The sequence below is a fragment of the Python bivittatus genome, unplaced genomic scaffold (assembly GCF_059951505.1).
Source record: "Python bivittatus isolate LINGU-HERP-01145 unplaced genomic scaffold, Pbiv_v1 ctg000340_np1212, whole genome shotgun sequence".
NCBI lineage: Eukaryota > Metazoa > Chordata > Lepidosauria > Squamata > Pythonidae > Python > Python bivittatus.
The window spans coordinates 32394869-32539047 of record NW_028277056.1 but is presented as its reverse complement, the minus strand read 5'-3'; the positions used below and the strand labels follow the sequence as shown (position 1 = coordinate 32539047).

The 144179-nt window shown below is 36.3% G+C and overlaps 1 long non-coding RNA gene across 1 annotated transcript; it reads right to left on the bottom strand.

Annotated features, from left to right (window-relative positions):
* Window positions 1-27706: 27706 nt before the first annotated feature.
* On the bottom strand, window positions 27707-138586 carry LOC112542376 (uncharacterized). The gene is made up of 6 exons (XR_015796142.1): window positions 138525-138586; window positions 107964-108009; window positions 102109-102156; window positions 44144-44241; window positions 43060-43225; window positions 27707-28021 (listed from the first exon to the last, which is right to left on the bottom strand). It is a non-coding gene; the product is annotated as an uncharacterized LOC112542376 (long non-coding RNA).
* Between the last annotated feature and the right edge of the window lie 5593 nt (window positions 138587-144179).

Here is a 144179-nt window from a genome sequence, read left to right as displayed (position 1 = left end):
GTGTATATTTCACAGTTATGTCTACCATGGGTTTCCATATCTTCCTGTGTATGGAACTCTTTTACTGCTCTTTTACTGCTAAGCTCTTTATTGGCCTACTTTAATGGATGTGTTTAAGGTTTAATGAACTCCTGATTAGCATTAATGAGCACAACTAAATACATGTTTTATTTAATGACTTGTCTCTTTTTAATAAAAATAATGTTGGGGTGATGAATAGAACATTATTTGGGGTCACTTTAGAGCATCAGTAAAATCTTTGCCCCATCAAGACAGGAGCTGGCTGATGTGTTGCTCTGATGGGCAGAAACACTTTGGACTCTTTGTCTTAATTTTATATATGACTTCACAATGTAGAAGTATGCATCAGAGCCTTTTAGAACTCTGAAATGTCAAAAAGTTAAGCAAAAGATGATTGTGCACATGAACAAACTATGCATCCACGCTGAAAGTACATGCATCTGTTCATGAACAGTCAGCAAAGAGAAAAAGGTCTGCTTTATATGTGATTCTGGAAATGCAACAGTATTGAGTTCCTAACTGTCATTAAATACAAAGCAACTCTCAAATTAAGTTGCACATACGATCATAAATGGATCAGCATTTCTTCATTAAATAAGTAATAGCTGAAATTAAGGATACACAAGCATTTGGAGATGGTGGGTCTACCTGGACTCTAGAGAGCTTATTGTGGATGCTATATGTCACAAAATGGTTTTCACAATAAGGGGATTCACCGATTCACATAATGGCTATCAGGTTTTATATACCTTTTTTTTTTTTTTTTTTTTAAAGTCAATTAAGGTAAGTTATTACAAAGGGTGTTTGTAGGAAGTTTGGCCACTTGGCAAAACTTTGCACTAAGTGGTTCCACATAATTTGGGTAGTCTTTTTTTCTAGCGCAGAGATGAGCCAAATGATTTGGATATGAAAAGAAGTGTGTTATTTAATTGTCCTTTTACGACCTCATTAATCTGAAATTACTTTACTAATCATGCACAGCAGTCATCCTTATTCACCCCTAATAATAATAAACATTGGTCTATTGTATGCAGAGCAGTGCAATGTAAGATCTCACCAGATGAATAAGAACCTTCCCAAATGAGGGTTTCTTTGTAGAAAAAATGTACATTTTTTCTACTGTTATGTATGTTTGGGGGAGGAAAGTTGTTGAAATACTTTTAGTTGTATAGATAACATTTGGCTTCCCTAGAACATAAATTGAATCAGTTCATATTATTGCATAGAAATGCAAGCCTCCCCCTCTGGCATCCATTGTATCGAATATCTGTGTTGTGACTGATCACCATAGCACTTTTATTGTGATATGATTAGTACTGGGTCACACTACTGCAAGCTGTGACTGAAGTATTTTTTACACTTTAAACATTTATCTCATTTCTGTTATTAATTCTATAAATGTTGCTCATCCCCATGCTGTGGTTCTTTTATCCAGAGCATTCATTTTTCAGCCCTATAAAAAGACAAATCTTTATACATTGGCTGGTCAATCTGCAAGTTATTAATCACATCTGAGAAATCCATTGCCATGCAGGGAAAAAAAAAACCTATTCATTATATAGCCGTGTTTCTTGGAGATTGATTGCAGCTCATATTATAAGCAACAAAATTAATTCTGTTTGTTATTTGAAATATTGAGAAGTGCTGTTAATGAGATGTCTCACCCAAAAAGGTTCAGACATAAAGGAGTTAAAGAAAAACCTAAATCTGAACTGTTAATCTAGATAGTGGGAAGAGACAATCAAAGTCTGGAAAAATCAGACCCTAAAGAAGTTATCAGGAACAGGTAGGTCCTCTCTCAAGTGAGTTTTTCAAAAAAGGAAGGGGAATCTTTGTCTTTCTTCTGGGACTATTTTCTCATGGAAGAAATAGGCTGGTTTAAAGCCAGGTTAGTGACACCTCAATCAAGAGGATGGCCGGAGACCCAAGGAGTGTATAGTAATCCAGGAATTAGTTGAAGCTAGACAGAAATAAGAATTTTGATTTGATTTGATGAAAAATGATCTGAGGTGCCATGCCTTTGTTATTCTTTGTTATTCTTTGTTCCATTTTGTCCTATTATGTATTGATGTTTGTGTATTCTTTTGATGCAAATTTTATTGCAATCATATTTTTCTGTTTTATCTTGGGTTTTGCTGTTGTTGTTGCAATTTTGATGTACTGTTTTTAGTCCTACTGGAAAGGGTTTTCTCTGCCATTCTGGGTTGCCACAGATTATAGCCGGCAGGATTGGGGGGGGGGGGCAAAAATGTAAAGATGGTCGCTGTGACTATGTGATTAAAGCCACACCCATTTTAAACATGTGACATGTCCCCCCACCCACAGTCAAGACTGATTAGAGCATCTAGCAAATAAATAAATAAATAAGTAAATAAGTAAATAAGTAAATAAATAAATAAATAAATAGTTTTTTTGTGCTCTTGTTCTCTGGGTGGGAATGTGCTTGTTTCTTGCTGAAGCAACAGTGGCTAGATAATCCCTTTAGAAGTCATTGATGTCCTTTTCTTTTTCCCTTTCGTCTTTTCTCTTCCAATTCTCATCCTCTTCCTTAACCTTGATGTACATAACAAACAGCATTTTGTTGGAAATGTAATAAGGATAATGCTTCTTTAAAATATATGTTTCTACAATATCCTATACTTACCAAGTTTTGGGAGAAAGTAGTGGACTCTATAAATATGATTGTGCGACAAAAGCTAAATTTTTCAAAGGATAATATTCTTTTCAACTACATACCTAGTACATGGAATTTGACATCTGGACAACATAAATGGATTCTCCATGCCCTTACTATGACCAAAAGACTAATGTTGCAGCACTGGAAAGATAAATGTATGGCCCCATGTACTCAATGGATTGAAGACCTGATTGTACTTGCTACTTACGAGTGGATCGGCTATAGATGTAGACTTTGTATGGACAGGTATAAAAATATATGGGAATCATTTATACAAAATACAGTAGGTTAAAAAAAATGATAGTCACATAAATGTATTAGAAATAAATATGTATTTGAATAATATTTGCATTAGATAAGTATATATAGAATTGCAATTGTTTACTGTTATAATGACATATTAACATTTTTTTCTTTATTGTACTTCTTTCACTTTTTTGTTAAAGCACTTTCTATGTGTTTTTTTTTCCTTCTCAATAATAAAAAAATAAAATAATTTAAAAAGTTTGGTGTATATAATAAAGACTTGACTTGCAGAATTCTCATTCTGAAAGGATTTCGAATTGGGCATATATGTCCCCTCCCCAAATTACTTAAGCTACAGAAAGAAAGGAAAGCAGGGAAGGCCATTTACCTACTCCAGAGTAATTTGCTAGAGAGAATTTGTTTGGGGAAAAGTGGATGGTGAAAACATTTACCAAATAGGCTCTCCATAGGAATCAGGGAAATTCAGTACAGACTAAGTGGAAAGAATTTAGGGAGGCCCGCTTGATAGAGGCCAGAGGTGCCAAACCACATCTCAAGTATGAATGCACTTGATCGCACATCCAGTTATAAGATTCTGCCAATTATTTTCTGATTATAACCTGAACCTGCCTACCATACTGTTATTTTTTTCAGTGTTCAGATAGAATCACTAGGTCTATACAAAAATTCCATTCATAAATTTGATTCAGAGCTGATTTGTTCAGCTCTTAAAGTTGAGTCAACATTTTAATTGATGTATCAAATTTTGTATGATTGAATCAACTTGATTCCCTCTGAAATGATTTAACAATCTGATGGGGGGGGAGGTTGCACAAAAAAATGTCCTTTTACCTGACTTAAATGAAGTTTCTGATTTACTTCGTCCATATCAGTTGGATGAAATAAACCTGATCCAAATAGGAATTCCAATCTGAAATGATTCTGAGATTTAAATTAAATCTATAACTAAATAAACTGGTCTAATCTGTTCATTCCTAATAAGCACCACATAAATAATAATTATAAGGCTAGAGTAGAAATATTACTACATGTTACTATATTCTGTAGTAAGCTACAGTACTAGAAACAGGTACTATAGATAGGAAGTGTAGGTCCTAGTGAACTCTAATGCAGAGTGGCCTTATAGTAAAGCAAATGTCAAAAATGTTCAGAATATAGACATTGGCCTTGCATTTTTCATTAAGCATTAGATAAAAGTGTTCTAATCCTTATTATACAAAAATGGATGGCATTTTAAGTGTTGTTTGGAGAAGGATGGAGAGTGGTGTAAAGTATGGAAAATTGAATAGTCAAGGACAACTTGGTTTATTGTTTTTTAAATGAAACTATAACTGATCATATTGTCCTACCCAGATAGCTAAATTTACTGCATACATTTTGCAAAAGTATATGCTTTCTCAGACCCTTAGAGGTTTCAATAAAGAACAATTTGACACTTATTTCACCCCTCTTTGACATAATAATTAAATACTAGTCTGAATCTCTATAGTAAATTCTATATTCACACCCACTGAACATGATTCACAGACTTTCCCTTGTCTTTTCAGATCAGATTTTTAATTATGAATTAATAAAAGACATAACCAAGAGCTAATGAAGCCTAAATATAAGTTTTATTTCACTTCATTACCTTTTCAAGCGTCAGTTATAATACTGGTTATTTATTTTTAAGCTTGCAGTGGAAAAAAAAAAACAGTTATGGTTAAGCTGATGCAAACATTCATTTAGATAATCAATGGCTAAGCACATTTACTGTCATTGGAGAAATCCGGAAATGCCTTGCTATATATCTCCAGAATGTATTTTTATTTCACTGGATGGGACAGAAGTGTGGAGCAAGATAAGCCAATTTATAATGACAATCAAAATATGTCTCAAAATTCTGGGGGGGGGGGGAGGAACAAAAAACCAAAAACAAACCACCACTGCATAGCTGATTTATAGGGCGGAAGTATATGATTAGGATAGTACAAAGAACATACAGACAAAAACTACTATTTTATATAATCCACTATTATTTTGAGGTAAAGACATTGTTAAATGTCCTATCCTCTGTTCTTCTTTCAAAGTAAGTAAAACCACATCTCTCTGTGTAAAAACCAATTCCTATCTTTCTACCATACCTTGGTATGAACCGAAACCAGAATCCAGAACTGTGCTATGCAAATATAAACAGTCTTGATTTTTAAGCCATTCCTTTGCTATGCTTTTTTCACGCCCCAGGTTTCCCAAAGCATTCTGAAAATGTCCACGTAATTATCTTCAATTTTCTGTGAATCTCAGAATATTAAGAAAAGACAGGAACACCAAAAAGCCTTCAGCATTCTTCCAGCCTACCAAATGGGTGAGATCAAAGACTGTAATTCCATAAATGCCCCACCCTGTGAGCTATGGTATCTCCTAGAGAAACAAAAACTCCTTTGTATGTTCCACGCAGAAAGTTTGAACAATAACTTGCTATTCTACTCCTCAAATGCTTTCAGATACATGATTCTTCCTACATTTATATTCTCAATGAAAGCAATGATGTTGACAAAACACTATAATTTTGCAGTCAGACACTTTTTAACTGCTCCAACCATGGTGATGGGTCGCTTTGTAGAGATTGGGAGGGGGAAATGGGAGATTATGGTTCTCTGAAGCCTAATATTGTGGGGCAGGGTGTGGCACAAGTTCACTGCATGCTTCTTATATAAACAAGGAACTCTAAACTTGATACTTTTTTACAGCGTTAAAGTATCATCTTCTAGTCAAGATACTGACTAGAAACCCCCAAGGATTAAGATCAAATTAGCTGATAAAGTGGTTTGGCAATTCTACTAGAAACCTCAGAGTTCAGATGGTGTAAGACAGGGCAAGAATTCCTGGAAATAGTAAGATAGCTTCTGCATAGGTCCAAACTGCAAGTACAACTTCTACAATTTGAATGTGCTGCAGCTGAGCTGGAAGAAAATTGCCACAGCCGTGCAAGGATGATGATATGGGAAGATAGTAGTTGAACACCAATGTTAGATCAACATAATGAGGTGTCTGATAGTGTCTGAAGTTACTAGTACAGCTATGGATAGAAGATGTACTGTATCTCTCTTCAGGACCAATTCTACCATTTGACAGTGAAGCAACTGAATCAGAGGGCAGATATTAGGAAATTGGTAGATTGCTACTCAAAGCCCAGCTGTGGTCCTCAGTTAAAAAAAGATTGTATCTCCAACTTGTCCAATTTGCTGCAATTTTTCATTGCATACATCACATGGTGGGTAGACTGCTAAAAAGAATCATAAATAAATTTGATGCAGATAAAAGCACTGATCAAATTACAGTACATCTGCTTAGAATATTTTTTCATCAAAACTTTTTTGTGTTTAATACAATAAGAATGAGGGGTAATAAAATGGGTAACCTGTCAGCAAAGGATATACCAAAACAAAGTCAACACCAGATGTTGATGTTGGCAACAGACTTTGTGAAAATCATACTTCTTAATATTTAAGCAAGATTGGCAGTTATTTCATTTAGCCTTTCAATCTTTGTCAGATTGAAAACTTTGCAAAGTACACGACACCTGTCAGTGTTTGGAGAGTGCAGCTTGAACATCACAGGGGACTTTTTTACATTGGTGACAGTTACATATTGGTCAAAATATTACTTCAGAAACAATCATGAAGCCTCATTCATTAATTCACTTGCTCATTCATTTATTTCTTTTTTCCCTCTATCACCCATTCTAATTAAAGACAAAGCAAAATGGAAATAATGTGTCTGATGTGGTTAATATTTAATCGGTATTCTAGTTTGCCAACCATATGTATCATGTAAGAGCCAATAGTTACTGCCTTCTATCCCTTTGCAATGACAGATGACTTGTCCAGTAGAATGGAAATCACAACTGAGCCATCCCTGGTGGAGAGATAATGTGGATCAATAAGGATCATAAGTTTCCAGTGCTAGCTAATCTCATGAGGAAAAAAAAATCCTTGATTATTTTATGTTAGAATATCCAACTCTATATTTTATTACTAGGAGTTCTAATCCATCATTGCCAATAGTAGTAGAAATAGTAGATTTCTTTTGTCAAAGAATGACTAAGTATCCTGCTGTCATGGGCTTAAAGGAAGAAAGATGAGTTAAACAACTTGAACAGACAAGTTATTAATAGAAAATCAAATATTAGAAAAACAAGGGAATTTCTCCAAAGTGGGTTAAGCATTTTAGACATGTCAGCTAAGGTATGCTTATATTCTTCAATACAAAAGAGATAGCAGCTGATGAGTGTGTGTCCAGCTAACTATAGCTGATTTTGATGAAACTAGAAACTGGAAGCAAGTGAAAATGTATGAACACAATCATTAATTGGATTGGTTATTTAGCATACATTCTATAGAAGAAAGTGGGTAATCAGAGTGCTTTAATTAGATTACCTCTGAGTGTAAATGTTAGCAAATAGTTTAATGAAATAAAACTGATAATTAAAAACCTACTAATTTTTAATGGCACCTTAACCTAAGCTACAATGCTAACATTAAGTCACTTTTAATAGACGGTATTTTCTTAATTTCTATATGAAAATCATGTTGCATTCCTATAACTTTTACTTGTAAAGTTATGCTAGTCAGTGAGGTTTGACTTAATAATGGCTCTGGTAAAGGAAACTTAAGGAGAAGTATCATAGAAGGAAGATGTTCACTCACAATATTGTTTGCCAGAAGATTGTCAGATAAACTGAAATCTCCAGGGTGCCAGATCTCAGGAAACAGTCTTTTCTTGTCCTTTTCTTTTCTTTTATTCCTTTTAATCAATGTATATTAAATCTCTTAAGATTCCAGTCTCTCAGCTAAGAAGCTTGCTTAGTCCTCTCACCTCCCTTTATATCCTCCCTTGTCCCCTACCCACAAACACAGATCCTTCACAGTCAGGTCAGAGACTAGATGTTTGAGAATCAAACAATGTAGGGAAAAAAAGTCCTAATGAGTATTTTATGTGTGATCCCAAAGGTTATTCATCCATTAATTGCTATAGCTAAGGTCCAAATTGAATGAAATATTATTATGGCAAAACTATCTGTCTGGAAGAAGAGACTCATTATGCTTGGGTTAGCAGACAATGTGAGGGATGAGCCTCAATCTTTGGCAAAAAGATTGGGCTATACATCCAGACAAGGATTTTCGAAATTCCAGTTATTAAAGAAAGCTTTCCTTTTCCTATTCTTGTTCTTGAAGAAAGCCTTTTTTCTGAAGCAGATTTTTGAATCAGAAGTGAATGGCTCTCCTAGTATCACCACTAGTTCAGGATTCACATTATGGCAAGGTTCTATCCCAGTACAGTGCACTTTTCTTCTCCCAAATACAACTGTGCATAATCTTTCATTTCTCCTCACCATTTCCTATCATTTTCTTTCCTGGAACAGGTTTACTTTAAATGCAGAGCATCCTTCATCCTCTAGAATTGTGTTGTTCAGATTCCCAGTGTATCACTTGTGAAGAGGAATATCTAAAAGTACCTTCTGTTCAAAAGAGTCAGCTCAGCACCTGACTGCTTTTATCTCTAAGGCACTTTGTGGGCACTTTGCATTGCACATGTTGTTTGGAGCTCAATGCAGCGATTTCAAAAAATTATGTGTTCAATATTGTACTAAAGGCTCATGTTAAATTCAGATCCTTTATTGGATCCATTTTGTTGAGAGTCCTTCTGGCAAAGATGTTAATGCAGACACCACTGCCTGGAAACAGATGCACAGAGACTTCAACATTTTCCCACTGATGCTTCAGCATCTGGTAAATAAATGCATGCGTATTACCTTGTGGACTGCATCAAGAAAACAAACTGCTCCAAGTGGGATAATGCTTACATGGGGAGAACTGTGGGGAAGAAATAGAGATATTAACTGGCCACATACACTTATTGTAAATAATGTTTCTAAAGTCTTGTCTTCCTACATAGAACTCAGCAGTAAATCTGACATAGATCAAAATTTTCATCACAACAGTGAACCTTAATTTTGAAATGTAGATCCAATTGATCCAGTTTTCTATTTGGTTGCTTTGCAGCTTGCTAAAAATGTGGGAATGGCTGTCAAAAATGTGTATAAGATGCTCCCATTCCCCTTTTCTTATTATACTGTACTTATGATAGGAGCATGCACAGAGCAAAGGCAAGACTGCTTTGGGCACCGCAGGTGATTGCAGGTGCAGGCTCCTCAAGCTCTGCATTGCCCTTTTTCTTGCCCACACCTTCAACAATGTGATAGGTATGCCACATCTGAATTGCATCTGCCACCACTTTTGTCCCCTCGTCAAGTAGCCAACCTAAGTTGTCTACTAATAGGAGCAACTCAGTGGGCAAGCCAATGTTTGACAGTATCAGTAGATAAAGCATACAATTTCTGAAAGTCTAATCACTGAAGCAAGGTATACTTTTCACCCTCACTAAATCTGTACTATTGCAACTAATGGAAACACCCTACGAGATTCTAGGGAGTGACTATTCTAAACTTCTTACACTTCCCATGCTCCTGCTCTGGACTGTGTTGTCTCATGTCTCTCTGCCCTTCCTGGAATGTGCCCCCTCCTTCCTGAGAACCTTGCTTTCTCCTGCAATCCACCACAATAGAATAAGATCTGGCTATCTACATCTGAGAAGTCCTAAATGAAATGACACTAGACATATAGTGCCTGCCTCCTGGTGGTCAATGTAACCACCTTAAGAGTAGTATAGATATTTAGGATTAGAGTTGGAGCAATCTAGGTTGCTCACCAGTGATCTAAGTCTTAATTTTTATTGATAATACCTTACCAAAATATGCATGCAGGCATACCAGGCCTATACCTACACCTACTTACCATCAATCTGAGATAACTGAAATAAAGACTTGATTTGTTTACATGGCAGTCCTGTACCTATTTGCATGGCCCAATGAACTTAGCAACATTAATTTCTGAATATATATGTATTCAGAAATTAATGTTATATAGTTATAACTATATATATAGTTGTATGAGTTAACTGCAAATGTTCTTTAAAATAAATTAAAACCTCCACATTTAATTTCCCAAGGAATTTTACACACAGGGCATGCAAACTCAATGACAGTGTTACCTTTCTGAATATATCAGGTTTGGTACACTTCATTAGACTTTTATGCTTTCAGTTTCTTTAACGTTTAATGCCTGTCAAGCAGAAAACTGTAAATTGTTTGTGTGGATATATTTAGAGGGTTAATCGTGTTTCACCTATATGTCTTTTCTATTTCAAAATTTACCAATCTCTTTAGTTTTCTCTATAGGTCAGCCTGCTAATAAAATTGAATGAGTTATGAAACATAAAAGGCTAACATCTGCTGTAAGCCAAGTGACATTCCTTGAAACAATAAAAATGCAAAGTAAATATCCCTTAGTTCTCCAAATGTAAAAGGAAGTGCATTACATGCTATTCTGTTTCTTTTTACTGTTAGATCTGGGTTTTTGCTAACATTATTGTAGAATAGATTATAAGGAAGATGGAACCCATGAAGTTGAATCTGTCGTTGCTCAAGTGTGCATATATCACTATACCAGAACACTTCCTTCAACCCCCCGATAAGCAGTGATACACCAGGATTAACAGCAGACAAACAATCAAGCAGTAAACAGCCTAATCTAGGAACCACCAAGGGGAAAAAACCTTCCCCACCAACACTGACAGGGCAAGTTACCATATATAAACAGAGAGCAACCCTTCTAGCACTGAAGATGTTACCTAGCCAGGTAATGACTGTCTGCAAGAAAGCAACCAAGCAGAGAGGCTCCCGAGGACTCCATATATCTCTAGCCTGATAAAAATACTTATTTTGGGAAGCAGGGGGTGAGGGTGGGAAATGGACTTTTGTTCATTTTAAATTTGGATTTTGAGGATACTGATCATATGGCTCAGATTTTAATGTAATGAAGTACTGAGGTGTTTCATACTTGATACTAAACGAGTTGCTTCAAAGTCTGTTCTAGAAACTGTTATTTCTCTACAATAGAAACTGCAGAACTTAGAAACAAGTATTTTGGCTTATGAATTTTAGCAAAAAACCAACCAAATAGAAATGCAAATAAAATATGTGAACTGAAGACTAAAGTCAAAAGCTACACTGTGCTCTTTGCAACTCTCAGGAAGAAGCCCTTCATGGTAAAAGGAATATTTGCAGGTAGTTTATTTCATTCCAGTCTGCCAGTATGAATACCTGAAGGTTCAGTCTTGCATATACTGTATTCTTCTGAGAATAAGTTCCATTTCATTCAGTGGAGCTTATTTCTGAGTTTATATTTATGTCAAAAAGTATTTGCTTTTGTCTGGATTTTTTCAGTTTTTCCATATTGCTACTGAACATTATCAGAGCTTCACGTGGGTCATACTAGCATATGAAGGGAATCTGAGTGAACAAATAGTATCAAAGTTTGATGCTGGTTTCATTTATTTCATAACAAAGTAATCCAACATCCAATGACCCTCCCTGCTTTAGTTCAATCCATTCAGTTAAAGGAGTGACTAGGAACAATTGTGTGTCAGGTTTGCAAAAGGAAAAAAAAAAAAAAAACCTTGAATGAGCCTCACAACTTCTGGAAAAAAATTCTATGGGCAGATATGTCAAAAGTGGAAAATGTCAAGTTATGTGAACCTCATATCTACTAAAGAATGGCACTAAAATCAAAACATCAATAATGAAAGAAAGTTGTAAGTATTTGGATATTTTAGAAACAAACAATATTTTGAATGGCCAAGTTGGGTGTGTGTGTGTGTAATCCAAATATGTAAAGCATATTAGAAAAGTACTAAAATTAAATATCAGTAGTACAGCCAAAGCCATTAATACTTGGGCTGTTCCTGTAATATGTTACATACCAGGTACTGTTGACTGGACACAAGCTGAACTAGACATTTTAGAGTATACATCCCCAAAATACATGACAGTACCAAAAATGACACAGATTTTTGTATCTACTGAGGAAAATTGGTAACTGTGGTCTGTCGCAGTGAAGCAGACAATGAAGGGTGAAATCAGAGGTCTAAATGATTATATAAAAGCAAGCAATGTGAGGATGTTAATAAATGTTTTCAAGAAAACATTTTGAACATGACAGAATCAAAGATGGCATACAAAACTGAACAGTTACAGCAACAAATGAAAAATTGGAAAGATGAATTTCTGTTTGGTCAATATTTAAAACAAAAATGGAAAGTAAAATGAAGACTTACAAAATGTAGCAATGGCTTCAGATTTGAACTATCAAGAAGGAAATGGAAGAATTAATATTTGCAGCTCAAGAACAAGGATCACCAACAAATGTCATGAAAGCAAAAATGAGGGGGAAAAAACTGGCAAAAACAGCAAATGTAGATTATGCAAAGAGAAAGATGATATTGTTGACTATCTAATAAGCTGCTATAGCAAAATTGTCCAAACGGATTATAAAACAAGATTGAATGGCAAAATGATACATGTAAAAGTGAATTTATGTTAAAAGTACTGTGTGGATTTTGGAGCCCAAAATATTAGTATGATCAAAATGTTGAAAAGGTACTCCAAGAAATATTTGTTTGTTTGTTTGTTTGCTTGTTTATTTATTCATTATTTTTGTACAGCTTTTAAAGTGGAAGATTGAAGAGAAGAACTATCATGCCACCTTTATTACCCACCATCAGAGCATTTTTAGCTGAAGAATAATTTTTCAATAAAAATTAATAAAATTTTGAATGTCTGCAAAATGTGTTAATCATTTTTTAAATAAATGATTAACACATTTTTCAGACATTTCTTCAGATATGCATCTGTTTCCATTTTGTTACAGGAACATCTATATAAAGTGATTAACTTGTCAAAAAAAGTTTTCATAAGGTCTGAATAGATATTGATAAAATAATTTTGCTCTCTCTATATTTACTGCTTAAAATATAGATTGGATATTTCACATTTACATCTATTTGATTGTCTGTAATTACTACTTAATCTAATGGTTTTTACTCTTTTGGTCTGAAAATATAAACTTAATAATGAATAGACCCACTTAAATTTGGTTTCATTAGGATTTCCTTTCATTTTTTAAGACTCATTTGATTTATAGAGATGAGTGTTTCACTCCATACTATGTCAACATTAAGAAGCTGATTTTTCTGGACAATTAGGGATAGAAACAAGTCCAGCTAATATGTATTTCTTTGTCTAGCAGGTTGGTTTTCTTACCTGTAAAAAACATTAATTTTCATATTCATAAGGTGTTTATGTCTGTTTGAAGTTAACAAGCTCCCTATTCAATGCTTCTAATGCATTTTTTGTGGTTGAGCCCTGTCCCAACCTCCAGATTCAAGATTTATCCCCAAGGCTAGGTCATTGGATCCTTGGTGTCCCTTGGCTCCAGATGCCATTATCGAATGTCAATATGAAATAAAATCACCTTCATCCATGACTTATATATATAATGGGGAAATGGGTGGGCCTGGAAAGGTCAGTTCCCCTTCCAGAGATAGCTCCATGTAGATTTCAAATTTGTCACAAGCCCAAGGCAGGGGTATGGAGTAACAGTTGTCATCTGGGAGAACTTTGTGGCTTTCACAGGTTCTGTTCCACAGATAACTGGACATGAGATGTTTTGGCCAAAGTTGGCTCTAGAAAGCAGCTTGGTTTATTGCTACTGTAAGTCCCCCTTGCTGCACAGCAATATCCTTGCCTGAACTACTAGATTCTATCACTAGAATGGCAGTGGAATCTCCAAGAATTATAGTTCTTGGGGACTTTAACATACCCCCAGGTGGCATAGACAGCTCAGGAGTTCATGGCTACCATGGCAACTGTAGGGGGCCATGGAGATGACCTTGGAGAACTATTTAGAGCAGTGATTCTCAACCTTTTTGAAGCTGCCGCCCCCCTAAGAAGCAGAAAATTTTTCAACACCACCCTTTGTGAAAATCCTGTAATTTAGGGTATGGGCGGGGGGGGAGTTACTGAATTATAAAAGGCAAAAATTTTAAGTAATTTTTTTCAGTAGACTTACACACCAAATTTGTTCGATTTAACTTGATACTTTTGCCCTGGAAGGTAATTGCATTCCTTTTATTAAAATTAAAATGACTAATGGGAAAAAAAATGCTTAAATGCTCTTTTATGTAAATACGTTTATTTCAAAATGCTGTAAATACGTTTATTTTTTTGATGCTCTTTTTTTAATTTTTTTAATTTTTAATTTTATTTATTTTATTCTTTTGCAAATGCTTTTTTAATGTTTAAAAATTCTTTATTCTTAATTAGATAATTAAAAAAACAGCAAAAAATATGCTAAAAGAGTAATATCAATGAAACATGCTTGATTATGTCAGTGGGATGGTTATGCTTGATGGTTCAGAGCCATTTTCTGAATGTTCGGTTCAATATTGTTAGAGAGATGAAGGCGCAAGTCCCCTCTTTCCACGATTTGGAGTCGACTTCTCTTTTTTGTAATTAGATCAGTCACAGCACTGAATCCTCGCTCGACAAGGTAGGAGGAAGGGAAGGCAATTAAAATTTTTTTGATGATAGTCCACAGTCCTGGGTAGAGGCGATTGATGTTACTTTGAAGCCAAAATTCTGTGAGACGATCACCATTCTGGAAGCTGGCTTTCAAAGTTTCATTAGTTGAAAGTTCGGCCAATTCCTCCTGAATCTGAACCTCTGCTGTGTCAATATTCATAAAAGGGTTCATGACCCATTGAGGGACTTCCAGGGACAAAATATCCTCAGAACACTCAGAAAAGTCCTTGTGCAAAGACTCAAGGTGTTGACAGTAAACTTGTGTTTCTTCGAAGGGGATTTCACTGCTCTTATGCAGATCCGACAAGATTGGAAACTGGCTGAACTCGTTGCGACCAAAATTCTGCTTCCACAAAGTGAGTTTTTTTAGGAAGGCAGAAATAACAGATTTTGTTGTGATCAAATTGAGCTCTTCGCCTTGAAGCTGCAAATTAATTCCATTGAATTTTGCGAATAAATCGGCCATGTAAGCAACATCAATCTTAAATTGTAGCAATCTGTCTCTCAGAGCTACATCTTTCTCTTCAAGGAACTCAAGTACAGAGTCGAAAAGATTCCAGAACCTATTGAGGCAGGCACCTTTGGAAAGCCAGCGAACCTCGGTGTGTAGAAGCAAGCGATTGAATTCTTCATTGTTGTCCTTACACAGCTGCCCGACTAATCGATCGTTGAGAGCATTACTGCGAATTTTGTTCACAGGAGAGATGACATATTGTAATGACTGATGCAAACGGTCGCTGAGGTTTTTTGCAACTAAATGCTGTCTATGAATCATGCAGTGAACAGCTAAAATACCTGGTACCTCTTTCTTCAAAAGGGTGATGAACCCACGATGACAACCCACCATTGCTGGAGCTCCATCGGTGGCAACAGACATAATGTTCGCAAGAGGAATATTTTTCTCTTTAAAATAATCTTTGACAGTATTAAAAATAGATTCACCTTTAGTACCTGCAATCAAGCTTCTTGCAAAAAGCATCTCTTGAATAATTTTTCCTTCCTTCACAAACCAGACGTACGCTAACAGTAAAGCCTCATTAGTACTTGGCAAGTTTGATTCATCAACATGAAGAGAAAATTTGGTGGGTATCAAAAGTTTGCATAAGGAAGCTTCAACATCTTCAGCCATCTCATCAATTCGTCGTCGCACTGTATCATTGCTTAATGGGACATTTTTTATAACATTGGATGCGGCTGGATGGTGTAAAACCGTTTCTAAAACTTCCTTGACAGCCAGCAGTATCAACTCTTCGCCAATGGTATGAGCTTTCCCCGATTTAGCAATTAATTTTGTTATTTTATAAGAGGCTATCAAACCATCGTCGCATTTTTTTGATGAGGTTGCTAGTAAGCCTGAGACAGACGGTGCTTTCAGAAACTTGTCCCTGATGTTCATGAAAAACAACAAATCTTTATTTTGTTTGTCAGGATGAATTTTTTGCAGATGCTCCTGCAAATGAGACGGTTTCATTGCCTCATTAGATAACACTTTGTTACAAAGTAAACAACACATGGGTAGTTGCGAGTTCGACGGCGAAGGAACAAATCTGAACTTCAAGTACGTGGAACTGTATTGACAACACTTCTTTTTATTAACCGACATTGTTGGCGGCTGCAAAATATGATGAGGGAAAGATAACTATTTCTCAAAATTAATAATTCACGACCACGATAAAGAACTAATAAGCGCACTTACCTAGCCGACTGGCCAAATAAACAATGAAAGTAAATCGAAACTGAGGGGAAAAAACAGAAATGAAGCGAACGAAAAGCAACTCAGGAAACACGGGTCAAATCAAACATTCATATTGAAAGGACACTCAACGCACGCACTGCAATTAATCGTGCGGGAAGACAGCTGACGCACGCGCTGTGCTGGTTGGGATCGGAGAAGAATCGTAGTGTCAAGTTCTTCAAGGTCAGCCTACCTAGAATACAAATTCGTCTCACCATTCTTAGAAGTGCGTGAGGGCAGCCATCGCGTAAGTTTGTTTTATTGCTGGTACAAATGGTGTAAACCGGATAATCAATTTAATAAATTTTGGGGGGAGTTTTAAAATTAAGTTCGAATGCTAAAACATGCTCATTGCCCCTCTACCACCCAAAACATGCCCACCGCCCCCCTACCACCCAAAACAAGTTCACCACCCCTCAGCATCCTCCCACCGCCCCCCGGGGGGCGGTACCGCCCCCGTTGGGAACCAATGATTTAGAGACTATAGCAACAACATGTGCAAAAACACGCTTTGAGTTCAGGGAACAGGAAAAGCATTAGAGAGATTCTGACTGGTTCTTCCCTGACACTCTAGAGTATAAGAAGGAGGGAAGGGAAAACATAATCAGGCTTGCAAGATTCTCTTAAGCCTATCTCAATAATTGTAGTTCTAGTCTTCTTGTAGAGTCTGTCTCCTGACCTGGCCAACAGCAGCCATGGATGTGAACCAATCATCAAGAGCCCAACACATACTAGGGGTTATACCTTAGATCTGTTTTTTGTCTTGGGGCAGCCTGCAACATCAGCTGGAGTGTAAGATCTCACCATCAATCCTTTGCCATGGTCAGATTACTCTCTGATATTTTTTTGACTCATTGGTGCTGTATCCCCCCACAGAGAGGTAGGACCTATTAGATCAATCAGGTGACTAATGAACCCTGTGGTGTTCCAGAGGAAGATTTTTTTTTCCTGGACATTTTGACTAACGCTTGGTTGCTGCCTGGAATGGGCATGTGAGAAGTGTCTTGGATCAAACCACTTCAATTCAGTCTCTCACTTTTTGTTGTTTCTGAGATGCCCCTTATTTCTCTGAAGAACCTTTGGGATTGAAATGCCAGAACAGATGCCTAGCGTGCCATTGGAGGAAAAAGAAGAGTGAATTCAACATAGCATGAATAAGAGCATATCATGGCAATAGGTGCAGCAAAACACAATTATTTTTGCATTATTATCATTTACAGGTAGCTGTTCAGAGGCCCTTTTTAAAGTGAGTCTTTCCTTGCTGGGTAGGGACAAGCCACAGGACCATCTGCAAGGCTGCTGGGAGGAATATTCTAGGCATCTGGAACCTCATTTTAAAAATTTATTTAATTTACATTTAATTAACATTAAAGGTAAAGTCTCCTTTTACGTCAAACTCAGCTCCTGGTAACTTCATGTAAACGTTCATGTAGTAGTCTTGGCAACAATACGGAAATGGTTTGCAATGCCTTAAAAAAAAGTTCTGTTTTGTTCAACTTCTTGGGGTAACCGAAAACATAGTATTCAATGGAAGTCTCCCCTCCAAGTATGATGTCCAAGCTGAGGCAAGGTTATCCACCTGCTGCTACCTACTGAAATTTAATTAGCGTTACAGTAATGAACCAGAATGATAGGATTACTCCCCTTATATTTAATAACTGTCCTTTTTATGTCATTTTAAACATTGCAAAAATTTGATTTCAAATTTTGATGAGGTAATGAGGCTAAACACAATGATTTTGTGGGGTACACACAGATCCCTTGAGGCACAGTTTATGGACCCTGGCAATATGAGCTCTTTGTTACTTAAGGCCAGACAACTGGATGTCAGGGTTGAAAAGCAGGTGTAATCAATGCCTTCTATCTAAGAAAATGGTGAAACCCTTAGAACAAAGAAGACAATGGTTTTATTGATTTATTTGTTTAATTTATCAAATTTATATAGCCGCCCATCTCACACACGTGACTCTGAGTGGAGTACAATAAAAAAAAATAATTAAAAACATATCTAAAATAACCATTAAAAACAATTCAACATAAGTATAATTAAGACCATGGGAGAATGAACCAAAATACACAATACACAGTCTTTATGGAGGCATTGTGTATATTCCAAACTCTCAATAGTAATCCAACAAATGGGCTAGCTGTTTTTTGCTTTGGGTGTTATATTATATACTTCCTCAACATTACACGTCCTTAATCATGCTGTTGCCCAAATAAATTTTGTCTGCTTCCCTGAGTTCAGTTAATGAATGGCTGTCTGAGATGAACTCCATTATGTTGTTTTTCCCCCATTGGGCTAAAATGCTGAAGTATTTTCTATAGTAAATGTAATTCCATTTAAGTAAACAGCAAGCTACGCAGATTCATTCTGATGAACGATCTGGCTAAATGATATGAAACATTTGCCCTTGCAAAGGGACCCTCCTGATTTATTGATGAGGATGACATCAAACATAAAACAGCAGGTCCCTGTGTCTTTATCTCTTTTCCATTATTCATTTCAGCAATAATATTATTTCAACTGAATGCAAACAATATTTCTGCTTTTGGAGCAGTGGAGAGAAAGGATGGGTTCCAAACTATTCAAGATCAGATCACAATAAAATCAACTATTCAAAACAATATATTGTACAATTGTCAATTCCATTTACAATTAAAACAGTAATCCATGTCTTGAATTTTTCATACACGTTTCTTGTTTTCAACCAATATGCATACACCTGAAGCAACGCCGTGCAGTGCGCAAGTCATCACCTCATATCTTTTTTGAGACAAGGAGATGCATAAAAAATACAATAATGGAAAATCTGCATTATACAAAATATGTAACTAAAGTCTGATTTAAGAATAAAGTCCACATATAATGCTATTCATTTCCTTCAGGAGGATGGCCAGTCTTGAACTTTGCTGCAAAGAAATCCAGCTCTTCAGCAGAAAAATATTTCTTATTATGTGTCTTCTTTAAAAGGCCTCTGTATGTGTGTGTGTGTATGTGTGTGTATTCATATAATACAATACAAGTGAATATATCTTATGTTCCCAGTGAAATGGTAGAAAGTATCCTTATTAAGTATCAAATTGTAGATGTGTGGGTTTTCTTTTTCTTTTATTAGGGATGATAGGTAAGTAAGTCCATATTTTTTCAATTGAATATGAAATGGGGAAAGAAACCCACATTCCTTTGTTTTACTTATTGAGCAAACAACTTCTGTGACCTTGTTTAATCTGATTAAAGTAATATAGGATTTTCTGTTCTCGTCCATTATGAGGAATATAAGTGTGTGAGAAAGCCAGAGAAAGCCAGAGTTACTAGATGTCATTATCTTGTCAGACTACATGAACATTTTTATTTTTCAGTGTAGTATTCATATTGAAGTACAAAATCTAAGCAACCTGAACCAAATATGTGAAAAGTGCAACATTAAAACAAAACAACACAACAGAAAAAGTACAGTTTCTATTAGGGCAGACTAACTAATCCTTAGTTAGCTGCTTCCAATTATAACAAAAAGTCTGTCATGGATTCTCCCAATCTGAAAACCATACCATACAATAAAGTCTTAAAAGTGTTTTTAAAAGTGCCACTTGATTGGAAAGAAGTGCTGGTTGTTGTCTGGGTTGAGATGATGTTGCTATTGCATGTGCTTTGATTTGCATTTTATTCTGTTCATTGTAAACCACCTAGAATCTAGGCTCATTGGGCATCATACAAATCCACATAACAAGCAAGCAAATGTGTTTAAAGTAAATGCAAATGTGACTGCACCAGTGGACAATTGTCTCAGCCATAATTGCAGAAACTGTTTCCACTGAGAGCCAGATGAGGAAGCAGAAGACTTCCTTGGTCCCATCCTTTCCACATATTTTTCCAGGTAGTAATCTGGTCATCTCCCAAGTGTTGATTTCTTTCTTCCTCTGAGCTTCTACATGCATCTTTTGGGGGTTTTCTTTAGGGCTTAAGGTTAAGCTTTGGGGTAAGGGGGGGGTGGCAGAGGGTTGTCTCCTGTATCAATTTGTTTTAATTATCATGCCACAGCTACAAAGCAAGGCATATTGAGATTTTGGGGATTTATCATTGTGGTCTCTCTGAAAGTTGATTGACTGTCAGATTGCAAAAGTAAAGATAATAAAGATAGTACAAAGAAAAAAAGGCAATATATAAATACTTATATGGACTATGGAAGCCTGTTCTGAATGCCAGTCATGTCTTAGCAGTTGAAAGGTACTTCATTTTGTTAGGCCACGGAGAGCGGGTGGCATGTACAGAGATCAAGGAGTGCTCCGTTATTCAGGCACCTCTGCTCCTACAATGTTAGCCTCCCTGGAGACCATTCACTTAATAGCCAGATTGTTATGGTTACATTAATATAAATATGGCCTTAATCTCCAATCCCTTTAAAGTCTTAACTCATGTCTGGGTCTTCATTTCAGGCGAGGGTGGTGGAAATGTTAGTATACATCTTAAGTAGGGGTAACAGAGTTTTAAAAATATGAAAAACCCTAAAATCTCAAACTTCCAGGGGGAAAAAAAGAAAGGAAATCTGATACACTTATTTGGGTTATCAGCTCTTCCAGCACAATACTTGGAGAGGGCCAAACATGTTACCCATCAAATTCATTAAAAGTTTGCCTACCACTACTTTTACATTTTTTTTGTGGGGTGGCCTCATTAGGGCTATAATTCTTTCAGCACTTAACAGCTGAAACTACTATTATACAGGAAATTATTGTATTCTAAATTTGTTCAAGGAACCTGAAGTTATGTTTATATTCTCTCCCCACTCCTTTTATCCTTAGAACAATGTTAAGATATGTTGGAAAGCAAGAAATAACTGTCAGAAAGGTACAAATAAGCCAAGCTTCTCAGAGCCAATATTTGTCTTTTTCTGTCAGAACAGGAAATGGTATTAGGTTTACTTCACTTTATTTTGTATACTAGATAATTTTCTTATCTATACTATAAAGTTGTTGTACTGCCTTATCCAGAAAAGGGGTCACTTAGCTTATAAATCCTACTTTTTTCAAAAGTTTATGCATTTTTTTAATTATAATAGAGTTGTTTACTGTTATATAATTTCTTTTGAAAGGATCACAGATTCTTTAATTAACCAGTCATACATGCATGCATACATGTAAGTATACCAGGTATAAATGGAAGGGAGGAACTACACTATGTGTAATTTATGAAGCATTCCTTTTTTTCTTTCTTTCTTTTTTCTTTTGATATTTTTTCATTGTGTTTATTCACTACTTCATTTTCAAAACTCAATAATTTGCAATGGGTCTCCCAGTCATTAGTGCAAATTAGTATGGCTCTACTGTATTTGCATTTAATTGCTTTTTAAATTAATTAATTTATTTTAATTCTCTATAATAATTTGCTACAGGATATTACTTTTCCTGAGAGGGTTCATTTCCCTGAAAGAGTTTGTTCTGGTTTTGTGATTTATTGCATATTTAAGAATTTTTTTTTTTTTTTTACAGGCAGTATTCTGTTTTGACTTCCAATATATTTGGTCTTCATGTTTAATATGCATATGTTTTAAGTATTCTGGTACTTTCCAGGCTGTAAGCCTAATACTAACTCTTTGAGGAATTTCTGTTAATTGTAATCTATGAATGATAGGCAGTTAATTATTGTTGCCCTACACCAAACTATATAATCATCCCCACTAAGCACAGAAGCCGATATGACTGAAAATCTAAAGCTGTAAAAATGTTTATATTTGGCCTGAAGGGATTTATAGGTCTACTTGAAATTATTGTGGGACTAGATGGTTTATGAAGAAAACAACATCTCTATTGATTTCTTTTTCTTCAGCTGTGAAGATGTGACCAGATGAAATCTTAATACATGGTTTCAAGGGAGCTGCATTGCTTGCTTTTGGGTCCCAAACATGATATTGATGCTTGTTGATATTGTAAAACTGACACAGCTGGGAACACAAATATCTGAAGGAATCCTCTATACCATACATTTCACAAATACACACACACAATTTGGGATAAAGCAAAACAGAAAAATCCACATATCTGTATGATGTATAAACATTTAAAAATATCTAAATAAATATAGGTTCAAATTGTATTATTTCATTGTACATACACACATGTAGGGAAATCAATCGATAGGTGTGATACCATGATTCTTTTATCACCATATTTCCCTGAGTTGGCTTCTCTGTTTTTCCCTCTGAATAGGAAAAAATAGATGCAGACACCTTCAAATTGAATTCAGTCCCTGGAGGCTTCAAGGATAAAACTGTGCAGTTTCATTGGCAACAATATCAGACCATTGCCTTTTTCCCCCAGCTTTCTAGTGTGGCCTATAGCTGGGTACTCACTGATTGATATCCATTCAAAAACTAACTAGGCCTGGCCCTAGGGTTACCCAGGCCCTGCTACCTCTGGGTCTCTGAGTAGGAAAAGGGAATAAAAATGGAAAGCAATCCATCATCATCATCGCTACCACCATCACCACTACCACCAAGAAAAAGAACTGGTCAAGAACACAGCAGGATGAACAGTTATGGGTACAAATTAGTACACACATTACTGGGTGAGTTGCACTGGTTACTAGCAGGCTTCTTGGTGTAATTTAAGCTGCTGGTGGTCATCCATAAACCTCTACATGCCACACGGCCTGAACTTGGGAAACCACATGTCTCCAATTATCTCTACAAGATCCAAAGACTTGGATGGTCACCAGTCCCATTAATTAAATAGAAGACGTGTACCCCTATGGAAGAACATTCTCCTGGCTCCCTGGCCTTAACCCTGCCAGCCTTTAAGAAAACCATCTTCCAGGCACTAAGCCAGACTGAGGTATAAGCATACCTTAAATATAAATGTATGAATGTCATGTTTTTTTCCGTGTTTCCCGCATTTTTTTTATTGTTGCATTTGTACTGGGATGTTTTAAATCTTGTTAGCCACACAGCTGATAAACTGAATGAATGAAAATCAAAAATGTGTTCAACTTAACCTGTAAAAGAGCTTACACCTGTGAGAAAGAAACAAATATCAACTGTATACGTATGCAGTTTTTGATATGTGAAACTGGTGCAAGAAACAGGAGAGGATCTAACAAATATTTCTCACATTTTTAACCATTTCTTATAATTAATGAAAATTAATTAATTTCTCCTGGTTGTATGACTTAAATGCAAATTCATCTCCTAACTGAATGTGCAATAAACTGGACTAATGCACAAATCTTAAAGGACAAATAGCAGGAATGGAAAGAAAGCTATCTGAGCATTAGAAAGGATGAAGCAGATCAGATGAAATGAGCAGCCATTTAGAAATGTAGCCAATATAAGATATTTCAGCAGTCATGTAGTGCTCATTAAGTGGACATTCATAAATATCTGCTTTAATGGCTGCTTAAAAAATAGCCAAACATTGTTTATTTCATTGTTTATTTAGTCTTGGTAGTGTTGTGGGAAAAGGAGCACAACACTGAGAAGGAAAGAAACAATTTATCATATGAATGATTATGTTCCAATTTGTGAGACAAAGTGGAACACTGTTACAGTGAAAAAGATACATTTATATAGAAAATTACATTCCTGCTACTAAGTTTCCTGATAGAATGATTGGTTGTTAGTTCTGCAGGCTCCATATTGATTGGTTGTTGTTTTGACAGTTCTCAGAAGGGCCCTCCTTCTTCTAGGAAATGGTTATAGACAGATGTGACAATAGTTTTTCTAATGAAACAATAACTTTGTTGGAGGATTAAGTGGATTAAGTGGATAGTTTTAATTGTCAGGTTAACAATATGGAATTTATAAATAGGTTTGTTTATTTGTTGGTTTAATACAGGAAAATATGTTATTAGGCTTCAACTTTATTCAAAGAGGGTGGAAAAATGTTAACGGTGAAGGTTTTTTTCTATATATGTTTCACATCTATCTTGTTAGGAATGGAAAAAACACTAATTTTTCTCTCTCTGTTGGCTTTCAGTAAATTCTTCTCCCACCCCCCGTGTCTGCTAAAGAAATTAGTGAGGAGGAGGAAAGGTTCAAGGTTGTGCGACTTTTGGATACACATGGGGACCACTTTTATTATCTTTTACAATACTCAGAAAGTCAGTGGTTGCGACCTATCTCCACTAGTCTTTGCAGCATAATGAATAAAACAGTAACTGCTATAGTTAGCGATAAGTATTGGTTTCACTTAAAACTTGAAATTGTTAGATTTCTCCATTCTTCCTGCTCCCCCCCCCCCCATGAGTCATTAATGACTTGGTAAGGAAAATATCTTACTGCTTTTGCTATCTGTGCTTCAGTGGTAATTGAATGTTGAGAGTTAAGAGTAAAAGATGTTCTTTTCATTAATTTCTAACACACTTGCTACTTTTTGTTTTACCCATAAGACAATTGACATGGAATGCTATACTTGGTTGACATTTCTAGTTTTAATTTATTAATGTGCATTGTCCTCTGCTTCACATGCGAAATGAGACTTGAATTCAAACAGGATGGTGGTGGTGGTGGTGATGATGATGCTGGTGGTGGACTGGCATTTTGCTTCCCAGACAATAGAATATTTATTTAGGACACCAAGTCAAACATACTGTGAAACCTAGCAAAATACTGTTATTGAAAAAGGTGATAGTTGGAAACAATTAAGTGATTTATGACACTTTTAGTAGCAATTTAGTAGATCCTTTCTGCCTGTTTGTTTTTCTGATAAGCTCAAGTCATGATGATTTTATGGATATATCCATGCAATTTTCTTGGCAACAATATAGGACTGGTTTTGCTATTGCCGTTTTTCCATGATTCTTTTCTTTTTTATTTCTTTGATATTCCCTTTTGCTCTCTCATTGAAGTTCTGACCAGGTTTAGACTTAGCTTCTTAGCTGCTGCTACAGAGGAATCCAAAGTTGTTGAATATTAATGTTATTCCTGAACTTCCTTTTTTTTTTTTTTTTAAGCAGATCTTTGGAATAGCTAGCTCAGACCTTCACCCTTAAGGATGTGATTTTCTATTTATTGTGTTAGATGAAGCTGTCATTAGGTCACTCAATTAATTTTATGTTCTTGATCATCTTTAAAAAGTCAGCAGGATGCTATGGAAGGCAAACCCTTTTATGAGGGAGTTTGAAGGAAGAACACCCCAAAAGAATTAAATGATTGAAACTAAGTGTCCAGAGTAATTAAAAATGCCACATACAGAGAATTGACTTACTTTTTGATTTGTGCAGAACTTAAGATTAATGGCAATTCTCCACATACCTTTCAAGCCTCTGAGTAATAAAAATCAGTGGCAGTTGGCTGAGTCAAAGGATCCATTCAGAATGTTTCCCTTGTTTTAAAATGAGCCAGAAATATTCAATATGCTTAACGATGGTATTATTTTAATGTAAGGAGTGAAATGTAAAATGGGGATGGGGTAAAGAGGGGAAAAGAACAATTTATTGGGTTGCTGGATCAGTGGTTGCCCCCATTAAAGGGGCAATATTAAGATTCTGTTTTCTTCCAAGTAAAATAAATTAATAAGCAGAACCCTCTTCCAACTCTTCACAAAGTTCAGACCACACTGGCATTTTTAGATTTAATCATGCAAATTCCAAAGTTACAAAAAATGTTCTTTTCCCTTATGTACTGCTGAATGCTGCCTGCTGGGAAAGTGCATTGAACATTTAGGCCAATTATATACTTAGCAGAAAAGACATTCCAAGGGCAGGGAAATTTGGGTAGTTCTCCAGACTAAAGCAATGAGCTTTCCCTACCACCACTGCCAAAAAACACACAAACAAACGTAGCAGCATTTGTGCACTGCAGTGGCTAAAGAGATGAAATCAGACATACTTGGGAACACATATTCCCTAGAATATGTTACCCTAGAATTTTCCTTTATGCAAAGAGATAAGCTCCATTTCTATGTGTTGCAGTTCAAAGAGACTGACAGAGACATTCTAAAGATTCATGAAAAATTCTATTTTGACAACTACCAATAATGTGACCTGCTTTCAGAGGTGTTCTTGTGGAGTAAAACAAAGTCAAAATGGTGACCTCAACCATGTGATCACACATAAAAAAGGGATGAGTCTTCAATTACATTAAAAAGAGGTGTGTCTTCAATTGCATGGTTGGAGTCCCCATCTTGACTTTTTTGATTCCCTTCCTGGATACTGTGGCTGTTTGCCATCAGCAGAAGAATAAACATTGATCTGCTTTTTTTTACTGCTTTTTTTCTTCTTACATTAAATTAATCTGGCCTGAATTTTATGCAAATGAACACCTTTGGGTACTCACTGCATGGAGAACGAATACTTACAGATAAGTTAGAAAAACAAGAACTAATTTTTGCAGATTTCTTTTGAAAGTAGTTTCCCCACTTTCTGAAAATAGTAAGAGATTTTAGCTAGAAAGTAATCATGTGGCATCTTTGCAATCCAAAATGAGCATTAGTGGAATCAAATAAACACAATTTCAAAAAAGATTTCCAAAGAGCATCTTAAGTGAAACCCAGACTGTATGCCCACTAGCTAGAAATTATCACTCCCACTTCCTCCCTTCCCCCTCCCTTCCCAAAATGCCTGTTCCTGCTTTTTGAATATAGTATACCAGCCACTTACTTGGACCTTCCCACCTCACCCTGATTCCATCACTATGTATTTATTCAGAGGCCCATACATAACTGATAAAAAGCATTAATATTCTCTTGTCAAATCCTGTAATAAAAATAACTAAGGCAAACCACAATGACAGGCCTATTCCAGCAATCAAAAAACACATTTGCAAAAGCACCAAACTGATGGAAAATCTCCATTTGTTGATGAAAGCCAAAAATGCTTCGATTTTTTTAAATGAAACACTTATTTTTAAAAAAATCAATATTATGTCCCAAGTAAAAGCAGTCATTACCTTCATTTGTAACTCCTCTTATACATACACTTTCCTGCATCAAGGGTGAACATGCAACATGGATTGCACATGTCATGACAACTCTGTGGATTTACAGGATATGATCCTACTCACAGTATACAGAACATTTCTTGTGACTTTTTCCTCCTTTTTTATCATAGTAAGCAAAGGTAAGCACTTAGTTTCATTTTCAGGCAGGGTAAATAACTCAATCCTTTTCCTGCCCCTTCATATCTCCCCCCCTCATCCCCCCCTTTCTACAGGGACAGTCAAGAAATAGGCACAATTTATGAATATCTAACTAATGAGTGGAAAATTAACACTCTTTCTCCTGGACACATAAGGAAGTGACATCGTTGGTTCAAGGTATATACTGTATATCCATTGTTATTTCTGTACTCTGTTGCAACTCCCTATTTGAAGTTAAGTAAGAGGTAATAACACTTATAGCTTTCTCTTTCTTAGCTAGGCATTTTCTCCTAAAATGGAGGCCAAACATAATCTCTCTCTACTGGTTCCTTCAGCTTCCAGTGGAAGTCATCTTTTGACAGCCCTTTGAGGTAGACAAGATCAAGAAAAAGGCATGCCAGGGATTCCAGGAATGCTCTTTATTGTGGTAGGGTGGAATAACAGAATCTTGAAAGCTATACATGTTTCTTTCTGTCCCATTTTATACTAAACAAAATTAAGGTAGGGTTATTTTGAGTTTCTCACACTTTCTTCTTCAGGACTTTGCAATATTTTCTGAAAGTCTCTCCTTAATGGCTGCCTCATTCTTCTCTATCTCCAAGGTCAGCATAATATTCCTTCACATATATGATGACTACATTGTCCGTCACTGATTCTCTTCTTCCTTCAGCAGGTTTTCTCCAGAACTTCCGCTCTCCTTCACTTCAACAATTTTGCTCTGGGCTCTCCTGGAACCAATAACAAGAATCTGGAATCTATGTTTTGCCCACCATTTCTCCTTCTTGCCAACATAACAGCTGTTCCTGTTTCCCATGGGAAAACATGTGATCCCTTTGCAGAAGGATGAACTGCCCTGAAACTGAAAAATGTTATGTGCAAGTGTCAAGGTCAATATTTTTTATCTGTAGTGGTCTGACTGTAAAGTGCACAGCTTGGGCACATAGGCAGTTGCAGAGAAAAGAAAAAATTTAAAGTCCTTAGTATCACTTGCAAGTTGACATATAGGTTTCAAAAGCAAGAAATATTAAATAAGCCATAGCAGGTAGACAGAAGGAGGGGGGTTATTCTAGGTTTGGCAGGAGATGCTGCTGGAGTGAAAGGTGATTGGATATGATGCAGAGGAGGCGAAAGATGGGAAATCAAGTAGCTGGAGGATCTGTAGCCAGGGAGAACAACTAGAAAAAGCCTGAGGCAGCTGAAGTTAAAGAAGGAATCTGCAAAAAGAGCCAGAGGAAAGGAACAGACAGCCCTGGACTGTAGGTGGAGGATAGCAAACATAGGTGGTGGGGCTAGATAACTGGGCAAGGAGAGAAATTGTTAGCATTCCTACATCTGTGCTAAAGATAAATAGGTGTGGGAGGAGGCATAAATTAGCAGCTAAGTCGTTGTTTTATAAAGTAAAGGAGTATAAATTTAAGTCTTTTAGTTAAGTTTAGTTAATGCACTGTATAGTTAGATGTATTAGCGTACATGTTAATGCTCACTATAAGTAGATATAAGATCCAGTTTGGTGTAGCAGTTAAGGCACCAGGCTAGAATCCAGGAGACCATGAGTTCTAGTCCTGCCTAGGGCACAAAGCCAGGCAGGTGACCTTGGGCCAGTCTCTCTCAGGCCTAGGAAGGTGGTGATGGCAAACAACTTCTGAAAAACATTGTCAAGAAAACTGCTGGGACTAGTTCAGGCAATTGCCAGGGGTCAAGACTGACTCAAAGGCACAAAACAACAACAACAAAAAAAGGTAGATGTCATGTAAATACACTTTGCACTAATCTTGTATAATAACAAACAGTATTGTATGCACTTGTTAACTGTGTGGGCATATCTGGCTTCATTCCTATCCATTCCCACCCACCAATACTCTTCTATTTTCAGGGTCTGCTAAAAGAACAAAATATCTGTCTGGGTATTGTATGTGGCAGGATAGCAGAGAAACATCGGCAACTGCCTACATCACTATGGCATCACCAAACTTTGCATGCAACCCCAGAACTTCGTAGGGACACCAAGACATTTTGGCAGTAGGGTTATCAATTTCTTGCCAAGTTTTGAATGATGCATCAGAGCTTGTGGTGACACATGCTGTGTCTCATGTCACCCCACTTCTATTGTGTCCTCATTAAGTGTTGGTGACTGCCTGCCCCTCTAATTGCACCTGGGGCATCACCACCCCACACTGTTCTGCCTTTTCCTTCTGCCTCTTTGTTCATGAGAACCAGGATAAAAGAAATCAAACCTAAATGTGTTTGTATACCTAGACTCAGAAGTTAAAACACTGAACACGATAAAGATGCAATTGATAACAATAGTTATTTTCATGTGTTGAAATAGCAACATTTTAAATGGTGCTTTTTAAGATTCACATCACCAGTTTTACTTTTGTCCAATAGCATTGATGATCAATAAATATTATCTTGATTCTTATATATGGTGAAACCAATATAGCTACCCTTGATAATATGTATCCTAATCTAGTTACAGTTGTGCTTCAATATAATCAGATATATATTTGACATAGCTATCCTGTAATCAATGTCAATGTCAAAAAGCTCTCCAAAGAACAAGGGAACAAGGTGTACTATTCCAGCCTTCACTTTTCTACTTCCTAATAGCTGAGCAAAGAGCCAGAGCTTGTTGGCATTCCATTGTACCATGACCTTGAAGTACTGATATGACTGACGGGCTGCACTGAACAGCCACAGCAGATGAGATTATTTTCTCTCAAGTATTCTGAATATACCTCCAAATGCATGCTTTTAAAAATACGTGTAATTTCCCTAGATATATATATATATTTTCATTTCATTTTCTTTTAGGTCAACAGAAAACTGTCACAGATACCTCCATCATGCCCAACTGAGATGGAGCACAAATATGATTCACCATTCCCACTGCATATTGTAGAAGATACTAAAGAGATGCAGAGAAGCAAATCTTTGTCTTATTGTCCTAGCAAGGTTAGTAACAGTGTCAGCTTTATCACTGTAGCATCCAAGGGCCTTTAGGGAATGAGGTTATAGATATCTCTTGATCAGAAACCAAGTACAAAGATGTCTAACAATACCTGGAATGACTTCAGCCACAGGCACCAATGGTAGATTAAACAAGAAGCCAGGAATTGAACTGTTCGAATAAGATAAGAGTGGTTTTGTTTTACCTTATGCAATTCAGAGTAAAGTAAGTGCAGAAAGCTGTGATGGGTCTGACCCACTTAGTAGGCCTAACATATAATTACTCTGGAAATATTACTTATTTGTACCTGAACGGTGATGCATTTATTTTAAATAGGGATGCTTTAATACAGTGTTGTCCAAACTTGGCCACTTTAAGATGAGTGGATTTCAACTCCCAGAATTCCCCAGCCAGCATGGCTGGCTGGGGAATTCTGGGAGTTGAAGTCCACTCATCTTAAAGTGGCCATGTTTGGACAACACTGCTTTAATATGTCAGCAGTTTGGATTATGTACCTATACTGTACAGAACAACTATTTCCAATATATTTAATAAGGGCAGAACTTTAGTTGAGCCATCTCAAGACATAAGATCAGTCCAAGGATAGTGCAGTGACATATTGTCACTAATTTTCTATACATATATATTCCAGACATGCACAGCCCAGATTATTAAAAAGAACTCAAGGTTCTTTTCCAACAGAGAATGCATTCCAGCTTTCATATTTGCATGTCACTCTAGTTGGATCAATATCTGTGTACTATTGCTGTTGTTATTTGCTGTTCTAATAATGACATATTATGTAAATTTTCTATCAAGCCCTGTACTCACCTCCATTACAACTTGCATGGAGATTAATGTTGATGACCAGCTATCAAGGCAGACATGCTAGAAGTGGGGTTATAAAACAGACTATCTTGCTCAGGGTATACACCTTCAGGTAGGACCTTTCCTCCTAGAATAGGAGTTTGGATACAAAGTATGGGAAAGAGCATATATTATTATTATAAGGACTTGTGGACACCAAGAAAATGAAGGAGATTATCATGACCATAGCCAGAGCTATGGAAATAGAAGCTTTTGGAGCCTGAATGGGCATATGTTTAGAGACATGGTCTCATAAATTTGCTCATAAACCTGTATACCTCCCAATCAGCTCAAAAGTGGTGAAAAGACATAATGTCATGTTCAATAAAACACTTCACAAATATGTGTTGAAAGAAAATTCTTCCTTGCATCCTAAATGCTTGTTTTTTAAATCAATTAATGGAGGGATTCAGATCATAAAATCATACAGCAGTTTGGATCTTAAAGTGGCCATGTTTGGACAACACTGCTTTAATAGGGACCTTGAAGTTCAAGCTCCTGCCCCGGGCAGAAATCCTCAGACCATGCCACACAAATGGCTGTTTGAACACTTCCAGTTATGGAGCACCCATATTTCCAGGAGCCATGAAATTCTCTCACTCAAATTTCTACCCATTGGTTTCTGTCTTACTTTGGGCCCTATGGAGAATAAATCCACACCCTCTTCCCTGTGACAGCTCTATAAGTATTAGAAGACTGCTACCATGTCTCTCCTTAGCTAAACATATCCAGTTTTTTAAACTGTACTTCATAGAATTTGCATCTAAGACCCTCCCATCTTCTCCATACTCTTTCCAGTTCTTCACAGTATCCTTCTTCTTTTGTGATGACCAAAACTGGACACAAGCGCAGTCTGACAGTTGCAGTATTAGAATGGCATTATCACTTCCCATGACTGCAACATTATACCTCCATTGATACAGCCCATTAGCTCTTTAGGCAGCTGTAGCCCATTGCTAACTCATACTTAATCTATGGTGTACTAGGACACACAGATCCTTCTTACAAGTTGCTGAGCTAGATACCACCTATCCTGTATTTATGTATCTGTTTTCCTATCTAAGCACAGAACTGTACATCTCATACCATTGAACACCATTTTGTTCTATAAGGTCCAGTATTCAAGTCTATCAAGATCCTTTTGAATGTTGAGCCTATCTTCTAACATGTTAGCAATCTCCTCCCCCTCCCACCAGCTTTATGTCATCTGCAAACTGTATTAGCATTCCTTCTATCCCCTCATCTAACTCATTTATAAAAATGATGAAGAGCCCTGAGCCCAAGACAGAACCCTGAGGTACCACACTATATACCTCCCTCCATGTTTATATTAATCTATCAAGGGCACACATTAGGTATGATTCTTCAACCAGCTGTGAGTTCATGGGACCATCCATCCCACATTGTTCCATTTAATCAAGGCCAAGGCTATGATCAACTTTGTAAGTACATAATCAGCATTCCCTTGGACTACTAATCACTTTGTTTTAAAAAAAAATGTCTACCACAACCTATTTTTTTAACAAACAAATGTTGGTTTTTAGTAAATATCTTGTTTCTTTCTAAGTCCTTGCAAACCCACAGCTTGATTATTTTTTTCTGGGATTTTCCCTGGTATCAATAATAAAGCTGATCAATAATAAAAATCACTTTCTAAATCACGTTCTTTACAATTGATTAAAAAGCAATTTTGATTGTTCCATAAACTTCTAATTTTAATACATTGCATCTAAACATGCAGTGATACATTTCATGATATGAATTGAATACAGGTCTCTTATAGGATAGCTTCTTTGAAAGAAATTGTCCTGATGTTGTGTCATCTTTCCATTTATTTTGTCTTCAGGACACTCTAATAAGGGTTGTTTGGAAACCATGTTGCAGTCTCTTATTTTATAATTCCAAAGTTTGCTATGAGGTATTCAAGCTGTTGATTGCATTTTTATCAGAATAATACGTAAATGTTTACTACATTTATCATATTCACAGCTCCCCAGAGGACATTATTTCATGCAAGAACAGTCCTCTTTGTTTACTTTTATTCTTACTTAAAAAAATAATTATATGGAACACAGGGATTTACATATGCTTATGGATATACCAACTAACAGGAGGTAGTTGGAGCAGAGAACTAAAATTTATATATATATATATAATCATATGAAATCTATGAAGCACTAACGAACTTATTCAATTTTGAAGATTTAAATATATAAATACAGAGTTTGCATGCAAAGTAACTTGCATATTCTGAAAGCTGTACCTATTCTCCAGACTAAAGAAAGCAGATTAGACATTTACTAGTAAATTAGACATATATTTCTTCCTATAAAAGAAACAAACAGCAAAAAATAAATAAAAATAAGGATGCCTTTAAGAAAAGGTACATGAAAGACGTAAAGAATCATGTACCATTAGCCTACAAAAATTAATTACTGGTGATTTCTTCCTAAACTTCCTTAAGATGAAAAGGGGATATAATATTATTTATGTTCAGGAGTAGGTACTGCTGTACCACTGGTGCATTCCCAAGATCTGATCTCCTACACTAGATGTTATAATCTAGTGTAGCCGCCCAGAGTCCCCCATTGTGGGGAGATGGGTGGGGACAAGTCTAATAAATAAATAAAATAAAATAAAATAAAATAAAATAAAATAAAATAAAATAAAATAAAATAAAATAAAATAAAATAATCATTATTGGTTTCCACAGGACACATGAACTGCTGATTTACACCCCCTCTCTTTCATTGGCTAGTGTAGTAGATCAATACTGCTATTAGTTCCATCCACCAGCTTCCCAGGCCAATCTCAATACTCTTTGCCCAAAGGTTAGACTATAATTGCTGATGCCATAACTGGTATCCTTAAAGTATAATTTGCTGGAAGTTGAGAGTTTGAGAGAAAAGGGAGACAACAAAAGAAGAAATAGCAAAAAAGGACAACTGCCTGGACCAAGAATATAAAAGAAAGAAAAAGTCAAGATGGTAGCCGTAACCATGTGATTGATTGCTTTTGGGTGAGGTATTATCTCTGCTTTGCTTGTTCTTGTTTATCCATGCTGGTACCTGCTTATTTGGGTATTGGTTAATAGTTGTAAGATGAAAAAGGATGTGTTTAACTCTGTCTCTTTCCTTTGGTTGCTTCCTTTCTTGAATGGTTTTTAGCTGGAGCTTATCTCAATGAATCTATTAATGCCTGCTTCATCATAGTGCCATGCCCTCTAAGAATGCTCTTGCATTTTTGGACCTGGCTTGCCTAAGATGTCTACAGTTTCCCATTTGAAATTGTGGTTGAACTTATCATTATGCTGTGAAATTAAGAAGTTTTCTTCATGTCCTCTGACTGCAGTTGATGTTCATGAATGTGTTCTCTCCATTTTCTTTCCCATATGGTGGTTTTCACAGTCCTTATGTTGTAAATGGCTCCTGTTTTGTCTTCTTTGTCGATTGGTCTTTGGGCTTGCTTAGGATGCTTTGGATAGATTTTATTGGTTTATGGGCTACGTGATGCCTAAGGGTTGCAGTAATCTGTTGGTAGTTTCAGAGATGTTTTGATATATGGAAGATGAATTCTTTTCATGGGTGTGCTAATTCTGTAATTGTGGTCGTATGGATAGACGCTATCTATCTAATGGTAGATAGCCATTATTTTGGGATATATTTTATAGATAATTTATTTTTTCCTTTTTGGAGTTTGGGTTTATTGGACTTCTGGGATACTGCAAACCATTCAAGTTCTGGGTGATGCAAACCATTTAAGAAAGGAAGGTTAAGAATAGAAAATAGACTTAAACATATCCCTTCTCGTCACACATCTATTAACAATCACATAGATAAGCAGAAGCCAGCACCACCAACAAGAAGAAGAAAAGAAGAAATAATAACCCACCCAAAAAGCAACCAAGGAAGAGACAATGCTCCACTCAAGGTTGGTAAGGCAAGCTGCCACATATGAACAGACAGGAAACTCTACTCCCTCATTGATGATGTTACCTAGCCTGGTAATGAAACATCTGCAGGAAAAGAAGCCACCTCAGAGAACACCAAGAACATGATTCAGTTTTGAGTTGCATATATTGCCTACTAAGCTAATTATATCAGAATGTGGGATAAACCTAACTAGCTGTTATGGTTAAGGAAAAGTATGAGGGAATGTTTTCAGTAGAAGCTCCATTGTATTTGTTACAGGAATTTCTACTATAAGTTGAAATCACCAGAAAGTATTAAACAGGTTTCAATCCCTTTGGTTAAATTTTGTTTTTCTTTTTTCTTTTGCTTTTGGAGTATTTCTTTTAAGGGAAATTTCTTAGCAGCAATAATATTTTTCTCTTTGTTCAGCAGGAAAAAAATAGTCCATAACTCAGCCAACTCCATTCATCTTGTTAGACTTAACCTTGTTGACTTTAGAGTCAGAAGTAGAAACTAATTTATTTATCACTGCTTAAAGACAATCTGTATTTGAAGGAACTTTTGTACTGCTTTGCCTGATATACTGAATTTTTTGTAAGTTATTAATCTGTGGGTTGCTTGTTGCAGTTGTCAAACATAGGCAGAGTATCATGAAATTTTAATATTTAATTATGTTTACAAAAAGGGTAAATGCACCCAGAAGCTTAAAAGGTCTCAGGATATATTGATGTAATTCAAAACATGCTTTGACTTCTGTGGAAACGGAGTACTGGGGAAACGAGATTTGCTTTATGGGTAAAGTATGAATCCCTGTGCCATGCCTTCTAAAATTGTACAGCTTGAAAATAGCAAACAACCTGGAGTACTTCTATTTTGTTTCAAGAGTCTTTAAAGATGACAACCAGTATCTTGAATAACATTTGGAAACAGATTGGCAACCAGTGCAGCACAGCAAACCGGCAAAGGTTGGTTTCTTTTAGGCAAGGCATAGCTGCGTCAGGGTTGTAGTTTGCTGGCAATATGCTTATGCTAATAGTTAATTAGAAAAGCAGAAGCAGAGCATGGAGCAATTTCACAACTAAAAGAGATGTTGGTACCATGCAACTGCTTAAGAATGCCAGGTGCTGATGCCAACCAACCCTGATCTTATTTGGATGTGCGTATAAGGCCATAGGAATTGTTTTGGGAATACTCTGCCATGTCCCATAGTTCTTCTGTGAAATATGTCTAAAACTATTTATTTACTATTTATTTATTTATTTATAAATCAAATTTATATCACCGCCCAACTCCCCCACAAGGAGGCACTCTGGGCGGTTCGCAACCAAACAATTTAAAACCAATAAAAACATAAACAATACAGCCTAAAATACAATTATTAAATATGATAAAATCCAAGCAATGGTGGTATTGTTGCAGCCTGTGACCAGATAATATTGGTCAGGCAGGACTAGGGAATCAGCCATCCCCAAAAGTGACCATTCCCATCCCCACCCCATACATAATAACAAAACCAAGTCTTCAGTTTTTTTCTGAAGTCTAAGAGGGAGGGGGCCAACCTAATTTCTGGGGGAAGAGTGTTCAAAAGGGCAGGGGCTGCTGCAGAGAAGGCTCACCTCCTAGACCCCATCAGATGAAATTCTCTTGCAGACGGGGTCCGTAGTATGCCCTCTCTGCATGACCGGGTGGGACGGGTTGATGTAACGGGAATGAGACGGTCCTTTACTATACTTATATATAGACTGCTCAGCTTCCAAAATTCTTAATTTTGGAAAAATTATATTTTTTTCTTATGTAACTTAAAGCAGAGGAACCTTTTCCTTTGCTTTTCAAAGAAGCAGTTGCAAACTGACTTAATACAATGGATGAAGCCATCTCCAGCAATGGGAAACACTTGCTGGAGGAAACCTTGCACTGTGACTCTTGAAACAAAATAGGAGTACTCCAGATAGCTTCCTATTTTTTTGTCCAAAATGCAGTGTTTTTCTATTCTCATTAAACTGAAAGTAAGATTGATTTAATTGGATTTATCTGTCTAACAGTATAGCCCTAGACAAAGATAAGAATGATTACACTGAGGTTGAGTGAGCACTTGGGTCATAGACAAGGTAATTTAATGGACAATTTTCATGATGGTGAACCAAATCACATGTTTGAGTTTACTGCCATAGGTACAATGCTCCTAAAATTATATCATATTTGTCTATTGTCAGCCTTTGTAAGTTGACAATAGTGTCAGCATGATAAGCATTCAGCTTAAACTTTGGTTCTATTAAATAAAATTATTCATGAACATTTTCCAACATATAGCTTTAATAGCAGATCTTGCACCAGAATAAAATGTTAATTGGTACCTATTAAGGGCTATCATTTTATGTAGTCATAATTTTTGGTTATTTAGATGAAAGACCTGTAACCTAATGTCTAGCAAATGTAAATGAAATGTTCTACTGTACTTAGAGAGATTTTATTCTTTCTGTGTACAAGCTTAATTGATATATTTTGCAGTTAGTGCATGGAACTAATAATTCATACAGCTCATTCTCAAATATTAAGGATGGAAATATGTAGTTCCCCTCACTTTTTAAAAAAAAATTAGAATGGCATTTGGTTTGTTTCCTTAAATTACTTTGCGATGAGTTATTAAATGAAGTCAAATTTCTCTTTTGTATATGGAATCTAAAGACTGATCCATACAAGAATTGATCTGGCTTCTGAATCACATAGTATCCTAAACTCTATGAATTTTGACTCAGGAATTTTGACTGGGCTTGGGTAAAGTGGTATAATGCACAGGAATAAGAGCTAATCTCTGTTTTCAAAGGGGAAGGAAGGGGAGAGGGGGAGGGAAGTATCATTTTACTTGATAAAGTAAAAATAAAACAGGAAATGGAAAAAGGGAAAGGGCACCAAGAAGATTATCAGGAAATCATCAGAACTACAGAGATGGCATTAGAAGTGCTACAACACAAAATGAGCTGAGGTTGATGAAGACTGCTAGCAGCAAGAGAAAGGGCCTCTGCCGTTATCAAAACAAAAGGCAAGACATGAACCACTTGCTCAATGCAGATCACACAATGTTACTGGTAACAAAGAAAAGGCAGAATTACATAATCCTCTTTTAGTTCAGTCTTCTCTGAGGAGAGAATATTTGAAGAGCAGTAAAACTGAAACTTCTGACTCACAGAAACTTGGTCACTCTGAATGAGTTTAAATCTGCATGGCCAGATGAATTTTATCCTAGGGTACAAAGGAACCTGCTTGATGATCATCAAGGTTAGGTGACAGATTACTTGAAGCAGACTCTCACTTTCTTCAAAAGGGAGGGCCAAGCGGAAGAAAAGCTGAGAGAAGCTGATTAGAGATCCAGTTCAAAAGGAAGGGGCCTTGAGGAACTGCTACCTGGAACTCTATGCCATGCCAAGTAGTATTATGCATTTGCAAGGAAGTTAGGAAAGTTGAGTTTAGTATGTATGGAATTTTGGAAATGTACTGCCCTTTTAACAAGACTGTTCAGTCTATTATGGGAAAAGAGGATTGCTGGTCCTGAGCCATCCCACTTAGTGTTTAAGGTTCCTGTTGTACCTGCTATTCACTAAAGGTATAAGTAAAAGCTGGAAAAGTTAGGATTAGGGTTAGAGTAGAATAGAACTATTAATTGATATGATGTTGCAGTTATGGTTCTACTGATGCAGAGTAAACATATATTTGTCTTTTTTGCAGCCATATCATATCACAGGCATATTCTGCTTCAATCAATAATTCCAAGATCTTTTCTGTATTTATCAGACAAGCTCCAATAGTGTAGAGCATGATCAAGGAAGCAAGATTCACATGGACTTTCTAGTAATGAGTTTAATGCCAAGAATTAGTGGCTAGAGTACAGAATCTTGAGAACTGATACAGGAACCCTCCAGCCCTCTTTTATTAGTGAGTTCATTAAGGTGGGGTCTCTTTGAAGCTTTTCAATTTTTCTCCCCCAGACTGTTTACATGACGGGCTAAAAATTAATTTCTTTTATAAGTCTGTAGTGACCTCTCCAATCTGCTGATGGTTTGTAACTATAGATATTCTTCTTTCTCTCTCAGCCTCAGCAAGTTCTTGCACAATATCCTAAGTGCTGAGCAGGGCTGGAGAGGCCTTAGAAAGGAACTCTCTGTTCTTCTCAGCTCATTTATAAGGCTGTAAAGGTTTGCAAATATGTTTAGGTTTTTGCAAGTTTTTCCAGCCTTAGAGTGAGGCAGGCAGAAGTGCTAGTGGAGCTATGCAATAGCTAACTATTTAGACTTCTTTTCTTTTGATATGATAAGCTAACCCAAAACAAATCTAATTAAAAAAGAAACAAACGTGAATTAAGGATTGGCTAGTGCCTGACAAATAAAGAAGACAAGCAATGGGGACACACCATGCTTTGTATGAGGAACTGAACAACATACTGCAAAATTAATCTCATTTCCTAAAGCTATTTTAAAGTCAAATGTTTTCATAAACAATACTTGAAAAATAATATCATGGTTAATGAAAGCATTGTAGATAATGTGGAGAAAATAGTCAAGACTATTTTCTTCAATCATTTCATTGCAACATCCAGGGCATGAAAAGAATCAGAGAACAAATTAATAAGTGGAGAGCTTGTATATGTGTATTTTAAGCAGGCATAATATAAGAAGCTAACAGTTTCAGAATATGTACCATCAGGTTATGTCAGAACATATGTGAAATGTTCTCAGTGAATCTGTGTTATTGAACACAAATTGCTGATAAAAGGAAGTTTGTGAAAAGCTTCTCCAGATGACATAAACCATCTTATATAAACAATATTTTTATCTGTTGGGCAGCCTTCAAAGCAGTGCTATAAAGCAGCATGCAGGGTTATCCACGGTGGCTGTGCTGATTATTTTTGATGGATTTTGGGTACTTCAGCTATGGATGGAGCATATGTTTTATATGGTTTTTATATGATTTTATACCATTTTTATATCTAAGTTTTTTATTGTTTTTTATATTGTTTTTAATTGCTGTGAGCCTCCCACAGTCATATATTTGAGATGGGGGGCTATGTAAATTAAAAAAAAAACTAAATAACAAAATGTCCCTCCATGTGAAAATTTAGTGTTAAGGGTCCCCCCACCTTGCCCAATAAGTTTTTATTGATTAACTGGCAATGTTTTCAATGCAGATCTCAAGCATCTGTACCGCAAATGGGAGGTTGAGTCAGAACTCTTAAATCAGAGGAGGAATTTGGGCAGGGATATTTTTTTTAACAATCCATAATCACATCTTGGTCAATGTTCATATATAACTACAATTCAAAAATGAACAAAAAACTAATTTTTACATGGAGGGACATTTTGTTATTTATTTACTGTATTTTCTTATTCAAAACAGAGAAAGAAATTAAACATGTTTTCTCAGTAAGAATGAAACAGAATGCTGGTAAGTGTGATTAAGTTCAAAAATTAGTAGAATGAAATAAAACATTTGAAAAGCAAAACTGAAAGTTAAAAACTAATCATGAAAGGAAATAATACCAGGCATTCTTTTCCTGATTAGAATATGAACTAGATAATTTACTTATTTACCATGGTGTATGGCATTTATAGCTCCACAGAAAGAACCTATAAGAAAATATAAATTTATTCCATTGATTTAATTGCTTTCCCAAGTATGTTTAGAATAATCTAGATGGTATTTAAGATTTCAAGTCCTTTTGTCTCATGAAAAGAGGACATTTATTTTTATCCCGAAAGAGTGTGTTGCAATTTTATATTGCATTTTATCTTAATTCAAAAGGAAATGGGATATTTAAGTAAGACAATATTTGCTGACTACATTCCCAGGTTTATAATAATATATCTATAATTCTATCCTTTTTAAACCAAGGTTACAGAATACTACAAACAGTTAGAATTTTTACCAACTTGTGTTTATCAGCTGGAAATTTAAAATATTACTGATTATTTTATTAACCACAGTAGCAAATTGCAGTTGGGAGATTATGCAGTAAAATGTAGTTACTGCAGTTAACAAGTCATTTATAAGCTGAAACTATATGCTCTGTCAGCCCCAACCAAAGCTGGTGAAGAGGGCTGGCAATGATTCTCAAAGAGAAGTTGATGGTAACCAAGTACTCTTTTCCAAACATGACTGAAGATGAGGCATAAGGATAAGCTGGAAAAAATATTGGTGTACTATCTTCCGTGCTGCTCAGCACCATCCTGCCTGAACTGTTGACCTTACTGCTGAGCTAGTAATTGATTCTGTCCAGTTTTTGGGGTTGTAGTATTTTGTCTGGTCCGGTTTACTTGGGATTTCATGGTTTCTTGAAAACTATGGGTTTCTTCTGAATCTGTGTGCCTGACATGCACTGGGGCTACATACAACACCTAGCCTTTTCTTCAGAGTATTTGGAATGTGATCTGAAACTGAAGGATATTACCACACATGTTTTGCCATGATCAGAGCACTTTCTGCCCTCCATGAAGTTAGTTGGCACTGCCAAACCTCAGAGTGGGAAGGTTTTTTGAAGATGGTCCACCCAAAGAATTTAATAGATCCTATTGGTCTCCAGCATGCCACACATTCCCAACAATTTGGTGGGCAGTACAGATGAGTTCCTAGACAGTCTCTGGAATACAGAGAAGATGAATGCACTTGGCAGCATTGTGCCAAAGCAGCCACTCCCTGTGCATCAATCCAAGGGCGTTTCTTAGGAGAAGAAACATCAGAAGAGACATCTGGAGCAATGCTGGCAAGTGTGAATATCACCAAACATGAGCATAAGTCCAGGTTTGAGTCTACATTGTACTGATAAGGGCAGTGAAGTGCCAAGATTTTTCTGCCCAGATTGTATTCACTGTTTGGCAGCAATCTTTCAGATTACCTGCTCCCTTTTTGTGGGTTGGAAGAGCTTCCTTCAGGCTTCTATGACCTTTTTGCAAGGCATTTTTGAACAAAATAACTCATACTTATTTGGAATTAAATGCTTGCTGAACAGAATATGATGTCATGTAACGTAAGAAGTAATATCTGGAAAGGTTAACTGGATTCTTTCATACCTGGGTGCTCTGAAGAAGTAGCCTGAGTTCTTTGTGAGATGAACTTCATTACCTATAGGCTTGGTCCCTGCCCTAACTGGCTTGTGTGAGCTTTCATAAAGAAGACAAGGGATGGGGATTGGTCTTCCTTAACAAGTATTGCTTGTCTCAAATTTCCCTTTTTGGAGAAATTTGTTGAGAATATGGTTGGGAAGTAATTACAGAGGATGGATAGATGTAATAGCTTATCTAGATCCCTTCCAGCCTACTTTCAGGTCTGAACATGGGATGGATAATTCATTGGTCATTCCTGTAGATGACCTGTGTAGGACCTATATGGGGGGAGTCCATCTATACTCATCCTGTTTGATCTCTCAGCAACATTATCATCTCTCATGGTATCCTTTTAGGTTGTCTATGAGGGTTGGAAGCTAGACACACTGTTTTAGAGTGGGTTCACTCTTTTCCGAATAGGTGATTATAATAATTGTTGGTTGCAGAAGAGAGATTGAACTCCTTGGTCTTGTCATGAGCCACAATTCAGAGTCTGACTCTGACTCTAATTCTGACAATGTTGCTCCAGCTGAGTCTGTGGAATGTCAGCCTCAGGAATCATTAAGGCATTATGCATCTGAGGCTGATCAGCCACAGGCATCTCCTGATCAGCTGGAGCAGTCAGATGATGAGGCAAGACTCCCAAGCCCCAGATCCAGATGCACTCAGAGGTGAGCAGAACAGCATAAATCAAGGAGACTCCTTGCAAAACAAAGGGTGAGACCTGAATAATTGCTGTCAGCTGCCAGCAGAGAGATTTATGTAGCTTGCTTTGCCTTCACTCTCTGTTGGAAAACAACCATCTGAAAACCTAGCTTGTGTCATGTGTATATCCTGTTATTGAACTCCTGACTTCTGGACTGGCTGACTACCCAATTTGGCTTTGTGACTTTTGGAACTGTAACTAGACTACTCTTTTGCTTCTCAGACTACAAATGGTACTTTACCTGCTAAGTCTTTGTTTTCAACTTTGCTGTTATCTGCTTCTGCTTCTTGGCAATTGTGTCTGCTACCTTGAAATAGAACAGGTTTCATCCCTCTCCACCATTCTCTTCAGTCTTTCAATAATACTGCTGGGGAAGTTCACGCATTGGTTGGAGGATAACATTTCATCTAGGGTTGAACAAGAAATGTAATGAATGTCTTGACCCAGTGCCTGGAGGTTGTGAAAGTCAGAATGGGACATAACAGGTTTACAGTAAATCACAGCAAAATAGACCTGCTGTTTGTTCAGAAACCTTCTAGTTTCAGGCCAGCTCCCTCCCTAGCTCTTAAAGAGTGCCCCTACCCTGTGCACATGTGCAATATGGGCTCCTCGTAGAATCACAACACCTTCTGTAAGAGAGGTGGAGGCTATGGCCACAAAGGCTTTTGTCCAGCTTTTGTTGGTACACCAGTTGCAACCTCTCATAACAAGGAAGCTTTGGTGACAGTAATTTACATCTTTATCCTCTTGTACTTGGAATACTGTAATTCACTTTACATGAGGCAGCCCTCAACTTGATTCAGAAGCTACAACTAGCAAAAATGCAGTTGTACCGACCAACTGGCACCAAACTTTAACTGTTTAATGCAAACTTTTGAATTGTATCTTTTCTGGCTTAAACCCTTAGTTCCTTGGGGATAGTCAGCTTCAGGTAGAATCTGCCCACTTAATAAAAATAGAATTAGAGGGCATACTGTGGGTTCCCCCACTACTGAGAAAGCTTCTCAGTCTATTGGCGTCATTCTAGACTACTCTGCTTCCCAAGGTTGTAAAGAACCTTTCCTTTACATAATTTAAGATGGCTGTGAAGACAGTACTTTTTTAGAAAGCCTTTGGAGTGGAGAGTTCAGCATGACTGATAGTAACTGTTCAGATAAAAATTTGGCTTGCTTTCTACTGATATGTCTTTATTTGTGATGTGTTTATGGTTTATGATATAAGCTACCTAGAATCACTAGATGAGATAGCAGATAGCTAGCTGGCTGGCTGGCTGGCCAGAGATAGATAGGTAGACAGACAGATGATTAAGAACATATCAATCTCACCTCCATTTTTAGGTCTTTCTCTTGCTGCATTTGCAGAAACTTCTTAAGCTCACCTATTCCTTCTATTTATTACAGACGATGTATCCCACCTTCCTTTTCTGTTAAAAATCAGTAAAACAGCACATACACAAACAACAACAGTGATAATTAACATAGCAATACATCAACAGAGAGAAAGAGCGCAAAAAAGGGGGGAGGAGGAGAAACAAAGGAACACTAATAATATATTTAGAGAGGAGATCAACTATTTGTAGATAGAGTTGAATAAGTCATTTCTTATGCTCCAACTAACTATACTGCAAACAACAGACAAATATACAAGAGATTCTTTCCCAGTCGGTAGGAATTTATAGGTGGATTTTTTTTTTTAAGACTACTTATCTGAGATTTCATCTGTCAGGACATACTTCAAATTAGGTACAGGGACACAAAATTATCATGCATGTATCCAACTTCTCAATGGTCTGGTAGGCTGCCAGGAACAAAAATCTTATTTTGATTCCATTTTACTCTCTCTATATTTTATAATATAATATCTCACAGAATGTTTATTTTCCTAACATAGCGAAGGCAACATTTCTTCACTTGGGAAGCTTCCTTTTAAATGATTAATTTGGTCTTCAAAGATCCACGTGTCAAGGAGTGCAAGATCGGATAGCGGCACTACTAGGGAAGCTTTGGAGAGTTATGTGTTTTGTAAGAGTCAGTCCACTTTAGTGAAACTTTGCTCAAATCCTGCTGGTAAAGGGCAGCCCTTTTGCCAGTGAATGTTAGCACTATGATATGGATATTCTGGGAACCAAAACAGTAGCTGGGCTACACAGATTGCCTACTCCTGTTCTAAATTTCCTGTTGAATTTCTCATTACTAGTACAATATACTGTGCAACATTGTAAGAAATAATACATAGTTTTACAATGCCATGTTGTCATATTCCTATCTTCCTATTCCCTCATGTTTCATACTAAATTGAACATGTCATAAATGTGTAATGTTCATTTTAGTTAACATAATATTGTAGGGATTCTGAAATATGTTGATGTTAATTAAGTCTCCCTCCATCCCTTTCATGACCAAACTGGGGTTATGAGGAAAAGATTACACAGGCAGTGGTCCCAGTCTGGAATAGTGCCCATGCTGTTTAGAATACAACAAAACAGATACAGACCTCAGTTTCAGCCATAAAAAATAAATATGTAATTTGACCTTGACAGATGAATAGATTGGAATAAACTGCTAGAATGGTAAAAGAATAAGCAGACTTTTTAAACATCAGTTTGTCACAGCCTAATGGAAATTAAATTAAAATGCAAATTGTGCCTTATATAAAACTGAACAAATACATGTGTTAATTCATGAAAAAAATATTGCACTGGGAACATAATTATTTCGCAAATATAAATAAGTGCATATATACATAAATACCCAGCACTACTATTCTTTTTTGGGATAAGAAATGTTATACAGTCTGTAGAGGAGGATTAAGAAATACTAAGCCAAAGAAATTAAATACATAAGAAAAATATAAGGAAACCTAGCTAAAATTAGTTTGCACCAATATTATTCACTTTATTTCTCCACACCTTTCTATCCTTGCATACAAGCCATTCTTGCTTCCCTCAGCTCTAAACAATGCTTCATATGTTTTTTCCCCCCATTATCTCTGTTTTTAGGACCTCATCAGTATCATCCAACCTGACTTTCTTGGTCTTCTCCTTCCTCTTGACCATTCACTCTTCCTTAATTTTTTTTTTCTTTTGATTTGAATCTCATTCACTATGACCAAACCATCTTAAGGTACTTCTTTCATATGGTAACTCACTTTTGTTTTCAACATCTATTCATTCCACATTCATCCATTCATGAACACATATCTTCATTTACCAAACACACCTGTTAAGTACCTCATTCCCACTGCATTCAATATATCACTACTATCTCTGTATGCATCTCTAAAATATTTCTACCAGCATTCCTCCCCTTCAGTTGCATCACAGATATTTTCATCACTTGCATTCCATTCATTCTGTTGGATATTCCTACTTTAGCTTCGTCACCCACTTTACAAAACTTTTGTATTTTTCCTGACATACCCAGCTCTATTATATAACAAAGAGCTCATTCTTATGCATTACCATTTTTTGCTCCTTTTGACAAACATTCATTCCTCATTACAGACTGCATGTAACATGAATTTGCACTTCTTACAATTTCTTCATCCATTTCCCATCTTTAGTGAACTTTCTGCCAAGGTACAAAAATTCATCTACTTGCTGTAGTTTTTAACTATTTTTGTATAACTTGCAATTGCACACTCTATTTTCCCTGTCAAATACAAATTACCTTGGCCTTGAATACATTAATTTTCAGATATGTATTTCTCATTGCATGAGAGCCAGTTGAGTGTAGTGGTTAAAGATATTAAACTAGAAACTGAGAGACCATGACTCTAGTCATAAAGCCAGCTGGGTCACTTTGGGCCAGTCACTCTCTTTCAGCCCTAGGAAGAACCATTTTTTTCAACCACTTTTGAAAAGGTTACCAAGAAAACTGCAGGAATTTTTCCAAGTAGCTGCCAAGAGTTCAATCTGACTCTAAAGCACACATACATATGCATACACACATACACACCCTCACTGCATCAAACAGTCTGTCTAACCTTTGCTGCAAATCATTTGAATTCTCAGCCAACAATACAGCATCATCTGCTTACAAAGTACCCATCTACACTTAACCTCATCCAACACTCTCTAACATCACCAGAACTATTCTTTATATTTAACCATAAATAGATTATGCAACTAAGAGGACAGCATGCATTTTCTGATTGACTGGTTGTATTTCATACAACCATAATCCATGCAAGCTTCTGGAAGTTTATATCAATAAAGACAAACATCCTTATCTTAGTCTTTGTTCAATATTGAACCTTTTGCTAACCATTTTATTTATTCCTACTCTTGTTTTACTTGCAATATATATTCTTGTTGCATTGTGCAACCAAACATCGCCTTTCAATTCACTTTGTCATTTTTTTTAAAATCAGCAAATGTAAAAATTTGCTCATTGTCACTTTATATACAGTACATTTCCAATAATGATTCTGCTAAACACCTTCGAAGGCACACTAATGCCCCTGTCATTTTTGCATTTACTCTTACTTTTCCTGTGTGCTGGGAACAATAGTGGCATTCTTCCAACCATCGGCATGAGTGTGACCATTACACACACAATGAAGTCACATAGACACTTCATAAGCAGACCACATCCATATTTTAACATTTCTCAGTTATACTTGCTACGTATAGTAGCAAGCAGGCTTCCCATTTTCCAATAGTCTCGCAGCACCTATGACTCATTTTCATCATTTGTTTATAATTCTATGCCATTTCAGTCAAACAAATCCAAGTGGTTTAATTCAATGGAACAAATCCAACTTCCATAATTCAAGCAAAAATGAATATAAATGGTGCAAACCAGAAACCAAATGATAATAAGTCCCTATTACCCACAGTATCCATCTCCAAACCTAGGACAAACATACTAGTCATTCCCTTCTCTGCTCATTCTCCAAAGCATTTTATTTACCTCCAAAATTTTAAGAGAGAAGGAGTTTCTCCTTGTCTCACTGGTTAAGCTATTCCATAGGAGGGGGCCTATGAATAAGCTTTTCTATATATCTTAAAGATCCCTATAAGGAGTAGGAAATTTTAAGATATATTCTCTGCATGCATGTTTTGGGCAGGCAGAATTTATCTGGATGTAGCCTCAAAGGTAATGAGACCTGAAGCATGTGAGTCATGAACAGCATCTTGAATTGTACCCAGAAGCAAGCCACCAACCAAAATAACTCTGCAATGCAAATGTAATAGAATAGTAATGCGTTTTCATCATTACCATGGAAACACTCATGTTCTACCCCAGATTGTCTTTAACAACAACTCCATATAAAGCAAATTACAGTAGTCCGGGTATGAGGTGATAAGAACTTAGTAACTCTTGTCAAAATCTCCCATTGCTCGAAAGGGTGCAACAAGGAATTGTTCAAGAAAAGACCAAAACTGTGCGAAAACTTTCCTGGTAACAGATAACCTCCTACATCCCACCAGGAGCTGTGAGATCAGGAACATTCCCAGATTATGGGCCTGACCTTTCAGTGGGAGCATGACCCTATCTAGAGCTAAAGTTGGTACTATCCTGGACTCAATGGCACTCTTGTTTGGTTTGAACCTTAGCCTGCTCTTCCTCATTCAGACCTCACAGCCAGAATGGTCTATTCAAATTTCTCTGATCTCTAACAATCTAATATTATCTGAAGCTTGTCATATTTATAAAACCAGATAGTACTGGATGAATTATTAAATGTGACTTAATTTGTAATCTCTCTGTCAGAGTTGCTGTCAAAATTTTAACATTTATATTTAGCAAAGAAATTGGGCAATAGCTTCCACACTCCACCAAGGATTTACCTAGTTTCAATAGTATTGTTACATAAATCTATGGAAAGAAACAGGGAAAAGCCCATGTCTATCTTAAATAATTTTTATAGGACATCTGCAGTATTTGAACCAGAGGAATTCCCTATTTTCATGGATTTAAAAATAGTTATTTTCTGTAATGGTAATGGTGCAGCAAAATCAGCAATTTAATCTTGCAAAACCTTTGAAGATTTAATTTAGTCACAAAGCTTCTGCATCAGCAACTGCTGAGTCAGTATCATAGAGGTGAATATATAAAAATTTTAAAAAGGAATGAATTCATTCAGAATCATCATAATTCTTACCCTTGGAACCCTTAATTCTATTCATAATATATTTTTCCTGTTGTTTCAATCTAGGCAAACTGAAACAACAGCAACACTCCTCAACATACCATTATTATTTTCATATGCATCTATATAATACCATTTCCAGGATTCCCTCATTTCAGTTTTATCATTTTATCACATTATTTGTAATTCGTTCACTCTGCTGAAGTCTCCTTCTTTAGCTCTTTTCACCTATTTCCAGAACAAGTTTATTTCCATCAAAATTGCTCTGCACATTCTCTTCCTCTTTAATATTAACTATTCATTGAATTTGTTGACTATACTCTATACAACTATATTTTCTCTTTGTATATATTACTGCATTTAATATTGTTATTTCACCGTCAGTTTTTGCACAAGTATTTTCTTACATGCATTTTCTCATCCATAGTTTCTTTCACTTCATCATTCTACTAAACATCCTTCTTTATATTTCTGATTGCTGTAACTACGCACTCTTCAGCATATTGTAATTTATTTGGTTTCACACAGTTCGAAGTGTATAGCTGTTTCATCTCTGCTTCTGCTTCTGCTCCTCCTCCTCTTCCTCCTCCATCTTTTTGGAAAAGCAATCAAATTTCTAATATAGTTTGATACTCTAACAAATCTAAAAAGAGCTGTTTAAGACAATAAAAAGCTTAAAGACAGCAAAATGCTTAAAGACAACATAATCTGCAGGCAACTGTATCACACATGCATTCTAAGAAGAAATGGTGAGAAGAAGCAGATACCTGGGCAATGAAGATGCCAGCCAAGGAAATAATGAAAAGCAATAGATTAATTAGCATTGTCTGTGGTTAATTATTGCCTAGCAACCACTAAATTATAAAAAGAGTCAGAAGCAAAGCCTTAGGGGAGCATTCTTATTCTCTCAGGATAATACAATTAGAATACAACATATCATAGAATGTTGCACAAATTTACTCAAAATTCTTGCATTATCACCATTAACACTATTCACTGTAATATAACATGCAAGTATCACAAGTCTATGGAGACCTAGTTTCATATCAGCCTAGATGACATCAATCCTAACATATATTTTGCCCTTTCTCTTAGCTTCAGAGACATAACATATACAAAGACACACATACCAATGTATATTCTTAATTCATTTTATTAATATTATTTGCCATCTATTCTTCTTACATTCTATTTTACATATGTAACAATTATCCCCCTTCACGGATCACTGCCTTGTCGTGGTGAAGGGGCTTGCGTAACTCAGTGAAGCCATGAGCTATACCTTGCAGGGCCACCCAAGACAGACAGGTCATGACAGAGAGTTCTGACAAAATGTGGTCCACTGGAGAAGGAAATGGCAACCCACTCCAGTATCCTTGCCAAGAAAACCCCATGGACAATGTTAAAAGGCTAAAAGATATGACACCGGAAGATGAGCCCCTCAGGTCAGAAGGTGTCCAATATGCTACTGGGGAAGAGCGGAGGGCATTTCCAAGTAGCTCCAGAAAGAGTGAAGCGGCTGGGCCAAAGCCGAAAGGACGTTCAGCTGTGGATGTATCTGGAAGTGAAAACAAGGTCCTATGCTGTAAAGAACAATATTGTATAGGTACCTGGAATGTAAGATCTATGAACCAAGGCAAGCTGGATGTGGTCAAAGATGAGATGACAAGATTGAACGTCGACATCTTGGGAATCAGCGAATTGAAATGGACGGGAATGGGTGAATTTAATTCAGGTGACCATTATATCTACTACTGTGGCCAAGAAACCCTTAGAAGAAATGAAGTTGCACTCATAGTCAATAGTGCGAAAGGCAATAATGGGTACAACCTCAAAAACGACAGAATGATCTCAATGCGTATCCAAGGCAAACCATTCAACATCACAGTAATCCAAGTCTATGCCCCAACCACTGATGCCGAAGAAGCTGAAGTTGACCACTTCTATGAAGACCTACAACACCTCCTAGAACTAGCACCAAAAAAAGATGTCCTTTTCATCATAGGGGATTGGAATGCTAAAGTAGGAAGTCAAGGAGTAATCGGAATAACAGGCAAGTTTGGCCTTGGAGCACAAAATGAAGCAGGGCAAAGGCTAATAGAATTCCGTCAAGAGAACAAGCTAGTCATAGCAAACACTCTTTTCCAACAACACAAGAGACGACTCTACACATGGACATCACCAGATGGTCAATACCGAAACCAGATTGATTATCTACTTTGCAGCCAAAGATGGAGCAGCTCTATACGGACAGCAAAAACAAGACCAGGAGCTAACTGACTGACTGACTGATCATGAGCTTCTTACTGCAAAATTTAGGCTTCAATTGAAGAATGTAGGGAAAACCACTAGACCACTCAGGTATGACTTAGATCATATTCCTTGTGAGTACACAGTGAAGGTGATGAATAGATTTAGAGGATTAGATTTGGTAGACAGAGTGCCTGAAGAACTATGGACGGAGGTCTGTAACATTGTATAGGAGGCAGCAACTAAAACCATCCCAAAGAAAAAGAAATGCAAGAAAGCAAAATGGCTGTCTGATGAGGCATTACAAATAGCTGTGGAAAGAAGGAATGTCAAAAGCAAGGGTGAAAGCGAAAGATATAAGCAACTGAATGCAGATTTCCAGAGAATAGCAAGGAGAGATAAGAAGGCCTTCTTAAATGAACAGTGCAAAGAAATTGAGGAAAACAATAGAATGGGGAAGACTAGAGATCTCTTCAAGAAAATTGGAGATAGGAAAGGAATGTTTAGTGCAAAGATGGACATGATAAAGGACAAAGGCTTTTGCATAGTCAATGAAGCAGAAGTAGATATTTTTCTGGAACTCTCGTGCTTTCTCCATGATCCAGCGAATGTTGGCGATTTGATCTCTAGTTCCTCTGCCTCTTCGAAACCCAGCTTGTACATCCGGTAGTTCTCAGTTCATGTATTGCTGAAGCCTAGCTTGTAGGATTTTGAGCATAACCTTGCTAGCATGTGAAATGAGTGCAATTGTGCGATAGTTTGAGCATTCTTTGGCGTTGCCCTTCTTTGGAATTGGAACGTAAACTGACCTTTTCCAATCCCGTGGCCACTGTTGCGTTTTCCAAACTTGCTGGCATATTGAGTGCAGCACTTTAACACCATCATCTTTTAGTATTTTAAATAACTCAGCTGGAATACTGTCATCTCCACTAGCTTTGTTGTTAGCAATGCTTCCTAAGGCCCACTTGACTTCACTCTCTAGGATGTCTGGCTCAAGGTCAGTGATCACACCAGCGTGGACATCAGGAACATTAAGATCTTTCTTGTATAGTTCTTCTGTGTATTCTTGCCACCTCTACTTAATCTCTTCTGCTTCTGTTAGGTCCCTGCCTTTTTTGTCCTTTATCATGCCCATCTTTGCACTAAATGTTCCTTTCATATCTCCAATTTTCTTGTAGAGATCTCTAGTCTTCCCCATTCTATTGTTTTCCTCAATTTCTTTGCATTGTTCATTTAAGAAGGCCTTCTTATCTCTCCTGGCTATTCTCTGGAAATCTGCATTCAGTTGCTTATATCTTTCCCTTTCACCCTTGCTTTTCGCATTCCTTCTTTCCACAGCTATTTGTAAAGCCTCATCAGACAGCCATTTTGCTTTCTTGCATTTCTTTTTCTTTGGGATGGTTTTAGTTGCTGCCTCCTGTACAATGTTACGGACCTCCGTCCATAGTTCTTCAGGCACTCTGTCTACCAAATCTAATCCTCTAAATCTATTCATCACCTTCACTGTGTACTCACAAGGAATATGATCTAAGTCATACCTGAGTGGTCTAGTGGTTTTCCCTACATTCTTCAATTGAAGCCTAAATTTTGCAGTAAGAAGCTCATGATCTGAGCCACAGTCAGCTCCTGGTCTTGTTTTTGCTGTCTGTATAGAGCTTCTCCATCTTTGGCTGCAAAGTATATAATCAATCTGGTTTCGGTATTGACCATCTGGTGATGTCCATGTGTAGAGTCGTCTCTTGTGTTGTTGGAAAAGAGTGTTTGCTATGACTAGCTTGTTGTCTTGACAGAACTCTATTAGCCTTTGCCCTGCTTCATTTTGTACTCCAAGGCCAAACTTGCCTGTTATTCCGATTACTCCTTGACTTCCTACTTTAGCATTCCAATCCCCTGTGATGAAAAGGACATCTTTTTTTGGTGCTAGTTCTAGAAGGTGTTGTAGGTCTTCATAGAAGTGGTCAACTTCAGCTTCTTCAGCATCAGTGGTTGGGGCATAGACTTGGATGACTGTGATATTGAATGGTTTGCCTTGGATACGCACTGAGATCATTCTGTCGTTTTTGAGGTTGTACCCCATTACTGCCTTTCCCACTCTCTTATTCACTATGAGTGCAACTCCATTTCTTCTAAGGGTTTCTTGCCCACAGTAGTAGATATAATGGTCACCCGAATTAAATTCACCCATTCCCGTCCATTTCAGTTCGCTGATTCCCAAGATGTCGACGTTCAGTCTTGTCATCTCATGTTTGACCACATCCAGCTTGCCTTGGTTCATAGATCTTACATTCCAGGTACCTATACAATATTGTTCTTTACAGCATCGGACCTTCTTTTCGCTTCCAGATACATCCACAGCTGAACGTCCTTTCGGCTTTGGCCCAGCCGCTTCACTCTTTCTGGAGCTACTTGGAAATGCCCTCCGCTCTTCCCCAGTAGCATATTGGACACCTTCCGACCTGAGGGGCTCATCTTCCGGCATCATATCTTTTAGCCTTTTAACATTGTCCATGGGGTTTTCTTGGCAAGGATACTGGAGTGGGTTGCCATTTCCTTCTCCAGTGGACCACATTTTGTCAGAACTCTCTGTCATGACCTGTCCGTCTTGGGTGGCCCTGCACGGTATAGCTCATGGCTTCACTGAGTTACGCAAGCCCCTTCGCCACAACAAGGCAGTGATCCATGAAGGGGTATCAAGATTAGCATTCACTAAAATTGCTAATCCAGCCCTGTGATGGCCCTTGCTAAAACGTTTATAGGCTGGAAGAATAAAATTTCTAAAACCATTTAAATTAAAAAGGTTTGCTGACCAAGTTTCCTGCAAAAGAAGACTATCAAAAGAGGTTTAAAAATTTATAAAATCCATGTCATGCATTTTGTTTCTCTACCCCGCTATATTCCAAGAGACCAAGCTTAAGGAACCAGGGGGAATATAAGTACTTAGTCAATCCAGCTCAGTTATGTAATTCAGAGAATTAGAAGGATCATCGCATATGCAACCATTTTGGGGAATGGACTTTGAGGCACAGTATACGGCTTCCGTGGTTGTAAAGCTTGAGTCAGTCAATAGCTCCTGGGGGTTAGGAGTAGTCAGGCTGGTCTTTAAGCCTTTAGGGATCGTTAGGGTAGGCTTCGCAGAAGGACTCAGTGAAGAAAGGGTCATAGACTCTTTGTTGTTCCCTGCAGAGCAGGGAACCTCATCATCTCTTATGTTTTGTAGTCTGTTTTTTATTAAGTCTAATCTTTCTAAAATCATTTGTTGGTCCGGAGTGGGTAGGGTTCCAAAAGAACAAAGAAGATCTTCTTCAATTGAGTTTTCCAAAATATTGTAGAGTGTGCTGTTCTTAGATTGAGTCCACTGTTCACCGATGGGTTCTAAGGGCTGTTGGAATTCTTTTGCAGGCCTATCTATCGTATCATTCACTGCCAGCTGAGGGAGCGTTGACTCCCGCTGCTCTAATTGGGGTTCTTCATTGGCTGGCTTAATCGTTGGCCTCTTAGGGAATAGGGCTTTGATTGTTGTATTAACAAAGACGCGTGTTGAAAAAATCCCTTTTGTCCAAAGGTGCTTTTGATGTTTTTGGATTAATAAGGGCAGTCTAACAGACTGGAATACTAGCATGATTCTTTGTGCCCATGGAGTCTGATTAAGGAGTTCCACTGATTCCAAATCAATCAATTGAGGTCTAATGCAGAGAAGCACATGAAGATGGGATTTAGCCTGAAATTTATTTTTCCAACTTGGAATTTTCCCCTTATAAGTACACACTGTTAAACAAACTTTGGTTGGTTGTAATACCAAAGATTGGGTATGGTCTTCACGCTCTAACGAAATCTCTAGTTTGCTGTTAATTCTCCGAGATGTTTCACTCTCCTGGCAACCAGGTGGAACTCGACATAGCTGCTGAGCTCTTTGATTAAATGCCGGAGAAGAGACCTGGGGATCGTGACGTAATTGAGCAATTTTAGTATGGAGCTTCTTCATTTCAGTCATAAGACTGGAAAGATAAGTTTCAATTCCTTTTATGTTTGCAAAGATACGCTTCACTGTTTGAGCAATTAGAGCAATGTGAGACTGCTCAAAGGTGAGCACATCGAGGTCTTCCTTTTCTTCTGGCTCTTTCCAACTTCCTTTTCCAGTTTTCTCTGACTCCAAAGCTCTATTAGGGAAGAATGAGTGCTGCTTCTTTAATTGCCCCTCCCCAGGACTGGCTTCAGCATCATCTTGCTTCTCCAACACCAACCCAGATACTTCTCCGCCCTCCAACTCCACAAACTCACAGCAATCAGCTGCACCACCACCAACAAAGTCCTCTGCTCCCTCGTTAGAGGTAAAAAAATCTTCTATCTTAGTTTGTTTGCCAGCTGGTAATAAAGTTGGCTCCTCAAAGCTCCTTGGACGCTTGCCAAGAGTCATTGTCCTTCCTCCACTTTTGCTTTTGTGCTTGCTTTTTCCAAATCCCAATCCAATCCCTGTTGCTGTTAACTTAAAGGGATTTCCAGAGGTATATGTTCTGGCCAATTACAGTCTTATAATTGAAATTAAATTGTAATCCACATTAAGATTTACTTTTGCCTTTTGGTAATAGTAGCAGGATTTTTTCTTGGGTTGAAAAAGAAATCTACCTTAACTTCTCAGAAGATTAGGGAACCTCCCCAGGCAGCTCCCTCTTCCATCGGACTCTCTGTCGGCAAATTCTTAAAGAGATGGGGGTACCAGACCATCTTACCTGTCTCCTGAGAAATCTGTATGCGGGCCAAGAAGCAACAGTTAGAACCAGTCACGGAACAACCGATTGGTTCAAAATAGGGAAAGGAGTACGACAAGGCTGTATACTGTCACCCTGCTTATTTAACCTATATGCAGAGTACATCATGAGAAATGCCAGGCTGGAAGAATCACAAGCCGGAATTAAGATTGCAGGGAGAATCATCAATAACCTCAGATATGCAGACGATACCACCCTAATGGCAGAAAGTGAAGAAGAACTAAAGAGCCTCTTGATGAGGGTGAAAGAGGAGAGTGCAAAAACTGGATTGAAACTCAACATTAAAAAAACTAAGTTCATGGCATCTGGACCCATCAATTCCTGGCAAATAGAAGGGGTAGAAATGGAAGCAGTAACAGACTTCATTTATTTGGGCTCCAAGATCACCGCAGATGGATACTGCAGCCATGAAATTATAAGACGCTTGCTCCTTGGGAGGAAAGCTATGGCAAACCTAGATAGCATATTAAAAAGCAGAGACTTCACCTTGCCGACAAAGATCCGCATAGTCAAAGCTATGGTTTTTCCAGTAGTAATATATGGCTGTGAGAGCTGGACCATAAAGAAGGCTGAGTGCCGAAGAATTGATGCCTTTGAACTGTGGTGCTGGAGAAGACTCTTAAGAGTCCCCTGGACTGCTAGGAGGTCAAACCAGTCAATCTTAAAGGAAATCAACCCTGATTGCTCATTGGAAGGACTGATAATGAAGCTCAAGCTCAGATACTTTGGTCACCTAATGCGAAGAGAGGAGTCTTTGGAAAAGACCCTGATGCTGGGAAAGATTGAAGGCAAAAGGAGAAGAGGACGGCAGAGGATGAGATGGTTAGATAGGATCACTGAAGCAATGAGCATGAAACTGAGCAAACTCAGGGAGGCAGTGAAGGACAGGAAGGCCTGGCGCAATATGGTTCATGGGGTCACGAAGAGTCGGACACGACTTAACAACTGAACAACAACAGTTATCACCAGCTGGCCCCATAGATTTTATTCTGCTGCCTATAATGGCTTTGTTCAATCAAGGCGTATATGTATATGTACATGTACTTGATCCACACATATTGGCTAAAGAAACTAACAGCAGTGCATGAACACCTAGCAGCACAGTTGAACCATGTGCTAGCCACCCAGACTGGCTAACAGAAGGAAAGACAGTCCTGATCATGAAAGACCCTCACAACGGAACAGCACCATCCAACTACCGGCCAATAACCTGCCTCCCCACAACATGGAAAATGCCTTCAGGCATCCTAGCCACCAAGCTACAAGATCATATGGGCCAATACATGAGCACATCCATATCCATAGAAGCAGAGGTCTACCACACTAGACAGGACCCAAGGTGCAGATTCTGCAAAGAGGCCTCAGAGGCAGTCTAGCACATAGTGGCACGGTGTGGGATGCAGGCAGGAACAGCATACACTGAACGGCACAACCAAGTAGCTGGCATTGTGTACAGGAACAGTGTATGGGCTAGAGCCCCCCAAGTCTGGCCAATCAACCAGACATCATGGTAGTAGACAAAGACTAGAAGACAGCAGTAGTAATAGATGTAGCAGTGCCAAGTGACAGAAGCTGGAGAAGTACCATGGCCTGAAGGAAGAACTAGAGAGGATGTAGAAAGTAAAGGCCAAAGTGGTCCCAGTGGTGGTAGGAGCACTCGGGGCTGTGACTCCTAAGCTGGGAGAATGGCTCCAACAGATCCCAGGAACAACACCAGAGCTCTCTGTCCAGAAGAGTGCAGTGCTAGGAACAGCTAAGACACTGTGCTGAACCCTCAAAGTCCCAGGCCTCTGGTAGAGGACCTGAGATTGAGGAAGACACATACCACCCATAGGGGTGATAGAGGAATGTTTTTTGGTTTTTTTTAATGTATAGATTGGGTTATCAGCATTTGTCCCACAGCATTCCTGATACTACTGGTTGGTTTTGACACGTTTTGACCCATATCCCATAAGGACAACCAAACCCCAGTTTTATCCTAAAGATTCTCATGCAATTCTATGCAAGCTGGATCTTTGCCAACCAACACACTGTTGCCTAGTGAAAGGTCAAAATTCATAACTGTAAATTGCTTTTTAAAACCCATGAGCTGGCATTTTCCCCCAGAAAAGACCCATAAATATCTAACAGGTTGGAACAAAAATAATGATGAAATTTAAGCATACAATACTCACATTAACTTAAACACATTGAAATAACGTTTAAACATCTTCAGTTGTGATTAATCTCACTTGAATATTTATATGTAACTGATGGATATATTTGAATCAAATCCCAATATATATTATAGTAGATGCCTCTTATACTAACTGTATCCATCTTGATTAAATTTATCCATGTAACCTGCAGTGTGTGGTATATTTGTCATTGTTAGTTTGCAAGTTAATTTACAACCATGAAGTATCATTTAAAAAGTAAAATGACTGTCTTTTAAAAAGCTCTAATAGATGGAAAAATAAACTAAAAATATGCCAGAAGTCTCTCTACTGACTTCTACTCTCTAGTGACAAATTTTGAATGGCAAATATCATTAATGAATTTCAATTTTATTTGGGTGCAAAAAAGAATAAAAAATCTTGCCCAAGGTATACTTGATTTAACATGAAGAACTGGATTTTTTTCTAAGTATAGAGTCAGTGGACAAACAGCCAAAATAAATCCTATCTCACAACAAATATGAATTAGTTTAGTTTGGAAGTCCCAATTCAATAGAAGAAAATAAATGATGCCATAATCACATTTTTATAGAAGGTCACAAGGTCAGATGTCAAGAAATTGGCAAGTAAATCCAGAATGCTCCCAGAAACGGAAGATAGACAAATACTAAGGAACTGTCAATAAAAATGATAGAGTGGGATTTATATAATCCCCCACATAATAAATATAAAAGCTAATCTGCAAATAAATATATATTTGCCACATATCAAAAACAGAATTAGGGCAGGACTTTTCAGGAGGAAGTAGAATGAAAAAAAAAAGATAGGTGACTAATATTTAGTGATGCTCTGATAGATCTGCAATTGGGAGATTATGATAGTAGGAACTATTGCAGAAATTTCTCTTTTGTTAACTGTAACTGTCTGCCTTAACAGAAATGCTTTCTAACAGGAAAGTACACTTGCAATATTACATAGTAGTTCTAGTGCAAAGGCAAGTGCCAGCTCCTGAACCCTTGGGCACAATAAGATCTCGGAATCTGGCATTCATGATCCATGGTGACCTTAGGCCCAGGCTGTGTTACTAAATAACATAATAATGCTATTATATGTGGAATGCATATGAGTACCAATGTCAGGAAAGCACAAGTTGAACTCTATTAACACTGGGATTTATATAACTTTAATTCTACCTTTATCGTGCCTGTTATATCTGACAAAGTAAACAGATAGTATTGGCCATTTTACTAGTAATACTGTAGAATTCGATAGAAAAACAATAGAATTAAAAGATAATCAGATGGGCAGTACTTAAAGGCTGTTTATATTCCACATGCTTTCAGAACATTGCATTATTTTATATTCGGTTTCAGCCGGATTTCTTCTCAGTTTGGGAGTAAAAGCTCAGGGCATTCCTAATTATAGGATTATATAGAAGAAAGAAGCGTATATGGCTGCTCTATCCACTACAGAAAGCAACCCCAATTGTGTTTATATCTACAGCAGCCCAATATAAAGATCGTTTGTGACTAAAACTAGCCAGCCCAGGATATTTTGCTAACTGAGGAAAAAGACAAGCTGTTGCCTCCTCTATCTTATACACAAAATAGACCAGAAGAGCAGGTACATGTTATCATATCACTGGCACTAAGTTAGCATCAAACTGCCTAGTAATAGGCTTGACCAAAATGGAAAGCTGGTTAAGGGATGAAATAATGTTTGTGTCCCTTAAAGGTATGCTGTACTTTATTACTTCTTGTCATGTTAACAGCCACCTAAAGAGCCTTCACTTGCAATGAAACACTTGAAACAATTTGTTTCTTGAAGAATTAAGTAAATAACAGATAACAGCAATGAAGAAAGGGAGAAAAGAAATATGAAGGGTGAACTCTCATATGAATCTCTTACCTAAGATGGTTTCAGAGCTGTGAGAGATAGTTAGATAGTTGGACAGATAAATAGGTAGATAGTTTCCTTCCCTTCATCATTCTGTTAAAAGTCCTTTTTCATATTTCATATTATTGTAAACTACACACTCTCCAGTGTTTTGAAACATATTTGATTTCACACTGTTCCAAGCAAATTCCATATCTTCTTTCCATTCATTTTTTCAGAAGAGTGATCAAATGTCTAATATAGTTTGATACTGTGACAAATTTAAAAAGATCTAAGACAAAGGCAATTAAATGCTTAAGATATCATTGCAGGAAGGATATCACATATGTATTCCAAGCAGAAAAAGCAGATACCTTGGCCTTTGACCTTCTGGCAAGTCACAGAAGGCTGTGGTAGTCTCACAAGAAAGTACATGGCTCTTAAATTTGTTAGCATGCTGTTTTATATTTGGGGGAAGTAATGTAAGGGGGAATGGGAACACAAATATTCTTGGAGATAAACCACTTCCATCATACCACTAATATCTGGCACCCAAATGGCCAGGTTTCAGTGACATGACTTTGGACGGTGTTTTAATGGTTTATTAAAGAGAAGGCTTAAGGGTGAGATAGAAGAGGTGGCTTACAGATATATTTCCACTCTTAATTTTGAAAAAACAACCCCCACCAAAAAAACCAAGAAAAAAATATACCACCAAAAGTTCAGCCAATTTTGTTCTTAAATTTTGGTGGCCCAATCTCAGGGTGCATTCTAAAGGCCATCTGTCACCCATCTCTGATTTAGTTGGATGTTTCATCCTGAAAATAATAGCCAAAAGATGGACTACATTTTTTTTCTGGAAAAAAAAATTATGGAATTTTGGTTATTTTTTGGAATATTTTAATACTCTAGCTATCTATCATAGTTGTTTCGGAACAATGTGTGATGTTACATCCTCTATTGTAGCTTAATTATTTAATAGCACATATAATTACAGGTTACAACAGGTCATCTGTTAACAAGAAATTATTCTGAAAAGAATTCTATCTTTCTTCCTGCGGAAGTGTCTGTAAAGCCTCTGCTTTTCTGATGAATGATTTCTGCTTCTAATGAATAATCAATGAGCAGTAGTTCTCAGGTTCATAAAGAAATGCAGGGAGGAGGAGAATTTTTTATGCACAGACCATAAGACATGCCCAGAGACAAGGGATAATTAATGTTTTCATTCTTCTTCTTCCTCTTGCTATTTGTATCAGGATTCAGATTCTTGCCCAGTTATACAAGCGGTGCATTTGCAGCAGTGACAATGCTATGTTTGAGGTCTTGGGTAAAATACTTGGAAGTCAACAATTCCTTGAAGTGGGAAGAATGAAAACAAGGCAACAATTGTCCCCACTCTTTTTATCACAAATGTTGTGATAAATGTTGACTGTTACCATTCAAGATGCCAGGCACAATTCTTCCTCCAGTGCTCTCAGATAATTTATATTAAATTACAAGTATTTAAAAAACCATTATTATGCATGTAGTTTTTAACAGTTCCCTTATAAGTCATAATTTTTCTCTCCATAAATTAAAATTCTACTGTAAAAACAAAAACAGCCTTTCTCCTAAGCTCAGATTTATCTTCAGTAATAAGAAGGGAATAAGTCAGTTTGGCTACAAATTATTGTCAACAATTCCTTGAAGTGGGAAGAATGAAAACAAGGCAACAATTGTCCCCACTCTTTTTATCACAAATGTTGAAGCTGCAACTGAATCCTAGAATACTTTGTGGACAAATATACATTGTGTTAGGAGAAGCGTCATCCACTTCTTAGAATATTCTGGGTTCTGCGAATCTAGACCCAGCTAAGGAGAGATCAACAAGCAGAAGTGAGGTGAAGTTAGTTTCTCTCCCTTCCTTGCTATTTTTTTAAACATTTTTTTATCCTCGGATTGTCATCAGTGGAAGTACATTCCTTTAGACCAGCTTTAAAGCTCATAATTTTACTATGAGTTGGAAGGAAGATTAAGGCTTATATAACACTTAATCCAAGGGGACAGAGTGGTGCAGTGGCTTAATGACGCTGACAGTTGCAGGCCAGAAAAGGCACTCCAGCCTTTGCGCAGCAGAGTGAGCTCCTGCTTCCTCCCCCAGTTCCTGTCAACCCAACAGTTTGAAAACTTACGTGAGTAGATAAATGGGTACTCTCACTGTGGTGGGAGAAAAAATGCTGGTGGCACCTTGCAAAAAGGAGTCGGGAGCAGTTGCCGGTAGCACGGAAGCTGCGCTCGCCCAAAAAAGGCATGAAGTGATGGAAACCCCGCCTCCTGCGCTTGCCAGCTGGGCTCTGCTCTAGGAAGGAGGCAATGGCAAACCACTTCCGAAACACCTTGCCTTGAAAACTGCAAAAGGACTCGTCCAAAAGCAGAGAAAATTGCAGTTGTTTGTGCAAGTACCAGGATGGTATGACTGATCTCAGGGAGTATATATGTTGTAGCCCCAAGAATGTGGCCCCGTGCAATTTTATTGTGGTTATTTTTCCTTTCTGAAGAAATTTTATGTGCGTTTTCAGAATATAGTTACCCCTAAACCTCAAATTACCAGGCACCTTTTGCAAATGGGCACATTTCCTATCCATTCATTTCCAACAGAATTTTTCTTCAGGTACAAAGTTGGTGGCTCATACCTTGAATATGAGCAGACTATAGATGAAGGAAAGGCCATTGGGTTGAATTCAAACAAATTAAGAAATACTATGGAAATGTTAAGAAATTAAAGAACAGAAATAGGTTTTGCCTTCTTCTTTCTGCAGTTCACATGCTAAGCTGTTGTGGAACACCTCTTAACTCTGGAACTTATTTCAGTAGAACACAGAAAGTTTTACTCCACAGGAGCAAGGGTGGGCAGGAGATCCATAGCCTTTTAAGAAAAAAAAAATGTTTTTAAAATTTTAAATATGCCACCTTGAAAACAATTATTTCTATAAAAAAGACCAAGGTAACCAAGCCCTAATGTACTACCTTAAAACTTTAACTCTTGTTTTCCAAAACTATTTTAGCTACAAAATATCATGCCACATCCAGTTTGTTTATGATCATCCAATATCCATGCTTGAAAATTCCAAAGTAATTTTAGTGAAAAACCTAGGCAGACTAGGTAATACACTATAGATTATATAATATCATCAGTTAATTATTTTTTTTATAATACAAGGAATTGCCATATAAATGTAAGTTGCCAAAAAATGCAAGGAAATTATCTTTAGATAAAACACTTTTTGATGTCTGTGAATGGATTGGCAGCCGTTATGAATTTCAGAATCCCTTCTAGCATTAGAGGATTCAACAAGTCTTTACAAAATAATAAATCCATAATATGTAGCTGTTCAAAAATTGTTGTCAGAATACGCTACATTAGAGTTCAAGAGTTTAAAGAGAGAGAGAATAAGCAATTGGAATGACCAGCAGATGAATTTCAATGAAATTTCATTCTGGCATCTTTATATCATATTTTGTATATATTTAAAATTAGTTAATTCAGCAAAATTAGGGTTCTAGACTTATTGAACAGCTATATCTTTTAGAAAGACATTACTGTATTCAGCTAGTTATTGGAGACTGATGCTTTAGATGCAATATCAATTCCACTGATGTGGTTACTCTAAGTGGTCAGGCTGGTGAGTCTAGATCAGCACTTCCCAGGCTGGAGAAGATCTTTCCGTAAACATTCGCAGCCTTCCCAGGCCATCAAGTATCCATTAATTCAGAAGGACATAAGGAAGTGAACTAGAGTTGCAACTCTAGAGCATAGCTATATGCATATCTGACAACTTTGCCTGCAGTGGGAAGTTGTGTCTGAGGATTCATCAGGTTGCAATAAAATATATAATCTGAGTTCAGAATTGTGTTTTTCAAGTTTAACCAAGAATAGAGATAAGATATAAATAGCTGGGTGCTTAGTACCCAACCTGGATATGAAGCCAGACAGTAATGTGTTATACTGTAGTAGCTTCCTTTTGTACAGAAGTTATTTCATATATTGAACCACTGATTTTTGTAGATGCTTATTATTTTTAAATAATATATCAACAGTTCTGAATCTAAAAAGAATACAATGGGACATGCAAGTTACATGCTTGTCTTTTTTTCTTTCTTTTTGAAAAAAATAGTGTCCATATTCAAGAGTTAATAACTTGGTTGTATGGGGGTAGAAGCTGGAAAATGTGTCATGTTTAAAAGTTAAATTGCCTTAATTCCTGGTATATAAAGAAGAGAAAGAAGCAACTATTTGAAAGGACATAAGTGTGGAGTAGGGATATGGAATAATAATATTAATAGCTGATTTCTTAGCAGTACTTAGTGATATGGGTTGTAATTTAATCCAGCCAGGGGTCCAGAGTGCAGTACATTTCCTATCATAAAGATACAAAAATAACTAAACAAGAATTCTAAATTAGATAACAGAGAACTATAATTATCACAGAATTTCAAGAATGCTATCTCCCATAGTTTTATTTTTGCATCAGCAGATGAAAGTTCAGATAACCTATAACCTTCTCTGCTATTCTTTCAATACTGTATACTGTATTGATGTATACTGTATACTGTAAATAATACATATATTTACTTATCACATTTATATAGCTGCCCATTTCACACAGTGACTCTGACAATATTTTTATATTTGTATTTATTTTAATTCATCAATAATTATAAATTATTGTAATAATTTTTATAATTATATATTGTGTAATAATAAATTGATCAAATTAATATTTATCTGCAGTATCAAATTAATTTAGGCAAAGATAAATTTAGAGATTTTCCAAACGGTCATAATAAGATAATATATAGAAATCAAGTAAATACAAGCAACACAGTGAGCACAACTAATCTTTCTACAAGAGTGATTTTCCTACATGTGGGAAAATCATGCCAGATTATACTGCACCATCTGCCAGGTGCATAAATGGTATAAATGGCAGCAGTTTCTCATAGTCAAAAGTGTACATGACTTGTAACAATTCAGCCCTCTACAAAGCACTAATTAGTCCTCCCTCCTAGACTGCTATTCTAGAACAATAACATATCCCTTCACCTCCATCCCACAGAAAATGTAAATGAAAAAAATAATAGACTAGCCATTCATGCATAATGTGTTTGTCTCACTATTTACAAAATAATATTACTTTTTGTAATAGGATGAAGTTGTCTGGACACCAAGCCATTGTTCCTCCTGTATTAAAAACGTATTTGAGAGCTGTGAAGGAATGTTATATCACATCACCAATTTTGAAGCTGAGCGCACCTTTAATCCATGGCTGTAACTTGTGATTAAAGGGGAACAGTAACTTTAGACCACAGGAACTGGCTATGAATTTGGAACAGGACCAGGAACTCCTCTGTAAGGTGTTGCCATATTGACTTTCCCTTTCCATACAAACTTAAAGGCAAAGGGTGGGGTGAAATCACCTGGTACTTTACACACATCTAGCAGCATCTGCAGGGAAAGTCAAATGAGGCAAGAAGGGGGTTGTAGCAGCATGATCCAAGTCATGCATCTTTTGTATGTGTATCAACATTGCATGCACCATAAAAAGGGGCCAGGCTTTGATTTAATTACTGCAACTACCCTCTTGTCTGTTTTGACACCACCTGCATGGACCCCCTTTCTAGAGAAACATAGAAGCCTTGTCCACTTTCCCTGCTTAATCAGGCTAAAAGCTCCCTTAATGGATCCCTTTAGCTAGAGTGACTAAAGCTAAGAAGGTAGGAGAAGAAACAAGGTAAGGATTCCCTCCAATGGAAAAATAAACTACTTCAAATATATATAGTTTTCCAAACTCAACCAACATCATGAGGTTGCAAAGGTCTAAATTGCCTTTGAATTGGCATAGAATTATTCAGCCACATTAGTAATGACATCTCTGAATAAGGCTGTAGCTTCCCCTACCTCAAACTGAAGGAAGAAAAACAAATGAAGAGAAACCGGAGTAGACAAAATTCAGTCCCAGAAGTAGTAGTAAAAAGGTCAGTTCTAAACGCTAACATCAGTTACAATTCTACTCCTGCAACTTATTCATCTCAATAATTCAGAGAGCAAGAAAAGACAAATTTATTTTGTTGTCTATAGTGAGCAAGTGCTCATTAACTCTCTCCCAGCCCAATGAATTTCACAGGACTGGTATTTTTAAGGATAAAATGAGAGGGAATCCTTATGGACACTACCTTGGTCTCTCAGAGAAAAACAAGATATAAAGCGAGTGAACAAACACTAAATGTACTTTCCAACCCCACTCATTCTGTTCCTGCTTCCATTTGGAGTAGGTGGGTTAGATTCATATATGTGTATAGATTTTATGTGCATTCTTTACTTATACTGATTAAAAATAAGTTTTGCAAACACTTCTGGCTAATACACAAATTTTTGGGTGTATTGTTTGATCAGAATTCTGCAATACTGGAGAACTGCAGAAACCAAAATTTAAACATGTCCCTATTTACATATCAATTTGGGAAATGGGTATTATTAAAACACAAAGAGAATGACTTAGTCTCATTCCTAGTAGAGAGTTAGTAAGATTAAGCAAGAAGGGAGGAAGTAACTGCTCCACATTTTATGTGTGGGGATTTAAAATAAAAATATGGAGTTCTTTTTTATGCATATGAACAAAAGGGAAATGGACAAAGACTATTTTAGAATGTCCTGTTCATCATATTTCATAGTTCATTTTCCACTGTGAAAAATATCCAACTTTCTTCTTTACTCATTATATACACTCTGCTTAAAACAATACATAAATTACTTGCGTGTCTACACCCATTACTTGATCCTAACTTTTATAAATCTTTAAGCTTATCTCCACCCATGCCCTCAATTTACAAGCACCAGTTAAAAAAATGTGCTTACTAGATTTCAAGTACAATTTAATAAATACAAAATGCAAAGAGCAAAACACTACCTTTGCTTACAGCCCATTTCAATGCATTTTTCAGTGCAGGTTTTTTGCAGTCACTGTCCATCAAATCAAAACTTTTTTTTTTTTTTTTTTAACCACAACTGGCTCTAAGTATAAGCTGCAGATTGTACCTTCCAAAAGTTGGCAGGTTCAGGGCAGAAATATGTGGGATCCAATATTGTTGGTACAATTTAATTTAGATTTGATGAGAAATTGGATGCACTCTCCCAGGCTTGCTAGAGAATAGTTGATGATATGATTCTTTGTTGTTCTGCTCTTAAATGAGACCATTCAGGATGCTCAGTGGTACTAGGGTCTAAAGAAACAAGTAGCAACTCTATATCTTTTTTTTCCTTTCCAGGAATCTGCTGTATCATCAAACTAGAATGAGACTGACTTAAAAGTTCCAACCACTCTTTAAGCAAATTAATATGCCAGGTTTGCTTTGAGGAGTAACGTTCAGGCATCAAGATTTTGTAACTGACTGACCTTATGCATCAAAGCACTGAAAAAGGCCATTGCAATTGGGTGACTAATGTATTTGCAGGGGAAGGGCAGAACAACAAAACTTTCTCCCCTTGTCGAAATTCTCACAGCTTAGCATGCTGATGGTATTGTAATTTCTTTATAAACACACACACATATACATATAGTAATTTTATTAAAAATTACAAATACAACAATAAAAACTAATACAAACTAAAAGAATAAAAAGAACAAATAGAAGGTACAAAAAAAGAAAGAAATAGAAAAATTAAAAAGAGGAAAAAATAAGAATATAGTAAAAAAAAGAGAAATATATAAAGAAATAACTCCCACTGCCCCAAAATTAAGTCCTTAAACTTGTATTTAAAACTTCTTTTGCTAAGGATTGAAGGAAACTCACCTGGTGCTATAAAACTTGTCGATTTTGTTGTTCTGGATCTGTATATGTGGACCCGCCTCCTTCTTCTCCATCTGCCTTTGGAGTTTGGATTTCCTAATTTTCCCCAGGGATTGGGTCTGGCATTGTATTTGAGGACTTAAATCAGGGGTCACTATCAAGAGTTCCTTCAGAGGGGAATAATGTTGAGGAGGGATAATGTTATAAAGTAACTTGGGACTTACACCTATTCTAATAAAACATGCTTATTTAGCTCCCAGTTAACAGCTAAAACAGTAACCTTCTCTCTTGGGAGATACATCTTGGGAGTCACGTGAGAATCTTTAAACTAAGGGAGTATCCAGTATCAATATGTGTGTTCAGTGGTTGTCTGTTGCTCACTACAGTCATTAGTTATAATTTGGTTGCACTAATTGCAGGAACCTCCTTCAGTACCTCATAACCAGCTAATAGATATTGCCCAAACTGGTGCCTTCTTATCTGACATTGAGAACACTCCCAAGGACAGCCAATTCTTTGCTCTCCCTTCACACTCTTGCCTTTGATGGCTATAGCAGTTTGCTCATCCACTAATACCTTTTCTTTTACCACCTTTGGGGGGGCTTTTGATCAACCAAGACTTCTACCTTTGGGCACAGCGTCCCTCCTTGCCACTAAAATGGCACATGGTTGGACTCTCTGGCTGGTCTTTCTGGATGTATTTTAGTCATTGGGGAGATGTCTCCCCATTTCGGGCTTCCACTTTTGGGAAGGTGGCAAGTCCCTTCCTAGATTCGGAGTATTTGAAGCAGTAGTGTTCTGAGCCAGTAAGTAGTTCCATCATAAAGCTTTATTGCAGTTTTCTGATCAGTGTTTTACAACCCAATACTGTAATGTCTCAGGCAGGTTGGTCACAAATTGCTCTTTGGACTCAAAACACTTCCTGTGAATTCCGAGTTTCAGGAAATAGCACTTACTAACAAGTTCTCTGGGTCAAGTCAAAGCTTCTTGGAGTCTTTCCTTTAATTTGAACCTGTAATCTAGAACCCACCCTCTATAGGCATCAAGTTGGAGGCTGAACCATTGCTGAACTGTGGTTTACACCAATACATAATGAGTGGTGACCTGAGAGAAAGGCTACTTCATGGCTTTTCCAGTCAGATGGGAGGCAAACACATCACCCATTCTCCTTCTGGCCAATCACATGCAGCAGCCACTCTTTTGAACATTGTTAAATAAGTATATACATCTTTACTCTTCCCAGTCTTATCTAACTTTATGTCTATATGAGATTGTGGAGGAAAAAGGGGTGAAGCAGGGACATCCTGCGTGCAGAGCTCCAGACTACCTGTTCCTGATGCCTTTGTTCATTGTGGGTACACTATTCTCTACAATTTTTTCCCTTTCCAACTGAACTTGGTGTTCTTGCTCTAATCAGTGTTTTTCTGCATCATCCCAAGTTTCTTGCTGGTGCAACATGGTCTGCAAGTGGAGCTGGTCCCTTTAAATGTGGAACTTTGGCAGGGTCAGGTATATTATCACTCTGGTTTGATTTAACTGCTGCAACCCCATCTGCTTTGCCCACTTTCTCAGAGCTATTCACTGTTGTTGGACCAATAGAAGATATGCATAGGTTTTAGGATGAAACTCAGCTGCACTCAACACATACTACTGTAGTTAGCACTCCAAAGAATCTTCTTCAGTACCCTCTTCATGGCTCAACTGTAGTCCTGCACTTCCTGGATGGACCTATAACCAGGCCTCTTCAACATCCCAGTTCTGTGGTGACCCCTTTGGGCAGACAGGTGGGGAGCTGATTAGCATTTGCTAGAGCCAGAAGAGCACTGGATACACCAAAGAAGGAGAAAGTTTGATTACCTTTATTCACTCCTGTCCCTTAAGCCCTCAGAGACACAGCTTTAAACAAAAGCAAACACTTTGAAGCTTCAGTCATTCATATTAGTAATTCAAATTATAATATCTAAGGAAATAAGCTGTTTTAGAAACATTTTATACAGCATTTACTCTTGCTCTGGCCCCAACAGATGCATCAGATTTTCCTGCTTCAGCTGAGGATATCTGGGCAGCTTCTTCCCCTTTATAGCACCTAGTTCTCTTTCCTCTCTCCAGACATTCCAGTAAGCTAGTTCAAGGCCAGGCTGCAGTGAAGAATGGAGGAGTTTTTTTACAGGCTGGATTACAGAAATCCAGCTGCAGTTTTGTTTGCCTTTAGCTTTCTCTTTGCCATTGGCTTGCATCCACCATGAACCTCATCCCTCCTCTCCTTACCCTGTCAACGCTGCAGCCTTTAAGCTCAGCAGGCACTGAGTCTGAAAATACTCATTTGCTGCTGATGAGGCTTACTCTCAAGGAGGCTGGTGTTTTCCCTTCACCAGAGTCAGGACAAAGGCTAAAGAGAATGGAATTTTAATATAATTACATTTACTATGGTGTTTATAAACCACCAGTTTGGATTGGTTGGTTTGCTTATTTGTTTTAAGTAACTGCTGGTGCTTTATACTACAAAAATAAAAGTCAATAAAAACACAAGCAACCTTAAAAGCAGTAGGCACCAGAGGGACAATTCATTCCTCAAAGGTCCTCTGAAACTGTCTGAGAGCTGTTAGGCAACCAGTAATGAAGGTGCAAATAAAAAAAAAAAAAATCAAGAGGGAGGCTATTCCATTGCATGGGGACTGCAACAGAAGAAAATATTGCCTCTGAAGCCCAGTCACTCACCCACTCCCCTCCATATCACAGGGAAACATTAAAATTTACTAGCAGAAGATCTGTGCATGGAGAAGATGGTCCTGCAACTAATGGTACTAAGCCACATAAGGCTTTATAGCTTAAGCCAGTACTTTGAATTGCACCTGGAAAATTACTGGTAACTAAATCATATAAATGTAGTTAACATGGTTCTTCCTTATATCATCAATCATATTTTCTTTATGTCACATTAAAAATAAATTCCATGGCAAATTTTTGAGGGACTTTAGGTCTCTTTTCTGGAGGTGGGTACAGCTGATTTATGTTCCTCCTCAAATTTACATCTACATTTACTTCTGTAGAATTGCTTTTCCTCTATCATAAATTCATAAATTTTGATCTTTGGTAATGTATGTGTTAAATGCATGTAAAGGACATGTGCCTTTTTTTCAACAGTTCACTAACTTTTAAATGTTTATGACGTTGTTTAATGATATACTGATATTGATAAGGCACAATGCATGAGATTGGCAAATCATATTTATATTGTAGCTTACTTCAATATTGCAACAAACTGTGCAAAGAATACTTTAAAAAAATGGAAATAGGAAAAAACGTCACCTTGTGAATCAAAGATTCCAGTGTTACTGTCTGCCAAGACATTTGTCATTCATGTACACTTAGCAATTTCTATATAAATGATATTGGTGACATGCAGCTGTATATAAAATGAGCTGCTTCTCTTTATGTCAAGGGCAGTTTGGAAATCTGTTCTGCAGATAGCTTTTCAAGGATATACTTCAAACAAAAGATTACAGCAACATCTGAATATTTTATACTGCCCATGTTTTTAAGAAAGCCAAGTATCGGTCATATTGGTATTCCAACTCTCACATAAGTCGTTTAAAATGACATCTCTCATGTTTACTGTCCTAACACTTGTGTGGAATTTATTTGGTTTATAAATGCACTGGAATGAAATGGTAGAATTCTTAGGTAATAGATCTAAATCACTTAGATGATTCACAGTATTTTTTTTTTAAAGAGGCTCTTTTAAAACTACAATATCACATACATCAGGAAAAAAGATTCTAGCTCAGTGGGCAGGTCATTATGTTCAGTCACTGCTTGCAGGGAATAGAAATGGGATTCACATATCTTTTGAAGTGACTACATTCATTCTACCACTTAATCTTCACATTCCCTCCTTTTTCTGCTTTAGAGTGACTCACGAAGGATATGGGTCTTATTTTCCTTCATGATTGGGCCTAATAATATATGACGCATACAACATGGTAGCATTCAGCCACATAGCATTCAACAGGTGTGCACAGGGGAAGCTGATCATTCTTAGCACTGCAGGACATATAGAGAGAGGTAAGATTCAAGTCTTGTTTTCCCAACTGTAGTCTCACTATAGAAGAAAAAGAAGAACCAGTCTTCGCCCATGCAAAAATTAGCTTCAGAAGAAAAATTCCCATTGGTGGAAGTGAGAAGTCCTTTCTTATAGCCTGAAAAAAGAGGTAAATTGGCTAACATTTCTTTTCAAAGCCTTCTGTACAGCCAACAATGCACTTTCTATTATTCATCTGTTATACATGCTCCTCTGTTGCCTCACATCTTCTTATTGGATATAGAATGAAGCACATAACTTAAGTAAATTCTACTTAGCATGTAATTTTGAGCATGTAATTTGTACTATGCTAGGAAATAGTGTTTTCCTGAAGCAAATATAAGCAGTAATAAATATATCCCAATTCTTAACTTCTTTGAAACTATCCAAATGGTAAAAATGAGTTGCAGAAATAACATCTTAGTAGTATTCCATCAGCAGAAAACATTTAGGCTTCTAATGTTTATTTTATGTGCTTTATTGTTTCATTCAATTTATTAAAGTATGTTGCATATCTCAATTTTTTTCTTGTTATAAATTCAAATAGAAACTATTTAAAGCATGCCAATTTCTTTTGTGCTTTGTATAAAAGGGAAGAGTTTTGTGAAAATATTTTGCTTAGATGTACAGTATGTGTGTGTTCTCTGTACCTTGGAAAAAGTTGATTTTACATTACATTATATATCTTTCTGAAAATTTAATGTATATTTTCAAAAGTAAAGGGTTACACAGAAGCCTTAGTGAGTACATATGACAAGGGACCCTGAGATGTATTCACCTCAAAGATGAGAAGTAGAAGACAGATTTCAAAAATGTAGCATAGAAATGCAGATTAAAATAAAAGATGTATCAAAACTAAGAATATATTACTCTGCATTTTCCACTGTCTATAATATTAATATTTTTCCATGTCAAACAAAAATATGCATGCATTTTATATACTTTTTTTTCAAAAAAGTATGCACATTTCCCTAATACATATGTTTTTAATTATTTTACCAATATATTTATTTTTGTGTTAATTTACATAGAGAAGTGCAAAATGAAAAGGTAACTAGCTGAATTTGCCCACAAATTAGTTGGGAAAACATAAATCTAGGTTGGCACTTATTTTTAAAAACATATCAAAATTACCTATTTAAATGCAAATTATTTTAGACTTTTTTATTTACAGATTAATGAGAAAACAAGAGGGAATTTATATCTCACAGTATAAAAAAACATTTTCCTGAGGTGCCTTGGAATATTTTCAAAAGTTAAATAGATCAGAAATAGACGGTTCCTACCTAAGGATAACATGAAACGTTTTCTACTACTAACCAGGAATTTAAAGAGCAGTTTGAATTTGTGGGTACTTTTGTAAATTGCAGAGATGATAAAATAGTATTTTGATAGTATGAGAATAGAGCTTTTTGAAAGTTTGTGTTTGGACCTTTCCCTTTCAGTCAGATATTTTTGTATTTAAATGAGTAGGCTGACAGCCTAGATAAAATATATACAGTAAGTAGTATTATTCCTTTCTGCTGCCTGTCTTTATCTTGAAGTTTAGATATCTGCCAAGAGAGTCAAAAAAATGAAGTTGGTAGAAATTTAAGCAAGAATGTCTTCCATATATACAAACATCATGTAGCAAGACAAATTCAAACCTTTATAGTATGGTTTTAAGGGGGTTTAAATGTTGATGAACATTGCAAATCGGTCAGAGTGCAGAGAAGAGGGAAGTTAGAAATTAAGTACCTATCAGCCTTTTCCAAGCAGCTCTCTTCTCTCTCTCTTTTCCTTATCCCCCTTTTTTTTAGTACTCGTAAATAACAACATATAATAACACAGTGGAGATTTTAGTATCAAGTTCAAAATGATAAACTTTTTTCATGTTACATTTTGCACCTTCTTATCAATGTTAACCATTAACTGCACAACTTAAGCAACGTGATGTCCATTTTTATTTTAGAAATCATTTTTAACGTTGCTGTAAGTTTTCTATTTTGAAAGGTTTGTTTTAATCACAATAATTCATTTTGGGGAAAAAAGACCCACCCCCTCAAAAAAAGTCAAGCTGGTGACCACAACCTTGCACTCAGAGCCACACACCTGCATGTGCAACAGACATAAAAAAGATGCGCGACTTTGATTATAGCTATCCTCTTGGCTTTTCTGAAAGCCACACACACACGCACACACACATGGAAGGCCTTGAAAAAAACTGAAAAAGGAAACTAAAGATAAATGATTGTGGCATATCTGAGCTGGAAGCAGCTACAAAGATAATTCTACACTTTATTGATGAACACTGATGACTACAGTTGTAGAACACAGATAATGTTAAAGGCATAAACTGTAAAGGCATGACTTAGAAGCGATTTATGTGTGGTTCTCTATGAAAGGTTATCCTTATCCTTTAAAAAGGCACATATTAGGGGGAAAAAACCCTCTGAGGCTAGCAAGCGGCATTATATCTGTATTTTATATTTTCAGTAGAAGAAATATATACAAAATAGTTTTGCAATTAATAACCACTGCAATTCACATGATCCTTAGGGACCCTTTTCAGCAAGACTTTTTCTATAAGGAAACCTGCAGCTAATGTGAGTCTAGCAGCAAAGGAATAACCTGAAGGAGGAGAGGCTCTGCTTATATTCACTTAAGTCATAGATATAGAAATCTTAGTCTTGACAAGAGCTAAGGCTTGCTCAGATTATTAAAAAAAAACACTTTTCAAAGAAACAAGCCTCTGGAAATATAGATCTGCCTGTAGCAAAATAGTCTTTCTGAAGAATAGAGGTCAATTAGTTTAGAGAGGAGGAAAATGGAACAGTACAAGAGCAAAAGAATTTTCAGTGGTGCTGCCTTTTGTAGAAAGGCACACCTGATTCTCCGTGCTTGGTTTTTTGGTGCGTTGTGAAAGCCTTTTCATTTTCCCAGGCTTTTGAATGTTTTAGTTCTTAAATGTTTTGTTAGTTCTTTATTTGGACTTTGAAAAAGCAAAATAGGAAGAGTATTGACACCTTTGAACTTTGGTATTGGAAAAGACTCCTGAAAATACCGTGGATAGTCAAGAAAACAAATTGATGGATCATTAAACAAATCAAGTCAAAAACAACTTGATGGCACATAATCAAAGTTCTTCATTACTGTGATTTTATGCAAACAATATTATTATTATTATTATTGCTTCTTCTAATTTTTCTTCAGTCTGTGGTGCTATTCTCTCTTCTTCCTCTTCTTCATATTTTCCCACAGTGCAAGGTCTGCTTTTTGGATCAACAAACACCATTTCACATGATTGAGTGCAGCAGCTGGGTCCAACTGGGTGATCTTCATGTCTGTGTCAATTGTGTCCTGCCACCTATGTTTTGGCCTTCTGTGCAGGTGTTTGCCATCAGTGTTAAAGTGGTAGGCAGTACAGGTGACTGTATGGGGTGTTGCTCATAGGACATTGCCATACCACTGTAGGCATTTTGCCTGCATTTTCTCTGTTATTGGTGCAATGCCGATCTGCTGCCAGATTGTATCATTGCTGACGTGGTCGAGAAGGAGACACCTAATGACCAATGGAGCATACAGATCTCCATGGTATGTAAAAGGCATTCAGCACTTTTGGAGGTTGGCCAGCGCTCAGCACCATACAGTGCTACTGGGTGGATCATCATTCTATACACTTTCAATTTTAAGTGAATTGCCATGTGCCTTTCGGACAGCACTCCAGTAATCTACTTCCACGACAGCCATGTTGCATTCACCTTTGCACACACTTCCCAATTAATGCCACCTTCATTTTGCAGATGGGATCCTAAGTAATGGAAGGAGATCTTTGCTGCTGACCTGGAAGGTGAATGTGCTTGAGCTGGTCTCTAGATGCTCAGTCTTCTTGATACTGAAGTGCAAACTGAATTGGCTAAGATGATCATTCCATGTCTGGACACAATACTGCAGTTCTTCCCTGGTGGTAGCTGTGAGTACAACATTGTCAGCATAAAGCAAGGCCCAAGGGACACTGTGATGCAGATCTCATGTGATGATACCCATAATGAGAATGAACAGCAATGGCGATAATGCCAACCCTTGTGCATGCCAACTTTCACAGGAAAGCTGTTGGAAAGGCTGGTGGTGCATCTCACTCAGCTGCTGGTGTTAATGTAGATCATCTGGACCTATTTTATGAGTAGCTCAGGCACACCATGGCCATGTAGTGCATACCATATCATATGGTGCTGTTTTCTATGTTTTGTATTATTTTGAAATTTGTTTCCTGTTGTTTCATATTGTCTACAAATAGTTTTATGTAGTCCATAGAAAATTCATGTTACCCAGCAGAAGTACACCAATATATATAAAATTATATTCATAAGATTGCTTCTAGGTGTTTATAAAAGCCCAGTAAACAAACAAACAAACAAAAAAGTAAATAAATCTTTGCTAGCCATATTAAGTACTAATATTTTTAGGAAGTATATAAATAAAAATGAGAGGATAGTTTTGCACAAGTTTTATACATGTTATTTGATTATTTAGCATGCCTTTTAGTCAGCTGCACATTTCTTTTTTAAAATTATTTTTAGTAAGAACTTTGATGGGGAAAAGATTAATTGCAGACTTCTAAACCTTGTGAAAAAAGCTGTAATACAAAGATTAACCTATATATGTCTCCTATATACGTACTGTATATGAAAGAAAATGTTATTTGAAGATATTGATACATTATTATATTTTGCATTATTCTGCTTGGCCTCACAAATTTAAAAAGTTGCAGTATTCAGTCGTCTTCAGTTATGTGAATATATTATTTTATCAACAAAAAAAGAGACAAAAGGTCAGTAAACTGCCTTGTAAGATAATCATGTTGAAAATTCATAAACCTATTTTTGGCAACAAATACAGTCATAAAAAATATGGTACAGTATGTGGTTTCATATTTACTGCCCAAGGCAAAACACACATAGAATCGAGTCTTTCATTGTTCATTTCCAAATAGCTCATTAATGAATGTTTAAGATCAGTGAGACAGAATTAGTGTGAAAGAAAATATTCTGTAAAACTATGGTCCCTGGCATTATTCCCATCAATTTAATTGTTAAAATTTGTTGTTTACATCAGCTGGGAGAAGTAGTTTTTTTGTTACCATTTAACTTCTGATGAGGAATTAACTGTCAATTAGAATTTGTAATAATAATATTTTCTCCATGTTGAAATGTATTTTTCACACCATTGTGCAACATACGTTCTCTATGTTGAGGAATCACCACTATAGGTTACACAAGAGATGATGCCAGTGTCTTGACCCAGTGTGAGGGTCTGGCTGGAACCATCAGCCTGAAACTGAAACCAAGCAAGATCGAATTACTGTTTCTCTATTACAGATTTTTGACATCTCTAGTGTTGTCTCTTGATAGGATGCACTGTACATAAAGGATCAAGTTTGTGTTTTCGGGATCCCCTTGGACTCATGACTGTTGTCAGATGGTTAAGTAGTGGCTGAGGTGAAGGGAATCTTTGCCCGGATTTGGTTGGTGTGGTAGTTGCAGTTTTACCTGGAATATGAAGACCTCACAACAGTGATTCATGCCATCACACCATTCATCTGGACTGTTGCAATGCATTCCTCCTGGGGCTGACTTTGAAAATCATCCAGAAGCTTCAACTAATCCAGAATTCAGTGTCCTGGCTGCTGGCTGGAATACAGTGACATGGACATATTATATCTGTGCTCCAGGCACTACTCTATTATCTTAGTAGCTGCTGAGCACACTTCTAATGCTGTTTTTCTCCTTTAAAACTACTTGACTTCAACAAGTCTTAACACATCTGATGTGAATGTCCAAAGGAAAAACTGCTATCAGAATGTAAACAAAATGATGGCTTGCAGGCGCTTATTCTGTGTTGCTGCACCTGCCCTGTAGAATCCCATTTTCCTTGAAATATGGTCAGTTCCCTCTTAATTAGCATTTTTGAACTTGCTCAAAACTGAGATACTAAAAAAAAAATTGAGTTGTGACTGCCTCCATCTATTTATTGATTTATTATTATTATTATTATTATTATTATTGATGTTTTTATGTGTTTTGTTATAAGCATATAATTCAGTTCTTCTTCACTGGAATCGCTGATCAGTGTATGTTGTTTTATTTTATTTTTTTCATTTATAATTAAAAAGTAGTTTCAAGTATTTCATCTGGTGATAGAATTATTTTTTTCCTGCCTCATCAGAATATTATCTCTTTATTTTTTCCCATATCATTAAAAAAAATGATTCAAGTTGAAGAATGCTTAAAAAAAACAAACAACCTCATTGGCCTAGAATGGTAGAATATATTGGTTCTGGAATGGAAAATGATATTTCAAGCCATGCATAAATTTACATTCTTTCTCAGCACAAGGCATTATACATGTAGGATTTCACCCACAAATATAAATAGAATTCATTCAATCAGTTGTCATAGTTGTTAGAAATGTGGTGCAATAGATGCAGATGTTATACATATATGATTGAACTATAATCAATGACATTACAGATTCCTTCCTTAGGGGAAAAAAGCAATCATTTTTCTGGGATTTCTGAAAGGCTGAAGAATAATAGAGTTTTTTTTTTTTTTTTTTTTGCTCCATCTATTTTTAGTGGCTAAGATAGTATTACTTATACAGTTTTGAACATAACAGAAGAAGAGAATGAGATCCTGTTTTCTCCACCAAATCCTCATAATAGAGAAGGCAAGTTCTACAACTGGCCCCAGGAGAAGTTCATGCTTGTGCTATAAGTCATAAGAATTGTTTTTCTTGGAGATACTCTTTTTTCTATTTTTCTCAGGAAAACACATCAATAAAGTTGGCACCCTCTTCCAGCTAGGGTAGGCAGTGCCCATTATTTATGAAAAACTGATGATGAAAATTTAAAGGAGGGGAATCTCTATTTTCTATCTCATCTCTCTTTTCTCTTTTGCTAAATATTCTAAGTCTGATCTTCTTATAAAGAATAGGTGTAACACTAAATTCTTCCAATTCTCCTGCTCATTAGGAATTCTTTGACATATATGGAGGCACTGGGTTCAAGACTGAAGTTATCTGTTTAACCTAATATTTTCTACTCTAACATGACTAGATAAAAGGCAGTTTTATATATCCCTAAGGATATATTACAAAATGGAATTTAAAAGGTAGAAGCTGTGTCATAAGAGTTTCTGTTTGCACTGACAGCAAAGTATGAGTACCATAAGTTAAAGCATTGGGTGAAGGGTTATGGTTCAGAACATCATGGATATTATTAGTACACTAAATTGGAAATATGTTCCATCATATGTTTTAATGCTGATTTTGGACCTGTCAGATGAATAGTTTTGCTTCTGCTAACAGTCTCCATGTTAAACATGAATTACTGTTTTGTGCTAGCATCACTTTTAGAGAACAGGACTTCTTCATTCCTTCTCCTTTCTCTAATGTCACCTTTCAGACCTTTTTAGATTTCACAGGAGAAGTTATGGTTTACCAGAAGTTTATACCTAACCATAGACCTACAAACAATGCCAGAAAGGAAATGGTAATCAGCCACCACCTAACAGCAAGGGAAAGAATGAAGATGTGGATAGACACAACCAGCTGGAGTCACCTGCATTTGCAATGGAACAGGTGAAGAGAGCAAAGGAAGAACATTAGAATGGTATATATATATATGGAAAAACTTGGTGAAGAAACAATAAGAAAGATGGGTGAGGTATCAAGATATGGCATCATATTCTAAAGGTTTTAAGAGAGACACCTGAAAAAAGGTTGCTAGCCTCCTAAGGTCTGGTTAGCATTGATTCCTATTCTACCCAGCACGTTTTCTTTATCCATACATCTCCCCCAAAAAATCAAAGATCAAGAGTGCCATGGATGGTGAGAGTTAAGTAATATTTCTTTTTGAAGTCTCCTAGAAAGTTCTCTAAAAAACCAAAAACAAAACAAAACTATAATCCCTATTTTCCTCTTTCCTTTCCCTTTTCCCTTATTATGTCCTTTTCCTTCTCAAATTAAGATTAGGATTATGAACTTTGTAATCATGTCCCCACTTCCAAAGGTTTAACCAAGTTTAAAAAAACAAACCAAAACAAAAGTTTAATTTAGTCTGTTTCTGAAGCTTTACACTCCTAGTCATACTCAAGTGAGCATAAAAGGAAAAGGGATTTGCTTTGCGTATTTGTATATTTCAAATGTTATTGTACTTTGTAAATCCCAATCCTCAAGGCATTTTTTTTCTTTTTTTGCCTGGTCTTTAGTCCCCTCTACTGTATGATTTAAATCATAGATCTCTGATCTCTGTTATGACAAAATAATTCTGGTTCTCACAACAAGCTGTTTATTTTATATAGTTAATTCCAAAATCTTATAGTAAAAGTTCAAATATTCCACATTTGTATGGATCTTGAATTCATTTATAATTTTATTAGTTCAAAATCTTGTTTAGCTTTTTGCCATTTGTTTCAAATTCTTTAAGTTCTTAAATGTATAGTTAATTTTTGTTTTGTTCAGGAATAAAGATACATTCAGCTGGTGACTTTTCAGACTTGTCATTCTGAAAACTTCTAATAGCCTTAGGATATTTAAATAAGCAATTTCCAAAAGTGATTAGAAGTGAAGTTAATGAACTTAGTGTCCTTTGAAAGTGCTGTTTGCAGTTGTGAGCTTGATGATTAATCACTTTGTCTCCTGGCACTCAGCCCTGCTAGAAACTGCTATCCCTCATGAGGACATGAGAAGCAGCTATCCAGAGCACATGTGGGCAATCTCCAGTCCTCTCTTTATCCGGAGAGGTTCCGAAGAATCGGTCTACTCACCAGTTCTTCAGTTTTTGCTGCGGTTGTCAACCTAGCTCTCCACAGAGACATGTTTAGCTCTCTATACCTCCACTGGAAGTCCCTGCTTTGCATATTTTTAGTGTGTGGTTACATTTGAGACAATGAAATGGATGATTGAGGTAGAAGAATACCAAATAAATGCAGGATACCTGGGAGGAGATCTTCCTGGAGTTGAGGACTGATTGACAAATCCAGTTGCTAAATGTGGCTAAGCCCAAAGGAGTGATCTCAGAGTGTGGTCCACCAAAGGACCCAATGGTAAATGTGGGTAGTGCCAAAGGGTATCCCAATATATAATCTACTGTCAAGTTTAATGTGGGAAGATGTTCTCAAATTGTAACCTGCTGACAGGTTAAACTAGTCAGTGTAGTAAGATATTCCCAGAGTAAAGCATTGGCTGACAACCCCATACTTAATGCAGGATACCTGGAAAAGGGATTCCTACTGGGTGGGGCAACTGATGGTCCCATAGTATGTATGTAAGTAAAGTAAGACTATAGGAAAACACACCCAGCTCCATAACAGCCCCATAACAACAGCTCTTGGGTACAACATAAAAACTAAAAATATAGGGGCATGCCAAAATCTGTGACATGATTTACCAACTTATAAACTATGCCAAAATTGTTTTCAAAAATTATATATTCTAGAAAAAGTGGGTTAAAATTGATATTTTAAAACAAGTTCCTGCAAAAATGAACATTTGTGTAATTTATTATGGTGGATTAATAAATAATGAGACAAGTCACCCATCCTTATTATTGTTTTTTATTACTGTTTTTTATTCCAAAACCATATCATAGAATGATTGTTGAATAAAAATAATAATAAGCTGCATCTTAATACTGAAGTATTAAAATTTTGAATACAGCAGTATTCATTTGTAGAGGAAACAGACATACATTTCATTATTGTGTTATTGTTTATAATGGCAAATTTAAAAACTATGTCCAAGCATTTAGTATTGCATGTTAAAATTAAAATTAAATAGTTTCTGATCTAATTAATATAGATTTAAGTTAAAGAATTTATTTTTCATCTTTGAAATAGAACTGCATCAAATTGTAGGCTTCCTAAGTATTTTGCTATCCTTCAAAGATATTGTTTCCATTTTTAATAAACCACATTCGTGCTATAATAAACATAAATTCATTAGCATTTTTAGCAGTGTGGTCTAAAAGCCGAGTAAACATTTTTGTTGTTAATTCCTAAGAGTTTTTTCCAAGCAGTTTTCCAATTTTAAACCTTGTATAAATCTTTATACTAAATCATTATTTCAAGAACTATGTATATATGATAAAATGATCATATAAACCTCCTGATTTTGAATCCTGGAAGGTATCAGTCTTTTGAGTTAGGTCAGACAGGAAACAGATCCCTCAAGAATGACTGAAATTTTACTTTATTGATATAGGCATCACTTCTCAAGCTTTTGACTAAATGTAATGGGTATGATATAAGCTATAATAGAAGAATTTTGAAAGCCTAATTATGTTTTCCTTTCCCTCCCTCTTATTCCCTTCAGAAGATATGGCAGGGTCAGTCTGAGTTTCTAAAGGTTGCCCACCCCCAATCTTAAAACAAATGTTTGTAACTGTTGGCACATAGTTTCTCTAAGGTCATCTCTGTGGTTTTCAACAAATGGCAATATGGAAGTATTTGATTCCCTCCAACCTGGAAGTATTTGTATCAGTTGTATTTAGTTGATGAAAGTGAGTAAAAGTTTTAAGTTTTAGTTAAAGTTCTAGTTTCTTTTTCTTTTTTTTAAGTATTTGTCAGCATTCATATATTTGTCAGGAAGGAGATAGAAGAGTTTGAGAAATGAATGAAGGATAAAGTGAAAGATTTTACCATGTAAACAGCAAAAAATGATTGGCAGCTACTGCTGTCACTTGCTTATTCACTTCTATCTTTGATTAATACAGGAGTGGTTAAGATGGTGACAACTCAGATGATGACAACTCAGTTTAAGAGGTGTTTATTACTATTAAAGGAATATGTTCCAACAACTAGTTATTTTCTGTATGGGGCAATAAATGTTGAAATGTTTATGAAACTACTGCTGATTGGTTTAGGTGTAATGTGGGCTTCTTTCATTTACAGCAAGTAAGTTATTAGATTGGAGCATGCAGACTGTAAATTGAGCAGAAAAAAAATGCAAATTCTAAGTTCCAGGAAAGTGTGTTTGTGTGTGTGTGTGTGTAAAATGGGTTTATGTGTATTTTTATTCTATTATGCAATGTTTATTCCAAGTACAGCTGCTACAGAGTGGCTAATTAGTTTTAGAAATTTTTAAAAAGTCAATCTTTGAAAAATCCATCTAATCCAAATCTTTGCTTATGTATCATATGCCACAAGATCTTCTACACAGGCTGTGAGAACATTCACCAAATGTGTTTGCTATAACTAGCAGCATGTGTTCCTTTGTGACAGCAATTATTATGAACTTGTTCACTGTATGCAAATATACTTTGAAAACTAATTGAAAAAGGAGCCTCAAAGCAATCAGTTTGTCTTTTATTGTAGAGTTTATGTTGGTTTTATATTGGTTTGTAAAAGAAAATCCAAATGCCACTAATACTTAAAAGAAATAGGAAAAAAAAATCTGGTTTACATCATTCAAAGCTTTGATCTAGCAACTTACATGTGTTCAAAGTAGGATGATATCAATTGGAGGATTAGAGTTAATTCTGAGATAGTGAAAGCTAACCAGCATCTGTATATAAGTGTAAAGACAACCAAGTTTAAATAAATATCATTAATCACTGCACTGAACTTGCAAGATCATTAAAAGTAATCTAGAGAGCAATAATTACATTTCCTATAAGCAGATTCAACCAGCATGTGGATGCAGTTTCAGATTTCCTTTCCTAATGAAGCATAAGGTGCAAGTTGCATGTTATATAAAACATATTTCCTATTGTATTATTGTATTTAATTTTATTGTAAGGAATTATGGGGTAACATAATTGTAACATGTAACATGCAAATAGAGGAAGCCTTCAGGGGTTTTTGTTGTTTGTTTGTTTTGTTTTATATTGATACTTTGCAATAATGATTTGAACAAATTATGACACTATATGAAGAAAGTGAAGACTGAGAACGTTGTGGTTGGATGGAATGGAGGACACCTTCAAAAAGAGAAAGTTGAGAGTTAAAAAAAATAGAAAGCAATAAAGCAATATTTGGATATTGCAGAAGCACAAGTGTGGTTTGCTGGGATAGAAAGATATGGAGAAATATAGTAAATTATATTGGTGGAAACTAGATTTTAGCTATCTCCTCCAGTACTACCACATGCCTTCTTCTCCTCCTCCTCCTTCTCCTCCATTTATAGCTTTCAATTTTTTTGCTTACTATTATTTATACCATTTCTGTGCTTTGCAGGATGTTGCTTCCTCTGAAAGGGATTAATCTGATGAATATGTATGTATATGAATTTATTCCTTCCCATTATCCTCTATCTCTTTCTTGAAATTTCATTTTTATCCTTTTTATTAGGTCGTCTCTTCCTATTTTTCTTTATTCTTGTATAGTGTTCATTCTTATAAAAATCAGCCTCAGATTGTTATATGAAGAAATATTGACACTTGATGAAAAAAATATGAATTCTAGAGGAGCTGAATATAATCATGCATTAGAACCAAGTCTTTCCATTCTAGCAAGCAAAGCTATATGTTGCCAGTGGAAATTACATATCCCCAGAGAGAACAGTTATTTAGTGTAACACATATTTACAGATCAAATACTGATTCCAACATAAATTTTACTGCTGGGGAGTAATTCAGTATACATACAATACAGTATGAAAGCATTTAGAAAAAGAATACAAAATACAAACCTAGTATGAATTTGCTCAGAATGTGATGCGCCACAAAATAGAGAATGGTGTTAAGGAAGAAGTGCAACACAAATATTCTTTTTTTCTTGTACAACGGAAAAAGAAATAAAGGAAAGTATCAATTACAATGCAAGTTGAAAGTAAAAAAAACCCTATAAGCATATTTTTTAAAAAAATGTAATTAAAAGTATACATACACACACATCTCAAGAAACAATTTTTTTTTTTTTCCAGAAAAGCTAATTCCCATATCAAGTAGCTAAAGCACTGGCACTCAGGTGGAAAATGACCAAAAGCTGCAAGAAGAATGGACGCGTCAAACCTGTGGTTAGCAGTTCTAGTACTTCATAGCCATGGGTTACTCTGCACAATGGCTTTCCCACTTCAATTCTTCTAGATCTCAAATCTATGTAATCTGTCCAGTGAAGCTTTTGAGGTGGGGTTCGTATGGGTGTGAGTGAGTAAGATAGTTAAAGCTCTAGTTCAGCAGACAGGCAATAAAAGCTGTAAACCTGCAGTTGCTACAAGTCTGAGTCTTGGAATAAATAGCAACCAGATGCACTGGAGGTAATGATAAATAACTGTTTTAATGACACCCCTTGCATCTCCTTGACTGAAATCTCTCCTCCCCAAATCTGAAGCATCTTTATCCTCCAGAAGGCTCAGTGCCACTGCTTCACAGGCTTTGCCAGGGGTCTCCACATGCATGAGCACCCACAGCTGTTCTGCCTTCCTGCCAGTCCCGACAGAAGGGTTGTTTGCCTCACAGCCCTAAACTGTACAGGCAAAGCTAATATTTTTTAGGAAAAAAGTTACTACTGTAGCTAGCTAATAAGTGGTAGCTTAATATGAGTCTCTTTGTCATTCATTGTAGAATTTTTCAAACCTCTTTTGCTGTTGATTTTCCAGCTAAAATAATTTCTCAAATTTTTAAACATTGCTGAACCAACCAATTACTAGACCTACATCACGCTTATGTTTATAGTATATTCAGCAATTTCATCAATCCCAATTTTTAATCATTATGAATAAATTAAACAATTAACAATAAAAGAAATCAAGTTATAGGGAATAGAAGTGCTTAAATAAAAACAGGATTTTTAATGGAATAGTTTTAACTAGTGTTCTGGCAAGCGATGACAATAAATGATATTGCTGTGACTTAAGTTCCATTTTAATTTGAACAGATATATATTTGATGTCAGTCCTTGCTAATAATTATGCCTAAAACCACCTGAACTAATATGAAGTCTAATAATGTTCTGAAAGTGCCTCTATCATTCTTTATCAATCCTAATTAACATAGCAGGTAATTTACCAAATAACTTCTAAACTTGCCACTGTAAGAAATTTAATTCATATTCCTACAAAAAATACATATTTTGCTGTAAACAGATTGATCTCACAATGCTCTATTTTTATAAAAAGATATTAAATATATTTATCTAATATCCTGTAATGAGATTGAACAGAATACGTAATATGGGCCCTCTTGTTTGGAACCTCTGTTTATTTTAAATCTGATTCCTTGGTGCCTGTTACTTTGTGTACTGGTGAATAAAACTGATTTTTAAATTTTCACATGTATTACTAAATATACTAACATACCTATACTCATGAGATCTCTTAATTGGATGGTAGAATCTTCCTATATCATCTGTGAATGTCTGATAACTTATCACATGTAGACCTTCCATACTGAATTACTAGTTCTGAAAAGCATTCCAAGAACAAGATAGACTTGTCCTTGGCAAACTCCAGTGAGATGAGACCATCAAAAACAGGTGTGAGTATTGGTGGTTTAGAGCATATATAAGCTAGTCAAAAACCCACATGGGATAGAACTTTGATGTAGACCTGAAAGGGTGATGCATGTTTGCTAGCTTTGAAGGGTTCTGCCTGCCATAATTTTGTTGGGGTTCCTGAGTGGCAGAATGGGTGTAACGCTATTTTTCTTTGTCATATTGTACTCTTGAATATTATTTGATTGCTGTTTCATGTTATCTTGTTAGAATGTTGGATCCAACATGGCGATGAAGTGACAGCTTTGTAAAGAGCTCTTGAATTTTTACTCATTTTAGTGCTTTTATTTAGTTGTATTCAAGTAGTTTTAGTTATTAGATTAGTAACCTAAAGTGCTGTATATAATTTCAAACAGTAATCAAGGGTGCAAAATTATAAAGCAGGAACAAAAAAATAATTTAAAATGAAATATTAAAAAGAGGCACAAACCAGAGATTCAGCCAAGAAGAAATCCCAAATAAGGCTGCAATGACTTCTAGGCAACAAAAGATAAAGAACTTGTTCCAGCTTAAGGACACTGCATATAAATCTCCTTTTCTTTCTCCTTCTCCCCTTGTAACCTCTGTTAACAATTTTTATTCCTCTTTGGACTGGGAAGTGGATGATTGCCCTTACTCTGAAAATGAAGTTCTACCAGGAAATACAGGGGATGATGGTGCGTATATCAGGAAGAATTTAAATGGAGACCTGGTTCTGATTGCTAAGAATTGCCTTTTAACAACTCAGACAGTCATTGCTATATTCAATCATTTTCTGGACACTAATTAAAAAAAAAAAGATGAATTAAAGACTGTAATGGAAAACTATATTCCCAAATCAGTCAAGGAGACAAATAGCAACTCATACGTTTCAAAACTTACCTCTAATCCACGGACAGCACGGTCTGTACAAAAACTTCCAGTTAAAGAAGGTATTGGGGAGAATCTAAACTAAGCAGAGACACAGGATCTTGCTTCAAGTTGCTGATATGCCTTTGAATATGTGGTAATAGACGGGTAATGTTATGTTGTTATTTTATTTTCTTATTGCTTCTGAATCCAAAAGAGCCTGCGACCCAACCCTGCTGGGCTGGGTATAAAGTGATTCAGATACTGCAACACCAGTCTCTGTCAATCAAACTTCAAACCATCCTCTTCCTTCCTCTCTTACCTCTCTCTTAAATGAGCCTTACAAAAGATCAAGCTCTGGCTGGCTGTTGATTGGTGCAACTGATTGGGGCATGAGAAACCTTCAGGTTTCCTACTGTTTCCCCATTGAGCCCCTTCCAAGAATTATATTACCCAGGCTTCTTTAATCCCTAAAGGGGAAGAGAAAGTTTAGGAAAGGATTTTATTCCACTTTATTATTCAGGTAAGTCTTAGGCTATTTTTCATGGGTCTAAGCAGCCTGTACTTTCACATTATCCATTACAACTGTAAATTCTACTGAGATCTTATATATAGGAGTACATCATTAGACATTTAATCAAAGAGATATGAACATTATATAGGAAGTCTTCCTGGATCTTACTACAATTTCATAAGAAAACTCCCCAAGTAAAATATTGCCAACCAGTATTGTTAGTCTGATTTGTTTTTATCTGGATGTTCTATAGCTCCACAAGAAAACATCTGACCGTCTTTAAAGTATCTGAAAAACAGGTGATTTTCAGACTGATGAGAAAAAAAATACTAGTAGTTAAGTCTAAAAAATAATTGCTCAACAGAAAATGTCAAAATAGCACTTTTTTTGGTAATATAGATAATATGAAAATCAAGATACAGGCTCTCTGTCAAAAAAAAACTTAGGGTTCATCAAAATCCACTTCCCTCCAGGCCGCATTGAAAGGTTGGGCAGTTTCCAGAAATCAGTTCTCCAAAGTATAAGTAGTTCAAGATGTTCCACGTGCAACATTCTGAATGAAACAGGCTTGTTTCAGGTTTAGACCTCCCCATGAAATACCTCAAAATGCTTCCAGTTTGGAAGATTTACTTTTAGAAACTGACACACTGCACGCACGCACACACGCGCACACACACACACACACACGGCATGGTCCAGTGGGTAATGGAACATTATGAAGTTATCAATCTATTCCAAGACAGATGAATTTTGCATATCCATAAACAGCTCTTGAATGACTACATCTTTTAGCTAAAGGATGATTGTATGTGTAATATTATAACTTATGGTTAGCAAAATATCCAGAGGCCACCATATCAGATATAATCAAATATTTCTCGATTCAAATAATGTAATCCCTAGCCTCATATGTGAACAGGAAGAACTGTTAAAGTGGCTTATATGATATGTAGGTTAGTATAAAAAATCTGAAAGAATATGACAGTGAAAATCAGCACTATTTCTCTATCATCCCAGACTATAAGGCATAGAATAATGATTTTAAAGTACAGGAAAGCAAATTCTTGTTGAATGTTAGAAAATATTTCCTAATGGAAGAACAGTTTGACAACAAAATCAATTACTAATGAAAGTGTTATGTTTCTATCATTTCTAATCATTGCTTTCTCCAGCATTAAAAACAGCACCCAGGAATCACAACTTGTACAATGTCTGCTTTTTGGTGTTTTGTAAAGCCAACTGCAGTGGTTAAAACCATTTTAGCTGGAATACCAGACTTGCATCATTTTGAGCTAGAAATAAATAGGGACAGCTGCTGAACAGGGATGATATGGTATCACATGAGATCTGGGAGCAGTGCAAATGCTATATCTGCAGCTACCCTATGATTAAGACTACCTAGCCATTTGCATGGGAAACTGGAATTGGAACTGAAGAAATCCTTCTCCCCTCCAAAGATGTAGAAATTTAGACTTTTAATTTAGAAAGGATCTCTAATGCAACAGATAATTTCTATAAACTGGTTCAGACTATTCATGAATGGATCTATTCCAAAAAATAAGAGAAGGAAGTTAAGTGATGGCATATTTGTCAAATTTATCACCACCCATCTCATTGAAATGACTATGGGCAGTTTACAAAACAGTTAAATTAAAATTACAATATGCAATAAACTTAATAAATAGAACATAAATAGATCCAAGGATAGATATAAAATTGGCAGTCACTTAGTATCATCAAGGCACCAACCATCCCCAGGATTGGGTAAGATTGTTGTCACCCCATGCAAGCTGGCAGAGCCAGGTCTTTAATTCTTTATGGAAAGCCAGGAGGGTAGATCCAGATACAATAGGCCTACTAAAGTATTATGTGATATTTTAAAAAAAATTGTAAGGTAAGAATCTTTGATGTCTTGTAATATTCAGATCTCTCCAGTATTGAAGAATATGAAAATATTCCATTCTTTTTTTGCTTCATATTAACTTATGAATATCACTGGTCTGAATAGCCAAAAAGTTACATTGGTTAAATTATCTGTACAGTATTCTTATAAGATAACAATAGCAGGAATAAAGCATTTAAGCCACAACAAAATTTGAAAGAATGGTCGTTACTGCTTCTGAAGATCAATTTTATTTCTTATTCAGATGTCAAAACCAATAGTTTAATTCCAGTTGCTCAAGTCATTGCACAACTACTTTCACAATTTATAACTTCAGTGCACAACTTTCATTACACAGTTCCTGGCAGTATACGGATGAATTACTGAAATGCCATTTCTTATGTTTTCTTTTTTTTCCAATTAGAGTTCTGTTGAATACAACTCACTGATCTCAATAATAGATCCTTCCATATAACTCTGTTTGTAGCCTTAATTTTTGTTCTGGGAATCATTCCACTACTATGTCAGTGCTCATAGTTATAATTATTTGCCTACTGTATTATATTCCATACAAATGTCAGGAAAAGGCAAGTGATATCAGCAATTAGCTCCACCATATTATGAGCTTGCTGACAATCTATTGTGAAAGACAGATCCATGTTTACTATGGTTTCAATTAGTGGGAAATATTGAAATTCAACATGCCACCAAAGAAGTTAATAGTTATTATAAATGGAAATATAAGAGAATGGAGTTCTATAATAAGAAATCTTAATACATTTAAAATAACTACTAGTAAAAAGAAAAATAAGAAAAGAATAACAATTAAATAGGAAGCTCACTTAAAGTAGCAAAACCACTTTCCACATAAAGGTCTTTTTCTGCCTTTCTTTTTCTATGAATGCAAACAGTAAGTGTTTCGTAAAGCACGTAAGAAGTCTTGGGGAGCACATCGTGTTTATTTATAAGTGAAGTCATCATTAAAGGATGAAAAATACATTATATGCTCAAAGCTGTTCAGATGTACAAGACTGAACAAGCTTGAAAAGATTCTTTAACTGAAGCAAAATATATGATTAGCAGATTATATATCAAATGCAATCACATCAAGCTGTGGAATGTGCTTAGGAAAATGGGAGTCTCAGAAAGTACAATTGTCCTCATACAAAACCTATATACAGGTCAGGAGACCACAGTACAGTGAGAACATGGCAAAACTGACTGGCCCTGGGTTGCCAAAAGAATGAAACAAGGCTGTATATTCTCCCCTTATTTATTCAACCTATACACTGATTAGATAGATAGATAGATAGATAGATAGATAGATAGATAGATAGATAGATAGATAGATAGATAGATAGATAGATAGATAGATAGATAGATAGATAGGCAGGCAGGCAGGCAGGCAGGCAGGCAGGCAGGCAGGCAGGCAGGCAGGCAGGCAGGCAGGCAGGCAGGCAGGCTTGGAAGATGATGGACTGAGTTGTAAAATTGGAGGAAGAAACTTCAATAAGCTGTGCTATGCTGATGTCATTCCTCTGATAGCCAAAACTGCAAATGATTCTGCAAGCTCTAATAATAAAAGTGAAAAGAGTTTCTGAAAAAACGGAATTAATTTAAATATAAAAAAGACCAAACTAATGACAACAGGTACAACAACTAGCCTTAGACTTGACAATGACAATATTGAAGTAGTGGATAGCTTCACCCTTTTAGGATCAACCATCAACAGTAAAGAAACAAGTGCATACTAGAACCTGGGACAGGCAAATGTTGTTGTTTGATGGTGTTATTATATCTTTTCTCTGCATATAACTCAAAAGTAAAGTTTGGTGTTTCCAGTAGTTTTTAATGATAACAGTTTACAATATGTGAACAACATTTCCAGCATCAAATCACTCCACCTCTAGCTTTCAAAAATGGGCTAGGCCTTTTCTACTACAATAAACTTTAATTTGACCATCTTTCCTTTGGCCCAAAGCATATCACAGGAAAACATGTATCAATCCCACTTCTATAAAATTACTACCAAAGGGTGAGACCAGCAATAATTGTTTGTGACTTCTACCTTCCCAAAATACTGTAACAAGTAAAATTTCTTTTTGACCTTCGTAGCTTCTCTGTACTGAGAGCCATACAATATTTATTATTAGGAAAAGGTGCCTTTCAAGCAGGGATTTTTAATATTTTTGTCCATTTTCTTGAATATGTTGTCTGATGGGTGTAGCAGTAAGATACTTTATTTTCTAATTGCTTTAATTAAAAAAGTTAAGTTAGTTAAAAATGTAATCATTTCTGTAAGATTTTTAAGACATCAGCAAACATCTGACAGAATGAGCAATTAAAATAAAAAAGAGTAAAGTACTAAAACAGAGCAGAATTTTTTAAATATAACTGGTTTGCAGATTTTGCTGTTTTTCTGGGTATGCTACTGAGATGTGAGGTCCAGTGAACAGAAAAAAAAATTAAGAATGTAACCTAATCTTAGTATTTGTACTCCACCCCCCCCCCACTCCCCACCCCCACCCCCGCATTTCAATAGCCTTTAAAGTGGCACAAGTTTTGTTATCAAGGTTTGGGAAAGTATTTCTCATTATTTCATTTCCAGCTGGAAATAAGCATTGGTTTAACATTTGCCCATAATGCAAATTCTAAAGACATAGGTCCCTGGGTAGAAATAAAGATGAGAGTCCTCTAACATTTTTCACAGTCCCAGACAAATGTTTATTTGTGTACTTCAACAGCATTCTTTTCTGTCAAGAATTTGAATTGCTATGTATATTTTTCATGTTGTACCAAAAACTAATGATGACACTGATGATGGGGAGGTATTTTGAAGGACCTTGGTTAAGGAGATATACCATAGATAGATAGATAGATAGATAGATAGATAGATAGATAGATAGATAGATAGATAGATAGATAGATAGATTTCTTTGGATTTGATGCAATAAAGTCTTCCATAAGTCAGCAAATGCTTGTCCTTGCTCTTCTCTAGCATAAGCTCTGAGATCAATAAAAGGGCAAACACAAGGAGAATCTTTGCCACCATGGTAGTGCTTGCTAAAAAGAAAGATTTTATTATCTGCACCAAGCAAACCATATGGAGCTTTTCTGTCCCACAGTTCTAAAATCACTTCATTCAGCTTTCAACATACATCAGTAATAGCCTCTGTGTATTACACATCCTTTTCAAGTCACAGAGAAGCACTTTCTAGCAATTTCCATACAACTCTGCTACCTATCTTCCCAGAGAGATCATTCTGTCAGGAAAGGTATCAGACCATATATAGTGAAGCTGAAAAAAATTAATTGTTCAATGTTTTATTAGCAACGTCTCAACTAACTATTTCAGTTTGGAAGGATAAAAGGGTATGATCAGTCACATGTCTAGTGACTGGTTAGACATTTAAACTTCACCTCCATAAGAACATTAATCATATGACTGATGGAGACTCTATTTCTTTCATCTTAGGTAAACATGTGTTCCTTGTTTCTCCCAGAAACAATTAAAAGTCTTGGGGTTACTATGTTTATTCCAGTTTACTCTGTGTTAGTCAGTCAACCCCTCTTGTTTTCTACAGGAGCATACAGCTAAGGAATAATTGTTATGATTTCTCCCCTCACAGTTCTTTGTAGGCTTAGATAGCAGAAAATAAGTATCATAATTCCACCTGTCAAATAATAGTAAGAACACTACTCAGGGGATATGAGTGGTGATAATAATAGATCTTAGCTGTCAGAACTTGTTGTTTACAGGATTTAATACTAGCAGAAGCTTCTAAGTAGCTCCTTACCAATCACCTGTGGCAAATAATAATCAACCAGGGATTTTTTGTTTTAATTTTAGAAAAGTCCTCAGTTTCTCCATGAAGCCCCAAATGGCAGGCAATATAATACTTTGTCATCTATCAACTTTTGTTTGTGTGATTGCAACATTACAATAGTAGAATAAATATTAATGGTATTGGTTTGTGAATGTCTATCATCCATGATATAATACTGCTCTGTGCAGCTCAGTCCTCAAAGTCAGAAGAAATTGCAGAGGTTTAGGACTTGCTGGGCTCAATTTTCCCTTGAAATAAGCTTCCTGGAAAATTATGGCATACTGAGATATGAAGTTTAAGTACAGAGGAGATTTTGGTTATAAACACTCCAAAGTGTGTTACCACCCTGCATAACCCTGCTGAAAGTCAATAGCAAGCCTTACACACTTACAGGCAGCCCTGTATACAGTATATATACAGGGATGTATATACACATCCCTTTCACTCCCTTTCCAAAATTTCCTATAGTATTTCACCTTTCTTATTTCTCTCTTTAGACAGTTAAATATCACCATTTGAAAACAAAAGGTTTCCCAGGATAGTTTACACGCTTTTTTAAAATGGCCATCTAAAAATTTAAACTAAGAACAGTAGCTAAAAATACACAGCAACATCTTGTAATGATTTCTGAGCAACAAACAATAAGACAGAGTAAATAAAGCTCATTGAAAGGCTCAGTGGCAGTATACTCATTCAACTATTAAACTGTAGTTAAGACACCCACATTGTCTTTTAATAAACCAGCCTCTTCCCACAACCTCCCCGCTCCCCACAAATACTTCTCAGATTTTCAACCCTGCCTACCATGGGAGTCTGTGGACCACAGACCAAGTGCAGCATTGCCCACCTCTACACTAAAGAGATATCTCAGTGAATGGATCATCTGAATGAATGATAACATGGTTTCTATGTCTCTCTCTCTCTCTTTCTCTCTCTCTCTCCACACACACACACACACAAACATAGAGATATACAGTCATGAATATTTTAGCTCTTGAAAGAAACGTTGTTTCTAAATATTAAGAAATCATTTTCAGCTTGTGAATCATAATCCTCATCTGAGATGAAGTGATGCATTGAAAATATTTTAAGTACATTAAAAAAAATCCTTTGGGACATATGTATGTAACCTTTTTCCAAGTTGCTAATACTTTCAAGCTGTGCCACTTGGCAAGTAGTTTCAACAACCCTAGAGTAAACTATGAAGATTTATTTCATTGCCACTGATATTTCCAGATTCTGTAGCAAGAAGCATGGATAAAGGTCCACTTAAAGTCCAGATTTATGTATTTATTTACATAGATTTAAAGACACCCAACTCCCAATGTCTCTGGATACACAGTCATCTGATAGCTTTCTTCTTCCAGGCACTAGACATTATATTTTGCAGTATTAATTCAATGGCAACAATATCTTACAGCAAGGTAAATGAGAAAATTCATCAGGTGTGTGTTTATGTTTCTCATGAGAAAAGTAGAGGAAGGGTTTAAATTTTATCACATTATTAGAGTGGAAAAATAGGATTGGAGAATTATTCTGATTTCTTTAGAACACTATTTCTATTTTACATTTGAAATGGAATATTAGCAAAGTCAACAAATATAGTTCAAAAATATTTCAGACTATGTTTTATGGATTACTGTGATCCACCTAGAGTCATTGTAGAAATAGGCAGCCATATAAGTCCTGTAAATAAAAAAAGGAGCCATCTTCAGTTTGCCATATCTCCCCCAGTAGAACCAACTAATATTAATTATTCATTGGGGCAAAGTTAGCACTAGTATTGGGACAATATGGTCTAAACCTAGTTGTTATAGCACTGGATTACTTGGATTTATTTATTTATTAATCATATTTATATAGCCGCCCATCTCACACAAGGTGACTCTGGGCAGCATACAACAATTAAAAAAATAAATACATAAAAACGATTACACATAAAAAACTATAAAAACACACAAAATAGGAGGGGATAAAATTAATAAGGGATACATCATAAAATCTCCCCAGTCCCCTGGGAACCCCGGGCCTGATCACATAGCCAGGTCTTGAGGGACTTGCGGAGTCTTAAAAGAGATAGAGCTAAATCTCACTTCTCGGGGGAGAAGATTCCACAAGGTGGGCGCCACAGCAGAGAAGGTCCACCTCCTGGGACCCGCCAAATGTAATTCTCAGACAGGATCCGCAGCATGTCTTCTCTGCCAGATCTGATGGGAGGAGCAGATGTAATCGGGGAGAGGCAGTCCCTCAGGTAACCTGGCCCCCTGACATGAAGGACTTTAAAGGTCAAAACCAGCACCTTGAATTGGACCTGGAAGCAAACTGGCAACCAGTGCAGCTTGCAGAGCAGAGGTGTAACATGTACTGCCCTAGGGGCACACATGACTGCCCATGCCACTGCATTTTGCACCAGCTGAAGCTTCCAGATACTGTTCAAGGGCAGCCCCATAGAGTGCATTACAGAAATCCAAACGGGAGCTGACCAGGGCTTGAGTGACAGTGATTAGGTCCCCTAATCTAATAATGGGGCCAACTGGCACACAACAGGAAGCTGTGCAAAGGCCCTCCTAGCCCTGACTGCCACCTGGTCTTCAAGCAGGAGTTGTGAGTCCAGGACAATGCCCAGATTGTGCACAGAGTCTGTCTGGGCCAGTGCAACCCCATTCAGTACCAAAGATGGCATACCTCTAACACCAGAGGACCTCAAACCCACAGCCACTCAGTCCTGCCAGGGTTTAGTTGAAGCCTGCTGTTCCCCATCCAGACCCCCGTAGTCTCCAGGCACCAGGATGACATTCACAGCATCATTTAATTCACCAGGGGCAGAGATGTATAATTGGGCATCATCAGCGTACTGATGATACCTCACCCCATGGTGACAGATGAGCTTACCCAGCACCCTCATGTAGATGTTAAAAGGAGGGGGGACAGCACTGAACCCTGCGGCACCCCACATAACAGGGGCCAAGGGTGGGATCTCTCCTCCCCAACCACCACCGACTGGAATCAGCCCCAGAATAAGGAGGTGAACCAGCACAACACAGTGCCACCCACCCCCAATCCTCTGAGAAGATCCAGAAGGATACCATGGTCAATGGTATCGAAAGCCACTGAGAGGTCAAGTAGGGCAAGGGTGGATGCACAACCCCCATCCTGCCCTTGCCAGAGATCATCCAAAAGCACAACCAATGCTGTTTCCATCCCATACCCAGGCCTGAATCCTGACTGAAAGAGATCCAGATAATCAGCTTCATCCAAGGTCCTCTGAAGCTGTTGTGCAACCACCTTCTCAATCACTTTCCCCAAAAAGGGGAGGTTAGATACTAGATGAAAATTGTCCAGTATAGTGGGGTCTAGCAATGGTCTCTTGAGGAGGGGATGAACCAAGACCTCCTTAAGAGGTGAGGGAACAACCCCCTCACTCAAAGATGCATTAACCATCGCTAGAACCCACCCACACAACACCCCCTGGGCTGCTTTCACAAGCCAGGAGGGGCATGGACCTAAAGAGCAGGTGGCTGAGCTCACAGCCCCAAGGACCCTCTCCACTTCCTCAGGCTCAACAGGTTCAAATCATTCCCAGATAACAGGGCAAGAGTCCTCCCTAGGCACCTCCACTGGACCTGCAGTAAAGCCAGCATCCAACTGAGAATGAATCTGAGTGATTTTATCTGATAGATGCTGAGAAAATTCTTCCGCACATCCCTGAAAAAGGTTCTCCAAGCCATTGTTACCCAGGAGGGCTTATGTCACCCAAATCAGGGCTGTGGGGTGGCTATCTGTGGACGCAATAAGGGTAGAGGAGTAATGATGCTTTGCCACCCTTATCGGCACTAAGTAAGCATGAATATCCACTCTAACCCATGTTCGGTTGAGTTCGTCCCTCATCAAGCACCAGCGACACTCTAGACATCTGTTCTCTCACTTCCTCTCCCTTAGCTCTTCCATAAACCACAGAGAATGCCAGGATCCCCGAGAGGAGACAGCTCGCATGGGCACAATCTGATCCAAGCAGCTGCCAAGGCTTCAGATGGGCCGTGCAGCAGACCAACAGGAACAACCCCCAGCTTCCTCTGGAACCCATCCAGGTCCATTAGTCACCGAGGGCAGACTAATCTAATAGGTCCAGCCTCCCTGCAGTGGATACTGGTGCTAGCGAATCCCATTATAATCAGGACATGATCTGACCATGACAAGGGGACACCAAAAGCTCCCCCAATTTCAGATCACATAGCCACTGCTCCGATAGGAACACCAGATCTGGTGTATGATCACTGTTCTGTGTTGGTCTCTGGATGATTTGGGATAGGCCTGTGCCATGATGGTGGCCATGAACTCCTGAGCCACCTCAGACCCCACCCTTAGGGAAGGCAAATTGAAGTCCCCCAAGACCATAAGCCTGGGGAACTCCATTGCCAACACAGAAATGGCATCAAGGAGCTCAGACAGGGAAGTTGCTGTGCAGCAGAGAGGCTGGTACAACAGCAGTAGTCCCAGCTGATCCCTAGAGCCCAACTTAATGAGCAGGATCTCACATCCAGTGACCTGTGGTGCAGCACCCCTGAACGCTGTAAGAGATTCCCGGCTGACAATTGCCATACCTCCATCCTTGTCCCGGACTCTCAGCTGATGCCACACTCAAAACCCAGCTGGGCATAACTCTGCGAGGGCTACTCCCCCTTCCGAATCCAGCCAGGTCTCAGTGATGTGTGCCAGGTCAGCCTTCTCATCTGTGATTAAATCACTGATGAGGGATGCCTTGTTACAGATGACCTGGTGTTTAGAAGCAGCAGCTGGAGACCAGAGTCTCTGAAGGTCTGCTGACAGGGTACTGGGGCTGAAACTGAGGAGCTGGAACATGAAACCGGCAACAAACAACGGTTTTGCAGTCCCTGGGAATGGCCTGCTCCCCGTCTCCCACCATATTTCCCCCTTGATTCATGTCCTGTCAGTTTCCCATAATGGCGAAGATCAATTTTTTCATATGTTTTTACCTTTTTTATTTTCTCTTTTGTTACTGTTTCTATTTTGCATATAGAGGGTTTAAGGAACAAAGATGAAGATGGTAACCTCTATGTTTAGAGGAGCTGAACAACCTTACTAGAAAATTTGTTTTTGCAAAGTGAAAATTATGCATTTTGATTAAATCTTTCAGGTAGTAGTGGGAACTTCTTGTTTTCTATTGAGGGGAATTTTACTTCAGGAGGATAGTCTATTTCTGAGCTATAATTACCAAAGAACAATAATTCTTGCCATATATAGACTTATGACTACAAAAAACCAATTTCTTCATGATTTTGCTAAGCTTATTTAGCTTTACTAAGCTAAGTCTATAATGGAGCAGCCTGCTCTTTATTGAATTTTAGAACCTTTAGAAAAACATGAAGCATCCCTCAAAAATCACTTTCAGAAATATAAAAATATTTCCTTCCTTGATCCCTCCCTCCCTCCCTCCCTCCCTCCCTCCCTCCCTTCCTTGTTTTATTTTTCTTTGCCCTAAGCAATTATTTCAAATGTTTCTGTGAAAAGAATAGAGCTTTACCTATTTTTCTCCCAATCATATTAAATGTAATAGTTATGGCACTGAAACAGGGTACAAAACTGGTGATTTCATAACACTGGTGTTTCTTTGAGGAACAGAACAATACAAACAGTACCATGGAGAGCAACAGAAATAGGGCTTTAACTGAAAGATACCCTTGAGGGATTCCAAAGAGTCTTGGGAAATTCTATATACTGAAACTTTAGAACACACTACTATAATAATGTCAAGGTAATTTTTTTAACACAACAGGCTGGTATTCAAAACATATCTCTGCAGAAGGAACTCTGCTATACTGAACCTTTCATTTACCACAGTGTTGAGCTCTTGAAAGAAGGTATGCATACCTTTGTCTTTTCAAATCACTTCATAGGTTCACTGTTTTTGGTAATTCAAATAAAGCAACACATAGTATCTACATTCAATTTATATTTCATCAACCACAATGTATTTTCCTTCCTTCTTTATGTAGTGAAGAGGAAAGACAGGCTTTTAAAAAATCCACTTCCAGAAACTCTCATTTTTACCTTATGAACAAAAATTGTCCTAGACTGCCATTTATCTTGATAAACTGAATGCATGAAAATTTCAGATATTCTTTGGGGAAAATAAGTGGTTCTATATAATTTATATTCCAGAAAGATTCAACAAAACACTCATTTTTTAAAATAGACTTTTGCCTGTTCTTCTATTTGCTGCTGGCCACAAATCAAAGCATTTTTCTTACACATAAATGCACACAAAGAATTTGAAAAAGAACTAAAAGAGACTGCTGTCAGAGTAGTACTTTCCGTGGATTTGTCTGAACAGTACTTTCAGATTGTTACTTTAAAGCACAGGCAGAAGGGTTACTAAGGAAACCAGGAACTATGGTTTCATTATTGGCCTAGAGAAAATGGGGGAAAACGTCCATTCATACAATATCCTTTTATGTCTGTGTTCAGCTGCAGGCAAGATCATCTTCCTTTCTTCAAAGGATGGGTGGATATATATAGATACACACACACACACACATACACACAAGCTCATACACAGACACACACACAGACTTTCTTGCTCTCAGAATCTATGTGAATGTATAGATACTTTAGAGCCTATAGGAAGTATATGAGACTTTTGGGGGGAGGGCAGGGTTCCTTTGAGTCAGTGTTGACTCACAGAGACTGCCTGGACAAGTCCCTGCAGTTTTCTTGGCAAGATTTTTGGAAGTGGTTTGCCCTTGCCTGCTTCCTAGGGCTGAGGGAAAGTGACTGGCCCAAAATCATCCAGCTGGCTTTGTGCCTAAGGCAGGAGTAGAATCCACAGTCTGAAAGTTTTTAGCCTGTTGTATTAACCACTTACACCAAACTGGCTCTCTATATGAGACATACTCCAATTAATTGATGAACCTGATAATTTACAAATGGTTGTACTACATCAATAAATTTTGGTATAGAAAGTAAATAATTATCAATAAAATGTAACATCAGCATATAAGAATTTGTATTCTGTCACTTTTATGTCCAGAATGTCTTTCAATTGCCTGATAAAAGAGTCCAAATTAAACAAAAGAGGAAATAAAAGACATCCTTAATGAGATCTATGAATTGTACTTAAAGATAATGAAATAAGTCCTGGCCAAATGATTAAAATAACAAATTTGAATCCGATTGATAAAAAAGGTAGGAAATCCACATTTGGTTAAAATTTGTCCAAAATTTGAACTGTGCTACCCCAAAGGTTTTTTTGTGTCCTATTAAACAACTATGGCCAAATACATTTTTCTGAGTGTGCATATAATAAATCAATTAATAATCTAATATTATATGATGAATGTTTCCTTTAATGAAACTAGACTGAATAGTATAGTTTCATTAAAAATAGTAGTAGTAGTAAAATTGAAGGGAGTATCAATGTTAATTTACATGCAATAGTTGCTGTCAAAATTTTAATAAGGAAATCAACGAATAGCTTGCACAATGAACAGACTCTTCAGCAGCCTTAAAAATCATAGTTGTATAAGCCTCATTAAATGAAGTTGTAAAAAAAATAAATAAAAGGTTCATTATAAACTTCCAACAGTATGGGAGCAAGAGAGATAGAGGTTTAAGACATCTATCTATCTATCTATCTATCTATCTATCTATCTATCTATCTATCTATCTATCTATCTATCTATCTGTCTGTCTGTCTGTCTGTCTGTCTGTCTGTCTGTCTGTCTGTCTGTCTGTCTGTCTGTCTGTCTGTCTGTCTGTCTGTCTGTCTGTCTGTCTGTCTGTCTGTCTGTCTGTCTATCTATCTATCTATCTTAAACTTCTCAATAGGATACTTATCAGGTATCAGGTTTGGGAGCATTTTCTGTTTTCTTAGCTTTAATAATGCCCTATTTCCTAAATAAATAAAGGTGTAGCTAAACAGTTTGCCTAAGTATATTTTAAATATTTTTAAATTTTAAAAAATTATTAATTTAGTTCTTAATAGCTTTTAACTCAGCATTATATAGTTGATTATAAAAATATAAAAATAACATTAGATGAGTATAAATAAAAATAACATTGCATAAGCATACTTGTGATACTCTATACATCCAACAGCAAAATGAGGGGTAAGGGGAATCAAAACCTGAAGGAGTAATAAGAAATAATATTACAGACATTTCACCAGGCCCAAGACACTTACTTCATCAATAATAACCAGCCACTTTTTGGTTAAGAATCCAAAAGTTTCAGATACCAAAAGCCCCTATTTATTTTCCTGATGGGTCTATATATATTTAAGTTATTATATGGATTGTGCATTGTTCAAAGTTTGCATTGTTTGGTAACCAGCTTGTCTGTATATAAACCTTAGTGCATTGCATGAATGGAATGTTCTACCTTTCAAGTTGTGCTGTGTTCTTAATAAAATCCAGAGAAATGTGTTCCTCTTTCATATACATACAGTACATACTCCACATAGACAAAAAGTAACAATAAATCTAATCATGAAAGAGAGATGGAAATATTAGTTCCACCTCAAAACTATATAATGATGGGAGGTCTTGTTGGTAGTCTAAGTGTTCTTTGTGTGCATGAGAGCATGCCAAAAAAATGGGAATTTGACCTGAGCAATAATTAATAAAACAGATTTTATAACTATAACATTAAACAGATGTATTTATAGGTAATACATTACAGGAATAGACAAAACTAGTACTTACCTAACTACATCTTGCCAGGATGAGTGTCCAAGAGTTCTGTGTGACTGCCTAGGAAAAAAGGCAGAAGGAAAGTGATTGTGGATTAGCAATAAACATAGAGGTAATATAGAATAAATTCTTAACTTTCTGTCCCTACCCTATTGCTTACTTGTGGAGAGGGCCAAAGAGTCTGTAGCCCCCCAGAATTATAAGAGACCCATTTAGTGAATGGAGGTCAGTCAAATAATGAAAAGCAGTGTAACTGTAACATTGCAGCCAGAATGCATCACAAGTAGAGCTGTTTATTTCTTTTGTACACACACTGTCTACTTATCTATGTGTACTTTAGCTGAAATAACACTTATGTGCTTGTAGTTACCACTTTTATAACTCAAACCAGTATTGTGTCTTATACACACACACACATACATCCATGTGCACACATACAGCTTTTTTTTTTTTAGATGACATGCACTGCTACCTCTCTGAATGACAACCTGAAAATGCAGGCACATGATCATGAATGAATTGTTTATAGTCTGTGATGAGCTGGATGTAAAATTCCCAGATAAATGGCAGTCTAGTGCAGCGGCTTGGAAATTTTAATGTAGTCTAATTTAAATTAAAAATGAAGGATCTTAATGAAATATGAAATTGAATAATAGAGTGTCTATAGTAGCCTTGTTGCTGCTTATTTTGATATTAAATTGATTTTATGCTATTTTATATCCCATTTTATCAAGTGTCCATTATTTTGGCATTGACAATTTGCTTTTGGAGCATGACACATGAAGTAGATAGGGCTCATCTTTAGAAAGGGCACTTTCTCTGAACATTCTGTAGATTATTATCCTGGAGAATTACTTTAATTTTAAATTGTAGTAGTATGTTATGCCAGCTTTTATTTTTACTTGTTAATACTACTGTTCTGTATTCTGTGACTGCACAGTAGACAGGTAAGGGGGAAGCACCACCCATTCATACTAGGAATAATGAAGTTCTCTTTTTTCTCACTGATGTCATTACATACTAAAACCCGTGTGGTTAAGTGATACTATGATGTCATCACACTCAGAACATTATCCCTGACTGGTCAGTACAAGACAATAAATCAGTTTTTATCTGTCTGTCTGTCTGTCGGTCCATCTATCTATTTCTTCTTATTATTTTGTTTTGTTTTTAAAGAAGGCATCAAAACACCAGCAGACCAGAGAAACAATAGGAATGAATAGATGAGAAGAAATACATGTACAAGTGGAAAGTAAAAGCTTTTTTCCACAATTCCTTCTATCCTTTTAGAAATGGCAATATTCACATTAAAAAAAAATGGAATGTCACAATAAATTCTGTGCACTAACAGTAACTTCTTATCAACACTCAGAGTGTCTCTCCTCTTATATCTTGAGTCTTCATTATTATTATTATGACATTTTTTTAGAAAATCAATGACACAATCAGAAAAATCAACAGATTAGGAGTTTGTTATTTAGAAAATTGCATGTGGCAATCTATCACACAGCTACTCTCTCAATGCTGTGAATCAGTCCTAATTCTGCAGGGATTTCATTTGCTCTTCTTCTCCTAGTCCTCTCAGTGAGAATGAAAAATATATAGGCACTTGAGTTGTGCCTACTGGCTCCACTCCCATATTTATCTTATTTATTCTGAAATAAAGCTTTCTCTTTGTAATTGAACATTCAAGTTAAAAGCTTTATTTGATTTCAGGTGATCACAAATTGGGTTTCCCTTTAAGATTCTTAGTCAGAGATTGAAAAGGAGGGACAAGTACTGAGGTGTATATAAAAGGCAGGTTCAGTATCTACAGCCCCAGCCTCCTACACATGTTACTGTAATCACATTCAACATTTTTTCAGAAATGCATTTTTTCTATCAGTTCTCATTCAGTAGGGTTAAAGAGATTTTGCTCTAGAAATTGTTTCCAAGGGTGAGGGACTCCTAGAGAAAGTTTGAATTTGTATACCTTGGTAGAATATTTACTAAAGATGGGGAAATGAATGGAGATACTTTAAGATGTGCAAATGCTGACAGAAAGTTAATGGGTAGTCTGTGGTTTAGTGTTGAGGAATAAATGATAAAAGAAGCAAAAATTGTTGTGTATAAGAACACGCTTCTTTTTACATGACAGTGAAAATTGGGTATGTCAGGAGAATCATACAAATCAATTGAATGAAATGGGAATGAGGTACTTAAGAAGTGTGTGTGTGTGTATTTTTTTTTTAAAAAAGGAAATATATTGGTTAAGAATAAATAGGCAAATAGAAAAGTGAATGACCAATATGGGGAAAAAATATGTTGGTTTGGTTCAGAGGTGTCTAGGGAAGGGAAGGGAAGGGAAGGGAAGGGAAGGGAAGGGAAGGGAAGGGAAGGGAAGGGAAGGGAAGGGAAGGGAAGGGAAGGGAAGGGAAGGGAAGGAGCACTGCACTATCATGATACAAACTCCACCCCTTTTGTATGTGCAATGTGATGTGATAAAGGGATTGGAGCTCACATTGCACCATTGTGACGCTAGTTTTGTCAGTTGGTGAAATCATCAGATATTGTGGCTGCCTGCGGTATGATCATACAGAGAGAACGAATCTCTGTACGAGATTGTAATCAATCTTCATTCTAGATGGACCCCCTCAGTAAAAGAACTCCATCTAGCGGGGTCCAGAAGGCGGGCCTTCTCTGTGGTAGCCCCCGCTCTTTGGAACATTCTGCCCCCGGAGGTGCGATTAGCCTCCTCACTCCTGGCCTTCCAAAGGATCTTGAAGACCTGGTTCTGCCATTTGGCCTGTGGTGGGGAGGGAACAGCTCAAGCAGGGAGATGGCTAGCCCCATAGTGGCCGGCTGTCCCCACCCTGATTTTCCATCTTCTTGGATTTTTTGTTTTTAGTATTGTTTTAATTATATACTGTATATGGGGTGTATTTTATGTATATTTATAGTTTTATTCTCTCTGTAACCCACCCAGAGTCCCCTATTGTAGGGGAGATGGCTGGGAGAGAAATCTAATAAATAAAAAATAAAATAAGATAAAAATTTGGTGGGAGACAGGGGTGTCACTGTTAGGGAATGCAGCCCTGGTGTCTTATTCTGATGTTGTGTTCCAGCCCTCTGGGCTCAACTCTTATTTCCCAGTCTGCATAGTCTCAGAGACCTGGGCTTTTGGCTGCTGCTGCTAAATGTCAGATCAGTCTATAATAAGGCTGCCCTCATCTGTGATTTAATCACAGATGAGAGCATGTATTACCAAAACCTGGCTGCACTCAGAGGAGGTGTTCCTGTTTCCGAGTTGTGCCCAGATGGGTTCTGGGTGTGGCATCAGCTGAGATCCCAGGGCAGGGGTAGGCAACTGGCAAGTGTCATCCAAGACCCTTTGGTGGTATTCAGAAGTGCTCCTCCAGAGACGCAAGGTACTGTTTCTTGTGTTGGGCTCTAAGGATCAGTTGGGACTTTTGGTACTGTATCAGCCTCCCTGCTGCATAGCAGCCTCCCTGCCTGAGCTCCTTAACCCCATAAGCAGGTTGGTAGTGGAGTTCTCCAGGCTTATTGTCCTGAGGGACTTCAGCCTGCCTTCTCTGGAGTGGGGTCAGAAGTAGCTTGGGAGCTCATGGCCACCATGACAGCCATGGGACTGTCCCAGGTCATTCAGGGCTTGATGTGTGACTGTAGTTATACACTTCATCTGATCTTTTTGGAACAATAGCAACATGATTTGGAATTGGTTGGAGCAGTGGCAACATGATCTGGAATGGTCATTCAGGACCTGATCTGTGACAGTGGTCATGCACCTAATCTGGTCTTTCTGTCAGAGTAGTGACAACATGATCTGGAATTGGGTGAGTTTTCTGTTGTTCCCCTGTCATTGTCAGATCACTTTCTGGGAGCCATGGAGATCTATGCTGCAGGGAGTCTGGACCAATTCACTTGGTCCACCCCAGGTAAGTAATGGACCCAGAGGGAACTTGGAGTTGTTCCTGATGGCCTGCTGCACAATCTGACTTGTTGCCACTAGCAATGTGAGGGTGGCTGAGGCTCTGGATCAGATCATGTCCATATGGTGTCTCTTCTCCCATGGATCCTGTAACTCCCCATGGTTTACAGAGTTGAAAGAGATGAAATGGGCAAAGAGATGCCCAGAGTACCACTGGAGGGCAACAAGTTGTGAACCCCACCAAGCATAAATTAGAATCACTATTAAGACCTACTTTGTGATGGTAAGGACAGTGAAATGTCAGTATTATCTGCCCTTATTACATCTATGGATAGCTGTCCAATGGCCTGGTTTAAGGTGATCAGACCGTCTTGGGTACAGGAGACTCAGAGGTCTATGTACAAGCCCACTGGGCATCTGTCAGACAAAGTCATTTGGATTCACTCCAACTTGGACTCCAGCCTTTGAGCAGATCCTATAGAGGTGACTGGGGGTCAATCTTGCTCTGTTATCTGGGAGTTTGATCTTATCAGCCCTGATGTAGTGGACAGGGTTCTCACAACTATGAGCTTGACCACCTGTGTATTAGATCCATGTCCATCCTGGATGTCTAAAGCCTCCTGAAAGGTGATGTGTAGTTGGGTTCTGGAGCTGGTGATTTCTTCCTTGAGAGAGGGGGTTGTCCTACTGTATCTTAAAGACATAATGGTTCATCCCCTCATGCTGTTGGTGGCTTTTGTATTTCAGCTGCTGACTGTATTTGAATGGTTTTTATATTGTTTTAATATAATTTTTAATTGTTAGCTGCCCAGAGTCATGAATTTGAGATGGACAGCTACATAAATTGAAATAATTTTTTGATAACTTGAAGAGATCTTCATAAAGATAGTTGTTAAAAAAATTAAAGAACAAAATACAAGATAAGATGCAGTGAAAGATTTGATGGAAACAAGGATCATAATTTTTGTAGTATGTGGAATTTGTTTTGTCCAGACATACACAGTTTCTTCTGTTTATTATTGTTTTTTCTCTTTTAAAATGTAAGCCCTCCAGAGTCATTTTGGAGCCAGGTGGCCTTGAAATCTACTATATAAATAAATAAGCAAGGTAGCAAATAAATAAGATTGGTTTGCATGCAAGGATAAAAAATCTATAATGCCTGTAGGAATAGGAAGGGTGTTTTTTGTTTTGGTTAGGAAGGTTTTGAGAGAAATGATGTGGAGTGAATGATGTGGTTTAAACTAGTTTTAGCTATGTTTCCTTTTCTTTTTCCAATACCCTTCATTACTTTGCCTTAGCATGTCTTACTCCTTTTCTGTACTCTGCATGAGACTGCTTACTCTGGAAGGGAATAGCATGATGGGTATGTTTGTTCTGGCAAGTGTCCAAGAGGTATGTGAATGTTTGCTCTAGTCTGCTGGCTCCCTGGCTTTGCATGTCTGAATTAAATAGCAGAGGAAGCCATCATCAGAATATATTCCTCCCTGTATTCCCCTATGGATCTCTTTTTTAAAAAAAGTAGTGGTGGTGCTAAAAATGGTGGGAGAAGTTTTGCTTTCTCCTGGAGATATTTTTTTAATAGTAAGCCACTTAATTTCAAAAAAAAAGTTTTTTTGTGTGTGTTCAGATCTAAGTTTCACGTAAAAAGACTAATAAGTCTATTGATGGAGAAAGCAACAGCAATGCATGTCACAAAACTATAGAAATTTATCAGTATTCTTTCATTAATGAAAGTTTAGATTATAAAGCAAAATGGTAATTCCACATGCATCTTGAGGTAAGATCTTGTAGTGCTTCATGGTTTTTTTTTTTTAAGTATTCATCCAACAGACAAACGAGGAATATAAAACTTAATATCTGATAACTACACCTATTATTCAGCAGAACAGTATGTTAAACAAGCTTATTGCAGAAGATCAGTAAAGTAATAGTAATATACCTGTAAGTCACTTATCCATGAAAATCTCTCTGAACCTGAAGATAACCTAGAAACAATAACATGGAATTAATACATTAAGTAGTAGGCAGTGAAGCATTTAAGATATTCACTTGAACTAAAAATTGAAAGTTACATTCCACATAATTTGATGTTGATTTAACTTCAAGCTCAATTTCTAAAATACTAAACACCTCATGAAATATAGAAATTGCTCTCAGGTTCATTTATTTCAGTGGGAATAGAAAACATTATTCAGTGCAGTAGACACTTATGATGGGACTCACTTAGTAGAACCACCAGCTTCCAGCACTGACTGTCATGCTAGATAGGATGGTACAGTGGCCTTAATGGAAGGCAATATGTGCTTGACACATGAAACTTGCTGCATCACTTAGAGAAGTAAAAGGAACTTTTTTATGGTAGTGAATTAACAGTGAATATTATTTTACATTTAAGCCTATAGATGCGCGCATTTGCATTGCGGAGAGGATATGCTTGAAGAATCTGTTCCAAAACACAGATTAAAGAACATTTCCAATATCATGTGGATTTTATTTTTCCTGGTTTGCTTTTTTTTTCATGTTGCAGTTTTGTTCTTGTTTGAATTACCCAATTAGTAAGACCATTATTATGAATTCAGAAGTAGCATGAATGACTGAAATACACTAATATCTATTTTCTAGACAAAATTCCACATACAAACAACTTACTTGTGAAAAAAAAAAAATATTTCCCTCTTTCCCAGAAAAGGTTGAGTGTTTTCAGTAACTAGTTGTTACTTTAAAAAATTAAACAAAAACTTGTAGACGACAAATGTAGATGAGTAACATCAAAGAAGCTTCCATTAAAATTATATATAACAGTACAAGTTGCATACAATATCTTCAGATGATAGGGAAAGCTATGCATAAAAATGAATAGAAATATCTTTTTTATTATTAGTTTTTATTGAGTTTCAGAAAAAAGTAAAATACAGGAAAAATCGAAAAGAAAAGAAATAACGAGAGAGGAAAGGGCATAAAAAGAAAAGTAATTTCTGACTTTATTTGGTATAGGCATAGGTATAAAATATGTTCACCTCTTACTGCAATATCTTAAAATTTACATAATAAAAATTATCCTTTGCTCTAACATTTAAAAATAAGGTTACAAAATAAGTCTATATCAACAAGAAATAAATAAAGAATAATACAAGATATTTCTGTAGTTATAAAATAAATCAGTCATCAAGTCCCAAAATCAAAATTTCATTTTTTTGAGTGTTGAGTAAAAAGTCCAAGAGTGGTTTTAAAATAGAAACAAAACTGGACAAGTCCTTTCTTTGATCAAAGTAGTCAGTTTTGCTATCTTTGCCAATTCCATTAATTTCAATATCCATTCTTCAGCTGTAGGTATTTGTAGGTCCTTCCATTTTTCCGCTATTAAAAGTCTCACTGCTATTATCGTATAAAGAAACAAATTTCCATATTTTTTTTCTATCCGTTTATTTATCATACCTAGAAGAAAGGTCTCTGCTTTCAATTGTATATCCATTTTAAAATGTTTTTGGATCAAAATACATATCATGTCCTAGCATTTCTTAGCTTTTTCACGAGTCCACCATAAGTAATAAAAGGTGCCTTCACACTGATTACATTTCCAGTATACATCTGAGATTCCTTTATGCATCTTAGACAATTTATCCAGTGTCAAATACCAACAGTACATCATTTTATAGAAATTTATTTCAAGTTATAATTAAGAGTAAACTTCAAACCTTTATTCCACATATTTTCCCATTGGTCCAGCATTATGTTATATCTGAAGTTATTTCCCCATTTAAAAATACAAACTTTAACATATTCATCTTCCAAATTAATCTTTAACAAAAATGTATACATTTTAGCAGTAAGATGTTCATCATTAATACATAAAGCATATTCAATTTCCATTTTCTCCGAGGTAAATTTATAACTTTTCTTATCCAATTTAAATCTTTCCAACAACAGTACATAGGTAAACCATTGGCAAATATAATCTTCCAATTCTAATTCTTCTCTCTTCTTCAGGTTAAGGTCTCCTTCAGAAAATTATAACAAATTTGCATATGTCGACCGTGGTTGTTTAAGTGCCATTTCTCTTCTACAGAAAATTTCTTGAGATGACAATCAGAAAGGGATTTTTGGAGACAATCTTGCCTTGTATCTATTCCAGACACTCAATATGGTACATCTAATAAAATGATTCTTAAAATTAATATTAATTTTCACTTTGTCATACCATAAATATCCATGTTGTCAGATTCAGCCTAGGAAGCACACACTGCAGCGCAGGGCCGTTAGTCAGTTTCACCGCCTCAGGCAATAGGGCAAGAAAACAATGTAACCGCAAGTTAACTACTGACAGGGGGTGGGCAGTTAACTAGCAGCAGGGAGTTAATTAGAAGCGGCAACCCTGTAGTCCAGCCCACTCCCCAGGCACCCCGGGCAACTCCGGCTTACAATACACCGAGAGCATAGTAATCCAGAGGCCATCGGCAGGTAATTCAAAACCAAATTAAAACAGCCACTCCAACTCAACATGAGAAAAGCTCAAGGAATGCAAGAGCAAGACAGACAAAGGAAGAAGATCATAACACAATCGAAACCAGCTGAATCTGCCATCCAGGCGAGAGGAAGGAAGATCGCAATGGACAGATGGGTAGCCCAGGGCAAGGGCCAGAGCCGAGGGGTAACTACGGGTCAAGGGGGGAACCCTATAAAATTGCTGTAAGAAACTGTGCCAAGCCAATCCTGGCTTTGTCTGTAACCACTATGCTTATGCCTGAATAAACTAGCTTTCATCCAAGCCTGTGCCTCACAAGGTTTCTGTTCAGCACCGAATGCAGTGAACCTTACACATGCCATCCAAATCTTAAATCATGTCCTTCTAGCTCCAATAACCTATTGTTTTTAAAGTCACCCACTCTTTCATCCATACCAGACAACAAGCATCAAAATATAACTTTAAATCCGGAAGGCCTAACCCATCTCTTTCTTTAGCATCTTGTAAAAGTTTATATTTTATTCTTGTTTTTTTTACCTTGCCATACAAATTCAGAAATATCTTTTTGCCATTGTTTAAATAGTATATCCTTTGTCAATATTGGTATTGTCTGAAAAAGAAAAAGCATTCTAGGTAAAACATTTATCTTAATTACTGAAATTCTACCTAACAATGTCAATTGTAATTTGTCCCATTTCAATAGGTCTTTTTTAATGTCATTCCAAACTTTGACATAATTATTCTGATATACAATTCATATTAGTCAATGTAATTCCTAGATATTTAACCTGCTTCTCAATTTAAAACTGACTTCTTCATCAACATTTCTTGATCATGTATAGTCATATTCTTAACCAATAACTTTGTTTTTTGTTTATTTACCTTAATTCAGCAAATTAAATTCAGCAAATGCACCAACATCTTTCAATTTCTTATTAAACATACAATTACATTTTGAGGTTCCTGTAAAATCAAACCTAAATCATCCACAAAAACTCTTAATTTATAAACCTCTGTTTTTATTTGCAAGCCCTTTATATTCACATCTTGTCTAATATCTCTATTTAACACTTCCAAAACTAAAATGAAAAGTAAAGGGGACAAAGAACAACCTTGTCTTGTCCCCATCTGTATCTCACAAGGTTTTGTTAACTCATCATTAACAATAATACTTGCCTTTTGAGAATAGTTTATCAATTTAATCCCTTGAAGAAAATTCTCACCAAAGTCCATATCTTCCAAGACTTTAAACATAAATATTCAATTTAACCTGTCAAAGGCTTTCTCCACATACAAAAAGATCAATGCTACTTGCTTCTTATTGTGTTGTTGTAAATGTTCTACTATATCTAATACAATTCTTACATTGTCTTTCAGTTGCCTTTTAGGTAAGAAAGCACACTGATCTTCATGTATAAAGTCCAATAAAATCTTCTTCAGTCTTTCTGCTAATATTAATGTAAAGAGTTTATAGTTATTATTTAACAAAGAAATTGGTCTGTAATTCTGCTATGATTGAGTCTTGACCTTTTGGTAATAATGCAAAAATGAATAGAAATATCTATGGTCATTTTTAATCATTATTTCAGTTCTTTCCCATACTGGGAAGGCAAGTAGACCTGATTTGTATTGATTTTACATCTAGAATATAAGTACAATTTCTGAGTAGGTGGCATATGAAACAGAAACAAACATTTCATTACCCAGCTAGGTAACAACTTCAGTGTTCAACTGTTACCTAGCTGGGTAATGAAACATTTGCAAGAAAACAACCAAGCTCAGAGAACCCCAAGGACTCCACAATTCAACCCTACCCTACATATATTCTCTTCTATTGGAAACAGAAACAGATTGAACCAGCCACCATATATCTTGGTTGCCCTTTCAGTATGCCTTATGGCAACCTAATAACCTTCAGATTTTATGGACTACATTTCCTATCTTCCCTGACAGGAACCACAAACATTTAGAACAAACCAAGTTAACAAAGTTCTGCTGGATAAGAAAAATGCTAGATTTTCTTTCATAAGCAACCCCACTGGCAAAACAATGAATGAGTTCCTGCTGCTCAATACTTATACAGAAACTGTGAGAAATTACACAGGGAAAAAACAAAAACAAAACAAAACCAGACACTGACTTATATATTCACAGGATGAAGGCTGGCTATTAGTTTTCAGAGAGAAAACTAAAATGGAGGTATTTTAAAGATTACACTAACTTTATTCTTTCTGCCAAATACATGTTTCTGTCAAATACATATCCCAAATGCCTTAAGAATTCAGGGTCAAAAAGCTAAGAGTAGATATTTAGAAAGAAACAATATCAGTGTCCAGCTGTGCCATTTGAAGAAATGGAATAAATGACAATGAAAAGTGCAGGTATCTATTATCCTATATACCGGTGATTATGTATCATATAGACCTCTTCGATATACCAATTTTATTTCCTTGGGGTTATATTTCTGAACTGTGTGTCAGGCAGTAAGAACTGTGGGGAAATTTACTGAAAAATAGATGACTGTGTTGAAACTAGTGAGAGCTTAGTTCCCAGAGGCTTGTTTGAAATAAGCTTACTTCAAATGAGTTAACTTGAACAAGATTCAATTTAAACTTGATTCAGTTCAGGCACTGATTAATTGTATTCTGATCTAAAGTTCCATCATGTTCTCACCCCTGTTATTGAGAATGTAGTGGGGCCTAGGGACTGTTACCTACCTATCCAGGGCTGTTATTATCGTTCTTTCTCTCACCACAAAATGTATCCAGTGGTGCCAATAGGTGGATTTACTGAATTGAGAAAATAAGACTGGGTTATGACCCAGAGGAACAACCAGATAAACAGCCTTCATGGACCAACATTCTTTTCAGAACAGCCACCCAGAATTCTGTGGGAAATCTTCATATAGGACTGGAGCCCAGTAAATAACTCATACTTTTGTTCTGCAGTGAGTAGTACTGAGCTCAGTTCTCTTTGCCTCTCTGCTCAACTTATCTTCATTCATGCCACTTTCTCCCTACTCAGTTTTCTTCCCTAGCCAACTCCTTTTAATTATAGCATACTGGTGTCATAGACTAGAGGTCATTGTTGGATGGATAAACTGAGAATGAAGGATTGACCTCTGCACAGAAACCTCTTATCCTTGTCTAGGAACAAAGTAAGAACCCAGAGCTGCCTTTTCTCATATTAACTGTTATATTGACTGTTCCTGAAGCTTCTACTATCAATTGTCCAGAAGGCTCCATTTGATATTTGACACTATGGTATTATGGCAAACAGTGTATTATGAAAATTAGCAGCATTTCTCATATGTCCATCAGGGTTCATGAGATCTACATCTCTCATAAATCATGTACTACAGTGCCACAATGTAATGCAAATCACACTGAAGCACCTTCCTTCTGCAGTTACAGATGTTTAATGACCTTGAAGGAAAAAAGGATGGCTAAATTGCAAATAACAAACTATCAGAGAACACCATGAAAGTTAGCTTCAAACCTCTGGTAGAGTTTGGCTTATAACAGCCTGAAAGATTGGTTTCTTAAACTTGCCTCCTAGTTCCAGGTTTGGTACCATCACTACCTAAAAAAAAGGAAAGCATTTGTATTTAATAGAAGTAAAAAAAGAAAAAAGAGGAGTATTAATGCAGCTGTTCAACTGTTATGCACCCCCACCTCTGAAACTGATGCAGAAAGAAATGCATTGGATGTAATTAGTTTTTTGCAGTGGAAAGCAAAACAATTACAAATGGAAGTCCAATGAAATAATAAAACATATAAAATTGATTTGGTGTTCAAGGTTAACTGTTTGTGCCAGGTGCTTGTTATATCTAAAAGGTAGGACCTGCAAGTGAATTTATAGTCTTTAAACTGCATCCACATATGGCCATTTTAAAACAGCAGGGGTTAGCCATGTCCCTTTGATATATCAACTCCCATTCTGCAGCACTTTTGATTATGGATGGATAACTGTCTAATTATTTAGGAAAAAAATGTATATAAAATTACTGGAGGTTATTGTTATACAAGGAAGATCTTAAGGGTATCCTTAAGATTTAATAATTTAATTTTGGAATGTAATAATGACATGAGATTAAATTATTTCATTTCAGTCATCAGTTTTGAGTAACATGAAATAACATAGAAATAATATAGAATATATATACACATATTCACACATATACACATACACGTGTATACACACACACACACACAAGTTTTAAAAACTGAAACATATCTACCATATTTGAAGCTATGATATTAGTCAAGAAAATTGACATTATGGACTGATATATAATGTAACTAATGCTGAGCAAATGCCTTTCTGAGATATTTTAATTGAATTTTGTCCACACTTGCTTAACTATCTTATTGTTCATTTATGAACCCTATACACCACTCACTATTTTTAAAAAAAGAAGTACTATTCTTTACATTTTGTTGTAAAACATATGAATATTGTTTAAATGTTGGGGTTTTTTCCCCTCCTGTCTTCCATTCTGGACCTACAGAAACTGATATATTTATCAAATGACTGAATAGTACCAAGAATAATGAATAAAACTCCCTTTCAAACTCCTGCTTTCATTGTTTCCTATTTATTCAACATTATAAATTATTACATAAATCATTCATAACTGTGGCTAACTGCATGTTAGACAATGTCAAGCGTGGTTCACATATGAATATAGAATACCTGAAGAGCTCTAGCTGACATGATCACTGAAGTATGTATATAGACTCATGTATATTGGAAACTGCCTTAAACTGAGTATTGTCAGCTCTAGGCAAAGGCAGTTTGACTTACAACGTAGTTATAGTGATCTCTTCAAATCAATGTGAACAAGTCAAATGTTTTCAGGGAAAAACTTCTTTTCCTCACTTAATACCATTACAGAAAAACAGTGTATAGGGAGCATCCTATGGTTTCATTTTAGATCCAGCCTGCCTAAAAAGAAATTCAGGTTAAAGGCTACCTATATGAACAAAAACAAAGTTAGATATAGAGGGTTTTATCTGTTCCAAATGTAAAAAAGAATTGCTATTTAGATTCTTATTATCTTCCTCCCACAACTGATTCTCATAAACATGCTTAATTTAGTCAGCCACATTCTATTCTTTCTACAGAATTTCACTTGGAACATCTGTTGGTAATTTTTCATTCTTATTGCAAAAACATTTTTTTCTGGTGCTACACTTCAGAGTTTCTTAAAATCACCAGGATTTTAATTTTCCCTCATTTTGAATCTAAAGGGACCACAAACTGCTGAACAGTAACCACTAAGAAGTTGTTAAAACTTTTGGAGCACCTTCCTAAAATGGTGGTTTATTACATATATATGTATGTATGTATGTATGTATGTATGTATGTATATATATTCAAAATGTGCAATGTAAGATGTGAAAAAAAAATCGGTGGAGTGGTTTAAAATGCTTATAATCTCACAGTTTAGGGACAGAGCATGACAAAATTCTTAGCAATAGAATTTTGGGAAATGTCCATTCAATATCAGATAAGATAAACATGGTTTGTGAATAAGGAATACATCTTTGTACTGAATTATGATGCTTCTTCCCAAGTTTGGTGGACCTGAGTCTTAGAACTGATGCTGAATTATAAGCTGAATTTATCTTCTTCCAAAAAAGAAATAAAAATAAATAAATCTTTAGACAGGTTACCTAGTCAAATCACCTACAAAACACTATAATACAACTGCTCAGGATAAGAGACTGGGCAACTGACACTGAGTGACCATTAAAATTAAGAATTTCTGTAAACAATCCAAGATATCTCTATCCCTTCAAGATTCAGACAGTCAATGATAATGTCTTCATAATAGTTGTTCTTAATTAAGGGCAGTCTTGCCTGTCACTGAATCCATTATTACATATCTCTCACTGTCCTCCTTTTTCTGGTATTTTACATGACCTCCATAAAAGTTTTCCCACTTTTCCTCTTGGCTTAGCTGCTGCAGTGTTATTCTTTGCCACATGAAAAACCTCTGGAGAACCAGATAAGCCTGGAGTGTAGAAGATTGCCACAATGGGAAATGCTTCTTTTCTGTTATGTCCATTTTAGCACATAAAACACTGTTCTCTAAAAATAGATGAAAATATTTGTGCATATTCTTATAGTCACAGAATGGAAATTTAACAAAATCCACAAACATGACTAAGTACATGAAAAATTAAAATGAATCAGATTTATAATGATCCATACATGACATCAGGTTGATGTCATTTACTGACAAATGAAATGCTACAGTGGTTTAATCTTTGTGTTTGGTATATCTAATCTCTTGCAAGTAAATTGTTAGCTAAGGTGATTTAAAGTGATTTGCATTCCTATATTTAAAACAGTCAGCCATCATTATGCATTGTGTATACAACTAGCTGATTAAAGGTCATAAATCCTGAGTCTTGATGGATAGGTGGTGGGCTAGAATAGCATAGTGATGTTTTTATCCAACTCAAGAGGACTGGACATGGATAGAGAGGAGCAGAGACAGAGAGGACCACAACTTTTAGTCTATGTAATTAATATTTTTCATTCTTCTATAGAAGATTGCCATCTATACCACTTTCTCACTGTAAAACAATCCATCCTCTTGCTTTCAGTGAAGAAGGAAGAACTTCAAGGATGTATTAGGTTAGAATGCCTACTGAAACAAGCCCTCCACATTTACACTAATGTCTGTGAGTTAGCCCAACACTTCTCTCTGAGCGCACATCAGGAGATGTTTGTATGGAAATATTTGAAAGTAAATGGATGTCAAATAAAAATATTTTCCTAGGGAAGAATATTTTTGGCACAAAGGTTACTTACAATAGTAATTCTCTATGCTCTTTTGGAGATTGTATTATCCTTGATCATATTTTTTGAATATATGTGATCAAATATTTGGAGCATGGCTTGGAATGCATATAGATAGGCATGTGTATGCCTATCTATATCTATATATTCACAATATTTGTACACTGTCCTAATAAGAGTAATTCTGGTCAGTTCACCATAATCAAAATATAAGTCATAAAAGCATAGAATCATAGAATCATACATTTCTGATATAAAATAGTAGTGTAAAAGCAACTTATCAATTAAATAACAAACCAAAATTCCAAGAATGCATAAACAAAGAACAATTATGAGCTCAATAAGCCATTCAGTTGTGATGAGAAACCTTCCAGAATAATGCCAGCGTACTCTCTCATAAGCACAACAGACCTTTATCAAACAGTAGTGTTCCAAGCTGATCTGAGGGGGCTGATGATTGTGATTTACATCTTGCTTAATTGTGTTGAAAGGTTAACTCCAGAAAGTGCATAACAATGAGCTAAAAAAAAAAAACAGTAAATGCAAATGAAACAGGAGTGGTTTGCAAGAGAAAAACAACTTCAAGCTGCATTCCCTTTCTGCAGTTCACCAGCTGTAATACTTGAGTTTAGCAAGTATTCTGAACTGTAACAAATGAAAACATGATTGCATGAAGAACAAACAGTTCTTCTTTTTTGAGAAGACTCTAACATAATAACAGCATACTGTTGTGGATTCAGGATAACCTGCACATACTAAAGGACTGCCAGGTCTGAGCTTTAAAAAAACCATATAAACTTTAGGTGGTAACTAGGAGAGAGTTTTAAATATCACTTTGCTATTTAGTAGCCCTCCAGGTTTTTGCAGTACAGATCTGGTAGCCCTACCTATTACGACCATTTGCACTATGACACCATCTATTTTAGTATGGTGCATTTTAGGGGTGAATGTAAGTTAAATTAAAAGTTTAAAGTATGCTTAAAGTAGGCCAGAGTTAGGCTGGAAAAAGACTCAAAGCACACAGACACAAGGATGTGAACTTTGAAATTAGATGAAAAAGTAATGGCCTAGAATGACAGATGAAAGAATAATGATCTGGAGTATCTACAATAATATGGCACCTACTGAGACAAAGACCAGTTTCCTAAATACACTTGTCTGAGATAGTTATGATGGCAAGAGCCAATTTGGTGTAGTGGTTAAGGCATTCTGCTACAAACTGGGAGACTGTGAGTTGCAGTCCTGCCTTAGGTTCAGAGCCAGCTGGATGACCCTTGGCCAGTCACTCTCATATGTCAAAGTATGGTCACTTGAAGAGATACTGTTCCGTGCAACATTAGAAACTTCTAGACCTAGAGCATACTTCAACTTTAAGGAAAACTCTATCAATAAAGCTAAAAATAATACATAAAAAAGAAGATATACCTTAGCATTGGACACCACCAACAGCTTCTTAATAACCAACCAACCAACCACTCTATATATTTATATCCTAGCTTTATAGACTTATTGATCTGTTACTAAATTTGAAAGAGTTTTAATAAAACCATTAAAAATTAACCATTTTGTTACACTGGTTTATTTAAAAACACAAGAATGCGTTCATTTTTTTCATTCGTTTATGGCCTAGGAGCTTTGATGAAGCATTTAAATGCTTAATACAACTTCCTATACAATAGGAAGGTAGGAAGGTAGGAAGGTAGGAAGGTAGGAAGGTAGGAAGGAAGGAAGGAAGGAAGGAAGGAAGGAAGGAAGGAAGGAAGGAAGGAAGGAAGGAAGGAAGGAAGGAAGGAAGGAAGGAAGATCACAGTCCTATTCGTGTTTTAGAAGAAAGACCGCACAACATAAGCTGAAGGAATCTCTGTGTAGTCAGAGTCCATATATGTTCTGCCCCCTACACATACACACAGAGCTGATGTTTGCTCTCCAGATGTCTGCTAGAATAACAATGGGCTCTATGTATACCAACTGCAATCCTCATGTACATCTTCATATGAAGGGTGGCCTGACCCAATCAGAATTTCTCATCATGTGAAAAAGTTCTACTCATTTATATCAAAATTGATTTAGCATGTTGGCTAAATACATATACATGGCAATAAAGTGTTTCCATTTCAGATCTCAAAAAGAGGGAGATTGATGATGATTAATGGAAGCTTCAGGGCAAGGTAGAGTCATATAAATCTACCTGTGATTCTCTCCTTTGGGAAAAATACATTTTCCACTAGGAAAGAACTATTCAGACAGGCATTTTGAAGTATATATATATTTCCATCAAGAGAAATGGAAAGCAAAAATACCTGCATTTCTATTAGGCCCAGTCCAAGGACAACAGGGAAATAATCCACCCAAGTTCAGCTCTTCATTACTTACACCATATAGACAGAATCTTGCCAGACTAAATCTGTACTATGCTAACCTAATAGATATATTCTGGAGAACCTAGGGAGTGGCTATCTTAAATCTCTTCTTCTTTCCACCATCCTGCTCTGAACTATGTTGCCCTTTGTCTCCTTACTTTCCCTCCTGGAATGCGCTCCCTCCTTCTTGAGAACCTGGATCTTTACCACATTCCATCAAACCATCTCCCCCTTCATATATACATTCCAATTTCTAACTAAAATTGTTTTCTATATAATTGGGGATTAACAATATGTTAAATTTAGTAAATTAAGCTTTGGGAATATATTATTTTTTTTTATGTTTTAAAATTTGAATCAAAGAGCATCAAAGCAAAATCTAGTTTATTTTAAAGATAAATTGAGCAGCAGTTTTATCTAGCTAGTTCAATCAAGTTAGTGATAACTAATTTTTAATTAGGGGAGGCTGAGGCATCTCTTTTCTTGCCCTTTTATAGGACATGGCAGGCAGTACACTTAGAAGGACAAAGGGGCAGCAGTATAACCCTTCCAGCAACCCCTGGAGATGCCAACCCAGAAATGCTGGGAACTCAGCATGAGATGGGGGATAATCCACACCACCCAAAGAAACAAACAGAAGGAGAGAAGACTTCCTTGCTGGAAGCCAACTCTGAGCATGTTGGCTCCTGCTGCTCCAATTGCCCCACTCTTCATCTAGTCAGGAACTAGTTGTTATCCAATTCAGATAACATCCCTAAAACTGAGAATAACTTTTAAACCACAGACTTAGAAGTATTTCTATTTTTTATTAAATGAAGCAAATTTAGCCTGAAGTTAATTAAAACCAGTTTTATTTAGATTTTGAATAGAGACTTGAAGTCGTTAATATGAAAAAGTTTGTGTGATAAATGTTTCTTTATTGTTATAATTAATGCAATATGTTATTGCATTGAAAACCACTAATAAAAATTGTACTTCTCGTATTTCTATTCTTCAGTTATCATATATCACACATTTATAGTTGCATATGTTCTTTTCTATAAACTTGGAATGAATCAGATCCTTCCTTCCTTCTTTCCTTCTTTCTTTGCTTCCTTTCTTGTTTTTGTTTTGCAGGCCTACAAATCCAACATGTTTATCTTGGTGTAGAAAACCCGGATATCAATTTTAAATACACTCAAGAACAATAGAAAGTTTCTTTACAATGAGTCAGTTGTCCATCCAGCTCATTCTTTAATTATCCTGACAGTCATATCTCTGAAGTATTTCAAACTGCTACCTGTGGATTCCAGAGACTGAACCTAGGACCTTTTTGATACAAAGCATGTGTTTCACTGCTACGTTTTGCCACTTGCTTGCTCTGCATGCAGAGACTTGTCTTCTGAAAGTTATCAGTGCCCTCTCTAAGACCATTGCAGAATAAAGGGGCAACACATGGAGTAACTGCAAATGACATTATGATTGTTGCAGAAAATGATCTCGTTGGTGGCCCTGTGTGCCCTGTGTGTTGCCTCTTCCACATATTATCAGGTAGAAAGCCAGGACACAACTACAGTCAGATCTGAAGGACCTGCAAGCTTGTGGCATCGATATACTCTAATTTTAGCAAACTACAAGGACAAAATGAAACATAAATGCTTATTGATGAAATCATTTAAGATAAAATAAAATCCCCTGCTATTTACTGTTGTTCTTTCTGCTGGTTCCATCTTCATTTCAGGCAAGAAGCCCTAGACAGTGTTCTATCTTCAAAGGCTTTCAGGGGAGACAATCAGTTCTTAGTGATATTCTGTTAATGGGCTCCCGATGGTCTCATCAGTCAGTAGATATTCCTGTGCTTCTTATCCATTTACTTCAGTGTTCTATTATTGATTGCAGTGCATCATACTGTATGAAAAAGGTATAACTAGCAACATGAACTTGGAAAATTATGGCAACCGGACAGATTGCTAGAATTCACTGCTGGCTGTTAAATAAAAAAGCTCCAAAGAAAAAAAAATAATCTAGTCCTTAAAAAAAAATATCAGAAAATCTTCATAATATCCCAGCAGCAAGTGTATTCATTTGGGAACATAAAAACATATTTGACATTAAATATTAATTTTGGGCTTATTTCCTTGTTAATCCAGTTCTCTTTTTTTATTTGTAAAAAGAAAGGAATAAAACAAAAGATAAGAACTACAACACACAACTTCTCCCAACTGTTTCTGTCCATCCAGTAACGTCATGTTGAGGGGGCTTTCTTCAGGTTCCTTCCCTCAAGGATTTCCGTCATCAGGGCCTCAAAGACAGGCTTTTTCAATTGCTACCCCTCTTCTTCAGAACAGTTTTCTTCCTGTAATCCGGATGTCCCCACCCTGTTGGTTTTAGAAAGGCCATAAAAATGTGGCTTTTTCAGCAAGCTTTAGGGGTAGGATTTTTGGGAACTTTCCTGCTTGTAATTTGGAAGGTTAACTGAAGTAGAATTATTCATCTCTGACACTAAACTGTGTTTGTATCCTGGCATGGATTATGTGGTTTATTATAGATATTGTATATTCTAACCTTATTTATGCAAATAAGGTATATAATACCCACAAAGTCAGGATCAAATGGAATGGCATGTAAGTCCAATAAATAAGTAAGTAACAAATAAAATGAAAATGTTATACCCAAGGCTGTTTTACCTGTCGTGGTCCTATAAATGCACAATTTAATTCTAAACTTAGTAGAAAATAATATTTAGATTTTTTGGGAAGAAAGTTATTTTCAAAATGTAATGAGTCAAACTGAAGTCTTTGGAACAATTATTTTTGACAGAGGGGCAGCTATTTCAAGCCATAATAGCTATTCTGAATATCAACATTTAGACCTAGTTAAAACTTTTTTTCCCCCAGCCTCATATATTTAAATAATTTGTATTCAGAAAATGTATCTAAAATATACAGAACACCTTTGTTTATCTTTTTTTTTAATTTTCTTCCAACTTCTTCAGTAAATTATTTATGCTGCAGTATGTCAGAGTCATGAACAATGCACTCATTTGCCTCCAAACTGCACAGCCATGATAAAATATATTTTAAAGACATTTATTCAATTTCAATATTTAAACCAGTTTGAATATTTTAGGTTTACAAGTATGACAGCAATTTTTTCCCCTTTCAATTTAATCTTTAGCATCAAATGCTCATGTGCTTCATTAATTCAAGGAATGTAAGCAGGAATTGCTTCCCATCATGATGTGAAGTCATTTGGAAACAATCAGTTTGTAAAAAGTAATTGTTTTTCTAGCTTAAATATAACAAAGTCCAGATCAAACCAAAGGCCTATCTCATCCAGTGTTATAAGCTAATACAAAATGCTTATGGACAGCCAAACCAGGGCACTAGTCCAAGTGCCACTGGAAATTAGAACTGGAATCTAAGAAATAAATTCAAAGCCCACTCAGCTTCATTAAGTGGCTCTGAGCAAATTACTTTCTCTCAGCCTACATATAGGTTACACAACCCTTTTTGAGTTCCCCAGGTCACCCAAGAACTGGATGACATCAAAGAGTTTGCCCTGTTTTTTTTTTTTTAAATAGAACTTTAGAAGCCCTAAGGGAGAAAATTGGTATACTAAGTTTTGCAGAATCTTCCAAAACTCATTTTATCCCTTAAAATTCCAGACCCTCCCCAGCCTAAAATTGAACTGCCTACACAGTGATTGGCAAATAAGGGAGTTTCAGACTAGTGAACCCCTACAACACACATGGGTGTTCTGCTATAATACCCCAAAGGGAGGCACATTCTGCTACCAGTCCCCTGTCCGTTTAGGGGAAGAAGTTCTGCTTTCTACTAACCAATAAGAAGACCCACATTTTCCATAAGCTTTTCCACAAAGTTGATATTTCCTCACCAAGCCACACACACACAGGAAGGAGGGATTGCTGTGCAGCAGAGATCCAGTCTCTCTGGCGACTATAGTACAAATCATCATGAAGGTGCAGTGCCCTATAGACAAATGGGAAAGAGCACTCCTGCAGCAGTCTGATCAGACCTTTGAACACTCCTCTTCCATGTGACCTAGTATATTTGCATGATAGGTCTTGTGTCACCATAGCTGGAAAAACACCATTTTCCTGCCCGAACACTTTGGGCCAGCTTCAACCTACCTCAGCACTAAAGACCAAATCTCTGTTGTGAGGTCATGTCACAACAGCTAGGATATGGATAATACTGCAAAACAAGTATAATTAAGTCATCACTTTATGACATGTGAGCTATTTTTAATCTTCTGTAACAGTAACGATAGGACTCTGGATTATTCAGACATATAAAGAGGCCAGACAGTGTAGTGCTTGAAAGACTATATTCAGTCCATTGAAAACTGGATTAATATTTATACCCATGCCTTATTCACATAATTTACTGGGCTCTCTGTTTTATCTACCTCCTAGGTTTGTTGTATGGAAAGATAAAGAAAAACACATGTGTCACAGTCATGCGTACCTTGAACACAATGAAAGTGTTCAGACTCCTTATTGGGCAGCTGAGCTTGAATATTCAGAAAAGGCAGCAAGTTATTAACTTTTTTTCTCTCTTATTAATGTTGTAGTTTCTACTTCCAAAGAATCAGGGAAATACTTGTACGATTATCTGCTTTTTGTCCCCAAATGGTAGATGCTAAGCATTTTGACAAAAAAAGGGTTGCTCTCTTTTGAGCAAATACATTTCTCAATCTAGCCATGCTTGCAAAAGAAAGTGCTGTATCAGAGGTCCCGTTCTCACCAGAAATACTGACTATACATCCTAAATGCTGGATTAGGGTAGAGAGAACTCTTTAAAAACATATGAAAGACAATTTGCATCCAAAGCAAAGTTCCATGTACAAAATGCAATGATGATGATGAGGAGGAGGAGGAGGAAGAGGCGGCAGCAGCATCTGGAGTACCACTTGAAGACCATCGACATTGACAAAATCACCATCAGTCAATTGCAAAGGGCAGCTTTACTTGGAACAGCTTACACCCTGCGATAATACTTTTAACACCATCAAACAACAACATCTGCCTATCATGAGTCCTTCTCAAGGACCTGTGGATAAAAATGCCAAATCTAGTCTAAACATCTGGCTGACTGTGTGACCAACAATAATTTAGAAACATCAGAAACATTGTGCAAAGATCAGTGGCACAATGGAAGACACAGTTGCTGGTCAATAGTGATAGACTGGGAGAGTTTAATATCAAGAGAGGAATTTTTCAAGGAGATTTACTATCACCACTAATGTTTGTCATGGCATTGATTCCTCTGTCAACAATACTGAACAAGTCAGTCCACGGCTATCAAACATCAAAAACATCTACCAGGCTGACAACATCAAGCACATTGATGTAAAGAAGAAGGCCAGTAGCTAATACATAATGAGAGTGAAGAAGACCTTAAAGTCCAAACTCAGTGGAGGAAATACCATCAAGGCAATTAACACCTGGGCAATTCCAATCATTAGAAACACAGCTGGAATAGTGGACTGGACTCAAGCAGAACTAGAAGTCCTGAATGGGAAGACCAGAAAAATAATGACAATGAATCATGCCCTTCATCCATGCAGAGATGTTGACAGACTCTATTTACCAGGGAGCAGAGGTGAGCATGGAATGTTACAAGTACACCAGGCAGTTGAAGAAGAAAAAAAGGATATTAGAAGAATATCTCAAGGACAGTGAAGAAGATGCACTGAAGCTAGTACACCATGAAGGCTTACTGAATACTGAAGAAACCAAACTGGTGTACAAGAAAGAACAAGTGAAGAATAGAACAGAGACATAGCAAGGCAAAGTATTACATGGCCAGTACATTAAAAAAAAAAAAAAAAAAAAACTAGCAGCAAAGCAGATAACAACAAGACCTGGCAATGGCTAAGAGCAGAAAAGTTGAAGAAAGAGACAGAGGGGCTAATTCTGGCTGCACAGGAGGAAGTCTTAAAAACAAATGCATACAAAGCCAAAATTGAAAAGATAGCAACAGACAGCAAATGCTGCCTCTGCAAAAAGCTGAAGAAACAGTGGACCACCTACTTAGCTTCTGCAAGAAGATCGCACAGACTGACTACAAATAACAGCATGACAAAGTAGCAACAATAGTGCATTGGAATATCTGCAAGATATACCATTTACTTGCAAGCAAGAACTGGTGGGACCACAAAACAGACAAAGTAGCAGAAAATGAAGAAGCTAAAGTGCTCTGGGACTTCATAATTCAAACAGAAAAGCACCTGCCACACAACACCCCAGACTTAACAATTGTTGATAAGAAAGACAAAAAAGTCTAAATAGAAGACACTGCAATACCTGGAGAAAGCAGAAGAGAAGAGAAAGAACTGGAGAAAATCACAAAATACAAAGCCCTGCAAATAGAAATAGAATGACTGTGTCAAAAGAAAGCAAAGATAGTACTAATAGTAATAGGCACCTTGGGTGCAATCCCAACACATCTGGAGCAGCACTTGAACACCATCGGCACTGACAAAATCACCTTCAGTCAAAAGGAGGCTTTACTTGGAACAGATTATATCCTGCGACAATACCTTTAACACCATCATCTAGCTGACTGTGCAACAAACAATAATAATATTAAAAATAATATTTAGTTATTGTTATTGAGTATGTGTTGATCTTTGTCATTGTTTAGTGGCCCCTGTTTTGTTCTGTGGCTTTGTTAGTAGAGTATGTTAGTCTGGGCTGCCTGTTGATTTCACATCTCTTACTGTTTTTATGGGGGGGGGGTTTTAGTTTTGTACACCACCTAGAGTCCACTGGAGTTGGGAGGCCAATAAATTTAAATAAATAAATAAATAATCAACGTATGAATGCTATTTCCTATTAGAAATGTTTATAATGCTTTTACTAATACTTTCTAATTTTTTTTCAAGCAGACCCTAGTTCACCATTTATTTAGGACATATAAGAGAACAAGCTAAACAGTAGTGACAGATTTGGCTTATTGCAAAAAGCAGTTTAATGCATCTGGGAAAGTGGTTGCCATGTATTTTATTTCCATTAGTAAAATGAATAATGCCACATAGTTCAATCTCCATCCCCACACTTGAGAATTAGCACATTTCTACTTTTTGTGTTCACAGACAGCAGAGGACAAGATATTTAGCCAATGTGCTAAACTTAATCCTTTAATCCTAATTTTTGCTTTTTATTTTTATGTTACATGATATAGAATTCAGAATTTCTAATCACTGCATTAAAAATGCAGACAAAACAGAGTGAAGAAAGTGTGTGGAGGGGAAATCCTTTTGGAAATTCATTTAAGAAATGGAAGACATAATTACCACTGATTACCATGTTTTGTCTCCAACTTTACGGCCATTTATTTATAATTTATTAATTTCAATCCTCATTATCCCTTAATTACATTCTCATTTTCTTCAGGAGGAAGCACAGTTTCAAGTACCCTTTACCTCAGTTGTTTATATACAGCATCTAAGATCTCAACGTAGTCTCAAATTTATCTGTTCTATCTCTTGAGGGCCTATTTTGAGTTGATTGTCTTTGGGGGAAAATGTTTAAGGTCATTGTGTTGGAAATTAGTCACTGAATGACAAGAGCTTATTTAAGTGCTCTTAGTTTCTACTTTGCATGGTGGAATTGGATCTGGAGGATTGCCAGCAGATATACAACATGCATCAAAACGGTACCAAAATGCCATTATGACTCTATAGCTTAAGCTGGAAAAAAAATATCTTCCTGTTCTCTAGTTCGTTCCAGTTTAACACTTTTTAAAATCATCTTTTCCATTCTAATATATGCTATGTTTGTATTGTGAAGTTGTGAAGTTCTGACTTTAATTAGGGATCATTATGAGTGGACTAATTCCATAGTCAAGTCTTGCCCTTTCCACAGTTTTGCCAGATTTCCACTTGGGAGAAGAACTTTCAAGATCTCTTTCCCTTTTCTTCTTTGGGAAAACTCTATATTGCATTGTGCCCCCTCCCCATTTATATCTCCTTCAATGAAGGAAGAGAACTTGATCTAGTAGAAGTGTCTTTAATGGGGGGGAGAGAAATGTTTTTATTGTACCATGCTTCCATCTCCCCCACATTACTGCAAGTTATCTTATAGCAGATTAGGACAAAAGGCTGCAGGAACAAATGCTATTGGATGTCTGCATGGTAGAAGGGGGGACAGAATTATTTGAGTTGTTCCAGAAGGCAAGACAAAAAGAATGGATTTAAGGAAATAGATTTGGGTTGGACATCCGAGAAAATTTTGTAAAGGTTAGAGTTGCTCAGCAGTGGAACAGACTGTTTTAGAAGATGGGTTCTCTACTTCACAGAGTTGTTTTAAAAAAGACTATTGGAGCTGCTGTAACAGTGGGCTAGATTAGACAACTTCCAAATTCCCCTACATTTTTTGATGTTGCAAATCTAAACTTTTATAAAGCCTTAAAAACAGTTCACAACTTTTATTTTTCAATACACTAAATGACAGGGAGGTTTAACTTCCAGTTACAGATGATAAATTTTTGCTGCAACAAATTAATACAGCTATATCTCTAGAAATGGCTACATTTCATAAGCATGAAAGATAAAGATGGATATGTTCAGTCTTGAGAAAATATAGCCGATAAGGAAAATGATAGCGGTCTTCAAATAGAAAGATTTGAAATGATTAAGATTTGTTCTCTCAAAGCAATGAATATAAGAAATATAACATGCACACACACAATGTATATAAGAAATATGTACCCAGATATGGGGTGGGCTCCTCTTCCTGAAGAAGTTCAATTAGAAGACTAGGCAATCACCTGTCTGGGATGCTTTAATCTGAATTCCTGCAGTGAGCAATGGAATCCAGTACTAAAATGGCCCTTTCCAACTGCATGAGTCTGTTATCTACCCTACTTAATGAAATGTCTGGCTCTGTGAATTGTCTGGGTGCATTACTTCTTGAAAACTATTCATTTGTCTGTCCAATCAGATAAAACAGGGCCAACTCTCTCCAGGTCATGTCTGCCCTGGAATGTCATCTGTAGAAAATAATTTTTTGATTGCTACCCCATGCTTTGGAAGTCTCTCCCTACAAGGATCTGGTCTACCTCTTCCCTCCTGGGTTTCAAGACAGCAGTTAAGTCCTGGCTTTTCCATCTAGCCCAAGAGGAAGGCATGTTTTGAGTGTTTGGATGTATTGGCAGACTCATAATGTATCTGGTTGTTATACACTCAGAACCTTTGGGAATAAGTGGGATACAAATATTGTAAATAAATAAAGAACAAAAACTTTATTTTAGATCCAGAGAACAGTTGAAGTAAATACAGGATATAAGTAAATCTAATATTTCTGTGTTATTGTATGTATGTATGAATTGGAGATAAATAGAACACCAAGAAGGTGTTTTTTTTTTCACTTTTTGAATGTTCCAATATCCCATGAGACATTGTTCAATGAGATGAAAATATTGTCCAATCTGACAGCCACTTTGATCCAAATAGTTTTAATTAGCAATTCTACCTTTGCTAGCAACCATTATGAGTGGATAATTGACTGCATGAGTAATGAAGCATTCTAAAGATGCTAAACAAACAACAAGGTTAATTATATGGCAGTAATGTCATTTGGGAAGAGCAGAATTGGCCATCTTAGGATCCTGTCTGGCTACCATATCCTTTCAGTAAATCAATTCAATATGTGGCTTCGTATCATCTTGCTGTGCTGGGCACATTCATTATAGCAATACAGGAAACCAACAAAAGACATTGAAACTGCTGGAAAATATGACTTATTATATCTGGTATATGCTATTATTACATTTTATTCATACCATTTTTATTTCCTGTTAATTAAATAATGGATTTTAAACTACATCTATATATAGGATTGGTTATATCTGACAGCAGAGATATATTTCATATCCCTAAGATAACCCTTAGAAGGTTTATATAACCCAATTTATAATCCCACAATGGATCTGATATTTTTATTTTCACTATCCGTTTTCATCTCTGCTCCTTATTGACAATAAATCTACTAGCAGAAAATTATCTGAAAGATCAGGGTGTACTTTTTAAATATATGTGCTGACAAAGTATTCATTTAAGTCCATCCGGATTGCTTCATTTGATTTTATTTTTAAATGACAGTGATTTATTTTCTTCTGCAGCGGCAAAATGTTTCCTGCTTCAGGTTACTAGCAATGTTCGAATTCTATTTACATTAAAACGTAAAATGTATCCAGACAAGATTATTTCAAGAAGTTTAATTTAGGAAAACACAAGGGAGGAATTTTGTTGTTATTAATTTTATTTTTTTTCTCTAATCAATTTCTACAAAAAGTATTACCAATCTGGAAATCATATTAGCTAGCAAGGTTGTTCTTAATTTTAATCTCTGTAAATCTTGGAATCACCCATTTTCTACCTTCCAGTCTGGCAGAAATTGGAGATGGCTTTTGTCTATGTTCATTTATGTTTTCTACCATTCATCATGTGTAAATGAACTTTCAGACACATTTGCATAAATTGGTAGTTGGAAGTATAAAGATATCCTGTTTATTAAATGACAAAGGTGCCACAGCTCTGTCTTCATTTAAAATGCTAAAGAGGAATGGAAGAATATCAAAAGGTTGAAAGATTAAGGTAGGATCTTACACACACTCACCTATCAGTAAATCCCACTGGACATAGTACATCTCACTTCTGAGTAAATCCAGCTTTGATAACTATTTGCTTATTTTTCTTTGGTAATAAAGGCAGAAGATGAGAAACTTCTGAACTGTGAACAACTTTGGTATAAAGTAGTATGTAAAATAGGGGCAATGGTATCATCAGCATTAGGAAAGAATGGATGTTTATGAGTTTATATCAATAGTAGAGACAGTTATTTAAGCCATGAATTCTTACCTATATATGATATATGTATATATGTATATATGTGTGTGTGTATATATATATGTATATGTATATATATATATGTGTATATATATATATATATATATCATACACACACACACACACACATATATATATATAAATATAAATATGTATGTGTGTGTGTATATGTGTGTGTGTGTGTGTGTGTGTATAAGATATATGGAGATAACTTGAACAACTTGATTGGTATGGGACCAGCCAGAGAATAAGCCACCTATAAGTTCCAGGAGACCACAGGTCTCTTTATATAATGAAAGAAAGCTGAGGAGGATCACAAACAGAAACCATCAGAATTCTGAGATTTCTAAGTCTCTGTTTAACATTTCATCTTCAGGCTGAGATTTTCAATAGCAGTTGCTTTTCACACTCCTGCACGGGAGAGTGTGGATCTACAGTGACTTGATTGGCTGCAGTTTCCTTCCTAGATCAATGGTCCAAAGGCAAAATATACAATAAAACATGATCTCAAAGTATTTTGGACTACAACCTCCATAATCATTTACTTCTTGAGTGCTAGTTAGGGCAATAGAAATTTTAAGTCTGAAAAACCTGGAAGGCACCAAGCAGTTTACCACAACAATAAATTGAATTTTTTGGAGAGTCTGTGGCTGAATATGCACTGCACTTGTCAGATTTGGATTTGGAGCATTTTTATTGCGTACTTGTCAACAAGATTCACCATTTGCAACAATCAAGTATTGGATAAAAAAAAAAAAAAGATGGATTTGTCCCAGTTTTATATCCTATATTAATGTGTGGCTCTATAGAGAATGTGAGCGCTAGTTTCAAGGAAGCTTCAGGAATGACACTTCTTTTTTCAGAAACTTGGGAGCACTTGTGGTCTACCACTCCTGCTCTATCATGGCTTAGCCAAAGGCCTGTTCAAGTTGTCATTTTAGGACTATCTATAGATAATATTTCTTGGGAGATAAATTGGAATTATCTACAGGTGTCTGCATATATGTCTGCAGACAAGAATACTTCAAAAAAAAAAAAAAAGCAAGTAAGATAATTACTAGCCTTTGGGCAATTTGAGATGTTAATTATTCATGTTTGAGTTAACATTGCCCACCTGTGCAGCATAACATAACTTCAGCCTGAGGTTTGCTCATTTTTCCCTTCCAGCAATTATCACTTTCGGCTTAAACTGGAAATGATCTGATCTTATTTTTTAAGAGGACAATACGTTAAATTATCTGTTTCACTTAGCAGCAGTGATGATTTCTAAAACATGAAGTCTTGAATGAATTTAAGTCCTTGAATTCTGGATACATTCTGGTTGTTCCACAGTAAAACATTTAATTATTATGCTGCAGACTACTACTTGTTTTTCTACAATGACAAATTCAGGATATTTCTAGCAATACTGATCCTTTTGGGATGCATAATAATTTTAAAGCAGTCTTACAATTTTCAATTAACCTAGTACTGGTTCCCACATGAATTCCATTTGACTATATCCAAACATAAATAAAACCAATTACTGTATTAAAGATAAACATTAATAATTCATTGAAATTAATATACATGAAAATGGCATTGTCTTCTTACATGATGAATCTAAAAGTTTTTTTTTTCCAGTATAACTTGCAATTTATATAGAACTTTGCTTTTTCCTGATTTAAAAGCTTAATTTAGATAGAGAATATTTCTGAACTTAAAAGAGATTTAACTACTTACTTTGTATTTACTTCTGTTTGTTTTAAACGATGGAGGATAAATAGACAAATTAGTCAACATATGAAATTTTATTTACTACTGAAAGGTTTATCAAAATTATCTAATAGAGTATATTCAGATCATAATCTAAAATTGCTAGGGTAAAAATGATTTGAATATAATTGTGATAAAATAAGATCACACAAAAAAATCACGCTTAACAAAAGTTGTAGTCTTTGGTCCTTTTTTGCTCTGGGGTTGCCCTATTGATTTGAAGGAGGCAGCAATAAGCAGATTGAAAACTGCTTCACAAGTCAGTTTAGAAATTCTCATTAACTTAAATAGATTGGGTTAAAACTATACACGTTATTGAATTTGTTGATATTTTATACTGAAGTCCCTCCTCAGTAAGGTGTAATGTCTCTCCTGAACAACTTGAATGCTCCAGGTGCACCATTCATGCCCTGCCTCAGCTTTGGAAATGAAAACAGGTAGAATAAAGTGAAAATGGTGTTACTGGTTAATATGTTGAACTTGGATTCTGGACCATGTCTCAGAACTGCTCCTCTTTTTGACAGCACAGAAGGGAGATCTCCGCATATACCTCCTTCTATTCCATAAGGAAAGTCTGGATAGAAACATAGTAATACATAAGTATGATAAAGCTCATAGAAGCATTTACCTAAACAATATGCTTGATTGGAAGAACCAGAAATGATTAGGAAATTAGATTGTGAAGCAGGAAAAAAATAGAAGGAATAATACATTATCCCAGACATAGACAGCAGTATCCACAGGAGTTTGCTGTTTTCATCAAACAACAAATCAGCATTATAACACTAAAAAATTTCAATTTTATATATGCTTATCTAATACAAATATTATTCAAATACATATATATATTTGTAATAGATTTATATTATTATCATTTTTAACTACTGTATTATATATAAATGAGTCCCATATTTCATTATACTTGTCGGTACAAAGTCTATATCTATAGGCAATCCGCTCACAAGTGGCAAGCACAGTCAGGTCTTCAATCCTTTGAATAAATGGGGCCATGCATTTATCTTTCCAATGCCGCAATATCAGTCTTTTGGCCATAGTAAGGGCACAGAGAATCCATTTACATTGTTCGGATGTCAAATTCCATGTACTAGGTATATAATTCAAAGAATATTATCCTCTGAAAATTCTAGCTTTTGTCACACCATCATATTTATATAATCCAGTACTTTCTCCCAAAATGTAATAAATATAGGACACTGTAAAAACATATGCTTTAAAGAGGCATTGTCCTTATTACATCTCCAACAAAATGCTGTTTTTGACAATCTTTTTCTATACAGACATAGTGGAGTCCAACAAATTCTAAATATTATTTTTTTATTGTATAAGTTGTAGTTGAAGGTCCACTGACACTCTTGCTATAAAAGTTAAGACACTCTTCCACGTCTAAGCAATATAGAAAGTTCTAATTCTTTATTCCACTCATCCCTTAATATCTGTACAAAGAGTAAGGGTTTGGTTTTTTTGGTTTTTTTAGTTTTAAAGGATTTAACAAGTTGTTCTAATATCTCAGGTGTCTCAGAAGCTGAAAATGCTGCTGGTCCAAACAATGTTGCAAACAAATGCTGTAGCTGTAAATATTGCCATTGGATTAACACTTTTTTTCTCTTCATTGTATTTTTTCCTTTTTTTTTTTTTTTTTTGGTAAAGTTTCATCTATTTTTTTTCTTCTTTTGTAATAAAATAATTTAAAAAAATAAAAAATGACAAATCAGCATTGCTCTGTCCCTTTTGGGAGTATGTGCAACATAACATTTTCTTCATCACATATAGAAAAGGAGTGGATCTTGTGTCACAACACTGCAACACAACTGACATTAGCATGGCCCTTCTGTTTGTGGAGACCCACTATTCATGGAGATGACCCCAAAGACAGAAAAAATCAAATCAACAGTGACTTAGCTTAAAATCTATCAAGTGGTGCAGAGTATACAGAAGTCAACTAAGATTAACAGGCCATTAACAAGTTAACTGAGCAAACTCAGGGAGGCAGTGAAGGACAGGAAGGCCTGGCGCAATATGGTTCATGGGGTCACGAAGAGTCGGACACAACTTAACGACTGAACAACAACAAACAAGTTAAGGTTGATATAAGATAATCCACTTTTTCATAATTGATAAGTTGCAATGGAATATTAAATGAACATAAACATATATCTGATGCTGGGAAAGATTGAAGGCAAAAGGAGAAGAGGATGGCAAAGGATGAGATGGTTAGATAGCATCACTGAAGCAATGAGGATGAAACTGAGCAAACTCAGGGAGGCAGTGAAGGACAGGAAGGCCTGGCGCAATATGGTTCATGGGGTCAAGAAGAGTCAGACACGACTTAACGACTGAATAACAACAACAATAACAAAACATATATCTATTTAGGGAGAATTCTGACTTTTAAAAGTTTGGAAAATAAGAGTGATATTCCATAAAGACAAAGCACTTTAATTAGTAATGAGAAAATAAAGGATCAAAGCATAGAAAAGTATATCAGACATTCAGTGATCTCAGGGCTGTAAGACAGTAATAAGAACATACAGCATATCACCGTTAAAGGGCTGGGACCAAATTTTGCAATTCAGTTGTGAGGAGAGATGGGAAACTGGGACCCCAGTAAAGAAGGAATTAGTTATGCCCTAGAAATCAGAGGCTGGGTGAAGATCTGTCATAGTTCAACATATGAGAGGAAGGTATTCATTTATTAAATATAACAAGATCTGTGTTTTCCTACTGGTTGAAGAAACCAGAACTGAACAGCTCCAATAATTACTGGTTACAATTTTTTTACTTGTGTTTACTAAAATGAGATATGAAGGCAATTGGAAAATTCCTAAGGAAACCCTGCTAAGAAAATAAAATGTTGATTTAGGGCTTTCTTATTAACTACTGCACATACAACATCTCAGCTGTATTTTGCCTTACAACTATACAAGAAGTTGTTTGAAGAAAACATCTGGTGCAAGAGCTCTATAAAGCGGGGACAAGAGGTATCCATTTTAGCCTCTAACCATATTGACAGTTGCTCATTCCTTGCAATAGTTTGTTAGAAGTATTTGCCAATTTTACATATAATGAATTGTTTCACTGTAATTGTATACATGTGCCAGTTTTATATATTGTAAGGAAGCAGGAGAACTTCAGGAGGTGGCATAAAAATATAAGTAAATAAATAAATACATGAACATGTAGAATGGGTTTGGTGTAACATTCTTCCTCCAGAACTGAACAGCACCAAGGTATGATTATTGGTCACAATTCTTTTACTTGTGGTAAAATGGGATGCAAAGGCACTTGGAGAATTCCTAAGGAAACCTGTTAAGAAAGTAATATGTGGATTTAGCACCTTATTGGCAGCTGGTTCTTTGCTACAGTGAATTATTTATCTACTGTACCTACAGTGTTTCAGTCAGATTGCTAACAGTAATTTTAGACTCTGTAGTTAATGGTCTCATATGGAGGTCTTTTTTGTAGGCTGGTAGGTATTTCCTTATATATATTTTAAATGCAATAGATGAGCTTGTCAATTTGAACTCTCCTCTGTATTCCAATGAGTGGGACCCTGGACCTTTGCCCCAGAGTTCTAGTCTGACACCACCATTATTTTCTAGGAATATTTTTTCTTATATTATATAGTATTTTTAAACTGTAAAGAACAAATATTACATATGAATGAATGAATGACACAGAACATGAGCAAAGATAACTACCAGCCTTTTTCAAACTGGGATCCTCTAAATGTATTGAGAATAAACTCCAAATTTCCCTGGGAACATCAAATATGAAAAAAAAAATCTACTAATGTCAGTACCAGTTGAGAAAGAACAGAAACAGCCCTTAATATTTCCAACGCTGTTGTGGAGGATCCTACCCTGGAATGTGGGCATGGTTCCCTAGCCCTTGGAAATACTGGCAGCAGTGTATGCAGAGACAGTAGATAGCAAGGCAAAAGTATAGTCATTTGCAGAAGAAGCCAACTGACTGATTGAATCATTGTGGAGCCCAACTCAGTAAATCAGAGCTGCTCATTTTCAGCTGTATCTGGGTGGGAAACAAAGTTGCTTTGGACATTTAAGGCCCCTTAGGGGAGAAATGCACTTCTAGAATATACTACTGTGACAGCTTGAAGTCACATGTGCTGTATGAATTCTAAGAACCCAGACTGGACCTGATAACTACTCCTGAAGTTTCATCATTGAACGTGGAGTGTTGCTTGGAGTTCTGACTCTTAGACCAATTCAGATGCTGCCACTATGTGACTCCTTTTTGACTTTATAAGCAAATACAATCTTAAGTGGATTTCTTAATTAATGACCATCCTGTTTAACTTCTGTTAGATTCTACTTAGCCTGTGAAGAACGCTTCTAAATTTTTGCAACGTTACTATTCCCATGTCAACCCATTCATCATCATTTCTGTGTTATTCAGTTATTTTAAGTGTTTATGCAAACCATAAAACACAAATATCTCTAGAGGTAAAGGTAAAGAAAGATGGAAATAAGGAGACTGAATATTTGAGGCCCATTTGCAGCTCAACCTTATTGTCACTACATTGCAAGTTTTTATTTCACTCTGTCATTTCTACTGTTCTTTTCCTGCTTTTCTAAATTTGCCAAGGAGAGAAGGACAAAACAATCAAGTTTAAGCTGGAACAATTCAAGCTTAACTGGGTATTGCCAACATGATTTCTGGGAAATGTAATATTTTATTTCTATTCATTCATTCAAGGAATGAAAAGGAAAACAAGCTAATTGCCAGTATCAGTTTGAGTGGTCTTTAAGCTGATCTTAATGATGCAATGAGAACTTTCATTAAAAAGCACCTGGAAAATGCAGGATATTATTATTAATGTTTAACAGCATTAAAAACCAAACAAAAAACAGTTCTCAAATACTGCTGGTAACCAGAGGATTCAAGTACATTCAGCAGCTTTCCTTGTACAGAGCATGGAACTTAGGAAACTCCTTCTTTTTAAGACTTATAACTTCTTCCTCTTCAATTTTCAACATAATAAAAGTGGGGAAGTGGGTAATGACAGGTGAAATGTTTCACAACAGCAGACCTGAGCATCTTTTTTTCCTAATAATTTCCTGAAAACATATTGGAAAGACTCCATCCATTCTAAATCAGTATGTGTGAGATTTACTAATCACTATATGTTAGCATTTTTATATCAACCAAAATAGAAAAGATGCTTCTGCCAATCCAAGACTCCAAATGATCATGATGAGGTCTTCCTGTAAGTTAAATGTATTTATATGTAAAGATATAGACAATCAACAATACTAGGAGAATAAAAGTCAGAGCAGTCAAAATTTGGTATAATAGGCAGGATTTTATGAAAAAACTATTTTTTCCCAGGTATTGGAAATTTCATGTGAAAAGCCACTTAACTCTATAAATCATATTGAACTCAATGGGACTTACTCATAAATTGACAAATAAAGGATTGTACCTATGTTTTAATGGTTTCACTTATATTAACAGTAATGCCTCTTTATGGTATTAATATTTCTTTATGGTTTTTTTTCCTAGTTTAAAGCAGGTTGGAAGATATTAAAGAGAGCTTAAATTATATAGCACATTTAATATACTGCAAGCTGATTATGCCTTTTCACTGCAGTTATGCCATTTAAAAATATTTGACTGGAAATTAATGCATTACACCTTTCATGACAGTATTCTTTAAATCAGGTTGGATATATCCAGTTTTTCTACTTCTAAAAGTACATTAAGAAAAGAAAAACAATTTCATCATCAGCACTTCCTCCAGTGTTCAAATATAAGCTAAAGTTTATGGACTAATTAATATTTATGAGCCAAATGAGTTCCTCTTATATCCTAAATCATGAATATATAGTACTAAAAGCTTTAAAAAGCAAAGGCATGCAAGTATAAGCTAATATAATAAATTGGCATTTACGTACACCAATTCTGATTTTATAAAATACTATCTATTTTAGCCAACTGAAATTAATCTCTGAACATTTTTTCTGTTACCATTAGTATTGATCTGCAACCATCTTAGCTGCATGAATCAATACATAAATTCCATATTTTAATAGCAAATGTCCCTACATTAAACCTCATTGGAACCACTGCTAGTAATGAAGAATAATCAGAGGTCATTATGATCTAAGCCACCATCAATTCCTTCCAGGAATAGACAGTACAAAAGTACACCATTACAGCTTCTATAGTTCATCTACTGTAACTCATCTCCTCTTAAGAAAAAGCAACTTACTCTTTTGTTTTTATTGCACTTCGTTCTTTCCTTGATGGTTTTGTTCAACCTTTAAGGCTTCTTGTCTTTTCGTTTTGCATGTCTCACTGGGTATATGTTTAACTAAGGTGCAAAGTTCATTTCAATCTCCTCTGTAGCAGAAGGATTATCCTATCCATTTTCAGCTCATTTGGACAAAACAATGTATTATACACAAATCACAGTAATGTTAAGTTAAATGTCATAAAACCAAAAAGAGTAATAAATTGATAATGTGGTACACATGACCATAGGAACAACAAGAGGAAATACACCAATCATATGGGGGGAAATTAAAGGAAAATTAATGATAGAAAAAAATGACTGGTTTAGGAAGCTGCTGATAAGTGGTATAGTCACGTGCTCGTGTGTTTTTAAGAAACATTTTGGAGTGAATAAGAAGGATTATATGACTGTAGTAATCATGAAGTTCATATCATACCAAAATTCCAATGTGATTATGCTTACTCCACTGCAGTTGCTGTTCTTGTTATTGTTAATTGCAACATTGGGATGACTTTCTATACTCTTGCAAAACGTTATCTGAGCTCTTGTTCCTATTTTGCCTGCCACCAGTGTTAAAAATCTCGTGTCTAAAAAGTTTTTGCCTGGCAGAGATGTAATCAATTGGTGTGATATCCTTCTTGTGATTATGGTATGGGTACATGCATTTGCAGAGGTAACTGTCGATCAGTAACCCTAACCCATTTGGTGGGGAAAATATGAGACAGCCAGAATAAGAGGAGGCAATCAATTCACGTATGAAACCCACTGGTGGCAAAAAAGGAACAAGAACTATTATCTGGTCCTTGGGACAAAACTGTCAATTTTGTTTCATTCTTTGCCATCAATAAAGAGTTCATAACAATCCCACATACTGTAGTTAATGAAGTGATACCTAAGAATCTCCCTTAACTAAAAGGGCTTATAATTAAATATATTGTTTTGCATATGCTATTCCAGCTCTACTGAAATGAAGCAATGTCCCTGTCTCCCTTAACCTGCCCCCTCTCTTTTCTCATAAAGCCATGGACCCTGTAGTGGAATGCAAAATTGGAGGTGATAAAGGATGCAAACATGCACTCCAGATGCTGATAAAATCATGAAATATGTGCCAGTATAGCCTTTCCAAGTCTGGTCAGTTGGAATTATATTTAAATTAAACCTAGCTCTTCAAACTAAAGGGATAGCAAATTTTAAACTTCACACTAAATGCCAAAACAAAGTATGCATAAATTAGCCTTAGTTGCTTTTTTCTAAAAAAAACTACCAGGTCTGATGAGGGGAAAATAGGAGTTGTCACAGAAATAATAACTGAGCAGAAATGGCATGCGCTGTTACAAAGAGGTTAATTATTTTTGCATATCGAGATTTTAAAAGAACAAACATAAATGCACAGAATGCTAAATAGGGTTAGTAGATTAATGAACAGATGAGAGAGATTCTAAGCAAAAATACAATCATTTGGAATAATAAGGCACACTAGAAAGAAAGAGAGAGAGAGAGAGAAATTGATCTGCATTTGTCAATGTCAGAGCATTAGTTATCTTTTTCCTTTGATACTGGAACCTTACTATGGGTGCTAAAATGTCAAGAGAGATAAGGATAATCAGGTTTTAATTTGTGAATGAAAAGGTTTGAGATGGCGCTACTATTTTCAAAAACAAACCTTCTGTCTGAGAAACTCTTGGATTTTCTTTCTTATTTCGTTGGTTCATCCTTAGGATTAGAGTTACACAACTACCCAAAGCAATCACACAACAGCTCATTCTGCTTGTGAGAAAGGCTTAGATATGTGGCAGTCTAGGCCTGAAACTTAAACCCAGAAATGTAGTATATCATTTGAGCATTCTTACAGCTACTGTGGCTTTTAACTTCCTGAACAATTTTTTAAAAAAGTTTTCCCAGCACATTATCCACACTTGCAGCTTATCAGATGCTCTACATGCAGTCTAAAGTTCATTTCTTGCTATCTACAGTTACCCGGGAAGCAGAGTGTTAAAAATCTCTGCTAGAGACTCTGAAGGACTATTACAATTGGTAACTAATAGTGTACAGCTAGTCAGATAAAATAGCTATATAGCAGCTTTTTGTGTTAGAATGTATGTACAGCCATGGGGAGATGCAGTACTGAAAAGGTACTATGTTCATGGGCACATAGCACAAATGTGCATATGGTTTTCTTTGACTTTTAAGATCAATATATTACATTCATATCAATTTCACTGAAATTTGAGTCAACAGGGATAACGTATCCTTGAATACAATGCTGCTCTTTCAATAATTGCATTAACTTTAACAAGTTAACTCTAAGACAATGAGAACTGCTTCTGTGAAAGCCTGCAAGTAGAGGTTGCCTTAATTACAAGCAAAGAAGTGGGCTCACATTGAAATGAGGTCCAAAGCACTTCTTCCAGATAATTTTCAAAGTGTAATCAGCCCTGCCATATTTCATGTCATAAACTGGGATTATTTTCCTTCCTATTGTTAGTTTCTCCTCTATGTATGTCATGCAAATACTTGTATCTAAAGAGCAATTCACTTGGCCTCTTACATCGCTTGACCAAATCTCTGTATTATATAATTCTTCAGCAAATATTTAATTACCTGCCAATAGTACAATCTTACTATATAGATTCGGATTGTTTTGTTTACTTCTGAGTGAAAAATATATAAATTTTGTAATTATTATAGAACTGAGGCACGGCAAGGTAAGTATTAGATCCATTGGTCTAAAAGGAAAAAATGCTTTTTGTTGTTGTTTAAGAACTAAATGTGAATCATTTCATGGAGGATGTGAAAGAAGAAAAACAAAACAAGTAGGACTAAAACAAAGCAGCCTAATTAATCACAGTGAACTGAGACTACTTATTTTCAGTTCTGCTTTGCTATTCCTTCTTTAAATGAATACAAAAATTAGTAGTTCCTTTTTGCTACTTCTCTAATTTGTTCAAAAGGAGTTTCTGATCATTCAGTTGATTGTGATAACCATCTTGTTCTTTTATTCTCTTTGGTTTTTCTTTCTTTTTTTTTAGTTCTATCAAATGCAGCTTGCAACTCATAACGGTACCATGTTACTCAGTAAAAAAGAGAAAGACTGACCTATTTGAGAGGGCATAGCTGTTTTTGTAATCTTTAGGAATCATGGTGGTTAGTGTTCAATCTGTGCCTATAATTCAGCTTTGGATTATTTAAAATAACAATTGAGTTTGACAATGCATTAAATATACTTTTCTTAAAAATATGAAAACCCACACATCTCTGGAGATAGAAGAAAAAATTTTCAAACGAATACATCACTTTTAAGAGTGTTAGACCCTTATCACCTCATATCTCTTTTCTTTTTTAAAAAAATCAAGGATAGCATGCATTATATTAGATGTAATTGCAGATGTTGGCACAGATCCTACTGATCTATGAACCTCCCTAGGTTTTACCTTAAGATTCCAAGCCCATTTCAGACTGCTACATAAATGAATCTCCTCCCACACAGTCATTTTCACATAAAAATGTGATATCACAGTGTAAAAAAGATTCTAGTCTTTCCCCCTGATACGCATATGTAATATCAAGCATATTTAGTCAGAAAAAAAATGGACAGTATTTTTATGGTCAATTCTTAAAATGCATTTTTAAATTTATTACTACATTTCTATTCAGTCTTTTCTCTGACAGCTCAATATAGCACACATGGTGAGGGTCACTACACATTGTTCCTACAACAACTGTGTAAGATAGAACAGCCAGCATGATGCAATGTTTAAGGTGTTGGCCTAGGACCAAGGAGACCCAGGTTCAAGTCTGACAACAGTCCCAGAACCTCACTGATTGATTTTGGACCACTTATTATCAACCTAACCTATCTTTTAAAGGTTATGGAGAAAAATGGGAAGAAGTGCTATGTACACCACCCTGAGCTTCTGGAGGAAAAGTGGGATATAAATCTATCCTACACACTAAATAAACAAACAAACAAACAAATAAATAAGACTGAGAGATACTGAGGAGGGGTCATGACACTTTATGCAAATATTAACATGATACAATTATCACCAATTATCTTAAACTATAGTATTTTGAGATGGTTAGAAAACACAAACATCGAGAATATTATAGGCTCAGTAGTTTTCATAGTGTGGCTCTACAGATGAAACAACCTTATACAGGGATCCACTAGGCACAGTATTGTCTGATTTGGCTGGTAGTCTATAGGAAGGCAAAAGTTGGTCCCGTTATCTGATACCTGTACTTTTTGATGCATAGATGCAAATATAATACTTGGAATAATCTGCTTCAAAATCTGCTATTCTAATGTGCTATAGCACCTCTTCATATTAACCAAATAATTATTTGGGTTACCCTGAGTATGCTGTGATAAGCCAGCCATTTTCATTTGTAAGCTACAGTTTATTCCTTAGCATACTATGTGAACCCAGCCAATTGTTGTTATTCAATAAACCATTGTTAAACAAAACATGGCTTGATGCAATATGCAGCCAAGATCAGTATAACACAGGTTGGCCTTCCACCAATGTGGAGTATTCTAGTATTAAATTCAAATCCCTTCACCCACAACTGTAATGACAGCTTGTTAGAGATTGTGTTACTTTTCTCCAGATGCTTGGTATTGTTTTGCTTTATATTGTTTTGTCATAAATTGTTAAAATTATATGCCACTCAGAAACATAATGGAGTCAGGCAGACTATAAATGTAATAAACAGACAAGCAAACAAATTAAAACGGCCAATCTTCAGCTGCTTTCTTACATAATTGAAAGCTAGTCAATATATGCATCTCCTGTTCCTTGTTTAATAGCATCTTAATGTTAATATGCATTGAAATTTGCAATATAGTCTTAAATATTTTTTCATCAACAGTTTTTGGCTAAAAAAACAAATTCATGCTCTAGAATGCTGACTTTATTTAAAAGTTTCATATAAGACACTTATATTTTTATCTGTAGTTTTTAAATTCCTATACAAATAATCAATGTAGTGTTAGGTGAAGCAGAATATAATGAAATTGTTTTATGTAAAGAACAAGTAATCTGATCTCAAACTATTTGTTAAAAAAATAGAATCCTGGTGAAAAAACAACCTTTTATCGAATATGAAAAATAACATAGAATTCGATAGCCATAGAGATTAATAAATAAAGTAGAGAATTTATAGGAATTTAGCACAGAGAAATGACATGCTCAAATGCTCATCAATATATAAATACAAGTAGTGCTGTTCAGAATCTGGATCACTGAAGCTGATGTCCTCTTTGGCAAAGCCTAATAGCTCTGTACAGTTCAGAGAAGAAGAAAAACATCATAATCTGTTTTCCCACAGCTAGCTGAGAACTGTAGCCAAAGAACAGGAAAGGTGTGAGGCCTTCACTGCATAGATTGAGGCTAGCTGGAATAGTATGAACAGTTTGGCAATGAAACTTGAAGCTTGACCAGAAATATTGTCATAGATTTTATGTTAGCACAGAAATCTGTTCTATGAAATATTCACTTACAAAGAGTACATTTTGCTGGAAAGCAGATGTGAATGATAACAAACACTTCCCTTGGCTGAGCATAATCTGGAGTAAATTGAGAGTAAACAGAATGTTTCTAAGTATCGCCAAGGCAGATTCTACAACCA